Source organism: Schistocerca serialis, chromosome 6, assembly GCF_023864345.2.
Source record: "Schistocerca serialis cubense isolate TAMUIC-IGC-003099 chromosome 6, iqSchSeri2.2, whole genome shotgun sequence".
Lineage (NCBI taxonomy): Eukaryota > Metazoa > Arthropoda > Insecta > Orthoptera > Acrididae > Schistocerca > Schistocerca serialis.
In genome coordinates this window covers 305,103,614-305,220,664 of record NC_064643.1, presented here as the reverse complement: position 1 = coordinate 305,220,664, position 117,051 = coordinate 305,103,614, and the positions used below count along the sequence as shown (strand labels likewise).

At 40.2% G+C, this 117,051-nt stretch overlaps 1 protein-coding gene across 1 annotated transcript; it reads right to left on the bottom strand.

Annotated features, from left to right (window-relative positions):
* Nucleotides 1-17,673: 17,673 nt before the first annotated feature.
* LOC126484436 (39S ribosomal protein L15, mitochondrial) lies at nucleotides 17,674-78,466 on the bottom strand. The gene is made up of 5 exons (XM_050107953.1): nucleotides 78,268-78,466; nucleotides 73,713-73,867; nucleotides 51,434-51,599; nucleotides 31,406-31,565; nucleotides 17,674-18,081 (listed from the first exon to the last, which is right to left on the bottom strand). The coding sequence occupies exons 1-5, from the start codon at nucleotides 78,367-78,369 to the stop codon at nucleotides 17,780-17,782; spliced, it is 885 nt and encodes a 294-aa protein (XP_049963910.1). The 5' UTR covers nucleotides 78,370-78,466; the 3' UTR covers nucleotides 17,674-17,779.
* Nucleotides 78,467-117,051: the final 38,585 nt, after the last annotated feature.

The window sequence follows — 117,051 nt, the reverse complement described above, 5'->3', positions numbered from 1 at the left end:
TCCTTCAGTTTATGAGGGATAGACACATAGTTCTATCTACAGCCTCCAAATTAAAGTTATGTAGCACACTGCTAGAGGAGCCAAAAAAAATTGTGAAGCTCATCGATAAAGTGACATCGTGTGATACTTCATTTTCGCAGCAACAAAAGTGTTGTAACTGTGTCAAGCCAATCCAGGTGACTTTTTTCAGCTATATCCATCTGGATTGTCCTGACAGACTAACACGTTAGCTGCGGCTGACGCTTATAAGCGTTTCCGCAACCAACACGCCAGTGCGGGTGACGCTTTTGTGGCGCGTTTGCTAGCTGAATACTCAGTTTAGTTTGTTCGGCTGTGCACTCGTGTTAGTACAAGCAACCAGTGAAAAATCACGTAACGTTTTCGTGTCTGCAGTTGTGTGTTTTTGTCCTTAGTCGTCTGTGTTGTGCACTGTTTGCAAGGGTGGCGAATCGACCGACACCGGGGCTTTCTAACCCGAAAAAGAGTAGGAAGACTGAACAATATACTGACCATGAGTTATTGAGTGTGTTAGAAGACAGTGATGTTGAGGTAAGAGGGGACGAACCAAAGGAGGGTAGTTGGAATTTGGAGACTGCAGAAACATACCGTCAAATATGTTTCGTGACAGTTCGGAATGTGATTCGGACGACGATAAGGAAATTGCTGACGATAAAGAACCTGCACTCGCAGAAGTAAACAAACCTGGTGCAACTTGGCATGAAGAACCACATGAGCTGCAGTATCATCCACTTACAAAAGCAGAATGTTTGCAGATAAATCATGCTGGCAGTACGCCCTTGGGTGTTTTTAGGCTACTGGTTACAGATGACATACTGCAGCTCGTAGTTGATGAAACGAACGTTAACGCACGCAATATATTTGCGAGTGAAAATACGAAAGAGGGCTCTAGGATTAATAATTGGAAACCTGTAAATATAGGAGAAATACTAATCTTTCTGGGTATTTTATTACATACAGATGTCAAATATGCCCGATTACAAGACTACTGGAAGATAGACCCGCTGTTCAAAAATAGAGAATAGCGATGAATATGGGCAGACACAGATATTTGCTCACTGTATGCTCCCTGCATTTTGTTAAAAAATCCAGTCGGGACCTGAAACCAGATGATCGACTATATAAAATTAAATTATTTCAACAACAGACTGTGTCACGTATTATCCAGGTAAGGATCTATCTATATAGGAATGAACGATTCTTTGAAGGCGACGATTGTCATTTAGACAATATATAAAGAACAAATGGAATAAATGTGGCATCAAATTGTACATGCTAAATAATCCAGACGGTTTCATAAATAAATGCGCTCTAACAAATAGTCTCGAAACCACTGCCAATTATCAAATATAATAGTTGTGTGTCTAGGCCTGATAGACAGGACCTGATGTATTATTTATGTGAACGAAAGACTATCCGCTGGCCAAAGAAACTATTCTTCCATATAGTTGATATGTTAATGTTAAATTCACATTATGTATTTAATAAATACTCAGGGCATAAAGTGACGTATGATAAAATAATAAAGGGAATACTTCCACCAATGGACGTAACAAAAGGTGTGCATAATAAATATCATAAAGACACGTTTTGCAAAGCGGGACGCAACTGAAGGGAAGATGCAAGTTAGGAGGAAGCAATGTACAACGTGTGCATAACTTGTCCAATCAAACTTGGATTATGTTTGAACTGCTGCATGATTACACATCTGTAATGTAATGGGAGGTCGTATCTTTAGAGGACAATCTATTCAAGTTTGTATTTGTTTTATTTGATAGCCAAGTAAAATGTTGTTACATTGATTGCTCAGAACGTGAGGTTTCTGTACAGTATGTAGACTTATTTGTGGTTTGCTATAAAAACATCTCTACACCTTGTAAACTTATGTTACATGGGATTGAGTTTCCATAGCACCACATTGCAGATGAGTCCTGTTTCTTTTTCTCCGTTTGATAAGAATAAAATATTTATTGAAAATACAACAAAGAAGATTGTTTACTGTATAAGCCCCTTGCAAGCAGCATCAAGCAGTCAGCCAATTGAAATGATTTCCGTACAGTGACATAAAATGTCTATCTTGACTATAGTCTGATCTTTGCCTCCCTTCTTCATAACGGGTCCGGCCCTCATAACCTAGGGTTTGAGTGACTTGTTCCCATTTCCAGCTTTCTCCCAACCAACTTGTCTCTAGTAAGTACTTATATTCTGCCTCTTAGTAATTATATCAAATTTTTCAGTAATCTGTACAGAAATTGTCATTCTGTACATTTTTATTCAGTATGTACTGCATGTTTGGATCCCATTATTGCACTGTGTAAATTATTGTAGTAGTCAGTAGTGTGATCACTGGCACACTTATCTAGAGGAATACCTTCATTGTTACGGGAAAAATTCTGGAGTAGACTGTTGAATTCAAGGATGCCTCTGTGCTTCCTCATTCAACATGGAAAAATCTGCTCAGATGTTCAGTGCACGATTGTACATCTTAGCTGTTATTGGCATAATTAAATGACTTGTCACTGTTCACATGATTGTAATGTGAAAAAATATGTTAAAGTGCTGATGTTATTTGTGCAACATATTTTAAAAGTGATTCAAGAATTAAAGCTGGGAAAAATATTTAATATCTATTTTTGATTGGAACTTTCCAGTCATGTGAGAAAGAGGATATTCACAAGCAAGGTATCCCAGTGGTTTAGACACTGGACTTGTATCTTAGAGGATGGCCATTCAAATATACATCTGGTCATACAGATGTTTTCCATTATTTCCCTAAGTCAGCTTAAGTTGTATACTAGGATGGTACTTTTGAAAGGTATGATTTATTTCCTTCACCAATCCAAGTTTGTGCTCCATTTTAATGACCTTCCCACTGATGAGAGGTTAAACTGAAATCATCCTTTACTTTTTCTGAAAATTCTTTGAGAACTGCAATTTTCAACAAATAAGAATTAGTGAAGCCAGAATAGTACTATGAAATTTTCTCTTGCATGCAAATTGCAGATAACTTAATTCGATGGCAGCACTTCTGTTTGCAGCAAAGATGTCTGGAGAAAAGTCCAATGGCGGTAAGGTGTTACACTGAATCACACAGGCTATAGTGTACTTTTCAGCAACAGAATGAACATACTAATTGTGAAAGGATATTTATTTTTATACACTCTGCATAGATATGCAGTGAAAAACACCTGGAGTCATAGTGGCCACAAGAGAAGCAAATGAAATGGGGTAGGAGGTGGATTGCTTTGTGTTGAAAGATAAGTCCTTTCGTTTTCACAACTCTTGTTTCCACATAAAAACATTACCTTACATTGGATTGGAGTGGTCCCTCAGCTAAAGTGGAATTTCTCATAATTGTGAAATACAAGACCAGCATTTTTACATCAAGAATTTAAGAATGAGATTTTATGTATCAAAAACTGGAATATCAAAATTTAAAATACTATACCTGGGTAACACACTGTGATTGAATTAGATAAATTAGAAGACAGCTTCTGCCAAGTATCTATTTTCCACTTAGTAACCCTTTGACTGCCAGCAATGACCTTGTTACACACTGTCTTTAGCACTAGTCAGTCATCTGATTCATTAGCAGCTACCTCCCAAGGAGTGCCTTTCATTCAGTCCTCTACCCAGTGCTAAGTTACTAAGGGGCCTGCCTAACCCTATACAGAATAGTTCTGAAGAGCAGAATAGTACTCTTATCACTATAGTTCCATCATTTCTAGGATTAATGAAATATAGTGACTATAAAGAAACATCAATTTCTGATTTAGAAGCTCCTCTCTGAATTGTTTGCTATAGTTGCAAAACCACTGCTGTCGGAAAATTGATTTTTCATTAATCGGCAGTTTTCTCTATTTTAGTATGTTATGTAAGTGTACTGACTCAAGAAATAAATGTTAATAGTTACACAGAAAGTTTTAAAAAGGGGTACTCTTTCACAGAGTGCAAATTATACTGGTTACTAACTTTAGAGAGTGCATGTGTGTTTTGTGTAAAGTGTCCTGTTAAGTCATGGAGTGGAAGAGAGAGACCACATTGGCATTTCCTAAGGGTTTCTGAAGTTTCAAATGACTTCTTCTGCACTGTAGGCAGATGCCTGTCAGCAATTCAGTTTCCTTGCCAAATGCTGGCTATGGTGTTCTTTTTTAAACTATCTTACGAAATGAACACTCGATAAATTGAAATGACTAATATTGCCAAATCTTCATCCATACACAATTGCCAAATATAAGATAAAAGTGTCAGGGATCAGTTATGGGAAACAGTACATCCTGCTAAAGTCCGAAAGGTGTGTGAATACTTATTTGTACACAAATAATACAACATTGGAAACAGGTAATTACATGTATGAGGGCGGTCAAATGAAAAGATATGGAAAAAAAAGGTAAACACACAAGAATTTCAAAAGTAATCATTATAACTTAATACATTTACCCCACTGTGACAAAGCAGTCAGCAACTTAATGGGAAAAAAGTCAGCACCTTAATGGAAAAAATACTTGTGGTTGCCCACGGAACCATGATTGCACCCAGGCATGCACCTCTTCATCCGAAGCAAATGGACAGCCAGGAACATCTTTCGTCGGTGTTCCAAAAATATGGAAATCCCTTGGGGGAGAGACTGACTGTATGGAGGATGTGTAAGGGCTTCCCGGTGAAACTTCTGCAGTGTACTTGAAACAACTTTGGCAACTGTGGGCAGGCATTTTGTTGGCAGGTTGTTTCAACTACATGGCAGAAGTTTTGTTGGGAAGCTCTTACACAGCCTCCATATACTCTCAACCTCTTCCTGTATGATATCCATATTTTTGGAGCTTTGAAGAAAGATATTTGTGGCTGTTGATTTGCTTTAGATGCATGTTGTTCTGTAGTCAACCCCAGACATTTTTTCTAGGAAGGCACTGACTGTCCTGTCTGACAATGGGATAAATGTACTAAGTTATGGTGATTTATTTTGAAATAGTAAGTTTACTTACTTTTCTTCTATCTGTCTTGTTTTCATTTTGTGTCCCTTATAAATTGTTTAACATAGTTCACCTTATGTTTTCTTGTCTCTTAGGTTTCCCCCCTCATGTGAAACATACTCAGTGTGAGTTCATAAGTTTAGTAATTCAGCTGGATAGAAAGTTCAAAATAAGAAACCCTAAATGTTCAAATACTGTTTACCTGTACGTTTTCTATCCTTCTTCTTCTTCTTCTTCTTCTTCTTCTTACAGGCTGTTTTTAAAGTTTAGCATGCTACTTGTATTTGTCTGTCTGGTAAACTGGGTCTAGGACATTGTCTAGGTTACATGTTTTGCATTCATACCTGGTTTTCTTTTGCGCAAATTGTGCACCAATGAGGTTTTTTTTTTTTCAAATACTACTGATGAATCTCCAGTAAGTCATTAGAGCTTCTTTCTCGCTCAGATTTTTCTCCCTGCTGCTGCGTAAGCTCTTAAAAGTTCTCTTACTAGAAGGGCAGTAGATGAAACCACTACATTTTGCCCTGTTACCACCTAACATATAGTAAAAACTTAAAACATAAAAGTCCAGAATATCGAAATTAACTTATGTGCCATTTCAGTGTCTTACTCTAATGTTAATCAATAGATTTCATTTCTTTTCAATGTGAAGCAGGTTTGTTGCACTGCAGTCAGTCAACATCTACATTTCACGTCAGCTGACAAACTGTATTTCTTTTTGATAGTTTCTGCTGTGCAGTTTTGATATGTTACATCTGATCGCACAAATAATATCTCATATGGTGCTTTTTGTGATTGTGAAGCCAGAGAAATGCATCTAGGTTTGGATACCACTTGTCAGAATAAATTGCGTGAAAGTTAAATAATATCCAACAAAAATATGCTTAGGTGTAAAGCTTATAGCGTGGGTAATGTTCACTGCAGGATGCATTACGAACTTTACTGACAGGTGTCCTAATAGTGAATGAACTCTATCCTTCAGTACAGGTAGAGTTGTAACTGAAGTGAAGCATTCTCAATATAAATACAAAATGCAGTCAGACCATAATGAAATGTTCAAAAGTTTGGATAAAATGACACTGCCCAAGGAGATATATTATGATTATTATTTTACAAGCACGTGCGCGTACACACACACACACACACACACACACTTTTTTCACAACGTTGTGCATTTATCTCTTAGGTCTTACTGCTGTGATAAAGAATTCAGTGGTTCTAACACATTCGTTGTAGTGCACGAGTGAAATTGGTTTTGTTTACTGTAGATATCATCAGGCCTATTATTAAAATCATGAGAAATGGCTGTTACCTACTGTGAACATCATAAAATGCATGTACAAATGAGAAAGAAAATCATTTTAGTTAAATAGAATATCATACAAAAGCATGTTCCTTTCCCCATGAATTTCACATCAGTGATGTGGTACAGGGCAAATAGCGGTTTCAATTGCTGAAGAATGTAGTTCAGGACTTTGCTTAGAGATTCTGTAGAAGAGACATTAAAAAAAAAATTTGATTTCCAAAACTGTCTCCTCACTGCTGATCACAATATGTCTAGAATTTTTGTCTCTGTGATAAGTCATTTTCTTAAAAATAAATAAATCACCCCACCTTTATGGAGAAAAATAACAAAGAAAACAACACCCTTATGCCAATTTTAAAGAACAGCCAAAAACGAAACTCAAATTTTGACAGACACACTGCCTGCCTGCAATATAATGGCATATCATTTGGAATAGCTAGTGCACCGGATATATTCCAAAGATAGCTGGAGAATTTAAGCAGGGGGCACTCCAAGAATGGTAAATTATTAGGATGACATCCTCATTGCAAGTACGGAGCCGCAGATCTAACGAAGGATCTTTAACAATGCAGACAAGTCTGAATTTCGAATATCTGGTTTTCGGTTTTGTTTTGATTTAGGGCGAAAAAACAAGTGGGGCATTACACGCCCAAGTCAAAATTATAGAACACAAAGACAGAGAGGAGTTCAAAAGAGCCTATACATCAGTCCCAATTGGCACAATAGAAGACAGCTAAAAACAGGCAAGTGGAAAGGACTAAAAACGACACCATACAGAAACGGCAGTCCAAAACTAAAAATTAAATGGCCTTTGCCATATTGCTTTGGTAGATAGAAAGTAAAATGTGGTCGACAGCCTGCACATTATTTGCCAAAATGGCTGATAACTCAGATGGCAAACCCAAGCAGGAATGTAAACGGTTAAAAAATGGGCATTCCATCAGGAATTGGTGGAAAGTTAAAACTTGGACGCAACGTGTAAAAAGTGGTGGAGTAGCACCACTTATCAAATGACAATGGCTAAAAAGGCAGTACTCAATACGCAGCCTAGTTAAAATGACCTCCTCCCGATGGGAGGTCAGAGAGTAGATTGTCCAAGCTGCTGGGAGAGGCTTAATAATCCTCAGCTTATTCCCATGAAGGGAGGACCAATGGTGATGCCAAACAGACACTAACTCCTGACAAGGAGAACACAGAGATAACTGGAGGGAATATAGGAACTAGTGGGCTGAGGTACAATGACGACGGCAGCAGCCTCATTTTGTGGTAGACCGACATGACCAGGAATCCACAGAAACACTACACTGGCTCCATTAAGAGTATGCAAGTGACAGTTTTCCTGGACCTGCTGCACTAAGGGATGGGCAGTGTACAGCGCACATGGACTTAGAAGGGCGCTGAGTGAGTCTGAGCAGAGGAAACAATTGAAAAGGCTGTGTCGCCGGATGTACTCCGAGGCCTGATACGGGGAGAAGAGCTTGGCTGTAAATACTGAGCAGTGTGCAGGAAACCGATATCGAAAGACATGGTTGCCAATGACGAAGGCACACCCAACACCATGGGCAGTCCGAGAGCCATAGAGCCATCAGTGTGTACAAAGGTATTACCACAAAGCTCCATACGAAGGTTGTGAAACTGAAGACGATAGACCAAGGTTAACATGGAATGCTTCATGAAGCCAACTTGATGAATGGTTCACACCCACCAGGAAAGTTGCAGGTAGTGTGAATTTAAGCCGCTGTAGCAAGTGCCGAAAGCAGACTCAAGGAGGTGAAAGAGAAGAGGGGCACGCCCCATACTGGCAATCAAAGGAATCATCGAAGAAGAGGCATAGGATGGGTGGCCACGCATGGCAGACAAGTGGCATGCATACCTGCTGAGGAGAAAGTCATGGCAGTCACATTGGTAAGACAGCTGCTTCAGCATACAGATTCTCAACCGGGCTAATGGAAAAGGCACCAGTGGCCAAACGGATGCCACAATGGTGGATAGTGTTGAAACGGCATAAGAGGGATGGACATGCAGATGCATAAACAAAGTACCCATAGTTGTTTCGAACAGACAAGGGAACAGTACAAAAGGAGGAGCATGGTTCGATCGGCAGCCCAGGAGGTACCACTGAGGATACACAGGACACTGAGGAACCGCCTACAGCAGGCTGTCAGGTAAGACACATGGGAGGACAAAGAGAGTTTTCTGTCGAGTATGAGCCCCCAGGAATTTCGTAGTTTCAATGAATGGAGGGACAAGAGGCCCAAGATGTAAAGATGGTGGGAGAAACCAATTGCGTCGCCAGACATTCATTCAGACGGTTTTGTCAGTGAAAAACTAAAAGCCACGGTCGATGATGCGCCAGGAGGAAAGACGATCAAGACATCACTGAAGGTGCCACTCAGTGAGACAGGTCTGTGGAGAACTGCAATAGATGGCAAAATCGTCAACAAAAAGGGAGCCAGAGATGCCGGTTGGCAACAGGCCATTATAGGGTTAATGGCGATAGCAAAGAGGACGACGCTCAGGGCAGAACCCTGAGGTACACCATATTCCTGGGTAAAGGCGTCCAACAAGGCAAAACATACACACACCTTGAAAACTTGGTCTTTTAAAAATGTCTCAAGGAAACGGGGTAGGCAGTCATGGAATACCCACGTGTAAAGAGTATGGAGGACACCAGTGCTCCAACAGGTGTCTTAGTTCTTCTCCAAATTGAAACACATTGCCACAGTCTAGGATTTCCACAGAAAACCATTCATGACATGGGTGGACAAAGTAACGAGATGGTCAACTGCAGAACGCCATGCTCGAAATCTATACTGTGCATTCGTCAGTAAATTGCGAGACTTGAGCCACTGTACAAACCGGGCACGTATCATACATTCCATCACTTTGCAAATGCAGCTGGTGAGAGAGATGGGGTGGTAGCTAGAAGGAAGGTTTTTGTCTTTACCGGGCTTAGGTATGGGTATGACAGTGGTTTTACGCCAGCATCCGGGAAATGTGCCCTCTGCCCAGATGCGGTTGTACGTGTTAAGCAGAAAGTGCTTGCCCACAAGAGAAAGGTACTGCAACATCTGAATGTGGTTGGCGTCTGGCCCTGGGGCGGAGGATTGGGATGAACTAAGAGCATGATCTAGCTCTCTCATATTGAAGGTGGCATTTGTAGCACTCACGATTTGGAGAAGAGAAGGTTATCGCCTGAGCCTCCTCCACCCGTTTGCAATGGCGGAAGGCAGGGTGATGGTGGAAAGAGCTCAAAACTTCCACAAAATGGCGGCCCAAGGGGTTGGAAATGGCAATAGGGTCCACCATGACATCGTCAGCTACTGTCTGGCCAGGAATTGGGGAACGGATCTTGGTCCCAGAGAGCCATTGGAGGTTGGCCCACATGACAGCGGAAGGTGTGGAACTGTTAAAAGAACTAGTGAATGAAATCCAGCTAGATCTTTCGCTATCCCAAATAATGCGACGACACTTTGCACGCATCTGTTTATAATGAATGTAGTTTGCCATCGTTGGATGATGGTAAAAAACACGGATAGCACGTCTCCCCATTTGCGAATTGAGTCATGGCATGCCTCAGTCCACAATGGGACTGGGGCACAACATGGTAAAGAGGAAGTGTGAGGAATGGAACGTTCTACAGCAGTACGGAAAATGTTGTGAGGTATTCCACCTGGTCATCACAACTGGGGAAATCTTTGCCTACGAAGGTTGCCAGGGAGAAGTAAAGTTGCCACTCAGCCATGGTAAGCTGCCATTTGGGCATAGGGTAGGAGTCAGCAAATGGATAGCACACGGGAAATGGTCGCTCGAGTAGGAGTCAGAAAGCCATGTGAGGAATTTGAAAGGAAAGTGGGTGTTCCAGTGTTAAGGCAGAAGCGGTTTAGAGATATGTATGACATCTTTACAATGTTTGGTCCTTGTGCAATAAATAATTGAAAGTGTTCCCGGATTTTATGTATTCCCTGTACAGATGCCAGGCAGGAGAACACAGGGTTTGTGACTAGCCAGTAACTTGCGAGACACTGGGTAAGGCACTTCTTCCTTTATCTGGATGTCTTGGACAGCCCACTCATCAAGATACACAGGACAATCCCGAAAGGCAGTGGCATGGCCACCAAGGCAATTGATACAATGAGAAGAAAGAGGCGCATCCCTACCACCGATTACACATTTGACTGGCTGTCGACAAGACTTTCTAATGTGAGTCGAATGTACGGCCGGACTGTAATAATTTCATACCCTACTTTGATCTTGGACGGATTCATCACTGTCAAACGCGAGAAAAAGAGTGCAGGTAGGCACTAAGGAGGAACCTACCTTTTTCATTACACAATGGATGGCAATGACACCCTGATCCGAGAGAGGTAAGATTGGATTTCAGCTGCGGTTAAACCGTCGATCAGCCTGGTGTAAATTACACTACAGGAAGAATTCAAAGTTCTATCGGCCTCGACACAAACTTGGTAGCCATGGTGAAGCAAAGCAGCAAGTAGTTGTTGCGCCTGAGAATCAGAATTAGTCTCCAAAATCAAAGTGCCATGTTGGAAATGAGAGCAGGATTTCACTGGGCCGGCAACTGCATCAACACGTTTCTGAATAATAAACGGATTTACCTTGGCAAAGGACTGACTGCCTTCAGTAGCTGAGACCACGAGGAACTGTGGTGCAGTGGGAAAGGTCTTTGAATCATTAGCCTCATTATGTTTACATTTCATAGACATTGATTGGGAAGATAATTGACTCGTTGTGAGAAAGTCCTCCACGATTATCAGCATCTCCGAAGGTGTGCTCCTTCCAACTAGGGACCCCCTTCACAAGGGGTTGCACCTGCCTTAGGTGATTGTTCACACCTCAGGTGACAGAGGAACCAGTTGACTATTTGGGAAGGTTGCAGCTCAAGCAATCACCCCTCCCAGGGCCTGACCTGTACGAGGGGGTAAATGCGAACCCTACCTATCGACCTGGGGCTGGGAATTACGCATTACCCAGTCACCTGTTACACATCAGACATGGGGGCTGGCTTCCAGGAGCACACAGGGAGGAAGAAGAAAGAGGAACCTTAAAGGCCGAGGTGGAGGAATAAGAGGCAAAGGGGAAAAGGGAGCAAAAAACAAAGATGAGACTGATATAACTCTTCAGGCTTTACCAGTGATCTAACGATATCTTGGGTTGGCGGGTGTTCTGCCGGGTATCAGCGTTGTTCCTGTATGATATTTTGGTAAAGTAGCTCATAACCTTCATCAGGTGTGACCTAAGACTGCTCCTCGAGTGGACCTGGTCCAGTATTTATGTTTGTAGCCTTCCCACTCCACCAGCGGTTGCAGGCGTTCCCTCTGCAGTCCACGCCCATTCACTGCGTACAGCTGGGGTGCTGGCATTCCGTTTTCCATCCACTGCGGTACTGGATGTTCCCTCTGCTGTCTGCGCCTGTCGACCCACTCTTGGACGTTCCATCTTTGGTCCGGAGAGCCTGGCAATCTGTCTGGGGATCGTTTTCTGTATCCACACCTTCAGTTCTTCTATTCATGGAGTGCTGCAGCTGTCCGTGTTGCTCCCTTACATTGGCCAGATGACAAGAACAGTAGATATCAGATGCAAGGAACATCAAAGGCACACCTGATTAAGACAGGTAACGAAATCAGCCGTTGCTGAACACTGATGGAACCAAGATATTAGCACAGACACACAGATTTTGGGACAGTGTTATAAGGGAATTTACAGAGATAAAAGTAACTGACAATCTCATGAACCATGACATGGGGTACCAGCTAAGCAGAGCCTGGGCTCCTGTTCTGGAATTGTTAAAGGAGCAACAGTGACAGCTGCAACACCCCATGAATAGAACTGAAGGCGTGAATACAGAAAATGATCCCCAGACAGATTGCCAGGCTCTCCGGACCGCAGATGGAACATCCGGCAGCGGGTCCAAAGGGTGCAGACTGCAGAAGGAATGCCCAGAACCACAGTGGACCGAAAACGGAACGGTGACGCTCCAGAAGATTGCAATGAGTGGGAGAGGACCGCAGGGAGAACGCCTGGCAACCCAGACAGAACCCCAAACACACCAGGCCGAATATGGAACACCCAGGAGTGGATCTGATGGGCGTGGACAGTAGAGGGAACGCCCAGTACCGTAGTGGACAGAAAACAGAACGGCAGCGCTCCAGCAGGTCGCAGCGAGCGGATGTGAACCCACAGAGGGAACGCCTGCAACTGCCGGTGGAGGGGGAAGGCCACAGACATAAATATTGAACCAGGTCCACTTGAGGAGCAGTCTCTGGTCGCACCTGATGAAGGTTACAAGCTACGTCACTGAAATACCGTGCAAGAACGGCACCGATATCTGGCAGAACACCCACAATCCAAGATGTCAAAGGTGAGACTGTTCTTATGTCAGTGACAGACAATGCAGAACATTCCTAATAACATCCCAGACATGTTCCCCAAAGGAGAGGAAAGACATGCAACATGGAAGGGAAAAACTGCTGCAAAGCTGGGCCCTGTGGTGGCTAAGCACGAACTCGCCAAAGAGTGGCAAGCCCCCTGGGTGGAAATCAAGTATGTTTGACACATATTTAGTGCCTCAGGAATTTGCCCGACCCCAAAGTATATAGACACCATTTAAAAGTTGCCAGAATCCAGTGATAGGTCACAACTTCAGTCAGTACTGAATCAATTGAACTATTACCGTCAGCTTATCACGAGCGGCAGTGCTCTCTGAACCCTTCCATCACCTGATTCGCAAAAATGTCCCCTGGAAATGGGAATCTGCATGTGGCAAGGCATTTCAGGACTTAAAATGGGCACTGTTACAACCAGTCTGCCTTATGATATATAATCCCAAACACTGCCGCAAGCTGGTGGCTGGCACATCTGACTGGTGTGAGTACAGTTCTCTTCCAGATAATTAATAGGGTTGAATGCCCCATCGCATTTGCATCAAAGGCATTAGATTCGACTAAGCACAACCACAGCCAAATTAAAAAGGAGGCCCTTGCCATCATTTTTGGAATAAAGTTACGTATGGGTGGGAATTCACCCTCATTACAGACATAAACCACTGTTACCCTTACGAAAGACTTCAGCAACCATACTAAACAAAAAGGCAAGGTGCCTACAAAGGAGGGCCATGTTCTTCTCTACCTACACATATGATATCCAGTTCCAATCTACAACGCAGCACGCCAATGCTGATTTGTTATCTCTGTTGCCTGTAAGTCAAGACCCTGAGTTTTATGCTGACCCAGCAGTGTGCTTCCAGACAAATGCAGCTGTGGACAACCTCCCACTGGATGCATCCCACACCATACAACTTTGGACGTGCTAATGTGAGGCCTACATCAAGCACATCAGTGGAGGCTAGCAAGTGAATAAAAAGACCTTACAACAAACAGATATACAAACATTCTGGGTACGCCACCATGAGCTGTCCATGAAACAAGGCCTCATCCTCACCCAGGGTGATAACAGTCAGACCACGGCCCTCATTCCCACTGTGCTTCGGCAGCAATGGGCCCTTAGATCTGCAACACCAAGGACATTGGGGTGTGATGCTCACAAAGTGATTCACAAGACATCACTTCCACTGGTGTTATGGACTGATACCACAGCTAGTTCCCAAACGTACAACTTGTCGAAGTAAGCAAGCTGCCCCACCCCAATGGTATTTCCCTTGGCGAGTGACCTCCACCACATGGTCCCACATCAACTTTGATTTTGTTGGTCCATTCCAAGGGGCTACATGGCTTGTAGTGATAGATGCTGGCACAGGATTTCCATTTGTAACATGAACGACCTGCATGTCATCTGCATATACAATCAAAGCACTGACAGATTTTAGCCCTTGAAGGGCTGCCTGAGTCAGTCATCACAGACAATGGTCCTCAGTTCACTTAAGCCAAATTCCATGCCTTTCCAAATCTAATCTCATTTCTTAGGTCCACACTGCACCGTTCCACCCAGCTTCCAATGGGTTAGTGGAAAGATTTCTCTGTACTTTTAAAACACAACTGGCAAAGCTGTCAGCATCACCCCCTAGAGGAGGCAGTAATCCTGTTCTTAGCCTCATATCTTAGTACATCCCAAGATGAGACCACCTTGTGGAAAAATTCCATGGCCACACTCACACCTCCAAGCTTGCAATCCATCCCTTGTTGTAGGAAATACACCTCAAACCTACCAGGCACGACACTCTCTCAAAGACCCAGTGTGACCTTTAAGTTGGTTGATAGTATCCTACCACAATGATGGTATCACTTCTTGGAAGGAACTCAACATATTTGTCAGCAGCGGCTGTCTTGAATGGCAGCTTGTTTCTACAGAGAGAGCACACAAGTTTGTTTCCCACAATGACAAGTGTCTGAACAATATAGCAGCTATGTAGGAACATACACTGCAGAGCCAAAGAAACTGGTACACCTGCCTGATATTGTGTAGGGCCCCATGAGCGCAGAAGTCCCGCAACAAGATGTGGCATGGCCTCAACTAATGTCTGAAGTAGTGCTGGAGGGAACTGACACCAAGAATGCTGTAGGGATGTCCATTAATCCGTACGAGTATGAGAGGGTGGAGATTTTTTCTTAACAGCACATTGCAAGGCATCCCAGATGCGCTCAATAATGTTCATGTGGCTGGGGAGTTTGGTGGCCAGCAGAAGTGTTTAAACTTAGAGAAGAGTTCCTAGAGCCATTCTGAAGCAATTCTAGATGTGTTGGGTGTCTCATTATCCTATAGGAATTGCCCACATCTGTTAGAATGCACAATTGACATGAATGGATGCAGGTGATCAGACACGATGCGTACGTACATGTCGCCCATCAGAGTCGTATCTAGATGTATCAAGGGTCCCGTATCACTCCAACTGCACATGCCCCACACCATTACAGAGCCTCCACTGGCTTTAGCAGTCCCCTGCTGACATGCAGGGTCCATGGATTTATGAGGCTGTCTCCATTTCCGTACACATCCATCCCTTCAATACAATTTGAAACAAGAATTGTCTGACTAGGCAACATGTTTGCAGTCATGAACAGTCCAATGTCTGTTGATGGCCCACGCATGGTGTAAAGCTTTGTGTCGTGCAGTCATGAAGGGTACACAAGTGGGCCTTTGGATCTGAAAGCCCCTATTGATGATGTTTCGCTGAATGGTTCACACGATGAGACTTGTTGATGGCCCAGCATTGAAATCTGCAGCAAATTTGTGGAAGGGTCACTTGTCATGTTGAATGATTCTCCTCAGTGTCACTGGTCCTGTTGTTGCAGGGCATTTTTTCAGCTGCAGCAATGTCAGAGATTTGATGTTTTACTGGATTCCTGATTTACAAAGTACACTTGTGAAATGGTCATACAGGAATATCCCCAATTCATCGCTACCTTTGAGATGCTGTGTCCCATCGCTCATATGCTTAACACCACATTCAAACTCACTTAAATCTTTATAACCTACAATTGTAGCAGCAGTAACCGATCTAATAACCGCGCAAGACATTTGTTGTCTTACATAGGTGTTGCATACCGCAGTGCCGTATTCTGCCTGTTTACATATCTCTTTATTTGAACATGCCTGCCTGTACCAGTTTCTTTGGCACTTCAGGGTAGCTAAAGAATTTTTATTTTTATGCATTTTTTCCAAAATGGTACTTACTTTCTGGCCATGCCTCATATTTATTGCCCATTGTAAATGTACAGCTACATTTGTATTCAACAAGCCACCTCCAGTACCATCCTTTCCTGTATTGTTCCATTTTCAAATGGTGGACAGGACGAAAAAAGCTTATACACAGGGATGTGGAAAGTCATGGAAAAGCAATATACACATATATAGATGGCAGTAGTACCATTTACACTAGGTATAAAAGGGTAGTTGCGTTGGTGGAGCTGTCATTCGTACTCAGGTGATTCAAATGAAATGGTTTCTGAAGTGATAATGGCTGGAAGACGGGGATTAACATACTCTGGGTGCGTAATGGTGGTTGAAGTTAGAGGTATGGGGCATTCCATTTCAAAAATTGTTACGGAACTCAATATTCTAAGACCCACAGTGTGAAGAATGTGCTAAGAATACCAAAGTTCATGCATTACCTCTCACTATGGACAATGCAGTGGATGACTGACTTCACTTAATGTCCGGGAACAGTGGCATTTGAGAAGACTTGTCAGTGCTAACAGACAAGCAACATTGTGTGAAATAAATGCAGAAATCAATGTGGGATGTGTGAAAAAAATTCCACTGCAACACTAAGGTGAAATGTGACACCAATGGGTTATGGTAGCAGACAATCGATGAGAGTACCTTTGCTAACAGTGTGACATTGCAAGCAGTGCCTTTCTTGGGGTCGTGACCGTATCAGTTCGAGCCTAGATAATTGGTAATCTACAGCCTGGTCAGGTGAGTCCCAATGTTAGCATCTGGTAAGAGCTGATGGTAGGGTACAAGTGTGGTGCAGATGCCATGAAGCCATTGTGCCAAGTTGTCAACAAGGCACTGTGTGAGCCGGTGGTCACTCCATAATGGTGCGAGATGATGTGTTTACATGGAATGCACTGGTTCCTTGGTCTAATTGAACTGATCATTGACTGGAAGTGGTTACGTTCAGCTACTTTGAGACCATTTGCAGCCATTCGCGGACTTCCTGTTACCAAAAATGTCAGCGGGTAACAATTGTTCGCAATTAATCTGAAGAAGATTCTGGACAATTCGAGTGAATGATCTGGCCACCCAGACATGAATCCCATCGAACATTTATGGGATATAATTGATAAGGCAGTTTGTGCACAAAAACCTGCACTGGCAACACTTTTGCAATTATGGCTGGCTAGTCCATGCCACATCAAGTTGCTGCACTATGGCAGGCAAAAGGAGTTCCAACATGATATTAGGAGGTATCCCACGACTTTTGCAACCTCATACCACATGTAAACTCAATTTCTCTGGCTTATTGATGACCATTTTATTGATGACCATGTGTGTCAGGAAGAAATATGTAGAGGTTGCGTAAGCTACTGCATTTGTTTCTCAAATTGGTCACAATGGAGCCTGAATGAAAGGTATGTCATTATTCCCACAAATACATCAAAGGCTGCAGCTATTTCTAGCAGGTGTGCAAATGACCATCCCAGTTTTGCCAAGCTGTTTGGAGCCATCATATATGCACAGTGTGTCCCTGTGTACATAGCCCAGTTAGTATAAAGCAACTGATAAGAGTTTCAGTCAATTTTCCACATTTGTGACAGCACAGCTAACTTTTGTAAATACTAGAGTATCCTGTCGATAGAAAGAATGAGGCAGAAATAGTAATGAGAGTGCAGAGCTACAACGGTAATGTTGGCTCAGAGAAGAATACACTGTGATAAGACAGCATGGGACACATTAGTATGGGAAGTAACAGGTTATATTTTATTACAATAATAGTTTCATCAATTATTTACACAGTGACATCCCACATAACATGAAAGCAACATTTGATGTTTCAAATCATAAACTACGATTTATAGAATTCCTTCAGCTGATCATCTGTTGGTTTCAAAATTACTTTATCTGGAAGGTTCACTACCCATCCTGGCTCTAACCCAAAGAATATCTGCCGAGGATCTTTCCGCATACAGAACATTGAATACAATGGGTCATTTTCAATTTCTGGAAGCTTGTAACCATATTTTTGTGCCAGCACAAATCTTTCCCATGAAACTTTTTCTGGATCTGCCAAGTAACCCCTCTTAGCTGGGTCAGTATAATATTCAATTGCATCAGCAGGTGGCAACATCCTTCGTGGTATAGGTTCACCTGTAAATACAAAAACAAACAATATTGTATAATGTACTTACTATTATAATTGTTTACATATGGAAAATTTATTTGAGGGAACTGCACGCCTGACACCGTGTCCCTGGCCTGATGACAAAACTTCCATCACTAAATCTGTGGCAGCCAGTGTGTTAAATGATGAGAGAAAATGGTAGAAAACAGTAACTTACTTTTAGAACTTTTATGTTCTTCTTCCAGGAAGGAAAAAATGGGAAGTGGGGTGGTCACTTAACCCAATGCTGAGAGGGATGTACCCTGTCTCAGTGACTACCCACTCCTTCCTAATTTCCCCAACCTGAAAAAGAAAGTTCTCAACGCCTAATTTTTCTATCAGTGGTGTTTTTTATATTTACTCTATAAATGAGTTTATTTTAAGACTGTAACAAGAGTTGGCATAAAGTTTATGATGGTTCAGGCTTTTTCTGCTACAAATACTACTCACAAGCTCCCATCAACATTTTAAACATGATGCTATTGCTTACTCCCAGGTAGATTCCTATAAAGTACAGCCTCATATGGCCCTTTCACTCAGTGGAGACTTTACACCTGTTGCACTAGAATCTTACCATGATGAGCTGTTGTGTCCAAATGCTCCACTGCAAATTAATCTAAATATGAGGAGACTGATGGTTTGTAAAATCAATGTTCTAGTCCACACTGAAGTATTTAAGCTTAACTTGTGTTTGTTCTTACATCAAATATACGTCAGTTACAGCAGCACTGCTAGCCAATGGTAAAACCCTCTGAATGTACTATACTGATTAATTACTGCCAATCGTGATTCATAGTCCTATGAATAGCTCTAGCTCTGTGCTCCAATTAAAATTCCATTGTGACTGACATTTTAATGAGGCAAGTGGTGTGGACCGAGCATCTGTTTCTCAGGATCCAGGTCTTGGCTGTGTTGTCTGCTGTGCTGCCACAAGCCTTGTTACGTGATGTGGCCTGCATGTTTCAGGATGGGGCAGGTGAAGCAGGAGGCTAGGGTGGAAGGGTAGAGAAGAGCACCAAATACAGTGATTTTCGCATATTCTATTGTGTCACTATAAAAATATTTTTATGCAAATAAGGCAAAACTATATCTACTCCAAGATGTTAGTACTATGGTAAACGTTTTACTTTCTTCGCAAACATATTGAAAAGAACAATGCTATATTCGCAATTTTTATCAAGCGATCAACAAAACTATTTGGTTAAAAACTCCGATTCTTTTGCATCTTATAGTCGAACACCACAGCCTGGCTTTAGCTGTCACAACTATTATGATGTTTTGAAATTAAGAAAACTACAGCAGTTAATTCCGGGAGCTTGTAGTGAAAAATGTGATCACTTGATTCATTAGATTCACAGGATTTTCAGTCATATTTTACTACATACAAATGGCAGCTATCATACCAAAATTGTTTTTAAGAGAGGAAAGAAAGCTATATCTCCATTACAATGTGGAATAAATATAATGATTCCCAATTCAGAATAAATTGGACATGCTTTCCAGTTTCAACATTTGCCTCACAACCAAGGAAAATCTCAGAAATATGGGACTGGAGCAGTTTTAATACTATGTACGCGGTCACAGCATGTCACTTTGTGCCAAGCTGATGGTGTCCCTATGTGGTATACTGATTTCATTCATTCTATAGTTTATCCTAACAAGATTAAATGAAATTAAACTGTTTGTTTGAAGCATTAGCATAAGACTAAAGCATTGGACTGGTAATGAAAATGTTGCATGTTCTAATACACATTCAAACTTTCTTAAGCTAATTTGATATTTTTGTCTAAGGAATCTATGACCTCATAGTAATGCTATCACACAATTAATGGCTATCATTAGTTAATATTGGTCAAAATTTCTGTAAATGGTTATCCTATGAAACACATTTGCAAATGTGATTGTACAACAGCTACATGATTTACTAATAACATACGAGAATTTGTACCAGATGGTGACTCTGAACCAGATTTCCTGACTGTTGCAAGTGGTCGCCTTGACCACATCGGCTATCACAGCATGCTTCCATATGGAGGCATATGAAGGGCTTGCATTGGTCCCAGAATTGTGCTTTGATAGCCAGTGTGGTTAAGACAACCACTTATTATAAGCAGGGAATCCAATATGTGAATACATTTCATAATTTAATATAGCTGTCAATCTCCAGTATTGTCTGTTTCCTTGGACATGCGGGCATGTCTGAAGGTTTCATCAAACTATACAGACACTGTAAAATACATATACTGCACTACTGTAAATCATCATTCTTTGGTCTTAGTTGTTGTTCAATGTACTTCACTGCAATGGAGATTTGCCTCAGCGCATGTGAATCATTCTGTAGCTGATATCAAAGTAAAATATATTTAATTTTAGAGCAAAATCATCAACTTAGCAGGGTACCCTAGGCACGTAGTCTTTGAGAAGCAGATCAGAATTGTTAATAGGAATTTAATGTGACATTTTTGCTGTTAAAATATATGAGCTGCATAAAATTGTCAAAAAATTCACAACAAATAGGCTGATAGAATAATTCCGAAAAAGGAAGAGAAACAGCATTTTGTTTAAGAGTCAGTTGGATACAGAATATTACGGGCACAGAAATAAGGCAATGGTTATGTGATTTGTTTTAGCAGCAAGATTCTGCTAAGAAGAGATCTTTAAAAAAAACTGTCGCTACAAATCCAGCTTTGCTCTACTTTCAAAACCTATATTGGTTTATAGCAGTTCTACTGTGTAGTGCTGCGAACTAGATTATGGAACTATTTCTTTTTATTCCCAATATTTAAATGTCACAGACAGAAAGGGATAAGTCGTCTGACAATGCATGCTATGTGAGCCATGTATTTACGTGGTCAGGGCACTGCACTGAAGGGGCAGGCTCCGTGAATACTGCAATAATGTTAGGGAATTCTCCAAATAAGAGAAGGATAATAGTGGGACCCTGCTACCTCTCACTAAAGTGACAGACAGAACTGCAGACCCATTAAAAGGCCACAAAATACTGTTGTGAGAATAGCAAGGGAAAAGTATGCAGCAGAAGAAAGTTAAGTAGGATCAAGTCATTTAAGCACTCTAGGAAATACGAGAGAGAATTTGAGAACCGTGTGATGAATTTCAATTATCATCAGGGTGACACAGCCTGACGTCACATTTAAAATTGCTATTGAAGAAAGGAAGGCTGTCTTAGAAGAAATGGAACTTTTCGGAGGCAACAAATTGTTACCAAGTAATGTAATGTATGGCTTAAGTTTCAAATTATAAAAAAAAAAAAAAATTAATGGAAGAAAGGTCATAATGGAGAAAGATGATACTATAGCACAGCAGTGTTGATTTATGAGGAAAATATCGAAAGGAAACTTTGAAGATTTTGTTTGGCTTGACAGAACTTGGGTAAATGCAAACCGTTCAGTGAGTATATGTTGGACACACAATTCAGTAATGGCACCATGCCATAGCCCATCGGTAAAGGTAGAAGACTGATCTTTCACCATGCACATACATCTGGGGTATGTTGTTGTTTAGATTGAAGAACACCTCTCAGTTCCACAAGGAAATGAAGAGACATTTCAGCAGTTGTTTAAAGAGTGCCTTCTGAAAAACTCGAGCAAGCCTTCAGTAATAGTGATGGACAAAGCCTTGTATTACTCAACTATTCTAAATAAGGCATAAACAGTAGCTTCCAGTAAGCATGACTTTATCAAGTGACTACAATCAAAAAACACTGCCATACCAGACAACTAAAGAAATAGAAAATTATTGGATATCATGGCTCAGAACAAACCATGTTTAGATCTATATGTGATGGATGAACTTGAAAAAATTAAGGCCATTTAGTTTTCAGACTGTCAGTGGCAGAACTCCCATTCCATTGAACTCATAAAGGCTCAATTTAAGGTCATGTGACAAGCAACAAAAAACGTTACCCCTAAGTTAGCAGAAGTAGAAAGATTGGCGAAGTACGTTATAAAACAAACTTTGTCATCATATTGGCATAATACTGTACGACACATGGAGGAAGTAAATAATGGAAGCATGGAAGAATGAATGTGTAAGGAAAAAGAACATTGAACAACTTATTTCATTAATTTATGAAAGCAAATTCTAGTGACCACACAGACTATAGTGGACGTAGCTAAAATATACATGGAATTTATCTTTTAGTGATATGTAAAATTGGTAATATACTATAACATCTATAGCAACAACCAGCCTACAAATGTTGAGATGAGACAGTCTACATAGGCCAATGGTACTGCCATGGTCACCCAAGGTATATCATTTGAGGAAATGGAATGGAAACTGATGCAGACTCTCGAATACCGAACTGTCTACAACAGAGTAAATTTCCTCAAACGAAATCCCTGTAACTCAGGGACTTCCTCCCACTTCAGAAACAAATATACAATTGGAAGCAAGATCAAGAGTTGAACCATGATAACTTGTCAAAGTATTTGGTAATCAACTTGAAAGGTCTCTGACATTTTGGAAGCATCGTCACAAACAGTTAATGGAAAAGTATCTGTGAGAAATAATATCATCCAAAGACTCATCAGCACAAAATAGAGAGCTCAACCTAAATGTCTGATAACACAATGCTTCTCTGCAAAAGAGTATGCAACACCTTTCTGGTACAACCCCGCACATCCCAAATTTGTTGACATGGCCAATAATGAGACAGTGTGCATAGTGGGTGGCACCCTAAAAGCAACGCTAGTCCAACAAAGTTGCCCCATTGTCAGCATAGCTCCACTGACAATCAAAAGGCAAGATGCAGCTGAGTCCAAAAGGAGGGGGCAGCCTGATGATCACAGGCACCCAATGTATGGCTACCAAATACAAAATAGCCAACTGAACTCCCAGAAAAGTTTTGTGCAAATGACCAACTGCTTGATGAGCTGCCCAATTTACGGTAAGAAAATTTATTGGTTGGTTGGGTGGAGAAGGGACCAAACTACGCGATCATCAGTTCCTCCAACCTTAGATTAACTAAAACCGATAAAATCACACATTAAAAGAGGGAACTACAATATCCATAAAATGATAAACTATTGACAGGGAAGGAAGGAAAAGGACAGAAGAAGAGGCGAGGAAAAGAAAGTGACTAATGACAGGGGCATGAAGGAAGAAGCACAGGAGACAAGAGAGATGCTCAAGACATAACAGACCCCACAAGGAAAGGAGTGGGAAGGCAGAGGGCCAGGGCAAACCACCAAGCCCAGTTGAAGCCAATTCAGTTGGGGCAAAGGGGGGAGCAAGAGGACTTGCCATCCCCTCAACTCACCGATAAGATAGAAGGTCCCTCCCTTAAATAAAGCGATAAAAACCCAAATCACGGATAATACGTAAAACGAGATCCGCCATTGAGGCATTGTCAGCCAACATCAGAGGTAGCGAGTCTGGAAAGCTAGAAGTCCCGCAGGGTGGCTCAGTTGGGGCATTCCAATAACATATGAGCCACAGTCAACATCGATCCACAACAACAGAGAGGGGGTCCTCACAACAGAGGAGATACCGTGAGTCAACCCAGTATGGCCGATGAAGAGCCGGCACAGGACAACAGAGGCCTTACGAGAGGCCAAGAGGAGGAGGACTGCCACGGAGTTGTAGAAACCTTAATCGCCCTGAGCTTGTTTGGCGAAGAAAGTATGCGCCATTCTGCATACCAAAGGCCAAAAACCTGATGACGTAATGCTGAGTGAATGACTATTTCCGGAATGCCAATAGCAAGAGATGGCCTGGTAGTAGGTAACTTAGCCAGTCGATCGGCAAGTTCATTGCCAAGAATCACAACATGGCCTGAGGTCCAAATGAAAACCATTGAGCATCCACGTTGAGCGAGGAGAGAAAGGGAGTCCTGGACAGCGATGACCAATGGGTGGCGAGGGAAGCACTGACTGATAGTGTGCAAACCGTTCAATGAGTCACTACAGATAGTGAAGGATAGACCTGAGCAGGAGCAGGAGCAAATATGGTCCAGTGCACTCAAGATGGCTACCAATTATGCAGTAAAAACACTACAGCCATCAGGCAAGGAACAAAGTTCTGTGCGTCGCGCAAAGGTGTAAGCAAAAACAGTGCGGCAAGAAACCATGGAGCCATCAGTATTAATCACTTCTGAACCCTGGAATGAACTGAGGAGACAGTAGAACTGAGGAGACAGTAGAAAAAAGGCAGGGTGATATCCGTATCTGGATAAAGGAGACCATAATTAGGGTGCTTTGGGGTGCAGCGAATGCAGAGCACATAAGATATCAGCTGTTGTTGGCGCAAAACTCACAGTGGTGGAATCCCTGCCTCTGCGAGAAGGCTTAGTAAAGGGCTAGTCCAGAAGGCACTGGTCGCAAGTCAGACCCCACAGTGGTGGATGGGGTCTAGGAGAACAGAGTGGTCTGCACCCCAGGCAGTCTGCACCCACAGACACCTAAGAACATTGAGATGGGACCAGCATGTCCTCTTCAGCTGGCGAAGATGAGGGAGCCTTGTCAACCGGGCATCGAAGACCAGACCCAAGAAGTGGTGGGTGTCCACGACTTCGAGGGGCTGGCCATCGAGGAACAGTGCCAGATGGGGATGGACGGTATGGCAACGGCAGAAATGCATGACACATGTCTTGGCCGCCGAAAACTGAAATCCATGGGAGAGAGTCTACGAGTGCCCCAGCAGATTGCATTCTGCAGCACCCCTTACAGAGGAAGCGAGATGGATACAAAAATTGTCGTCATACAAAGAGGGGGCCACTGTCGGCCCAACAGCTGTCACCAGACCATTAATGGCTATGAAAAAGAGGGACACACAGCACGGAACCCCGTGGAACCCCATTTTCTTGCCAGTGGGGAGTGCTATTGGAGCAGCCAACTTGGCCCTGAAAAGAGCAACAAGAAAGGAAGTTATGGATAAAAATGGGTAGAGCGCCATGAAGGCCCCAGTCGTGACGGGTGGTGAGGATGTGGTGGCGCCAGGTGGTGTCATAGGCTTTATGCAGATCAAAGAAGACTGCAAGGAGGCGTTGCTAATGGGCAAAAGCCAACTGGATAGCAGACTCCAGGTGCACCAAGTTATCCACAGTAGAGCGGCTACAGCGAAAATCACTTGGAGTTGATGACAAAAGGTCGCGGGATTCAAGGATCCAAAACAGCCGCTGACACACCAGGCATTCAAGGAGCTTGCAGAGGGTGTTGGTAAGGCTAATTGGACGCTAACTATCCAACTGAAGAGATGGCATCCCTGGCTTGAACACCAGAACAACAATGCTTTCCTGCCACTGGGTAGGAAAGACTCCCTTACTCCACAGACGCTTGAAGAGGGTCAGTATATGATGGTGGCCAACCACCAATAAGTGTTGGAGCATTTGGTTACGTATCCGATCAGGTCCAGGAGCCGCGTCAGGACAAAGGCAGTCGTTCTGAGCGCACTTTCAGGAGAAGGAATGTAGGCGGATACTGAGCCAATGCTGAAGCTTGAGCAAAGTGTTGAGAGAAATTTTCTGGTACAAAATCCGGTTTGATAAGGACAACACCATGCACAGAAATTCCTGCAACCCCGGTGGGAGGACCGTGACCAAAAATTCACCTGAGTTTCGCCCAGACTTGTGAAGAGGGGGTGTGTGGTCCATGGCAGCTACGTATCATTCCCAGCAAATCCATTTCTGAAATTTGATTAGGTAGCAGGCCCGGGCGCAGAGTCATTTAAAGACCAGAAGAAGAGCAGTATAAAGGTGCCACTTGAAGTGTTGAAGAGCATGGAGGCGGTCTTTTATGGCTGCAGCAATTTCCTGAGTCCACCAAGGGACCATCTTATGGCGTGGGGAACCTGAGGAAGAAGGGTTTGCTGAACAGCTGCTGAAAGAATGGCAGCAGTCAAAGACTGAGTCGATTCATCAACACTGTCATGTGGTAATACAGGGGGGAAGGGAGCAGAGGAGAAGTAATCCCAATCAGCCTTAGAGATGGCCCACCAGAGAGGGTGACAGAGTGAGACACACTGAAGGCAGGTCAAAACAATCGGATAATGGTTGCTGTCACGTAAGTCATCATGGAGTCCCCACTGAATGGAGGGAAGATGGATGGGACTACAGATGGAGAGGTCACTGGTAGAGAAAGTGCTGTGTGCCACACTAAAGTGTATGGGAACACCTGTGTTTAGTAAACAGAGGTCAAGTCCTGCCAGAACAGCTTCAACTGTCCTGCCCAGGGCAGTAGTCATATGACTACCCCAAAGTGGGTTGTGAGCATTTAAGTCCCTTAATAACAGGAAGGGAGAAGAGAGTTGTTGAAGAAGGGTGGAAAGGGCGTGGGATATGAGTGGCCTGTCAGGTGGGAGGTAGAGATTACAGATTGTGAGTGGCCAGATGGACCCTGACAGCAATGGCTTCCAGAATGGTATGGAGGGGAACCCATTTACTAACCATGTCCTTGCGGACCAAGGTGCAAACACCACCAGAAGCCCGTAAGGGGCCAATTTGGTTCCGACAAAGCGTGGAACCCACAAAGCGCGGGTGAGTAAGAATTGACAAAATGGGTCTCCCGGAGTGCAATACAAGCGGCAGAGTAGAAGGAAAGAAGGGGCTGCAATTCTGGAAGGTGATGCAAATACCCATTACAGTTCCGCTGGAGGATTCTCAAGTCAGAGTCCAAATGGGAAGCCAACGTACCAGAGTCGGTCACGCCGCCGAGTTGCCATCTGTCACCAATACGTATGTGGTAACATCCATGTAGGTGGGGTTAGACTCTATTGGTTCATTGACTGGAGGAGGGGAAGGCTGCACCTCAGGTGGTACCAGAGGGGCCTTGCTCTTGTTCTTGCGTTTCTGCTTCTTCTCTTGGGAAGAAAGAGAAGGGCAGACTTCAGTGAGGGCGGGCACAGAATTACATCGGACAATCTTGTTGCCCACCGGCCGGGGATCACACTGCCAATGTGGAGTCGTATATCGCCATTCAGGGGGTTGTCAGGAAGAGGAGTCCTGGGAGGGAGCTCCAGTACCGGCAGCTGCTGAAAAAGGGGAGCACTTCTCCGGTGGGGGAGGGGGAGCAGCACCCGAAGGGATGGGTATGGGTACTGATGGGGAGGGGGAGGGGAGTGGGGGGGGGGGGGGGAGGAGGAGGCTGAAGGCATGGGGTGAATGGGGTGGGGCTGGGAAGAGGAAGGGGTAGGAGGGGGAATAGACGTAATGGAATCAAAAGTAGAAGACATAGACATGGTATGGAGCCGGTCATACTTTTGACGAGCCTCAGTGTAGGTGAGCTGACCTAAGATTTTGTACTCTTGAATCCTTCTTTCTTTCACAAACACCGGGCATACAGGGGAGCGTGGAGAATGCTGTCCATGACAATTTACACACACTGGTGGGGGAACACAGTCACCACAGAGGGGGATCAGTGGTGCAGCGGGAAGATGTGTGTCCAAACCGTAAGCATTTTAAGCTTCTCATTGGTGGTGGAATATAAGGTTTTACATCACACTGATACACCATTACCTTGACCTTCTCTGGGAGGACATCCCCCTTGAAGGCCAGGATAAAGGCACCAGTAGCGGTGCGATTGTTTGGAGGGCCTCGGTGCACACGGCGGATAAAATGAACCCCTCGCTTGAGGTTAGCACGGAGCTCCTCTTCAGTTTGGAGAAGAAGATCTCAGTGGAAAATAATGCCCTGTACCCAGTTCAAAGATTGGTGGGGCGTGACAGACTGGGACGTCACCGAGACAGTCAAAAGCACGCAGGTCATCAGATTAGGCAGCAGAAGATGTCTTTATGAGCAAAGCACCGGACCGCATTTTACCCATCGATTGCACTTCGCCACACTTATCTTCAATCATCTCCATGAAAAACAAAGGCTTTGTCATGGCAAAACTTCCGCCATTCGTCCTGGTACAAACCAGGTAACGAGGGAAAGGTTTCAACACAAGCTGGCGAGCTTGACCCTCCTCCCAGGGGGTGGCCAGGGAGGGTAAGGCCAAAGGATCAGAAGAAGGAGTGTCATGTCTTCTATCACTCTTAGAGATGGCCAGTACAGTGAAGCTTTTGGCACTTCATGCACAAGGCATCCACCCTTATACCACCCACTCCGATCAGGGGCTCACACTATGGGCACCACCCAGCCACAGCAAGAGCTGTCTGGCACGGTGGCCACTGTCGGGAGTTTTGGTGCCCCAAAGTTATGAGCATCGAATCCTTGGCATACACAAGGCATTAACAGCTCGGATACTAGCAGTGTGATCCCTGTGGTTTTAGGGGGGGCTCAGCCAAGTGGGTACTTAACAGCCCCAGCACACGGACTGGCTACCATGCTGGCGACTTAGCTGGAGGGGGGCCAGGGTGCAAAGGGAAGTGGAAGGGGGAGGGGGAGGGGAGGGGGGAGAGGAACCTGCACCATGGAAGTTAGGTAGGGAGTTCGTCCCCAAATGGCTCACACTGAACTGAAAATTTTGGGAATGGAGGTCAAACGCCAAGGGGACCAAAAAAAGGAGATGAAAACAGCAAACTAAACAATAGCACAGATGAAAACAAAGGCAAGAGGATAGCCAGGCTGACATAAGTGCACTAAGAGGGAAAAGAGGGGGCAGGGACAAAGGAGTAAGGATAGGGAGGGAGAGGAACGGGGATGGTAATGCAGCCTGGAAAGGAAGGGAGACTGCAACAGCTCGGGGCCCCAAGCACGCCACACACGTACCCACAAAAGGACTATGGGCCCCATGGGGTGAAGAAAATTTATTGCAAAACTGTGTTAATCAGAGGCTAATAAAGCCTAAAGAACAGCTGGCTGTTGGGAATCTTCTACATTTCTGACTTTGGTGGGTTCTTAACCACTTAAGAACTAAGGGCACATGGTGTAATATCAAACAGAGAAAAGGGAGACATAAAGAGAGTGACTCCTGTAAATGTTTGCAACAGAAGATCAACATCGTCTAATGATATCGCCAAAAACAGGTAAAACTAGCACATTCATTATAGCAAATGACAAAGCCATCCATTTGGCCGATTACTGGAAATATGCTCTAGTTGGTGACCAGGACACTGAAAGTAAGTAGATAAGCAAAAAATGCCTGAACCCGAAAACACACTAACCAGCTCCTGGCCTACCACTGAAAACTGCTCACTATAAAAATATCCACTGCCGAGGGCACAGCTCTCCACTCCCACTTGTCTGCATAACCCTATCCCTTCCAGAGCTTGTTGTGCTACAACTGCAAAACTACATATTCATGAGTGTACTTTTATTACTGTGTGTTACCTGATCAGCCAGATATTCAAGGTAAGCATCTCAGCACGCTGATCATTTCAGTGCCTCACAATACATGTCTTTGGGTGAGGAATAAACAGAACGTAAGCAAAAGTTAATCTGAGTGACTTGCAATTTGCTTAATATCTAAATTACACAACTTACCCTTATGTATGAGTAATGTTTACAATGTCATTGAATTGTTACAATTTTTTTAATGTAACAAAGTCATCATTTTTAATTGGCCTCACTCATTAGCACCATAGCCTAAATTAACTATGCAATCACTACTTATGTTAATCACTGATAAATCTAATTACCAGTAACCTCAGTGATATTCTATATTAAGACTACTTACTCTGATGTTTTAGTGCTGCTTTTCTTTGTAATAGAGGAGAGAGAGAGAGAGAGAGAGAGAGAGAGAGAGAGAGAGAGAGAGTGTGTGTGTGTGTGTGTGTGTGTGTGTGTGTGTGTGTGTGTGTGTGCGTGTGCGTGTGCGTGTGTGTGTCCGGCAGGAAAGTCGTATTTCAATATCGAAAGTCATATATTCTAATAGTGCTGAAGTATGCTTACATCTGTGCTGCATACTTTTACATGTATGACATTGTGTCATAAATGCTGTCCAACAACGGTCTGCATTCATGCAAAAATTGGATTAATAAAGACCGATTCATGCATCAATTTTGAACTAATAATGGTGCTGAAACCACAAATATATGTGGTACTTGTGTTGCATACATATTGTGGGTAACATTCTTGGTTATCAGCTGACTTACTGCTGGTGTGCCTGTCATGTTCATTACACAGTATAAATATAAAAAGTTAAAAATAATACAAAATTCAAGTAAATGGCTTGTAGCATGCAGAGTTTGGAATACAGGTGAGATCTTAGTCTTGTTGCACTTGTCACACTGATACAGAGAAACACGATTTGCCTTTTGCAGGTTCATCCTCTACTTACTGTGCTATCCGAGTATGACTTGTATCCTCCCTCATAGTATCTCATCTCTTAATCTCTTACTTTTTGAACTTCACTGAAGTTCTCCGGCATATCTTGTAGGACTAGCACTTCTGGAAGAAAGGATATTGAGAAATGGCTTAGCCACAGCCGTGGTGAGGGGGGGGGGGGGAGCAGGAAGTGGTGGTTTTCAGAAAGAATCTTTCGCTCTGCAGCAGAGCCTGTGTTGTTTTGGAACTTTCTTTCAGAGTAAAACTGAGTACCAGACTAGTATTCTAACAATAACGTTTGGAAAGTAGGTGAGCCTTACTGGTTCAAGTAAAGCTGTAAGGGCTGCTCATGAGTCTTACATGGACAGTGCAGTTAGTAAGTGCATTGCCCAATGATGGCAATGTTCTGGGTTTGAGTTACAAATCCGGTGCACTCTTTGAATCCGATAGGAAGTTTAAAAACAGCACACACATTGCTGCAGACTGAAAGGTACACATTGCTGCAGTGCTGTTGGAGTCTTAGCAGTATCTATATCTGGTACAAATCGGACCTATTGTCATGCTGCCTTTAGTTCTCAAAGTTCTGCCTTTGTATGAAAAATCTGAGTTGCCATCTATGGTGAATACAATACAACTTGCTGCACTATGAAGGCAGAACTTCATTCTATGAAATCAGCTATGTAGGTAATATCAGTGGCAACCTACTCCAACTTGGCAATCACGCCTTTCATTGCTATTTGTTTTGCATGACAGTGTGGGACTAACCTTCAAACCAGAAGTCAGCCTACAAGTTAATTTACAAGAGAAAAACAATGAAACAAAAGCAGGATGTGTAAATGTGTGATTGTGTGAGAGAAAAAGTATCAGAACCCTGCTTTTTTTGTATTCTATTCATTGTTTCAAGGGCATGTATAAAAAGTATCTTGAGTCTGCATTGTAAGTTACTTTGTTTGCTCTCGGCTTCACCCTGTTCACTGACCATTTCCAGTGAGTGAAATACTGCCTTCAAAAGTTCAGTGTTTGAAGTCTTCATTTTTTAACACCGTTACACAATGGGCTGCAACTTAATCAGTACAGACACTGTTAACCCTTGTACACCCCCACTCACTACATCTATCACAACTTTAGAGAGATAGAGTCACAGATACCTTTCATAAAGAATTTTTCTGGGTTTATTGCTGCCCACAAACTGTGTGTATCATAAAATGCTGTTGTGATCACACCTCCATTTCTTTCAATAGCTGCAATCACAGGTTCTGTTGTCCATTGAACTTCTATGTTTACTTTAGCTTTAAATATATCTGCTCCCTGAAAATATACAAATTAAAAACAAATTACTTTTTAAGCACACAAAAAATAGCTTTATTATTAATGTGCTAAATACTAAATCTAAGTTTTACAATTTAAATTTATCATCTGATCACAACTAATCGCACAATGGACCTACTTACAAATTACTCTGAAAATCAAAAACACTAGCACACATACAGATAATGACATAGGAAAAAATCATAGAAAACTTAACTCTGAATGGATGAACAAGGATTTGAATCATCACCCTCCTACATTTGAGTTCTACATTTATAAAAATAATGAGACAATTAACTCCATTTAAATGCTTAAAGCAAGCATTATAAAATCTTGAGCACACAAGAGAATACATTACAGAGTCTCCTTAGTAATTATAGTCATAAGTAATTGATAAGCTAGCTGCTGTAGTGGAGAGAGACCACACACAGTCACAGTGAAAGGAATGGTATGATATGTCACATATTTGGGATGTTGTCAAACCTTTTACTGCCTTTTGGCAAAATAGTCAAGTGCAGATTGTGAAAACCCTTCAAATCAACACATCTAACCATGAGTGCCTGATACACAGGATACTTCAGTTTCAGTTGTACTATCACTGGGATTCTCATATGCTAGCATGTACACTTCAATTTGTGGAAAACATCCACCACCACCACCACCACCACCACCACCACCACCACCAGAGAGCCACATGAATCAACTGCCACGAGCAATAACATGCTGATGATGTAGCCACTGTCAAGGATTATAATAGCAGACAAATGTGCAAGAGAAAACAATAACTCATCAATTTCATATAGGACAACAACTACTTGTGAGTAGCCTCACCACACAGAAACATATTCCCCATACATGAGATACATTTAAGTTCCCTCCTCCTGGCACAGTTCATAATTTCCATGTTGAGGAAAGCTCTCTAAAAAGTTTGCTGGCTGTGTCTCTTATTTTCATAATCCACTACTGCATAACACTATAAGCTAACTCCAAGAAGAGATCTATATGTAGCATATTTAGTTGCCACTGTCACATTTCTTTCACTTTATCACAACAAATTGTACTAAAAACCATGCATATTAGAGTTTGAGGTGTAAGTTAGGAATTGCATGCTTGATGTTATTCATGTTTTCAGTTCTAAAATTGAGAAGTTTTAAGTTTTTCATGTTTGTTCAATCCACAGTGTTTACAAGATCATGATACAGAACAGTAATGTTCCATGACATGACATGTGCTATGCGTTGATTGGCTGCCAGCTAGAAATCAAGCAGCCCCCTGCCAAGTTGATTTAAGTATTTGCAAAGCTAACAAGTTGCATTTGTTGGTTTTCATATTTGTACTTATGTATTATGAAAATATGCAGTTAACGTGATACACTGCATTAAAGATCACTGCAAAATTTGTAATTTTTGGTATTGGATTTTCATTGTTTTTGTTGTTGATGTATAGATCAGGCTGGAGTGCACTATTTCTCCCTAAGGCCATATTCCAAATCTTTTCCCTAATAAACTGCATACTTACTTCATGTTATGCTGTTTTCAGACTCATGGTATGCAACAGTTAGACAAGAAAACAGAACTCTACCACAATACATCAACAAAAATAAACTTGCTATAACACACTTTATCCCGTAAAAGCCTTCTGAAGGCAAGTAAATTTTAGCAACAAAAGGTAACAGGACATATTTTATGTGTGTATTTCTTTTAATCATTTTTGAAACTCTCACTAGGTAGTGCCACTTTTGTTGCCATATTCTAATGCACTCTAGCAACACATTTACAAACTTGCATGCCTTTCTTATGGCAAATGGAACTGCCAATGCCAGAAACAAGAAATTATATTCAACACTATCAAAAAATTAATATTAAATGTTGATTAACAATACATCACAAAATAATAAAGATATAGAGACACAGGGGATTCAATAGCAAAGCTTCAGCTGTTCTGTCGATCCCCTTTCACTGTAAGCTGTGGAACGTGAAAATCAGGTGGAGGTTGGTAGAACACCTCTAGGCTGAATGAACAGGAACCTTCGGGAGTCCCATAGATGCTGTTCTCCATAGAAGGCGTGTCCCAAAACTACTTCTACATGGAGCAAACCAGCATTTCCAGGTACAACCTTAAGACTAACTACTACCTATTCGAAAAAAATCACTCAGTCTCAACAGTTTCAAAACACACTGACTGTCATTATTTAAATCCATGTGGGAAACACTTTAAATGCATATATTTTGGGGTGGCTCCACCTCAGAGCCTGTAACTCAAACCGCACCTGCTTCCTCCATTTATATAAATCTGCTCACCACACATCACAGATATCAGCATGAGTACAGGAATACCAGAAAAAGATTGCCTGCGTTGGTATACGAGGGGCGTTCAGAAAGTAAGCTCCGATCGGTCGCGAAATGGAAACGACTATGAAAATCCGATAAAGCTTTGCACAGATGTGTTGGGTAGTGTCTCTAGTATAACCCCAGTTAGCATCACGTCGCTCTTCTCATTTCTGAGCTCGCAGTGAGTGTGTAAAGATGTCTAGAAAATAGTGTCTGCCACCAAGTACGAGGGCCTGGTGAGAAATTTCGCCTGAAGCTATGCAGCTAACATTACATAACTGTCGTGCTGTTTCTTCTTCAAGACAATTCTCAGCCGCATTCTGCAGGGGCAATGAAGATGCTCCTGCATCGTTTTCAAATGGAAATGTGAGATTACCCACAATACAGTCCGCAATTGTCTCCCCCTGAGTTTCATCTCTGGTCACATGAACCGCTGTCTTTGAAGACAACATTTTGACACAGACAACGAGGTGTAGGCCAGCATGGAGAATTGGCGGAAAGCACTGGCGGCTGCCTTCTATGATGAGGCTACTGAAAAGTTGGTACAATGCTATGACAAAAGTCTAAGTCAGAACGGCGACTACGTAGAGAAGTAGCTGAAAGGTGTAGCTAATTGTTACAAGTAAAACATTTCTGATGTTCACTGTGGTTTCAATTTGGCAATCGATCGGAGCTTACTTTCTGAACAGGCCTCGTATGTTAGTACAGATTGAACACAGGTATAGGTATGTCGAAATCCACACAAGATGTTACATCTTGCTTAGCTACAGAGCCCCATTCTATCCCGAGGGCACCTGACCTGCACATTAGAGATGGCATCAAGTTAAATTTGCAAGTCTTTGGCCAGTTCAGACTGATTTCAGTGGGTTATGACAGCAATTGTGGATGAGGGTGGCTCCCAATACTCATGGTGTTTCCATGGGGTTCTCACCCTGATGACTATGCCCTCATCAGGGCAAAACGGGATGCTACGTACTTCCTGGCAGACGTGTTTAATTCATTGCGCTTAAGAGTAAAATACGGCTGAAAGCAAGGGGAAACTACAGCCGTAATTTTTCCCGAGGACATGCAGCTTTATTAGAAGAAAGAGTAAGAAAAGGCAAACCTATGTTTCTAGCATTTGTAGACTTAGAGAAAGCTTTTGACAACGTTAACTAGAATACTCTCTTTCAAATTCTGAAGGTGGCAGGGGTAAAATACAGGGAGCGAAAGGCTATTTACAATTTGTACAGAAACCAGATGGCAATTATAAGAGTCGAGGGGCATGAAAGGGAAGCAGTGGTTGGGAAAGGAGTGAGACAGGGTTGTAGCCTCTCCCCAATGTTATTCAATCTGTATATTGAGCAAGCAGTAAAGGAAACAAAAGAAAAATTTCGACTAGGTATTAAAATCCGTGGAGAAGAAATAAAAACTTTGAGGTTCGCCGATGACATTGTAATTCTGTCAGAGACAGCAAAGGACTTGGAAGAGCAGTTGAACGGAATGGACAGTGTCTTGAAAGGAGGATATAAGATGAACATCAACAAAAGCAAAACGAAGATAATGGAATGTAGTCAAATTAAATCGGGTGATGCTGAGGGGATTAGATTAGGAAATGAGACACTTAAAGTAGTAAAGGAGTTTTGCTATTTAAGGAGTAAAATAACTGATGATGGTCGAAGTAGAGAGGATATAAAATGTAGACTGGCAATGGCAAGGAAATCGTTTCTGAAGAAGAGAAATTTGTTAACATCGAGTATAGATTTAAGTGTCAGGAATTCGTTTCTGAAAGTATTTGTATGGAGTGTAGCCACGTATGGAAGTGAAACATGGATGATAAATATTTTGGACAAGAAGAGAATAGAATCTTTCGAAATGTGGTGCTACAGAAGAATGCTGAAGATAAGGTGGGTAGATCACGTAACTAATGAGGAGGTATTGAATAGGATTGGGGAGAAGAGAAGTTTGTGGCACAACTTGACTAGAAGAAGGGATCGGTTGGTAGGACATGTTTTGAGGCATCAAGGGATCACAAATTTAGCATTGGAGGGCAGCGTGGAGGGTAAAAATCGTAGAGGGAGACCAAGAGATCAATACACTAAGCAGATTCAGAAGGATGTAGGTTGCAGTAGCTACTGGGAGATGAAGAAGCTTGCACAGGATAGAGTATCATGGAGAGCTGCATCAAACCAGTCTCAGGACTGAAAACCACAACAACAAGAGTATAATTTGGCATGGTCTTCTGCTTCAGCATTGTGCACTAGTTGTACGTTTTTTTTTTTTTTTTTTTTTTTTTCACCAAATAAGGCCATGCTAGTCACAGCAATAGACTCAATAATGAGACGCTACACTCAAATTCCTGTTCTGTAGCAATTTGTCTGTAAAAATGGAGGGGTATTTTGGAGACAACAAATACAGTTGTCCCCAAATACTCTAGTCTGTGCTAAGAGGTTTGAAATTTTGAGAATGCCTCTCATTTAAAAGAGTACGAAAGAGAAAAAGTTCCATAATTCATGTGAAGATAATAGCTTCTTGGATACTGCAAATGGAAATTTCCAGAGAAATGAAGCAAAATAATAGTTTTTAAAAAAGCCTGCTACTAGAGGTTCACATGGCAATTACTCCATCCACATGGATCTGCCCTGTCACATGGATTTAGAAATAAGGCAAACAAAAATGTACTATAAAAAAGTATGGGTGGAACAACTGAAGACTACATTCAGAAATTTTAGCATATGTAACAGTAATAATGGCTGAAACATTTAGAACAAACAAAAATTGAATCTGCAGCTGCAACAGAAATTAATGCACTATGGAGGGTGCAGACAGGAGTGTCTCATTCTGATCCCACATGTGCGAATGTACAGCGATATGCAAATATTCTACGTAACTGCAGTTCCAATATATTATCCTCGTTACTCAGTCTTGAGAGTTATAGATTATTCCACACTTCTTATCACTAAGACTCTTATATTATAATACTTGTAAGCTGCTCTGAACATATTAATGTGGAAATAAATGTCTCGTTCTATCCGATATCCACATACCTGGTGAACCCGACGAGATAGCACTACAACGCAACATGCCGTTTCAGCGTCACATTGTAACACGAATGTCTGTCACTTCTGCACAAGCTGTGCATGTTCTCTCATGAAAATGTACAATTCACTAGTCACCACAGAACCAGCTGCAAGCAGCACAATTAATACAGTTACAATTAAACCATTCTGGCAACACAATGTTGTGTTACGGTTCATGCAACTTGAAGGCCAGTTCGTCCTTGTGCAGATATCAGCAGGCAATATGAAATATAGGTATGTGGTTGCAGCCCTTGTGGAGGACTAGCCACAGAAGTACAGGATATTCTAGTTGCCCTGCCAGACACCGAACTACGAGGTGTGTTTTTTAAGTACCGTTTTGAAATTAAAAAAAGACGTGATAAGATATCTCAATAATTTTATTTTTAGATGAAAGCCTGTACCTTAATCTACTTTTCTACATAATTTCCGTCAGTATTGAGGCACTTGTCATAACATTGTACCAATTTTTGAATACCCTCCTCATAGAAGTCTGCCGCATGACTTGTTAACCATTGCATCACCTCTGTTTTGACTTCGTCATCGTCTTGAAGACACTGACTGCCCAGGTGTTTCTTCTGGTGCAGGAATGGATGGTAGTCACTGGGCGCAAGATCAGGGCTGTACAGAGGATAATCTAGAGTTTCCCATTGAAAAGATGTGATCAACGACCGAAGGACGCCCACTCCATTGTTCATCATGCACATTTGTGTGGCCATCTTTAAATGCTCTCACCCACTTTCTTACCATTCCATCACTCATAATGTTTTCTCCGTAAACTGCACAGATCTCATGATGAATATCGATCACTTTTAGGTCTTTAGCACTAAGAAATCTTATAACAGCTCGTACTTCACAGTCAGCGGGACTCACGATTATCAGAAGTATCTTAAACACTCAGTACACAATGTAAACAAGGAAGAATCAGACTGTAATGGTGTCAGTGCATAGACAACAGATGTAGGTACGCAGTGCGCATGCGCAGAATGCCGACCGCAGCGCTGCGGCCGTGGTGTGGCAAAACGGTACTCACTTAAGAAACAAGTCTCTTACATGAATCAATCAAGAACTCACTGATGACACGTCTGTCACAATCACAGACAAAGTGAATAGAGAAGCTTTTGCGGACTGAGGAGCTGAGCAATCACATCCCGTCACAACTTTTCGCTGTCTGCACACATTGGTAAGCAACACAGTGAGCAATGATGTGCTGTGCAATACTTGGTATTCCGATTACCCTCAGACACTCAAAAAAATTCTGATGGTGTGCGTGGACGATCTAAATGCATTAGCTCAGACAGTGGACAGGATCGTCAACAAATATCGTGCAACAAATGTATCAACACTGACACCATGACAAAAGAATGTGCCTGTAGTGGCATTAGCATTGCTACAGTCACAATTAGTGGAACTTACCATACAAGTAGCCATATTACAAATTATGCACACCCATCAGCAACTGCACCACCAGTTGTCACGAAGTCGCAGCCTCTCACCATCAGCACCAAGTATTTCCCGATATTACACAACGTTCAGCAGCAATGACACATGAATGTACACCACTGTGCACGTGGAAACCATTGCAGTAACAACTACTTCTACCAGCAGTATATGCCGACTTTTTGTCATAGAGCACAACACGAAGTTACAATACCTAGTGGAGATGGGGGCAGAAGCATCAGACTAGGGCAACTTGTCTACCATGCTGGAGCTGCAATGACTTATCTGTTTGCTGCTAATGGCTAAGATTAAAACATTCGGCTGGGTTACATTGTTGCTTAACCTCTGACAACAGTGTACATTTGAGAGGCAGTTCACAGTAGCTGATACATCACACCCTATGATAGGAACCAATTTCTTATCCTTTTATGATTTGATACCTAACCTATTATTCCAGCAGCTGATTGATTCAATTACAAACCTGAATACTCCAGAGAAGGCATGTTGTGTCACCCGGAAGATCGTACATACTGTCGCAGGAAATATGCGGCACACAAGATTACTGAATGGCTTTCTTGGAATCACTCAACAATCATCTACTCTCCACCATTTAAACACACAATGGTGCATCATGTTTTCACCATTCCAGCCCCACCATCTCACACTTGCTCTAAACATTTGATGTCAGAGAAGTTGAAAATTGTGAAGCAGGAATTCTGTAGCATACTGCCACACGTCATTTGCAGCTTTCTGTATAGCAGCTGGGTGGCTACAATCCATGTGATACCTAAGAAGAAGAATGGATGGCATCCATGTGGCGATTACTGTCATCTCAATGCGAGGACCATCCTGGTTTGGTATCCATGTCACACACAGAAGAATTTTCTTCCAGTGTTCATGGTAAGACTATTATCAACCACTGATCTTGTCCAGGTATACTGTTATATCCCTGTTGCTACAGAAAATATTCACAAAACAGCAGCGACAACATAGTTCAGCCTATTTGAGTTCACTAGGATGCAACACAGCACAAACATTCCAATATTTCATGGATGAGATCACTAAGGACTTAGACTTCTGTTGTGTCTACATAGATGACATACTGGAGATGCCTGCATCAGAAGAATAAAATTTTCAGTATCTGGCGCAGGTATTTTATAGCAAATGCACAAAAGGCTTGGTAATGAATCCTTCAAAGTGTACTTTTAAAGTGAGAGAGGTGCAATTTCTTGGTTGCATGGGAGACTAGCATGGTATTCGACTGCCACAGGATAAGGTAGGAGCCATAAGCAAATACCCTCACCTTGTTACAATCAGATGGGTAAGCTGTTTTCTAGTTGTCATAAATTTTTATCAAACATTCATATACAATCATGCATTGATAACTCTCCTCCTGAATGAACTTCTTAGAGGTGCTCCAAAGCCAAATGCAAATGTGTATTGGACAACATAGGTGGATGACACTCTTCAAGCTGTGAAAGCATTAACTGCAGAGGTTGCACATTTGGCACAAGCTCCACTAGCGCTTATGGTTGATGCTTCATCTACCACTGTTGGTGCTGTACTCTAACAGCAGGTTGAGCATTTTCGGCAGCCCACTGTGTTCTTCTGTTGTCACCTTCGCAGCAGTGTTGGAAAACATGTGATTGCGAACTATATGCCACTGTCAAGAAGTTCAGGCATCCATTAGAAGGTTGACTGTTCACTATTTATACAGATCACAAGCTGCTAACTTATGCTTTCACTATAAAACCGGAGAAAGCATTGTCGAGGCAGCAATGCCATCTAGATTACATTAGCCAATTCACTACCTGCATTGTCTATGTACAAGGGCTCTCTTGCATGTAGAAGTTGTATATGCTACAGAACTATTGATCTTGATGCCTTCACACAGGCCAATAACATAACGAGGAGTTATGTGATTTACTGAAACAACCGGGAGGACTGAAGCTGCACTGTGTCGTGATGCCTGAAGTAAATGTAAAATTATATTGTGATCTGTTAGGAGTGAAAGCACATCAATTTGTGACAACAATTTTGAACACAAGCAACTGCATCGGTACACAATCTGGCACATCCAGAAGTATGAGGTAATCTTAGATTGGTCAAGCAAAGCTTTGTCCTGGAATGCAAGCAGATTGCAAAACTTTTGTCAAACAATGCACAGAGTGTCAGAGGAACAAGATAACACAACATGTCAGACCACCGTTACGCGCATTTCTACCACCTTATCAACATTGCAAACGTGTGCACGCTGATACTGTAGGCCCACTCACAGTCTCCAATGGCTACAGTTATTGTCTCATGGTTGTGGATTAATTCACCAAGTGGCCTGAAGCATTCCCCGTCAAAGACATCACAGCTGGAACCATAATACAAACATTATTTCATAGTAGGATTCCCAGATTCAGGGGTGACAACTTTAGGCTTACTTTTCCAAAGCATTCAAAAGCTATCTGAAGTCTATGGCAGCAAAATTAGTATATGGGCAAACATTATATCTGACAAGAGAATTCACGCACAGCACCAGACTTTGCCACCAGATTAACGGAGCACAGAAACCAACTTAGGTCAACGGCACCCAGAAGTTAGTTTGGGGTTCACAGCTCTTGATAACTGCACACCAATTTTCCGATGTAGTGATGCAGTATGCAAGTCATTCAACCATCATCTGATGGACCGTATCTGGAGACAAGCAGAAGCAACAACACATTCCAAATTAGAATCAATGGTCTGCCTACTACCATTGCACTAGACCAACTCAAGCCTGCATTTTTCGATGCACTGCACACTGCAAACATCACAGGATCCACACAAGCAAAAGATGAGAATGCAGTGCCAGAAAATATTCCAGGGCACCAGTCACCATGAGACACAATGGATGCCAGACAACTCGATGAAGAAAATGAGGCCAAAGATTGGTACATTACATCCATTGGAATTGGAATCACTGACTCCACTACCATAACACCAAGTTTCAAGAAAGCAGTGGTGATGCATGTTCAAAGATACACCAAGTTTATACCATTAGCACTGTGGAGGGGATGTCATGTACTGCTCATTCTGCCCGCGCAAGTGTACAGTGATGCATAAACATTCCAAGAAATTGCAGTTCCAATATATTACCCTAGTTATTCTTTGACTTGAGAGTTCTAGATTATTCCATGCTTCTTATCACCCTGACTCTTGTCCTCTCATACTTGTAAGCTGTCTCATACATGTTATATGTGGAAATAAGTTCTTGGTTCTATCTGATAAGCTCATAGCGAACTGTATTACAAGAGCATGCAATGATATGGTTATCACCACCCTTGCAGAATTTGAACTAAATGACCAGTGAGAGGCACATAAAAAGGGGAGATGAAAAAGGGGAGGAGATGACTGTCCTATCATCTCCTCCCCATTACTACCTGGGTTTGTATGATCCATCCTAGGTTTCAGGACAGGGATCATTATTGCTTCCCTCCGATGATCAGGGTATTGTCCCTCAGACCAGATTCCTTTAATAAGCACAGGGAGGTACTACTTCAACTCAATGCAATGTAGCAACAGGTCATAGTGCACTTTGGCTCTGGTATTGTACTGCAAACCATAGGTAGTGCATCACCTAACTCCTCCACACAATAGGGGCAGTTATATTCCTTCAATAACAGCTGGAGCTAAAGTCCAACTACGCCCTCTCAGCTAATTTCAATCTGCTTTGGAAGATTGGATCTTTACTGCTATTGGGTGTAATTTCTTCAAAGATCCTTGTATACATCTTGTATACAATTGAATCTGATCAAAAGTCAGTCACAGATATTGTGTGTAAATAAAACGTAACATTCCATTTCAATGCCAAAATCCTATCATCCCACACTTACTTGATGAGTATTTATCAGCCAGTATAGCGAATCATGGTAAAAATGCATTATAATTTACTGAAAGAGGAAGGTGCTATGGGAACATCGATGCATCCAAAGTTAAAAAAAAGCTTTTAACATTGCAAACAAACAGAAGTTCAGTTAAATCAAAGTGACTATGAAAAAAGTGTGTTTGAAGTTACAGGGACTACCAGGGAGTAATCAGATGTTTTGAGCGTAATGAAATGAAATTGTTTTTGGTTAACCTTAAATAAGTTGAAAGTGTGATCCAGCTGGAAACTGAAATAGAAAGCAGTGTACTTCTGGCTTTCTTCAGCATGTGAATTGACTGACACAGCCAGATTGGAATATGACCTACAGTGTGAAAGCATGACATACTCATGTGAAAGCATGACATACTCAAATACTGGGAGAAGTACAAATATAATATTAGACTCACATGTAATATGTATATTTCATCTTGCCTAAATAATGTGACACTTTCACAAAATTTTTGTGCATGTGACAAATACAAAATGGCTCTGTTGCTTTTGATTCAATGTTAATGTTAGGTCCTCCATAACTATCTGCATCAACTGGTTCACAACTGAGAATGGCAGAACTACTTCAGCTTAATGCCTAGTCGATTCCTGTGATGTTCAAACCATACTTTATGTTGATAACTAAGGATAGTGTTCCTAGGACTTCCGAGAAAAATGCAGGAATTTTTTCATGTGTGGAAAACCCAGATTTTTTTTTTTTTTTTTTTTTTTAATTCTGGAAATTTTTCCTTGTTTTAGTTTTCAGATTAAGTTTTGAAACTTTGAGTGGTAAGAACTGATACTCTAACAAGAAATTCTACGTAAGCCCGCTACAGCAGCAGTAAAACATGAACAAGAGAATAAAACCAAAATAAAGTTTTAGTTCCAAAGAAGATGCAACATTTACAACAAGAGAACACAGTATACACACAAGTGTCTGCCAACAACAAAATTTATCAAAGGTTTTAGGAAGAAGACTATACAATACTTTGTAGCAACAAACTGCTTTCGATGAGCATGATGTTACAACTGTTTACATTTTTAACAGGTCATGGGAAAATATTACGAATGGTGGTTTGAGAAGTATTACCTTTGAAGTAAATTTCCTTTTACGCAAGATGAATCATATTACATATGGTAGTCAGCGATGAATGTCTTAAATCGTGGAATGTTTTACTCTCATTCAAAACTAAACACTTTGAGGGCTAGCCACTTAGAAAAATTTCAGGTCCAAAAGACCAGCAATTTATACCAGTATTTAAAACTTTCTGGCACATTTGTGTGTGATCTTAAAGAATAGCATATGCTAAAAAAGACTGATTAGATTACATTAGATTGACTTTCATTCCAATTGATTCGCAGTGAGGTGGTCCTCCAGGACGTAGAACATGTCAGAAAAACAATACATGACAAATATTTACAACTAAAATAAACTAATGTACAATCCCACAGGTCCCAAGTGGAATGATCGTCATTTTTTAATGAACACTATATTGAAGAGTCATTTTACAAATACTAATGCACAGAACTTAAAATAAAAAAGTTTATTTATTTATTTATGAGGTGATAAACATGTAATACAATTACTATAATACTTATTTACAATGAACACATTACTGCACTGAATTTGTGCAGAAGTTATATTGTACTTTTTACACACACACACACACACACACACACACACACACACACACACACACAAATCAGTTGGTTTTACTGAGAAATTCATCAATGGAGTAGGTTGTTAAGCTTTTTATGGCTGCTGGCAAGTTATTGAAAATGTATGTTCCTGAATAATGCATACCTTTTTGTACAAGACTAAGTGACTTTAAATCCTTGTGAAGATTATTCTTATTTCTAGTATTGATTCCATGAATTGAGCTGTTGGTTTGAAAAAGTGATATTTTTAATGACAAATTTCATCAACGAATAAATATACAGGGTGACTCAAAAAGAATACCACAACTTTAAAAATGTGTATTTAATGAAAGAAACATAATATAACCTTCTGTTATACATCATTACAAAGAGTATTTAAAAAGGTTTTTTTTTCACTCAAAAACAAGTTCAGAGATGTTCAATATGGCCCCCTCCAGACACACGAGCAATATCAACCCGATACTCCAACTCGTTCCACACTCTCTGTAGCATATCAGGCGAAACAGTTTGGATAGCTGCTGTTATTTCTTGTTTCAAATCATCAATGGTGGCTGGGAAAGGTGGCCGAAACACCATATCCTTAACATACCCCCATAAGAAAAAATCGCAGGGGGTAAGATCAGGGCTTCTTGGAGGCCAGTGATGAAGTGCTCTGTCACGGGCTGCCTGGCGGCCGATCCATCGCCTTGGGTAGTTGACGTTCAGGTAGTTACGGACAGATAAGTGCCAATGTGGTGGCGCTCCATCCTGCTGAAATATGAATTGTTGTGCTTCTTGTTCGAGCTGAGGAAACAGCCAATTCTCTAACACCTCCAGATACTGTAGTCCAGTTACAGTAGCACCTTCGAAGAAAAAGGGACCAAAAAATTTATTGGCTGAAATGGCACAGAAAACGTTCACCTTAGGCGAGTCACGTTCATACTGAGTTGTTTCCCGCGGATTCTCAGTGCCCCATATACAGACATCGTGACGGTTGACTTTCCCGTTAGTGTGGAAAGTTGCTTCATCACTAAACACAATCTTTGAAATGAAAGATTCATCTGTTTCCATTTGAGCAAGGATAAAATCACAGAAATCGATTCTTTTAATCTTATCAGCTGCAGACAGTGCTTGAACCAATTTCAGACGATAAGGTTTCATAACTAACCTTTTTCGTAGGACTCTCCATACAATTGATTGTGGAATTTGCAGCTCTCTGCTAGCTCTGCGAGTCGATTTTCCTGGGCTGCGAACTTTTCCCTTTGCACAAACACCCATTCTCTGTAAACTGTTTATAACAACGTTTAATATACCACCTATCAGGAGGTTTAACACCATACTTCGTTCGAAATGCACGCTGAACAAATGTCGTCGATTCACTTCTACTGTACTCAATAACACAAAAAGCTTTCTGTTGAGCGGTCGCCATCTTAGCATCAACTGATGCTGACACCTAGTCAACAGCGCCTCAAGCGAACAAATGTACAACTAAATGAAACTTTATAGCTCCCTTTATTCGCCGACAGATAGTGCTTAGCTCTGCCTTTTGTCATTGCAGAGTTTTAAATTCCTAAAGTTGTGGTATTCTTTTTCAATCACCCTGTATTGGAAAGCAGTAGTTAGTATCCCTAGTTCCCTAAACAGGCTTCTGCAGGATGTTCTTGAGTTCACACCACATATAACTCTTACTGCACGTTTTTGTGCCCAGAAAACTTTAGCTTGGCTTGATGAATTACCCCAAAAAATAATCCCATATGACATTATGGAATAAAAGTAAGCATAGTATGCCAGCTTTTTCATTTTTATATCCCCTTTGTCTGACAATTCGTATTGCAAATAGAGATTTGTTAAGACGCTTCAGCAGTTCTGTGGTGTGCTCCTCCCAGTTGAATTTATTATCAAGCTGTAATCCCAAGAATTTAACACTGTCCACTTCTTCTATCTGCTTGTCATCATATGTTAGGCATATACTCATGGGACACCCCTTACAAGTTCTGAACTGCATGTAGAGTGTTTTTTCATAGTTTAGTGACAAAGAATTGACTACGAACTAGTGATTAATGTCCACAAATATTTTATTAGCTGATCTTTCTAATACTACACTTGATTTGTTATTTATCGTAATGTTTGTGTCATCAGCAAACAAAACGAACTTGGCATCTGGTAATGTTACTGATGAAAGGTCATTGATATGCACAAGAAAAAGTAAGTGCCCCAAAATGGAACCTTGTGGCACCCCACATGTGATTAGTTCCCAGTTGGATGATGCCTGATAGCTTGATACATGCCTCTTTCCTAATCACACCCTTTGTTTCCTGCCAGAGATATAAGATTTGAACCATTTTGCTGCATTTTCTGTTACACTATAATATTCTAATTTATTAGAAGGATATTGTGATTTACACAGTCAAAATGCCTTTGACAGATCACAAAATATACCAATTGCCAGCAATTTTTTGTCTAATGAATTAAGCACATTTTCACTGTAAGTGTAGATAGCCTTCTCAATATCAGAACCCTTTAGAAATCCAAACTGTGACTTTGACAGTATGTTATTTGAGATAAGATGGTTATAAAGCTGATTGTACATTACTTTTTCTAAAATTTTTGAGAATGCTGGCAACAGTGAAATTGGATGGAAATTTGCTGCTATTTCTCTATCTCCCTTCTTAAACAGTGGCTTAACTTCAGCATATTTCAACCATTCAGGATATATTCCACTGATAAACGACTGGTTACACAGATAGCTTAATATGTTACTTAGTTCAGAATCATATTCTTCAATTAACTTTGTTGATATTTCATCATACTCACTAGATGTTTTTGATTTTAAAGATTTTATGATGGACATTATTAGTGCTGGGGTAGTGAGGATCAAATTCGTATTATGGAAGTTACTTGGAATGTCTGGTCTGAGGTATTCCATAGCAGCATTTACTGAACCTGACAACCCCATCTTTTCAGTAGCAGTTATAAAATGTTTGTTAAAAAGTTCTGCAACACTATACACATCTATCACCACAGTATAATTTATTCTTAATGCTATTTGTTCCTCTCCATGTCTGGTTCTACTGGTCTCCTCCTTCACTATATCCCATATTGTCTTTATTTTGTTATCTGATATGACTATCTTTTCCTTGTAATATATTTGCTTTGATGTCCATATTAAGTTCGAATAAGGTAAGCACTTTATTAGCAAAAGTGTTATATTTTTCATTCATGCCATGAGCACTGTAAACATCAGTCCAGTGAATGCCTGAGGAGTGTCCTAAAATAATCAATTTTTGGCTTATTGATTACCCTCTTGGGCTCAGATTTAACAATTTAACAATATTGTATGTGAAAGCTTAGCTTTTCTTTTGTCTATACTGTATTACATTAATTTAAACCATTAACATTTCCTGGTCGTTTGTTGATATTACTTAACAACAATGTTGCTATTGGCTGACTACATTACATGTCGTGTCCTTTTGTGTGTTCATGCTACTTAACAGTGATGTTGCAATGAGCTGACTACATCACATGTTCTATGCTCTGATTATCCACTGTCATTGGCTGGTGAGATCATGTGACATAAGCTATGACAACACAATTTTGCAGTTTTTCAGAATCTACTGTGTTGTATTTGGTGGAATTTGTATTTATACGTCTGTAATACAAAAGTATGCAGTGTGCGTATTGCTGTGCATCAAAGATCTTTCCAAAACATGTTGTTTTTTGCTAGGTTTCACTTCCGAAAATGCCAGGTAGTTCTACACAGGTGTACAAAACCTTTAGCATCAAAGGATTGAAAGTTTTACAGCTCTGAGGGTAAGTATATTGTCACTTAACATGTAAAAAAGGTACTTTCACTCTGGAAAAAAGTGTATTTTTAACTGGGAGATCTGGGAAACATTCAAGAATATTTTTTTCTTGTCCGTGTATACACCCTGTAACTGCTTTCCTGAGTTGACAGCAAAGTAATTGAATGTTACACTGAACTGTCTCACAGATAAGTTATCATTCTTTTACAATTTTATTTGTAGTTGTTATTCTGCTTTTGTCCCATTCTCTGCTTGTTATTAAAGCTATTATGTCAGTGGCTGTGACTACTTTACATGCTTCTCCTCTCATTATTAAAAACTTCAAAGTGAAATTTTCTCAAGCTGATGGTTAAGTACTCTGATTTAGACCAAAAATGCTCTTATTATTATGCATATTTACATTTTATATCAATGCACTTTGTCCAAAATTTGTCTAGTGGCTAGATTCCACCCATGAAGTTTGTTTCTAGGTCTACAATGTACTCATCTAGAGCTGCCAAACTTCCCCAGCCATAAATTTATGTAGAAATAGGAATTTTGGATAACAGAGATGGTCATATCTGTTGTCTAATACAGATGTTTCACCAATTCATACAGCAAATACCTAAGGTTTCCTGTTGTAGAGGCATGTTTATGAGCAGATGTTGTCCTATTTTTTTCCATTTAGAGTCCAGGTTTATTCATTCTTCCACAAAGTTGATTCAGGAGACTTTGGCAGTATTTTTCAGGCATGATTTTAATCTTTACAGGGCAGTCAGTCAGAAGATTACATTTTGTATTTATCTACATGTACATCTACATCCATACTCTGCAAGGCACCATACGGTGCATGGCGGAGGGTACCCTGTACTGTAACTAGTCATTTCCTTTCTTGTTCCACTCACAGATTGAGCAAGGGAAAAACGACTGTTTGTATGCCTACGTATTAGCCCTAATTTCTTTTATCTTTGTGGTCCCTATGCAAAATGTGTGTCAGTTACAGTAGGATTGTTCTGAAGTCAGCTTTATGTGCCGGTTCTATAAACTTTCTCGGTAATGTTCTTCAAAATGAATGTCTTCTTCCCTCCAGGGATTCCTACTTGCGCTCCCAAAGCATATCCGTAATGTTTCCATGCTAATTGTACCTACCAGTAACAAATCTAGCAGCTTGCTCCTGAACTGTGTCAATGTCTTCTTTGAATGCTTTCTGGTGCAGATCCCAGACACCTAAGCAGTACTCAAGAATAGGTTGCACTAGTGTCCTATATGCAGTCTCCTCACCAATGAACAACACTTTACTAAATTCTCACAATAAACCAAAATCGGTCATTCGCCTTCCCTACCACAATATTTGCATGCTCGTTCCATTTCATATTGCCTCACAGCATTAAGCCCAGATATTTAAACGACACGACTGCATCAAGCAGGACACAACTAATGCTGTACCTGAGCATTATGGGTTTGTTTTTTCTACTCATCTGCATTAGCTTAAATGTTTCTACATTAAAAGCCAAGTGCCATTCATCACATTAAGTAGAAATTTTGTCTAGGTCATCTTGTATCAATCTACAGTCACTTATCTTTGACACCTTCCTGTACATCACAGTATCGTCAGCAAAAAACTGTAGAGTGCTGCCCACTCTGTCTGCCATTTCATTTACGTATATAGAAATCAGCAGTAGTCCTATCACACTTCCCTGAAGCATTCCTGATGTTACCCTTGTCGCAATGGGGTACTGTGTTGAATGCTTTTCGGAAATCTGGAAGTCTGCAATCTGCTCTTTGTCTATAGTTCGCAATATATTGAGAGGGAATAGAACAAGCCGGGTTTCACACGAGCAACGCTTTCTAAAGCTGTGCTGATTTGTCCTTTCAGCCTCCAGGAAATTTATTATATTTGAACTCTGAATATGCTCTAGGATTCTGCAACACCGATGTTAAGCATATTGATCTGTAATTTTGCAGATCTGTTCTTTTACCCTTCTGATACACAGGAGTTACAAAATACTGGCCATAACTGTTGAGAAGGAATCAACTTCATCCCCTCTGGTATAGGGCCATTGAGTTTCCTGCAATGTTTTTATTGCTGTTTTGCTTTTGGTGAAGTGGTTAACCCAAATCTGATCCAGAGTTAAAAACCAACTTACAGAATAAATTATAATTTTTTTGTGTGTCTCAAAAAATTGCCAAGAAATTTATTGTCAAATGTCTATGTGGTCAGCATTCAACTGATGGGGTAATCAGCTTGCACAAAGCTTTCTGAAAGTTGATTTGTCATGCAGAGTGACCATCTTCATCCTTCTGATATGCCTTCAGTGTCAGTTTGTACAATCACCTTTACATTCTACCTTGTCTAATATGATACTGGGCACTTTCTCAATGTTTTCATGGATGGTTACAGTTTTGGGACTTCCTTCTATAAATCATTTTTGAGAGAAGTAATACTGCATTTGAAGTGAGCTAACTATGTCATAGTTATTGAAAATGAAGTTATAAACTTCTTATAAAGCTTTGGCATAAGGCTCTGGAATAATTTTTATCAACAGTAAAGTGCAGTATCCCAATGAATCCATTTGAAAGAAACACACACAACTATTCTGAAAATCCATACAAACAAAACTAATCTGCATATCAAGCTAACTCTTTGAATTCATCTTTGCACAACATTTATCAGTGTGAAACAAAGCTTCATTCATGTCAATGCTGCCTGTGTTCCAGGCCAAGAATTTGACTGTTTGCTCTTGCACAGTTAATGGAGAGTTTCCTCGTGGTAAGTGATATCTGCTATCCTGTGCTAGTTAATAATCCCCGTAGGGGAATGGAAGATGATTTGCACCCTAGTGACCATTTTCCCCTGCGGATCCACCAGCCAGGTGAAGCAACACCACCTAACAAGCCATCTAAATGTATGTTAAACAAAGCCAAATTGACACTTTTACAGCACTTGGCTGTATTCAGACTTAAATACTACACAAGCAGGAAATGATAGAACATACAACTACTGTCATCCACAGGGCTGCAGATGTTTCTATCCTGAAGTACTCCATTAAACTTTGCAGATGGCCTATTCCAGGGTCAGTAACAGGGGAGCAGCACTGTGAAAGTTCCAATGTTATCCATCTGATGACAATCTTGCAGCATTTCACATTGCTCTGGCAAAAGCTTAGCTCATTATCAGAGAGACCAAAAATAGTTACAGCAAGAAATTTGACAATCTATGAACTATTTCACATCACCAGCAAAGCTATAGGAGTCTTAGAGACTGATCAATGGAAAGGCATAATGTGTGCAATGCAGTGGTCATGAAGGACAAGAAAGGATTTTGGCATTGAAATGGAATGTTACGTTTTATTTACACACAATATCTGTGACTGACTTTTGATCAGATTCAATTGTATACAAGATGTCAGAATTAATATTCACCTACACATTTAAAATTATATTGCATGAAACTTTATCTCCGTTTCCAGCAGTAAGTAAACTGAAAATGTTCTCCTGTGGTCAGAAAAATCTGTATGCAGTATTCTCAAAATATGTTTTAAAGTGGCACACTATTGAAATAGTTAACACACACATCTGGCTACAGTTTTAATTCTATCTATGATAATATTATGTAGAGTATTTAAGAAATTGGAAATTTAATAAATAATTGGTAAGTATGTTGGAAACTTTTTTTTCAAATGCTCTACACAAACAGTGCTAGCTGAAAGAAAGAATTTTCATACTTAGTTCCTCTCACCTCATCTGTTAACTGAAAGCCGTAGTGATGCTGATCTGGGACAATAGAAAACAGCCCAGTATTGCAAATAGCAGTCAGATCAATTGGTTGAGAGCTATCAAGACGATCAGTGTCTAACAGTTTCTGAAGCTGCAGCAAAGATAATGGTGGATACTGTCTTCTTAAACTGCAACAAGCATCATACACTAAAAATGTGAAATTCTATCTTATGTGTGCAGAATAGAAAAATATACACAGTTTTAAATTAATCAGTGCACAATAACAACTGAGAAAATAAAAATGCAATGCTTGCTCTTGTTATCCCACATATCATGTTTGCCTTACTGACATTTCTGCTTGCTGTACATTGTAAAATTAATGCAAACTATGAAATGGGAATAGTTGCAAAAACCTTCGTCATTTTTATTTATGATGATTGAATATTATTATACAACACATCACTGTATTGTAATTTCTTAACTATGTACTAATTACAATCACACAGATCATAGTGATATGAAAATTCTCTATTACATCCTGTATCTTCGCTGTCTTCTGGTATTGGTAAAATTTTTACCTCGGTGGCTCCAATTAGTTTTTAATACGTGGGGCAAACAAATGAAAATGAGTCAGATGGAAAACATTAAGTAAATAGTTAATTATTTCACAAGTAATCGTCGTAACTGTTAATATATTTATACCACTGTGAACAAGACAGTCAATGTCCTCTTGGCAAAATGTTTGCGCTGTACCCAGGTGTGCACATCTTCATCCAAAGTAAATCAATGGTCACAAATGTCTTTCTTCAAGGCTCTGAAAAAATATGGAAATCACATATGGAGAGATTGGGACTGTGTGGAGGATGTGTAGGGGCTCCCCGGTCAAATGACTGCAGCATACTCTAAACATCCTTGACAACATGTGGGCACACCTGGGTACAATCATGGACTGATGTCGCATTACAAAGCATTAACATACACTGAAAGATTGTCACATACCTAAAGTCATCGTACAAGCTAATAAGAATACATAAAACATTACTTAGTTTTATGCAACATGCCTGTGGTGTTTCAATGCCATTTGTTAACTACCCGTATGGTGCACAAAGACTCCTTAGGGTTCTAAATGGAAAACTGTCAAGTTATATGGTGGAAAGCCTGAGACTTTGGACGTCAAAAGGGGACTTTTATATAATAGAGGGAAACATTCCACGTGGGAAAAATATATCATTTTGACAAATGTCTGCTTGTGTCTGTGTATGTGCGGATGGATATGTGTGTGTGTGTGTGTGTGTGTGTGTGTGTGTGTGTGTGTGTGTGTGTGTGTGTGTGTGTGTGTGTGTGTATATACCCCTTCTTTCCCCCTAAGGTAAGTCTTTCCGCTCCCAGGATTGGAATGACCCCTTACCCTCTTCCTTAAAACCCACATCCTTTCATCTTTCCCTCTTTCCTGATGAGGCAACAGTTTGTTGCGAATGCTTGAATTTCATGTGTGTGTTTGTGTGTCTATCGACCTGCCAGCACTTTCGTTCGGTAAGTCACATCATTTAGATATAAAAGGGGACTTTTAATTACGCATACTGAATTCAGTATCATTATTTACACTTGCCACGTGTGAAATGAAAATTATGATAAAAGAATGAAAGAGGCCCATCTTGCTCAGGTTGAAAGCACCTGTTCATGTTTTTACAGTATTTGCAATTTAAAATTTAGGTCTTTTTAAAGCTTTGCCTTAAGAAAAACACAAATTAGTTCCTGTTATTTACCCAGGCATATTTTGACAACTAAATATCATCTTGTGTGGATCAAATTAATATCTGTAAAATATAATACTAAGTTCATTTACAAAGTATTTCAAAAATACTAAAATTTCTTCATGACTACTTTGCAGATGATACTGGAATGTCTTCTTGGTCTTTATTTCCCTAATGGTGATGTTATGAATAGGCTATTGAAACAGTTCAGTAGCCACAGTCAATCTGTAACTTCTGTATCTTGCTAAGTTTCTTTCTTCTCTTACTTTTTCTCGCTGTCTTCATGCAATACCAGTGATGTAAGGCTCCTGCTGTTCAGTACCCTTGAAACATGACACAGCTTCTCCCCTGTGGACTTCAATTCATTGCATCAAAGATGCTAAAAGAGAATTTTCTTGTTCCAGTGAAATGACACACGCAGACAAGTTGAACTCTTATTATTTCCTATAATGTAGAACTACTTCTCTTAAAGAATCAACTGTCCCATGTGTTACATTCCAGCAAGATGTTGTCATACATCTGTCTCACACAAGACTCAGAACAATAGTACAATAAAATCTGATCATCAATCCTGCAATGATTTCATTGGTATTATGGAGGTCACATGTGCTTCATGCCCTTCCCTTGCCACCCTATGGAGAAAAAAAACTCCACTCAGCAGGTAGAAGCACCATTCCATGGGCTGCATCACCAATAGCACAGGATTGGTACAATTCCAATCTGTATAAACCATCAAAAAAATTCCTGAAAGTAGGGCGCTTCCTACTTACTAACTTCCTTAACCCAAGAACATCTTTCATCGGCCAATGGATATCAAGGACGTGGAAAATCTCACTCTTTGAAAGACATTTTACACCTCAATACGCTCTCAAAAATGAGAAAAAATGCATTTTCGCTAGCAACACACTTTTCAGATGAAGAATCCAAACAAAACACTTGTAGTTATTAGGCCTAAAATTAATAAACATCCCTGAACTCACTATTATACTTTCCTAAATAAATTTGAGCCTCAGAAGATGACACACAGGCATTGAAATGTGTCAGGGTAAATAAAATGAACTATATTGTGTTTTGCATAGGCAGAGTACAAGAAAACCTAAGTTAAAAATTGCAAAAACAACCTTAGCAGGAGCTTCCAATCAATGTAAGCAAGATGATTCTCTCAAAGCCATGCCAAGCATTTCCCTCAAAGTTCTACAATAACTCAAGGATGTAACAGTACAGTTACGCAAAACTCTCCTCTATATCAAGTTTAACTAACTCTGTCTGAGTAATAATAGAATTCCTGGTTTTGTAAAAGTCAATGTAAACAGCAGGTCATCTGCAGCACAAGTAGCCAAAAGAAAAACAAATCATTTGGTTACAAGATGAAATTCCTATATGCCGAAAAAACAGTAGCTCTATGTTCAGTCATATACAAGGTCCGGCAGAAAAACCTCCCCTTTAAGGAAAGCTAATAAAAACAAAACCAAATAAGGTAGAACAATTTTATTTATACTAAATAAAAGTACATATTATGCCATTTTAGAAAATACTCTTATGGTCTTACTTTTTAAATAAAACATCCCTTAAATGGCTTCCTGCACTGTCGACACACTGTTTGAGTCTTTCCCTGAAGTTATTCATTACTCTTTGAGTCATTTCAGGTGGAATAGCTTCAACCTCTTGTGTAATTGCTTCTTTCAGGGCTCGTAAAGATTGTGGACGTTGTTCATAAACTTTTGCTTTTAAATAGCCCCAAAGAAAGAAATCACAGGGCGTTAAGTCCGGCGATCGTGGGGGCCAGCCAATGTCTCCACGCAACGAGATCACATGTCCAGGAAACATTTCCTTCACCAATGCCAGTGACTGCCGTGCTGTGTGGGCTGTAGCACCATCTTGCTGGAACCACACGTTCTCTATTTCACCAAAAAGCTCCCTTAGTTGCGGTTGGAGAAAGTCGCAGAGCATGGCACAATAGCGTTCACTGTTGACGGTTAAATTCCTGTCATTTTCTTCGAAAAAGTAAGGACCGATCACTCCGGAATTGTAAACAGCACACCATACTGTTACTTTAGGGCTATGAAGTGGTCGTTGATGAAGTTCTTGGGGATTGTGTTCACACCAGTACCTGCAATTTTGGCTGTTCACTGTTCCGGCAAGGTGAAAGTGTGCTTCATCAGAAAAAATCACAATATCGTTGGGACGAATGTTCCGAAGAAGGTCTTGGCACAAACTTACACGGACACCACAGTCTCGTTCACTCAGTTCCTGCGTAGTTACAATTTTGTAAGGATGCATTTTAAGATCTCGATGCAAGATTCTTCTCACACTTCGATCAGATATCCGTAATGCTGCCGCATGCTTTTTAGCGGATCGTCGAGGAGATTGTTGAACTGAAGCTCTAACTGCATCAACATTTCCGGGGCCTGTTGCAGTCCGTGGTCGTCCAGGTGGTTTCCTTTTTAATGCGGAACCTGTCTCACGAAAGTTAGCAACCCAAGAATAAATTGTTTTCTTATCGGGAACAGGGTCCCGTCGTCCGAGCGCAAAGCGAACGCGAAAAGCACGTTGAGTATTAATAGGCGATTCGCCATTTTGAATAAAATCTTCCACTACGAAGGCACGATGTTCACCAGACCACGCCATGGCGTACACTGAAAACGGCACGTAGGCAGCTACTTAACGACGCGCCCCCCACCACTCTGCTCCTTCTACTGTCCGCTGCACGTTACTTTGTAATCGGGGAGTTTTTTATGCCGGACCCTGTAGAACACATTTTGAATTAGCTAATCTCATAAAGACATCTGCCCGTTTTAATGACATCGCACAAAAAAGAAATCAAGTGACGCACAGAAACACTAATGAAAAAGAAGGAAGAAACACAAAACAAAAAACTGAATCACATCACGAAATCAAACACAACAATGACTAAAGAAGACAGAATGGTTACCCAACACAAGTACCATGGCAGATATGTAAATTTAACTGACACAGAATTGACAAAGCAAGAAAGACAATTACTCAAAAAGTAGCTCAAATATAACAAACACAAACACATCACACAGGAAATAGAAAACCTGGCCACAGAAACAAAACACAATAAAACAAGAAGAAAAGTTGGAAAAATCAGAATTCAGTGCCAACTTAACAAGGGAGCTGGAGCAGAAGAGATGGGAATAAAACCCACATTAATACAAAAACAAAACAAAACATAACCAGAAAACTAAACAAAAATACTACAAGAACATAAAGCAGTCATCACCAAGGCAGGTAAAGGGAATACACGAGTCCTTGCGAGAGAGAGGCAGAATAAATCAGCAAAACAAAAGAATTCATGGAAGAGAACATCATTAAATTAATCAGTGGTCCACCACAAGGTACCAAAGAAACATACAAAAACTTATAAAAACTCTCAAAGTTTCCATTACAATAGCTCAAGCAAAATGTAAGAAGCAAAAGAATCCTAAATAGTTTGCCAAAAATACATAAACACAACAGTCCAATTACACCACTAATTAACTAAAAAAACTGCACCATCTTACCACTTTGCTAGACACACACACACACACACACACACACACACACACAGACAGACAGACTTACCAAACGGGAAAGTGCTGGTAGATAGGCACAATAAAAAAACACACACACCCACACAAAATTTCAAGCTTTCGCAACCCACGGTTGCTTCATCGGGAAGGAGAGGGAAAGATAAAAGGATGTGGGTTTTAAGGGAGAGGGTAAGGAGTCATTCAAATTCCGGGAGCGGAAAGCCTTACCTTAGGGGGAAAAAAAGGACAGGTACACACTCGCCCGCACACACACATATCCATCCACACATATACAGACACAAGCAGATATGTTTAAAGGCAAAGAGTTTGGGCAGAGATGTGAGTCGAGGCGGAACTGCAGAGGCAAAGATGATGTTGAATGACAGGTGAGGTATGAGTGGCGGCAACTTGAAATTAGCGGAGATTGAGGCCTGGTGGATAACGAGAAGAGAGGATATATTGAAGGGCAAGTTCCCATCTCCGGAGTTCGGATAGGTTGGTGTTAGTGGGAGGTATCCAGATAACCCGGACGGTGTAACACTGTGCCAAGATGTGCTGGCCGTACACCGTGCACTTCTCCCAAAAATTCACAAACCCAATCATCCCGGCTGCCCCATTGTAGCTGGTTACCAAGCCCCCACAGAACGTATCTCTGCCTACATAGATCAACACCTTCAACCGATTACATGCAGTCTCCCATCCTTCATCAAAGACACCAACCACTCCTTCATCAAAGACACCAACCACTTTCTCGAACGCCTGGAATCCTTACCCAATCTGTTACCCCCCCGGAAACCATCCTTGTAACCATTGATGCCACTTCCTTATACACAAATATTTCGCACGTCCAGGGCCTCGCTGCGATGGAGCACTTCCTTTCACGCCGATCACCTGCCACCCTACCTAAAACCTCTTTCCTCATTACCTTAGCCAACTTCATCCTGACCCACAACTTCTTCACTTCTGAAGGCCAGACATACCAACAATTAAAGGGAACAGCCATGGGTACCAGGATGGCCCCCTCGTACGCCAACCTATTCATGGGTCGCTTAGAGGAAGCCTTCTTGGTTACCCAGGCCTGCCAACCCAAAGTTTGGTACAGATTTATTGATGACATCTTCATGATCTGGACTCACAGTGAAGAAGAACTCCAGAATTTCCTCTCCAACCTCAACTCCTTTGGTTCCATCAGATTCACCTGGTCCTACTCCAAATCCCATGCCACTTTCCTTGACGTTGACCTCCATCTGCCCAATGGCCAGCTTCGCACGTCCGTCCACATCAAACCCACCAACAAGCAACAGTACCTCCATTATGACAGCTGCCACCCATTCCACATCAAACGGTCCCTTCCATACAGCCTAGGTCTTTGTGGCAAACGAATCTGCTCCAGTCTGGAATCCCTGAACCATTACACCAACAACCTGAAAACAGCTTTCGCATCCCGCAACTACCCTCCCGACCTGGTACAGAAGCAAATAACCAGAGCCACTTCCTCATCCCCTCAAACCCAGAACCTCCCACCGAAGAACCACAAAAGTGCCCCACTTGTGACAGGATACTTTCCGGGACTGGATCGGACTCTGAATGTGGCTCTTCAGCAGGGATACGACTTCCTCAAATCCTGCCCTGAAATGAGATCCATCCTTCATGAAATCCTCCCCACTCCACCAAGAGTGTCTTTCCGCCGTCCACCTAACCTTCGTAACCTCTTAGTTCATCCCTACGAAATCCCCAAACCACCTTCCCTACCCTCTGGCTCCTACCCTTGTAACCGCCCCCGGTGTAAAACCTGTCCCATGCACCCTCCCACCACCACCTACTCCAGTTCTGTAACCCGGAAGGTGTACACGATCAAAGGCAGAGCCACGTGTGAAAGCACCCACGTGATTCACCAACTGACCTGCCTACACTGTGAAGCTTTCTATGTGGGAATGACCAGCAACAAACTGTCCATTCGCATGAATGGACACAGGCTGACAGTGTTCGTTGGTAATGAAGATCACCCTGTGGCTAAACATGCCTTGGTGCACGGCCAGCACATCTTCGCACAGTGTTACACCATCCGGGTTATCTGGATACTTCCCACTAACATCAACCTGTCAGAACTCCGGAGATGGGAACTTGCCCTTCAGTATATCCTCTCTTCTCATTATCCACCAGGCCTCAACCTCCGTTAATTTCAAGTTGCCGCCGCTCATACCTCACCTGTCTTTCAACAACATCTATGCCTCTGTACTTCCGCCTCGACTCACATCTCTGCCGAAACTCTTCGCCTTTACAAATGTCTGCTTGTGTCTGTGTATGTGCAGTTGGACATGGGTGTGTGTGCGAGTGTATACCTGTCCTTCCCCCCCCCCCCCTAAGGTAAGGCTTTCCACTCCCGGGATTGGAATGACTCCTTACCCTCTCCCTTAAAACTCACATCCTTTCGTCTTTCCCTCTCCTTCCCTCTTTCCTGATGAAGCAACCACTGGTTGTGAAAGCTTGAATTTTGTGTGTATGTTTGTGTGTCTATCGACCTGCCAGCGCTTTTTTGGAATATTCATGAGACCTACAGTGACAAGTACAACCATTCACAATTATTCCTATCATCCTCAAGCACACAAATTTCCAAGTTTCAGGTGTGTGCTACACAGTCTCAACAGAACTCCACTGGACAAACTCAGCTACACACATGACCTACATAATACACCAGACAGAAGGGGCAATGGGTTCAATACACAAATAATAAACAAACTGAACAACAAAATAAAAAAGCAAATTAAAAACGAACAAACTGAACAAATTACCGGCCACAACAAAGAGCAAGGGACACAAATGCTTGACAAACTCAGGTAATCAGGAACACCTTACAAAGAACACAGAATTCCACATACATATAAGCAACAAAAATGCCCACAGAGTGGAGAACATTCTAAAGATACAAAAGACTACAAATATCATTCCACATGAACAACACAGTACAGAAAAATCTAAACATTAAGAACACCTCCACAAACAAACTCTCCAAAACTGGAATATTATCAGTTAAGTTGTAGTTCACGCCAATCTGTCTACATAGGCCACACGTGCAGAAATTTTAAAACTAGATATTCTGAACACATAAGTGCCTTAAAAGGTGACAATACAACTAATTTTACTTATCATTTCATACAAGAAAACAACCACCAAACAATATTGAAAATGGTAAGTTCCTCAGAGAAAGCAACAGTTTCTATAAAAACACACAGTATAAGAGAACTACCACAGACAAAAAAACAATGAAACACAGAAGGAAAGTCTTAAATGTTTACGAAACATCCAAAATTAGTATTAGACTAAAGGTAAACAAAATGATTAACAAGTGAGCACCACAAATAAAATAGCTTCTTTCAATAACTATGGAGAAATAAATATCTGTGCAGGTTACATTTCGTGAAAGATGTGTGTAGAAAAAAGGTGAGACTGAAATTATATGAAAAAATGGCAACAAATCAGTGTACACAATAGCAATACAATTGTCATCAGACACACACAACAGGCCAGAAAATTTAAGTATGCTAACATATAATTGGTTGGTGAACAAGTTTGTAGCAATTTTCCATAAGCTTAACAAACATGACTTTAGTCATCTGTAATATATTCTCCTTCACTATTTACAACAGTGTGCCCAAATGCGGGTAACTTTTTGATTCTGCGACTATAGAAATCGCATGGTTTTCAGGCGAAGAACTCCTCGAGTCATGTTCGGAGCGCATTTTCATCCATAACAGAAGTTTCTCAAAGGCTGTTTGATAGAGAGAGGACAAGGTGAAAATCTGAGGGTACAAAATCAGGTGAAAAATAATTGGGTGCGGAATGACTTCCCACCAAACTCCTGTATAGTGTTTGTCAATCTAGCAAAAACCTGGCGCGCATTATTATGGAGTAGCATCACTTCACACAGTCTTCCTGGTTGTTGTTCTTGGACTGTCTCTGCAAGACATCTCAGTTGACAATAAATGTCAGCAGTGATGGTTACACCTTGGGGAAGCAATTCATAATACACTACACCATCGCTGTTTCATCAGATGCATAACATTATCGTTTGTGGATGCACACAGACCTTTGTACAAGGAGTTGCTGCTATGGTCGGGCTCAAACATTCTTTTCTTTACTTTATGTTGGATAATGACACCATTTCTCATCACCAATAACAATAGAGGACAGAAATGTTTCATGTTGTTCACAAGCCAATTTATGACAAGAAAGCAGGGATTCACATATGGCCACCGCCAATTTTTGTGATTTTGGCTTAGAGCATACGGTACTCATACATCCAATTTTTGAAGCTTTCTCCATTGCATGCAAATGTCACAATTGTGGTATGATCATGGTTTATCACATTTGCCAGTTCTTGAGTACACTGATCACTGTGGATTAATGTGTTTAAACTATCTTCACCAAACCCAGTAGGTCTTCCTGAACATGGAGAGTCATCACTAATATCAAAACTATCGTCTTTGAAATGAGAAAACCGTTTTCTCGCCATACTCTGTCCAATGACATTATCTTCATACATGGTGCAAGTGTTTCTGGCTGCCTCCGCTGCTGGCACGCCTCTACTGGTGTCAAATGGAAAAATGTGTCAGGAATGTTACAATTTCTCCACTTCGCAATCCATTTTCTAGCATCCATAGCTCCACTCACTATCTCCAAATTACAAAATTACAATACGTAAACTCAAATAGGAACAGTGAACTACAAATGAAAAATGACAATTGATAAATAAACCCACATCAACTGCACTACCAACATCTAAAACAAAAATGTTACGAACTTGTGCACCATCTTAATATAAAGCTACCCAGGAAAAGGATTTCAAAAATAAACAAAATTTCCTTGTGACTGCTTTGCAGATGGCATACTATCAAAATGACAAAAAAGACATGAAAAAGCCTTTTCAGTTGAGCAACATAAATAAAATAATCATGTTATAGTTTTTAGGCCTAAAGTTGATAAATAAGCATGAACTTTGCATTATATTTTACAGAAAGAAATTTGACCCAGAACCAATGACATGTAGGTGTCAAAATATGTCTGGGTAGATAAAAAGAACAAAAAATGTTATTTGTGTAATAATACAAAAACCAACTGTACAAAAACGGCATGCACAAACAATTTTGAACAGGAAATTTCTTCAGAAACTAATTTTTTGCAGTTTTGTGTAATACAAGGAACTCTGTGTTCTTATTTATTTGTATTGTGTGGGGCTTAATGGTCGCACCTAAGCAAAATTGTGAACTTTTCTGATACAGCAGAAAATGAATACCATAGTGTGTAACACTACGATCAATATTGTAAATAACTTGTACTGATTAATTCTGCATAATGTCAAGTATATATTCTTTATTATGAAATGTCTTTGGTCTATGAAGTGGAAAGGTAGTGTGACATGTTTACTCTTTGCAAGTAAAGTTCTTTGTATTATTTGGAGAGAAGTGGTATTTCATTATGTATATTTGTGTTGACTTCTTAATATGTTTAAATAATGAGATTTTTTAAAATATGTTTGCTGGCAACTAGGTAATAACTGGTTCATACAAAGGGACTTTGTAATGTATAAAGAGAAACCCAAAGTAGTTCCCCTCTGCAACGGAAGTGAGTTGGCTTGCTAGGAAAAGGTGGATATGGCACTCAGTCTGGGCGGCAAGTGAGAAAGCACAGTAGTCAGTTGGCAACCAGTACCCAATGAGTGAACAGTGCAGGTGCCGAGCAAGACTTACAGTACTGCAACTGAGATGGAAAGGCCTCGGGTTTAATACACGGCTGTAAAATGGTGCTCTCGATTTGGGTAAAGCTCTAAAAATATTAACAATGCCAAGAAGAAGTAAATAGAGCTAATTACTGCCAATGGAAAGACCACCTAGCCGCCACATGCTCGCCACCACACTTGCGCAACCACTTCGTCACACATACGAAAGGTCAGAACTGTATTACTGTATGAACCAGTAATGTTGTGTTTGGTTCTGAGAAAATATAATCCTAATATTCAAAATGCGTTTGAACAATGTGTCCATCTTGTGCACTTATTCAAGTAGGATCCTCTCCTTTAAGTGATGAAATCCGAGAGTGTCCTTTGCATAAAAAGCATTAACAGTTTCACAGTGCATTTTATTGATGTGTGGCAAAGTTATGTCAGTACTCTTAATGTGCACGGTGAAATTTACTTTTTTTTTCAGACATATAAAAGAGATTATTTATGTTTGAGTATTTCGAAAATTAACTAGAAAATGAACTTTACTGAGGAGCAAAAGTAGAAAGTTTGTATACTGTGTCTCCTTATTGCTTTTGTGTAGTAAATGTGTGTATTAATTGTACTCTACTATTATCATGTGCTATCTGGTCCTGTGTGGGTTGTGAAGAGCAAGTTTAGGCTATATTAGTTAAAGGAAAAAGTAATGATTAAAGTAAACAAGAAAAAGGGCTCATTTGCAAATCTTGTTAATGCTTAACTGCTAAAGTGACAACTGGTGCTGACCACTGTGTAATTTGTCCATCTGGGTGTGTTCACTGCAATTCACAGAAAACAATTTAATGACAGTTCGTTTTGAATTAGTAAAATTAGGTTTTTTAGAAGTAATGCTTTTACATTATTATGCCTAATTAGGCTGGTGACCGTATAACTATTTCAGTTAACAGTAATCTGTTACTGCTACTTTTTTCAAAATTATTTTCTTTCTGTTAACTACCTACAGCTATTCTTACGAAATTAAGGTTTGATACCTATTTTCCATTAGGCAAACCCAGTCAATTCTCTAAACTCCTCTCAGAGGGTAACATTTACTGCTGCCTTGTGACAGAAATAAACATTGTTGTCACTAGGTTAAACTGCATGTCGGTATAACAAGTGGAGCAGTAGTGTTATAAGTGGTCTTCAGAACTTGTTCTGAATTTTAGGTGCTTCAATGGGCCGCTTTAAATTAATACATGTAGTAAATTTTCCACTCAGACAACTGGAATAAATATTACACTGGTAACTTGAGAATTATTTAAAAGTCTTAGTAAGGTGATGTTGAAATTTAAGGTAACTGTGATTGCAGAAGGATTTGAATTTGTTGGTGAGCTCAAAAGAACTGAAGAGGCAAGGTGTCTCAAGAGAAAAAAATGCAGTGAAGAGTTAGATTCAAAGCCGTACCTATCCGTCCATTGTATTTATTTATTTAAGCTGATCATATTGGGGCCTTCAGATCCTCTCTTACATCAGACTAGGGCTTTACACAACATAGTATTTTTTTAAATAATAGGAACCTAAGAAGTGTCAACAACTGTAATATGGTAAACAATAAAAAATAGTATTAACAGGATTAAAAATGATTTGATTGTATGTACAGAAAGTGAGAATAAGTAGTACGAAAAAAATACAAGGCCATCTTATATTCACAGATTTAACTACTGCTGCCCAGGTTAATAAATGGCTCTGAGCACTATGCGACTTAACGTCTGAGGTCATCAGTCACCTAGAACTTAGAACTAATTAAACCTAACTAACCTAAGGACATCACACACAGCCATGCCCGAGGCAGGATTCGAACCTGCAACCGTAGCGGTCGCTCGGCTCCAGACCATAGCGCCTAGAACCGCACGGCCACTCCGGCCGGCCCAGGTTAATATTCTTGTGTTGTTTAATGGAGTATATAGGGTTGTCTTCCATTTACAGATGAAACTTTGGCTATGGAGGTCACATACAGATTCAGAAATGCAGGGCTGGCCAAACAATACAGGTTCAAGACTTCCCGACACATCAAAGCGCACGATACAGTACTGACATTGCTTGAACAATTAGGTGACATTTGAGCCACATGAAAAGCTATGAACTAGCCATGTTTTGTTTAAAATTTGACAATTTTGTGAAACAGAGGAGGAAATAGCACTAAATTCTATCATCTTACAAACTCTTGTTGTATTTGAACAGGTTTGCAATAAAAGTGCTTGTACTTATGTGGATACCGTGCACAAATATTAATGTTGCTTGTTAAGTAAAGGTAACATTCAAAAGCCAAAATGTCATCTTTCAAAAAAGATTACTAGATTCTGAACCCAGAACAATATTTTATTTGTGGAAGACTAATGATTTACCAAGTGGGTTGCAAATTAGAAATTCAGACACTGTTAATACATTGGAATACCAGGTACATGCGCTACCAGTGATAGTGTTTGTTACGGTGCTGCGGGCACACTTAGAATTTGTCCCAGTGCACGAACCTTCGGGTAAAAGCTGGCGTCAGCAGGCCAGCGCTGCGGCCATGGCGACATCAAAAGGACTGGAGCAGAAGTGCTGGAACTCTTTGCCTCGCATTGCCTTGACACTTCGAGACATTACAACGCTGCGGAAACATAAAGCCCATCCTGCTGTCACAGTCATTCAGTGTGGATAGTTTCGTTCAGTGCATGCTGCTGAAGTGTTTAGTGTTCTGACTTTAGTGTCTAGTGGACTATTTTATATGACTATATTTTATTCGTTAACTTTAGTCTTTTAGTGTATTGTGAATTAAGTTCATAATTGATAAATTTATTATAAAAAACATGCGCTTGTAAGTTGCTGATACTGCAAGTCAACCTCCAACAATTATTGTGTCATCAATTGCTTCATCTTCATCTTCAGGTGAGAACTGTTCACAGCCAAAACATTGACAATCCAGTAAAGGAAGATCATTTCAGAAGTCTTGGTTGATCAAATATACATGGCTAGAATTGAAGCATCTACCGAAAAAGTATTTTTGCAAAACCTGCAAAGAGACAGATGCTAAAAATCTATTACAATTTTCTTCAAAAAAAAAAAAAAAAAAAAAAAAAAAAAAAAAAAAAAAAAAAAAAAAAAATTGATGATGCATTTACTTCTGTAGGGTTTTCTAACTGGAAAAAGGTTTTGGAAAAATTCCATCTTCATGAAAATACGTTTATGCATGAAGAAGATGTTCTGAAACTAAATTCTATCACTAACCGAAGTTTGGCCTCCCAATTGAATGAACAGTTAGATAGTGATATGAAGAAAGGCAGTTTAGCTCTTGAGGAAATTTTTACTACTGTGCAATTTCTATGCCGACAAGGACTAGCAATTAGAAGGCACTAAGATGTAAACTCAAATTTCTTTCAGTTGTTGGAACTCCGAAAGAATGACATACCTGAGTTTAAAGATCGGTTAGGGCATTCGGAGTATAAGTGGACGTCCCACGATGTTCAAAAGGAGATCATTGATCTACTAGGAGAGTCTGTGTTGAGAAAGTTATTGGCTTCAGTCAAGAAGACCGAACATTTTTCTATTATGGTTGATGAGACAAGTGATTCTTCGATTCACGAACAAGTGACATTTTGTATTTGTACTGTTGATGATTCCTTAAACATCAAAAAAGACTTTATTGGCTTATACGAGACCCCCAACATTGAATCACAAACTCTGTTTAGTATTTTAAGACTTTTTGCTCGTCTTCATTTGTCAATGAATAACTTAAGAGAACATTGCTATGATGGTGCCTCGAATATGAGAGGTAAGTTCAAAGGAGCAAAAAAATGTTAGTTTTGGATATACAACCAAAAGCATGTTATGTGCACAACACTGCTCACAGTTTAGACTTTGCAGTTGTAGACAGTCTCCGCCATCTTACGTCTATGAGGGATATTATGGCTTTAGCCAAGGACTTAATAATCACCGTAAGTGTCTCGAACAAAACGATGGGACTTATCAGAAGGATACGCTTTGAGAGCAGCGACGACCAAGCTAGTCTATGACCCCTTTGCCCGACTCTATGGACTATGCGAGCTTCTAGTATCTTGAGAATAGTGAAGAACTTCTAGCTTTTTTAAAACATTTTCTGCAGAGGATAAAACAGTGGCAGGTAACAAATGTGCAGGCTACCTTGAGTAAATGTTATAATTCAAGACTTATTTCTTTTTACATCTTTATTGCCATGTAATGAACCCAGTAGAGGATGTCAATGAAAAAATTCAATGCCCTCATCTAAGTGTTGCTGATATGGAAAAAATATATGAGGGCTTGATTTGTATATTGAATGGAAGACATGATAGTTCCGAACACTTTTGGGAACTGTGTTTACAAGAAAAACCTTCACAAGTTGATGATCCTTTGCTTCCTTGAAATTGAAGCATACCAAAGAAGTAAGAAAACAACGAAGCCAGCTCACCGTACACTTTCAAAACACCAAAGGAATAGTACAAAGTTATTTACACTGAAGTTTGTGAAACGGTGCAATCTTGCATTAGTGAGCAGTTTGCTTCAACTGGAATCATACAGGTCATTGCAGTAGAACAAGAGTGCTTGTTTTTAGTAAACAGAGGTGAAACAAACTTGGGGGGAAAAAAAAATCAACGGAGTTTTTCAAAAATGACCTAGAGATTGAGAGACTGCACTTACACTTTAATATATTAGCCGATATCGCTAATAAAAAACAACTGGTCTTATAAAACAAGTGTGATGTAAGAAAGTACATTACACAATAGCCTGCAACTGGAGAAATGTTGTGCAGTAAGCTTCTCCAAGTGGTTCCAATAATGACAGCAACAGCTGAATGGTCATTTAGCACCCTTAGATGTCTGAAGTCATATCTCTGATCAACAATGGAACAGAAGCGACTGAACAACTTGGCTGTTCTTCATGCCCACCAAGATGTTTTGGATTAATTGGATATCCGATCAGTCATCAACAACTTCATATTTAGTAATCCAGTCAGACAGTCGACATCTGCACCTTTAAAGACACTCTAGACTTAATAATGGAATTTAGAGAAATATTAAACATCATTATAAACTAGAGAATTAAATACATACATAATGTTAAATTTTCAGTTTCAAAATATTAGTACTAGTCTAGTACTGTATTACTATAGTACTGTTAGTTATTTAAATATTTTTAGGGTGTAAGACCCAATTAAAATCTGCTATTTACATACTTTTTTACTGAAAGTATTAGGCATACTGTATTAACTTTATTAACTGTATTAAAGCATTAACTTTGAGATATTGTTTTTATTTAATGAAACCTGAGTCTTATTCAAAGAAAGCTTAAATTAGCTATTTCACTTATTAATCAAAGTGCTATTACTGTGCGACAGCAATATTTTATGTTTTATTCTTTTAACGATAGTTTAGGATTTATTTAAATATAATTTTAGTCTTTTCAGAGCTTTACATTCACCGCTCTGTAATAGTCTATAAGCATGATTATTACTGTAAATTAAATTAGCTTTTTACAAAAATACCATGTGTGTGTGTTCTGTTTCTTTTCCAAAGCCAAAAAATGTGTCAGGTCTGTCGAGTTTTCCGGAGTGTCGAGTTATCGAGAATCCAGTTTTTGGGTTCTAATGTTGATCGTGTGACTAAAACGCTTAAAAAAAAAAAACTTTAAAACTCACTATTTTTCCATCTAAAATTTAGAAGATTTCTCGAGGCAAGATCCCAGTATGGGTCCTGCCAATATTTTTTATAAGTCGGCGCCCCTGCCATGGCCCGTCACTGAGACTATATACCAACAGACGTGAGTAGATTGCAGGAAGAGCAAAAGTTCGAAAATTGGACTGAATCGTGACTGCATTCTTTTATTTATATATTAGTTGCTGTTGTCAACCATTCCCTTTAATTTATTTTACTTTTCTGTGTATTATTAAAATGTAGATAATCAATAATCTGCTACACACTCTGAGATCCCAAAGATTGGCAGTAGCTGCAAGTGGCTCGGTCTTTCAATGTATACAGAAAAATACCAATAAAAAGTACAGAACAGCTTTTAACAATGGAAGCATGGCGAGCTTGCACAGGCCATTCTATTTGTTTTTTGCTTTGTTTTAGATGTCTGTGTGTGAAGACTGGGAAAAGAAAATTTACTTTCTCTGAAACTCAGAGTAGAGTTGCCTTTCTTGAAACAAAATAAATGTCTACGAATGCAGAATGTACTTCATGTCATTCAGTTTTCTCCAGTGAACAAGGAAAGCATGCTGAAATAACAACACATTAAGAAAAAACAGCACTTGGTGGCAGTTTTCGCGAGAACTTCCAGTAGTATAACTTCCTTTGTAAGTATGAAACAATTACAAACTGAGCAAGATAAATACATAACTGCTGAAGAAGGGCTGACTGTTTCATACTGCAAAGCACAACCACTTATTCCGTTCAATATGCTGCACAGCTCTTATTATCAGAGAAATTCATACATTCCAGGACAAAGTGCAAGTCAATTTTACTGGATGCTTTATCACCATACGCAATGCATGAAGTGCAATCAGAACTTAAAGACACTAAGTACATGTCTGTGATGGCTGATGCGTCAGATCACAAAAGTTTACAATTACTAGCCCCAATTGTAGTCACATATTTCACCCCTACAGAAGATATTCAGCACAAAATAATCTATTTCCAGAACAATGGTGGAGAAACAATAGAATTATTAGCTATTTATGTCCTGAGCTTCTTAAGAAAGGATAATGTAATTGAGAAGATTGTTGCATTTTGTGTAGATAACTGTAACACTAATTTTGGTGGGTACAAGAGGGCTAGGACAAACAGTGTTTATTCCAAAATGAACATTCAAGACATTGGTAGTATAGACCATTTGGTACACAGAGGTATACAAATAACTGCAGACATTATTCCTATCGATATATTAACTGTAATAGATAAAATATTTAATATTCTCATATTTATACTGCGCATATGGAAGAACTGAAATCATTTTGTGATTTGTTTGCTACTAAATACAAGCAGGTTCTGGGAAATAAAAAAAACTAGATGGTTGTCATTTCTGCGAGGAGTTACAACACTTACTGATAGTTATGAACCTCTGAAGTCTTGTTTCATGTCTCAGGACAAGTGTCCTCCATTGCTGACAGTTTTTTTTAGGAACCCCGGTCATTACTTTGGTTTCATTTCATGCAAAGCCAACTTAAAATGTTTTCAAATTCAATCCAAAAGTTGCAAGTAACCTAAATTTCTGTTACTGAATCACCCGAGGAACTAGAATTGCTTAAAGAAAGAAAAAAAAAGAAAAGAAAAAAAAAAACAAGAAATGCGGTAAGTTACAAACGTCAGCTGTTTCTTCAGTGTTGCTTTAGGAAATGGTGGTGGTTTCACTCAATTAACTATTACAAATTTATTTTATGACACTTTTGTTAGCTATTTACGAAAGTGAATTTCTCCACATAAGCCTCCAAAATCATTTCATTGCATAACATTGAAAAATTCTGTATCCTGGAATGGGGTCTTAAAAAGTCTGGAAAATTCTTTAAGACAATATATTCTGGCAAATGAAGATCAATTATTTGATAAATTAAAACTGTTCGAGAAAACCTGAAGAATGGGGGAAAAATAATGTGGATACTGATAAGAGATGACTTCACGTATTCTACGTACTTAAAAATGTAGGCATTTCATATATAAATATAGAGGTGTTTGTGAGTTTTGCTCTTGCAAAACAGGTACAAATGCTGTTACGGAAATAGTCTTTTCAATTGTTAATTCCCTTTGGATTGATGAAAAAATTGTCCTACTACTCAAACTATTGAAGCAACTGCAAGTGTCAAGGATCGTTTTTCGACACATTAGTCTAAGGAATTCTGCAACCGCCTATTAAACACTCCAAAACTCTTCCAAGATACCAGATCTTTTGATAAGGGCAAAGTTAATAGTGATGCTCTGCATTCAGAAGCCCCCAAGTTCATGTTATGATGTCTGTAATACTGTGTGTGTGCGTTTATTTGTAAGTAGTGTCCTGTTTTGTCCCATTTTTCTCATTTCCGTTTATCAGTAATGTCTCCTTTTTTAAATAAAAAATCTGGCCACCCTACAACAGTGAAAGATACAAAACGTATTTCTAGGTGAACAAAAGTGATTTTTTATGGCATAGCAAATTCTTACAGAGGAGAAATTTGGGTTGACTGCACACGCTAATAGTGATGGAAAATGAGAAAGGTCTGATAGGAAAGGCGGATGAAATGGGACAATGTGTGTGTGAAGGGACATTATTGTTGCCTCAGTAGATATTTCATTAAATGCCTTTTGAAGCTGGAGATGTTCAAGAGTGGCATTCCTGCTATCGAAACGGACTTTGACAAAGCAGTTAAGTGATGGTAGTGAAAGAAATGATTTTGCTCTGATGGGAACAAGTGCTTCTGCTATGTTCTTCAGACAAGAGAATTAAGGTCAAGGAGGTGTGTGTGTGTGTGTGTGTGTGTGTGTGTGTGTGTGTGTGTGTGTGTGAGAGAGAGAGAGAGAGAGAGAGAGAGAGAGAGAGAGAGAGTGTACACTAATAAGGCAGTTAAGGAGATAGGGTATGGAAATCTCTGCATTTGTCTGCACATATCCAAGATAGCTGCATGTTAAGCTAGTGAAATACACTCCTGGAAATGGAAAAAAGAACACATTGACACCGGTGTGTCAGACCCACCATACTTGCTCCGGACACTGCGAGAGGGCTGTACAAGCAATGATCACACGCACGGCACAGCGGACACACCAGGAACCGCGGTGTTGGCCGTCGAATGGGGCTAGCTGCGCAGCATTTGTGCACCGCCGCCGTCAGTGTCAGCCAGTTTGCCGTGGCATACGGAGCTCCATCGCAGTCTTTAACACTGGTAGCATGCCGCGACAGCGTGGACGTGAACCGTATGTGCAGTTGACGGACTTTGAGCGAGGGCGTATAGTGGGCATGCGGGAGGCCCGGTGGACGTACCGCCGAATTGCTCAACACGTGGGGCGTGAGGTCTCCACAGTACATCGATGTTGTCGCCAGTGGTCGGCGGAAGGTGCACGTGCCCGTCGACCTGGGACCGGACCGCAGCGACGCACGGATGCACGCCAAGACCGTAGGATCCTACGCAGTGCCGTAGGGGACCGCACCGCCACTTCCCAGCAAATTAGGGACACTGTTGCTCCTGGGGTATCGGCGAGGACCATTCGCAACCGTCTCCATGAAGCTGGGCTACGGTCCCGCACACCGTTAGGCCGTCTTCCGCTCACGCCCCAACATCGTGCAGCCCGCCTCCAGTGGTGTCGCGACAGGCGTGAATGGAGGGACGAATGGAGACGTGTCGTCTTCAGCGATGAGAGTCGCTTCTGCCTTGGTGCCAATGATGGTCGTATGCGTGTTTGGCGCCGTGCAGGTGAGCGCCACAATCAGGACTGCATACGACCGAGGCACACAGGGCCAACACCCGGCATCATGGTGTGGGGAGCGATCTCCTACACTGGCCGTACACCACTGGTGATCGTCGAGGGGACACTGAATAGTGCACGGTACATCCAAACCGTCATCGAACCCATCGTTCTACCATTCCTAGACCGGCAAGGGAACTTGCTGTTCCAACAGGACAATGCACGTCCGCATGTATCCCGTGCCACCCAACGTGCTCTAGAAGGTGTAAGTCAACTACCCTGGCCAGCAAGATCTCCGGATCTGTCCCCCATTGAGCATGTTTGGGACTGGATGAAGCGTCGTCTCACGTGGTCTGCACGTCCAGCACGAACGCTGGTCCAACTGAGGCGCCAGGTGGAAATGGCATGGCAAGCCGTTCCACAGGACTACATCCAGCATCTCTACGATCGTCTCCATGGGAGAATAGCAGCCTGCATTGCTGCGAAAGGTGGATATACACTGTACTAGTGCCGACATTGTGCATGCTCTGTTGCCTGTGTCTATGTGCCTGTGGTTCTGTCAGTGTGATCATGTGATGTATCTGACGCCAGGAATGTGTCAATAAAGTTTCCCCTTCCTGGGACAATGATTTCACGGTGTTCTTATTTCAATTTCCAGGAGTGTATGAGTAAAGAGTCATTACCAGTTCCAGGTGTCGTGAACTTTCCTAGCAAACAACTTTCAGGATAACATCACTGTAGTCAACAATCTTAAGAATCAGTATTTATACAAGCTGCTTTTCCAGGTCAAAAGGGAAGAGATTTTTACATTTTTGTAGGGCATAGAAAGACACTGGTGCCTTCTTGCAAATAATTTGTAATAAAAATGGAAACAAAATTAAGTTAATACATTATTCACAAAATAAATTTAAAAAAATTATATTCCTTGCTCATCTATTTCTTACATGCACAGAAATTTTCAGTGCCATTGGATAACAGGACCTGGAGTAATTATTGATAAAAAATGAACTACAAAAACACACTTGCAAACATGAGAAGTTAACAGAATCTTATAAAATCATGATGGGTTGCAATGACATTTCATCAAATGAAACAAAGGCTCAGATCCAAACAGTTAAAAAAATCAATGTCAATTTCAGGTGACTGCAGGACAGTTGTTTCAATGAGGTCATAGCCTGTCTGTATCCAAATAAGTTTGTTCACTTGCCCTTAGGACTTCTGTGGACAGATGTTCAATATGACTCAAATTTTTATGGATCGATATTCTATAAAACAGTACACTTAGGAGATAGACTTTTGAATATTCTGTCAACAGCTTTGACTAGTGGCGTAATGATGTCACATTTTGGTACAAACGTTCACTGTTTCATTGTTAGCTGGTGAAGGTAATGATCGTGAAAGGAAAAGAACCTAGTTGTGGACAGACTGATCTGTAGATTAGCCCAATATCTTTGTTATAGTGAAAGGTGACAGTTTGGTTGAGTTGGCGATGCCAATGAATGTGAAAGTAAAAAAGCTGGTTGTGATGATGGAGTGACCTGTATCTTAGCCTGTTTGAAAAAATTGCCACTTATGTTATAGCCACCATGTTGTTTACATCGTTTGTCGTCACATTTCCTATGCCACTGGTCAAAGCCAATAACTTATCAAATATTCTTCTTTATCCCCTAACGTTTATGTTTTACGTTATATAAATGATTGCAACAAACCATAAATCAGTCACAAAATGCACACTACAGCATGAGCAAATTAATCAATGTGACACATCAGCTACAAGTGGAATCCAAATTAAAACTAACTGTAACTCTGGTGCACTCAAGACAATTTAAATTGCTCAAAAGTGTGCAGAAAATTATGTGCCATATTACAGTTTTTTTACTTCATCTATACTTACTGATGCCCCTTGTAATAAGGCTCATAGCCAAATCGCAGGTAAAAAGGATTGTTACCAGTTTCATAGCCCAGTCGCATAAAATTCTGTCTCTGACCAGAGCCTTTGTTTCCAGCTCCATGTTTATCTCCTCCATGTTGTGCCCTGCCTCTCTTAGTCTGAAAACGTAAAACACACTAGCAGTGACATTTACCCCTCCAAACAAACCTAATGTTTTATGTTTATGTCTCTGTCAGTAACAGTATTCAAAATAAGTACAGAATAAGTGAAGCTAACGTGTACCATGGTAAGGAGTCTACACAATAAGATGTACCTCTTAGGCTATTATGATTTATTTTTCACCACAGGTCATTATCAAGTAATATACTGTTAACAGAGACGTACAACTCATACAAACTGTATGGTGTGAAAACCAGACATAAAATAACTAGGTAAAGACTACAGTCATCCAGAGTAAATGGAAATAAGGAAGCATCCGATCCCACCCGTCTGCTTTGACCCATGACGTCACAAATATGGCGGGAACAAAAACAAACACATACACTTTCCACAAGAAGCCTAATGACACTAACGGGACAAGCGCGGGAAATGGGGTGTTTTGGGTGAGGGGCAAACTAAATATAAACAAATTTAGACGCCTTGCGTAGCTACAACGTGTAAGTGAAGACAGCCATGCATGAATACCCACCCACCTCCCCAGGGGTCGTAACCCCTGCAACCCATAGAAGATAAAGATGCTTCAGTAGCTGATTAGTGTTTTTTGTCTTTTTAAAAAAAATAAATCTCACGGGATAGAACGAACAGATCAGAAAGATAAATATAATAAACTAAAACAGAAATTGGAGGAAACAGATAATTAAAATAAGTAATAAGTGTTTTTAAATTTTAAAAAAATCTCACGAGATAGAACGAACAGATCAGAAAAGTAAATAAAATAAGATAAAACAGAACTGGAGACAGCCACACTCAAACCAAACTCCGCGCCGTCATGACGCCACACACGACAACATCCTTACGTCACGGGTCAAAGCCGACGCGTGGGATCGGACGCTTCTGTCAACCCGAGTAAATAATAGGTGATGGTGAAATTCTCTGACAAGGTGCCAAAAAGCAAAGACTGTATGAGCAGAACATAATATTTACTTCAGTGTCAATACTATGTAACTGATGTTAAATTAATTAATTCATTGTACAATCACTTGACTGAAATACTTGTGTGTGCACTTTTCAGTCTTATTATAAGAATAAATGACTGTCATACCAGTCTGCATTAAAATAAAGAAAATATGTCTAGTATGACTCAATCTGTAGTGTGATGTGTCTGGCTTGACACTTCCCAGCAGGTTCAAACTCTGTTATGAACTGGGAATCAAACATTATACCTTGCCTTCCAAAGGAAATACTCATACAGACTGATGAATCCAGGTCTGAGTCACAACAACCGTCACAACTTAAATTCTACACTTCTCACTGAACGAGTGGTGCAGTGGTTAGCACTCTGGACTTGCATTCAGGAGGATGATGATTCAAGCCCGTGTCCAGCCATCCTGATTTAGGTTTTCCACTATTTACCTAAATCGCTTCAGGCAAATGCCAGGATAGTTCCTTAGAAAGGAAATCTGATGGAACCGATGACCTTGTTGTTTGGTCTCCCCTGCCAAATCAAGCAACCAACCATTATCTTACTCCTACTTTCCAAACTTCACAGAAGCTCTACTTGCTTACACAGTGAGACTAGCATTCCTAGAAGAAACAATATCACCAAGAAATGTCTCAGTAACAGTGTAAGGGTTCAAGTCATGCTTGAATAGCTCAATCGGTACAGCATTACCCACAAAAGGCTATGTTCCATGTTTGAGTCCCGAATCAGCACACTGTACACATCTGCCAGTCAATTTCAAAGGTAATATGGCAAGTGAAGTAGATTGATAATAAGGTATTTAAAATATCTTGTAAACAGAAAAGAGAAGTGGGGACCTACACACAATTGGCAGAACTAGTCGAGTTCTGATATTATTTGTACATCATACAAAAATGATTGCAACATGTTAAGGGAAGGTAGTAAAACGTCCAGATACCAATACTGCGGGTCGACAGAAGCGTCCGATCCCATGCGTCGGCTTTGACCCGTGACGTAAGGGTGTTGTCGTGTGTGACGTCATGACGGCGCGTGCTGTCTGGTGGTATGTTCAGGGTTTTCGTTTGTGTGGTGTAATGGGCTCAGTTTGCTTTTGCTCATTATCCAGAATTGTTCCGATTGTCGGCTGTATTTGTAGTGGAATTCGTTTCAGTGAGTAAACGATTTTGTGTGAAGGTTAATTTAGTGTTGTTCGCTGTACGTCATGTGGTAATTTTAATAAAATTAATTGGTTCTTGTTTTTGTTCAGGAATGGATATGATGGATAAAATTAAGTGTGCAGGTCAAGGGAAGTGTTCGATCCCAATGTGTGGCTATGTATGTTGCTATTGATATCGGGAGATGTTTTTGAGCTATATAGGCCAAGGGAAGTGTTTGATCCTAATTTATGGGATCGGGTGCTGCTGTTGAGCAATATATGTCAAGGGAAGTGTCCGATTCCAGATGATATTGTGTTTAGTGGTATTTGGGAAGTTTTGTGATGTCGGTTTTTTTTTCGTCGTTTTGTGTGGTTTTGTATGGGAGGTGGGTGTCTAAATTTGTTTATATTTAGTTTTCCCCCACCCAAAAACACCCCATTTCCCGCGCTTGTCCTGTTAGTGTCATTAGGCTTTTTGTGGAAAGTGTGTGTGTTTGTTTTTCGATGTATTTTCGTCCTCATAATGTGTACGTAACGCCTTTATATGCGCCACACTGCAATCGTGGTTTATGGTCATTTCCGCCATATTTGTGACGTCATGGGTCAAAGCAGACGGGCGGGATCGGACGCTTCCGTATTTCCAATACTGAACTATGTACACCATGACAAAATAATGCCAATAACAGACCTAAAAATGTATGGAATTAGGGAAACAGGAGGCCAGGCAGTCAGATAAAATACAAGATCCTAACAAAGTTGAAGAGAATGATTAAACTGTGACTGATTATTCACAAGTACCTACTGAATACATTTAATAAGGCTCAATGGAAGAACCGAGGTGATATATTGTTCTCCAGAAAGATTACTTGATTGATAGGGCCATTTATTACTCATCATATATCACAAGTCTTAAATACAGAAATTTAGCCAGATAGGCCTAGAATGTTCTGTTATCGATACAACGTATCTGACTGCGAAATATCATAATAGTCTCTATGAAAAAAATTAAATTTTACGGAATTTGTATTATAAACAATAGAACTGAATTTCACTAAGATCCATAACCATTTCCAGGAGGGTATACAATTAATTCAGCACTGTATGAAAAGTATGTTAATCATGTGTAAAACATTAACATACATCAGTGAATATGGTACAAAAACGCAAAAATTTTTGGCCGTGCATACCCACGAAAATTGCTTAAACTATGTATCAATCCAGGAAGCATTTCAACGTGATAAAGAATTTGCCATCATAATATGATGAAAATCAATACCTCACAATATACACACGCATAGAATATACAAGTACGTTTCTATGAGGAAGGGCATGTGGTGAACTGTGGTCTTAGTGAATGAACCACTCCAGCATTTGCCTGAAATGGTTTATGAAAACCATGGCAAACCTAAATCAGGATGGTCAAACAGAACTAATCCCATCCTCCCAAATATGTCAGCGTCTTCCTACTGTCACTGCCACATTCGGCTGGTCTCTATTGTACAATGTTCTTTTGATAACACACCGTATGTACCTGATAACTTATACTGTAAAACAAACATAGTAGGCCTAATGCATTTTTCAAATAGTAACTTTTGCTCACTTCTTATTTGACACTTTTGGAAACATGCATCATCTAAACATATAACAAATGTAAGCAGGCTAGATCTGTAAATTGACTTTTACACTATTTTGATACAAATCAAGCATATTATTCGTTCAAGTTGCCAATGCACAATTATGTGATAAGTTTTGCTGTATGGATGTAACTAAGCATGGTGGAAGTTATTCAGTGGATGCTCGTTAAATTTTTCGCAGTTTACGTGCGATGTATGTGCCTAATATGTACAAAAATATTCGTCAGGGATTTGTTTGTTTAATACTGGTTTTCGGAATTTACCTTACAGTTTTATTTTTTAAAAAGAACACGCGTAAAAAATGATTTGCAAACATAGAAATTAGTCTAGGTTACAAAAAGGGGTCACATAAACCTTTATTTTTCATGTACATTCGTCGCCTTCGCCAATTCACAACCAATTTATCACCTTTCAATCTAATCCAGCGATCGGGGAGCGCTACGGGCGACTGTCACCACAGCCAAGAATTATGTCAAGGGGGGAGGGCTAAGGGGGAGTTGGCACTGTCACACTACATTTCTCCTAACAAAACTTATTTCGATTTATCTGTGAACGCTGTAATACTTCCGAAGTTTATAATAGTTCGTGACACTACCATATATAAAATATTGTTGTGCATTATCTGGATATCAATATAAAGTGTTTTACCTTCTTACGCGATCCTGGATTATTGCGAATATTTGCTAGTGTCACCCGCGGGAGAGATCGTAGTAGCTGTGCTGCCTTACTTAGCTTTTCACCGGCTCCCATTTTTCCTGCTTTAATTCTCTATTTACAAAACATCCTGATTTCCAAAGTATTTCTTTCCACACGTGCGGCTGCTTCCAAACAGTGATCTCTGATTTCGAGAAAGAACACCTCCTATACTTGCCAGCGTAAAGGCCCGTCCACACGCAACGATCTTGTCTGCGCAAATGTCTGCGCACATCACATCTGCGCAGACAGATCGTTGCGTGTGGACAGAAGATTTGCACCAATCTGATGTGTGTGCAAACCTCGAAGTTGGAGTTGAAGGTTTGAGCGAAACCTCTCAAATCTGTCGGTTCAAACGACATCTGTGCAGACAAGTTGGAGCGTGTGGACAGGAGATCGCCCCAAATCTGGCGCGAAACAGCTGTTAGCTCAGTCTAGTGTTTGTATTTGTGTGCACGGGGCATTAAAATGGCTGATACTCGTCAGTGTTCTCGAGAGTTTGTAAGTGAATTCTTCGAAATATACAGAAACCACCCATGTTTGTGGAAGATTAAAAGTAAAGAATATAGAGACCGAGACAAAAAGACAGCAGCATACAATGCTCTAATTGAAAAATTGTGGGCAGTTGGCGCCTCGGCAAACAGAGAAACGGTAATAAAAAAATAATTTCGTTGCAAACTGGCGAAATTATTTGCCGATGGATGTCGAAACTTATAATTATCTCTTAAAGCATGTAACCCCTCATATTATGAGAAAAATTCTTGTATGAGAAGGGCAATTTCTCCTCATGAACGCCTGGCAGTAACATTAAGATTCCTAGCAACAGGAAGGAGCTACAATGATTTGGAATTTTCATCTGCAATATCGAAACAAGCATTGAGTGTAATAATACCCAACACATGTGAAGCTATTTACGCTTTCCTGACGGATGAGTTCATGAAGGCAAGTCAAGTAAAGTAGTCTGTCAGCGAACTGTTTACCGAAAAGAGTTATCCAAAGTTCAGAAATCTAGAAGATCTGGTGTAGGACTAGATAAAGTATACCAGCCAACGTTATGGTATTTTGATCTACTTGGCTTTCTTAGTGATCAAGAAACGCCAAGACCAAGCAGGAGTACAATTGAAGATGAAATTGGAGTGCCAATGTGCGAGGAAATGGAACACGAGGTTATGTAAAACAAAACAGGTTCGCTCTGCTACTCTAGCAGTAAATTTACGTGACAAAACTGCTTTCGCTTTAGCAGCCACTGTCTGCACCATTTTGACCGCTTTCTCTGTTTCCTGCAGTTGGTCTGAATGTTTTTTGCAACACAAGTTGCGAACACAGACCACAACAAAACTTCCTCCATTTCTATTTTTCAAAATAACTGAATTAAATTTTGACGTTTTCGGGGAGTGTAGTCACTTGCCACTGATATTTCTTTTCTACACCGACAGATGGCGGGCGAGTAGTAGATTGGGGTTTGTGTCGTGTGACCACACCACATTTGCAGCGATCTTTTGCATGTACAGACATCTGCGCCGATGTCTGCGCAGACAGATCGTTGCGTGTGGACCGGGCTTTTTAATGATGGTGTTCACCACATAAGAAGACCATTAGACAGTAGCGTTACAGGACTTATTGCAACAATAATTCGTTCTCGTTTCAGATATGAAGGTGATTAGTAGTTCTAGATAGTTGATTGCTTCTTCGTTTTATAAATTTTGTAATTTATCAAATTTCGATTTTAAGCCCGGTCCACACGCAACGATCTGTCTGCGTAGATGTCTGTACATGCAAAAAATCGCTGCAAATGTGGTGTGTTCACACGACACAAACCCCAATCTACTACTCGCCCGCCATCTGTCGGTGTAGAAAAGAAATATCAGTGGCAAGCGACTACGCTCCCGGTAAACGTCAAAAATTTAATTCAGTTATTTTGAAGTATAGAAATGGAGGAAGTTCTGTTGTGGTCTGTGTTCGCAATTTGTGTTGCAAGAAACATTCAGACCAACCGCAGGAAACAGAGAAAGCGGTCAAAATGGTGTAGACAGTGGCTGCTAAAGCGAAAGCAGTTTTCTCACGTAAATTTACTGCCAGAGTTGCAGAGCGAACCTAAAACATGGATAAGTATATTCATGTTTCTTTTTATAACAGCAGTTAATTTTCTATTATGTTTGCACACAAATATATTCTTTTGAATAAACTATTGATAAACGTATGTGAAATATATTGTTTTACATTACGTAGAGTTCATTTCCTCGCACATTGACACTCCAATTTCATCTTCAATTGTACTCCTGCTTGGTCTTGGCGTTTCTTGATCACTAAGAAAGCCAAGCAGATCAAAATACCATAACGTTGGCTGGTATACTTGATCTACTCTGAACTTTGGATAACTCTTTTCGGTAAACAGTTCGCAAAGATTTTTTTTTATTACTGTTTCTCTGTTTGCCCAGGCGTCAACTGCCCGCAATTTTGCAATTAGAGCATTGGATGCTGCTGTCTTTTTGTCTCGGTCACTGTATTCTTTACTTTTAATCTTCCACAAACATGGGTGGTATCTATATATTTCAATGACTTCACTTACAAACTCTCGAGAACACTGACGAGTATCAGCCATTTTAATGCCCTGTGCGCACAAATACAAACACTAGACTGAGCAAACAGCTGTTTCGCGCCAGATTTGGGGCGATCTCCTGTCCACACGCTCCAACTTGTCTGCGCAGATGTGGTTTGAGCCCACAGATTTGAGAGGTTTCGCTCAAACCTTCATCTCCGACTTCCAGGTTTGCACATAACTCAGGTTGGTGCAAAACTTCTGTCCACACGCAACGAGCTGTCTGCGCAGATGTGATGTGCGCAGACATTTGCGCAGATAGACCGTTGCGTGTGGACGGGCCTTTAAGGCAGCTTCAGAAATTATCAGTTACAACGAAACAAATGAAAATTAGTTTTCTTACAAGGCGCAGAATATTACTTGTACATGAAAAGCGTTTCATAATTCCTATTAAAGTGTTCTAGGGATGCTACAGGAGAATTAGTAAATACAGATTTAATAAAGGCCGAATCATGCAAACCGTCACATTAACCACAGAGGGAATTCATAGTGGACGCCACGTCACGTCAACTCGAACGGTTTTGGATTACTACCCGTGGTACAAAACATCGGAGTATAGTATCTGATGAAAAATATTATTTAAAGGCAAGAAAACATTTTATTAGCTTTGTAATTACATCCTGGATACGAAAAAAAAACAAAACACATTTACTGTAAGAAAAAAACACACAGAAGTTACACACAAGCCAAGAATAAAGATATTGACAGCAGAGTCGTGGAGCAGCACATAAATATAGATGTCAAGGAATTTTTTCTTTTCTTTTAACACTTCCTCCAAAAGAAAAAAATCATGAAATTATTGCTTTGTCTCTTGCATGCCAATTTCTGAACATAGAAAATTAAATCGAACTCGTTCAAGAGGTTTCGTCAAAATATCTGCCAACTGATTGTGTCCATCAATGTGTTCCAAGAAAATCTCACCGTTCAGATATCTTTCACGAACATAGAAATGTCGGACCTCTATATGTTTAGAACGTCGATGATATTCTGGATTTTTTGCCAACTTCAATGCACTAGCATTGTCAATGTAAAGAACTGGAGGCTGCCCTGACATTTCCACTAATTCTGATAGCAGACGACGTAACCAAACTAACTCTTTTGCTCCTTCACTAGCTGCAATTATTTCCGCCTCGGTTGTGGATGTGGCCACTACTTTCTGCAACTGACTTGTCCATGACACTGCACCACCTGAGTACTTTGCAAGAATTCCAGTTGTTGTTTCGAATTCATGTTGTAAAACATCCATAAAAACAGCAATTTCTTTCTTGTTACTGCCGACAATCAGGCCATCATCAACGTAGATTGCCACATAAAGGCTATTTCCATTTTGTCTACGATAAAATAGGCATGGGTCTGCATCATTGTTTGAAAAACCAGCTTTCTTCATCAACTCAACAAAACGTTTGTTCCAGCAACGTGGCGCTTGCTTCAACCCATAAAGACCTTTTTTTAAGAAACATACTCGGCCTGTACCATCTTCGAAACCTTCTGGTTGTTCCATATATACTTCATCTTCAAGTATTCCATTCAAAAAAGCTGTCTTTACATCTAATTGTTCTAGCAGCATTTTCTTTGAAGCAGCTACAGCCAACAGAGTTCGTATGGTGTCATAACGTGCCACAGGGCTAAAGGCGTCGTCATAATCAATTCCTGCTTTCTGAATACAGCCTTTTGCAACCAATCTGGCTTTAAAGCGAGTACCTCCATTGACTGCGACCTTTCGCCGTAGAACCCAGCGGTTTTGCAATACTTTGGCATTCTTCGGACGGTCAACCAGCACCCAGGTATTGTTTTCCTTAAGTGATTGAAGTTCTTCACTAATAGCTTGCATCCATTCTTCCTTCTCGTTTGACTGCAATATTTCTGAAAAACAGTTTGGATCTTTGTATCCAAGTGCATCAACTTTTGTTGCCATACAAAATTCACCACTTTCCATCCAGGTTGGTTTTCTTCGTTGTCTTTTATTCTTCTGTTTCTCTTCATTAGAAGATTCAGCAGCTTCTGCTTTTAGAAATTCTGTTAATTCTTTATTTTCTTCAGATTCACTCGACTCTTGACTTTCTCTAGAATCGAGAGTGCCAATTTTTTCTTGAGTTTGGCTTCCTCCAGAAGTGTACAGCCTAGGAGATTTACATTGGTCATCTTTAGATTAATTCGGATCATTAAATTCTTCCCGAGGGACTTCAAATTCAACATGATCACTATGTAAATCACAAACAATTTCTGGCTTAAATTTTACATCGTGACTCAACACCACTTTTCTTTTAGATGGAATCCAAACTCTGAACCCATCTTTGTCATTAACATATCCAACAAGTCGTCCAAACACTGCCTTATCATCAAACTTGGAACGGAATTGTTTGTTAATGTGAACATAGCAGCCTGTACCAAAAATTCTGAGATGATCAAGTCGTCCTACTGGTCGATTAAACCATAGTTCATAAGGGGTTTTATTTTCAACTGAAGATTTTCCAGTACGATTTATTAGGTAGACTGCTGTGTTACATGCCTCTGCCCACAACCCTTTAGGTAATTTACTCGGATTTAGCATTGACCGGGCAGCTTCAACAATGGTCCTATTTTCCCGTTCAGCCACACCATTTTATCCAGGGGTGTAAGGAGGAGGAATCAGTAGCTCTATTCCCCTGTCTGCAAGCAGTTCACTGACATTCTTATTGTTAAATTCTTTGCCACAATCACATCTAAATTGTTTGACAACATGTCCATTAGTTCGTGCTTCATTTAAAAACTGCTTAAGCACAGTACACACTTCACTTTTGTGTCTTAAAAAGAAAATTCGACGAAATTTACTAAAATCGTCTTTGAAACATACATAATAATGCTTGCCTCCAAAAGATTTCGTGCTCATTGGTCCATTTACATCCGCGTGGATTAATTCACCAGTACTGGTAGCGCGTATTGTTCGTGTTTTGAATGGCAGCCTATGCATCTTTCCAACCGCACAGCCGTCACAAAATTCACTCTTGGCATCTTCCACATTAATGTTCATTCCTTTTAAAATATTCTTCACATGTTGTTTATTCTGATGACCAAACCTTTCATGGTACACTTGCAATGTTTCGGATGAAGTCATCAAGCTCATACGATTCATTTTTGCATTTCTAACAACACGCATGTTCAACACATAAAGTCCATTTTTCACATAACCTGTCATAACAATATTGCCACTGACTTGTTTTCGAACACAGACATTATTATAACTAAAATTAGTACTGTAGCCTCTGCAGGCAATGGCTCTCACAGAGAACAGATTAGCACTTGCATCAGGGACGTATAAAACATTGTCCATTCTAGCATTGTATCATTTATTGTTTCGTCGGACTTGGATGTAAACTGTTCCTTGACCGTACGCACACATTTTCACATCTTGTTTTCCCAATGAAATTAGTTGAGGAACATCAAATTCACTATACGAAACAAAATACTGTTTGTTGGCGAGTGATATGATTTGTAGCGCCACTGTCGCAATACCATTTATTTGGGTCACTGTGATTACTGGTACACACACCCATAGCGTATGAAGTAAATGCAGCGTGTTCACTGTCTCGCTTCTTCTCTTTTCTTTTATTGCTGTCACGAGTGTTCTGTGGACACTCTGCTGCCCAGTGACCTAATTGTTTGCATTTATTACACGGAAACTTTTGTTTTAATTGTGACTTCGTCATCTTTACTTGCTGATTACTTGTTTGCCGTTTTCTTGTTTTAGAAACGACAAAAGCTGCACTTCCATTAACGTCTTGTTCACGCAGTTCAATAGTACAGAGTTTTTCAATCAATAAATTCAAGCTTTGCTTTTCTGTCGGTATCGTATCCCAGAGATCCTTAAAATTGTCGTAGTCTTTTCCCAGTGTAGACAAAATTCGACCATTTAAGATTCTTTCAGATAGCGTATTTTCTTCATGTTTTGATAATTCATCGTTCAGGTCCACAAATAACTTTTGCAGTTTGGCCACATGTGCACTAATATCTTCCGATTCATCACGTTTAACATGGAAAAATGTTTCAATCAACATATTCAAACGCTGAGTACTGCTACGTTCAAATCGGGCGCGTAATTTGTCCCAGATTTCTTTAGCATTCTTGCACATTAAGACGAGTTCTGCAACAGGTTTACTTAGCGCACTTGCTATAAGACTTGCTGCCTTTGCGTCGTCCTTGAGCCATTCCACATACGCTTCTTTTTGTTCACTTGTCGCATCTTGCGGCAACTCTACACGTTCACGTGTACCGTTAATAATATCTTCTAGTCCATATGCACGTAGCACCATAGAAATATGCCATTTCCATTTAGCCCAGTCGTCAGGTCCTTCAAGCTTATCAATGCTGACCTTATAATCGCTGCTAGCAGTCATGTTTCTTTACAGACATACGCTCATTTCAAATATTGTTTTAATTAAACTGTGTTGTTTGCCTTTACACGTGTACTGGGCCCATAACCTGATGAAAAATATTATTTAAAGGCAAGAAAACATTTTATTAGCTTTGTAATTACACCCTGGATACGAAAAAAAAACACATTTACTGTAAGAAAAAAACACACAGAAGTTACACACAAGCCAAGAATAAAGATATTGACAGCAGAGTCGTGGAGCAGCACATAAATATAGACGTCAAGGAATTTTTTCCTTTCTTTTAACAGTATCGGAACTGAGGAATCAACAATGACGAAGATTTTTAATGGCCAAACGAAATTTCATAATGGATATTCCTGTTCAGTTTTGTATGGTAAATGACAGAGAAGTGCAAGGATGTTTCAGAACATCGACATTTACTTGCCTGCGAAAATACATAGCCTACACACGAACCCATCAGACAATATTTGTAACGGAATACATAGAGCCTTATTACCTGACCGTTACGTTTTTTCCCACGTAACAAATAACATGTTGCAGAACTATATTTTTCTCCTTCGAAGGAGCTGAATTTGTCAGTCAATAAAACGTTTTTTAATGAAAATTGCTTTATCGGTTTATGTTCTTATTTACAGAATGAAGGCATCAGCTATGTACTGTTACTGTAAAACCTAAATCATTTGGACTTTCAGGTACCTAGCCTCGGTTATGAAAGCACACTTAAAGGCAAAAAAATGTCCAAGCCGTCATGGAAAATTTGCAATTTTTCACAAAAACAAATCAAAATGATAGAAATAAAGTTTAAGAAATCTCAAAAGCACAAAATGTACTACCATAACAAGAGTGAAAAATCTCCCATTTTAAAATACGCACTCAGCAGAGACAATGGGCTCTGTCCTGTGTGTATTACAGAAGCCCATGGTATGGACAATTGTTTCGCGTATTCGTCCTTGGCTAATCTTCTAGGTGAAGAAAGACGTGCACTTCAAAGACGAGAGTGAGGTGCATATGTGGAAAAGCACAGTTTACCCCCTTCTTGTGAACGCACTTTTTTTTCACAGACATTGTTGTAGTTGTACGAAAACGGTATGTAATGTCATAATTACACAAGGAAATGACGATGGCACCCTCTTCCCATTTTGTGTGTGTACTGTGAAGCCGGAGATTAGAGAGCATTCCTGTTTTCAAACTTATTTTATATCCAAATTGTACATTTCTGGGCACAAGCTCCTTGTCGACAATTTATCTCCTGTGTCCCTCCGCAACCTCTAGAAGCCCCTAATAAGATTTCTGAACCGCTCTATGTATGTAGCAAGGCATACGGTATTAAGAGGACTTTGATGATCAAGGTGAATAATTTGCTATGAGGATTGTGATAAGTGGCAGATTTTGATTAGCTGGACTTACTTCAGTGATGGCAGTATATCTCAGCAGCGACGCAAAATGAAAATCAAACATCATCATCAATGTTCTGATCTCTGCTGATTGTGTCCATGTATTGCATGCAGTCATTGCCGTTGAGATATGAATAAACAGCGTAGCACTAACTTCTTACACAGTGATCACCACTTTTCATTATTAATAACTTCTTTGTAAGAATATGTAAACACAACAGTATTGTACCCTAGCAAATAGAAGGAACAAGTTTGTGCAGTTACAAATAAACTAGGAAACTTGGCAATGCTTTGCAATTGCTGAATATGTGTGCGAATTGGATACACATTCTAATCTCGTTCTCCCCCTACTCTCTCTCTGTCGATCTCCTCATTCCCACTTTCTTTGATCACCTCCAACTCCTCCTCCTCCTTCTCTCTGCCTAGCAACACCTCCCCATCTCTCTTCCCATCTACTTCCCTCCTCTCTCTCCATCTCCTTCTCCCCCTCTCTCCGTCAATCTCCTCCTTCTCCTCTTTGTGTCCATTTCCTTCTCTCACCCTGTCCATCTGCCCTGACTCACCACCTGTTCTTCAGCTTAGTTTACTGTTATTACAAATTCAAATTCTGTAAGAGTACTCTAATCCCAATACAATCAGTAATAACTATAACTTTCCTGTTTTCTGTAGAGTAGCTGTGAGGAAGACAACAAAACAAGTGTGGGTACAATTTTTTTTAAAAATATATCTAGTGAGGAAGAATATATATGGGAGCAAGAGTTTATCTAATGGCTAAAATGCCATACTCTAATAGCATCTTTCTTGCAGTCAGTTTAATAGAAAAGATATTTCATAATAACGCTTTTCCTATACATATTACATTTATATTTATATATCACATGTGCTAAAAATCTATAAATTGAGTCTTTCTGAATGTTCATTAGAGAATTGTGTCCGATTTTAAGTAAACAGTTCAAGGACTTACCAAGAATTTTCGTAACAAAGTGCCCTCTTTATATATATATATATATATATATATATATATATATATATATATATACTAGGTCTCTATCAATGTTCATTATAGCACCTTGTAAAATTCTGATAACAATATCTCCTCTTCATATATTACATATATATTTATAGCCTATGCCTGTCCAATTATTTACTGGTGTGTCATGTAAAAATGTTAAGTAAATTGATAAGAACTATTCGAGATTTTTGCCAACAACATTTCTCCTTTATAAATGTCTTCTTTTTCTTCACACCATGTAATTGGCAAATTGCCTGTTACAGTACTTCAGTTCTTTCCTTATATCTTCATTTTTTATCATATCTTGTACATCATTCCACTCTTCTCAGAAGTCTGATTTCTTAAGCCTGTATTCTACTTGCTTGGTATCTTTTTGTTATCCATGCTTTAGTTTCACAAGTAAGGAAGTAAATTTAGTTAATCTTTGGTCCATGGCATAGTTATATTCGTAAGCAATGTTGCATCTTAGGTATTTAAAATGTTTTACTTGATCCAATATTTCATTATTCAAGACTATTCGAGATCTTACTGATAGTCTGTTCCGAAATGCCATCACATTAGTTTTATCTGCGACAATGTTATGTTATAATTTGAGGCTACCTGCTGAATCTTATAGAGTCCTATCTCCATTCTCTGTAATCAGAGTTAGGTCGTCTGCATATAAAATTACGTTTAGTCTAGTGACATGATCTAAAATAACTCCAGATTCTTACTAGCATTTATGAGGTGAGATGGATAACCTCCTTCAGCCTTGATATTCCATAGCATTTCTCTATTCACTTTATCGAATGCTTTCTCAAAATCCACGAAAGGAAGGATTCTATAACTTGTTGCAATATAAAAACATTGTAAATAGTTGACCATCGTTTACTAAAACCTGATTATTCTTCAGATATTACCTTTTCCAAGAAATTTTCAGGTCTTGCATTCAGTATTTTGGCATGTAATTTATACACTGAATCCAGGAGGCTACTGTCCCTTTCTGGTACCTTCTTATTTCTCTAACACTGATTAAACGTGTGAAGATGTCTTAGATGTAGGAACAACCCTCCACAGTTCCATATTAATAGCATCTGAAAAGTGGCTTTCCTATTTTTTGTAGCTTTTAGAGCTTCTGTCAGTTCTCACACATCAGTATCGTCAAGGTGTTTTGAATCTTTCACTTCAGTAACATCTGAATCAAAGCATTGTCATACCACAATTTTTATAAAAAGTATACATTCACTTTCTCCAGTATTATCGACACATTTATGATCATTTTATTGCTTGTTGAGTGATTGTATTACTTTACAAGTGATTGTTTATCTGCCATGGAAATAATGCTCTATATTGCTAATAAAGCATGAGAATGATCCTGCATGCACTTTCCGAACTAGATATTTCGTATTATTTCTCTTCCCTTTATATTCATTATACTTCTCAATACTGGGATTAGTTAGGTCCTGAAAGCTTCTTGTTTCTTTTTAATTGCTGTTTCCATCTCTAGCATCCAAATCGTTAGTCCTCTATGTTCCCTGTATTTATTTTTCTTCCCCAGAAATTCGTCAACTGCGTTTGATATGGCTGTTTTTAAGTTTTTCCATTCTTCTCCTAAGTCTTCTAATGTTTCAAAATTTTCTAATGCTTTTGTCATCCACTTTTGATATGATCTCTTATGCTACAATCTTCTAGAAGGTAAACTTTAAGAACTTGTATTTCTCCATTTTGCAGAGATGTCAGCTAATAGCACCAATAAGAAGTGATCTGATCCAATCTCCATTCATTGATAAATCCTGGTATCTCCAACCATTCCTGGAAATCCCTCATTTTTATTACATAATCTGTAATAGATCTATATCCTCTTGTTGACCATGTAAATTTGGGTATTTTTTTTTCTAAAGAATCTTTGAGTAATTTTTAAATGCAGAAAAATCTTTGAGAATTATTCCATTTTCATTTCATACATTTTCTCTGAATGTGCCTATTATTTTTGTATTCTAGCACTGAGATCTCTCATAAGTATAATCTTTATATATATATATATATATATATATATATATATATATATATATATATATAGCTTCAGACCATCCAAATGTTCATTAGAGTATCATGTAAAAGTCTGAAGTAATTTACTGAAGTACTTCATGTGATTTTTACTTACAATGTTGGACAATGAGTTGCCTTTATATAGCAGTATAGATAAATAACAGATTGGCCTTGTATTAAAAAGAGTGTAAGGTCTAGTTCCCATACAGCCAACGTGATTTTTGTTTTCAGTGGTTTCAAGGGTACAATTGGGTGATTCCTGCTGTAAGGGTCAATTCACTGAATGGAATGAAAAATCAAAATTGCCTTTCAAATTACAGCATTCATTCACTGAATGAAATGAAATATCAATATTGCTTCTCAAATGACAGCATTCAAACAGGCCATCAATGGAGCAGGAGATCAATTTCACGTTTATATTCATGGATGGAAGGAATCAGTGTCTGCTAACATCTGAATTTAATCTGTTCTTCATGTGTTCACTCATATTAGAGGAGTGGATTTTATGTCTGGTTAGTCATTATTACGTATTTCGCTTTGTCCTGCTGAAACATTGCAATGGTTCAATGATGTGTTTTTCCTATGAATTTTTTAGAGAGAATAGGCCATATATCTGAAAGCGAAAAATAATTTATGTTGTATAATATCTGGAAAAACGAAAAGCTCACTCTGGGCTCAAATAACAACATAATTTCATGTAACAGTTTTCATTAAATACGTTTTCTGTAACATTAAAAAGACAGTAAAAACTAAGCAATTTTTAGTGTTATTTGATACTTAGAAAGAATTAAAAAACACAATGGATCAGGCAAAAAGTTCCCAAGTATTGCCTATTAGCAATTGTTTGATGTGTTCGTTCCTATGGATTGTCTCTAGCAAATAAATTCGAGTATTTTGAAATATTTGCACAACACTTTTCCTATAATTACATTATCACCCCTCACCATACAAGTTTTGTAAAGAACATCCATTAGTTGCTTTAGGTATTAATATTTTTGTCATCGCTAATTTAGTAATTATGATACTATATTCTGATGTTTTGTATCATGTATACAATCTCTTAACCTCAGTTTAGCCATTCAGTAGTAGGGAAAGTGACATAATGTTCAAATTCTATGTAATGTGAACACACCATCCTTTGATGGTGATGTCGCCTACCATTCCATTTTGTTGATGTCCATTGTCAATCTACATGAAGGATACAGTAGATCTGTCCCAGCGACCTCACTCAGTGATGATTTACTTTTTCTTGTAAGCATAAAAATTGAATAACAGGAGAAGAAGGTTGGTATAGAAAGAGTACGAGTGCAGTCGTTAATTTAAGAGCATTTGGTAAGAGTCACAAGATGATCAGAGTTGCGGATCACAGGATACTTCAATATTGATTCAGTACTGGAATCAGATTTTGTGGTAGTGCACGAAAGCGAAAGGGAAGCATGAGTTAGGGACACTGAGTAGAGTTGGGGAAAATCGACCATCTAAAATCGATACCGTTATTTTAGCTCTGAGTAACAAGCATTTTTCGGCATTTGTTACTCTCAATTGTTACAGGTTTTTCCATTTTTATTGATAACCGAGTAAAAAATGGGTATATTAGTTTGCCATTGCAGCTGTACTGTATCATGCATTGTGCAACAATGAACAAGTATGAAAATAATACACTTAAATGAATCTGCTCAACAGCTAGCAGTGCAGGAATTAAAGGTTTGCCATCAGAAGGACACATCACAGAAGGGACAGCACAATGTATTGGATTTGCATTGGAACATCTGAAAACATAAATTAACTCACTGAGAATTAAGTTAGTTCCTCTAAGAAAAATGAAATCACTCTACTTACTGATTGGTGAGTGTATCAAGCCATGGGTGCTGATGAAATTACCATTTCTCTATAAGCAGATTGACCATGAAACTCTTACTTAAATTTACACCTTTAATAGTGGTAGCAAAACTGAATCGGACTTTGTGTTTAAAGATGCTGGTTCTAATCGGAATACAACGCTCAAACAGCAAGATGCGGTCTGAAATAAGTATGATTCCTTCTGAATAACGTATGTTACCCTTCCTGACACGCCGTCTCTAAAATGGAATATACACAGCATGAATACATATATGAGCGATCTGTAGGTGGCTACATTAACAGTAGATACGTTTGATAAACATGCCAAGTTATTATTTAGAACAACATAAAGTAGACGATTTGCCAGTTATTCATACCGACTTGTGTTTTGTGAAGCCACACAAATGAGAGTGATTAATGGGAAGAACTTCTTCTGTCAGCAAACTTCTACAATTCAACAACTGACAGATAGTTTTTTCGTATCAATGCCTTGCCTGTTTACAATCATTGAATTGTATATTCCCTTTTTAATTTATGCTTGGATGCATATGTATGTTATTATAACAGTATGGATAACTAAAAATGAATGTCACAATATTGTATTTCTTACACTTGATTGTCCCTCTGAATCCTGGAAGTTATGCTTATACATGACCTCATTTCCAGAGTTCAGCCAAGAGCAACTAATTAAATGAGACTTGTACAGTTGAAATGGTATATGTTTACTTCTTGCTGTGCACCTGTTTGATAAACTGACAAGTTATCACTTTGGAGCATATGTTTGTTCGTTTAATTGACACGTCTGGGTAGTATGTAATTTCTTTACATTTATCTACAACTCGATAAAATTTGCTTTTGTTGTGTTGACTCTTTTTGCGCAGTACCAAGGAAAACAGACCACTAAAATGCAGAATGAACGCTCAGACGCCCAGAATTACATTGACTTTTTTTACAAAATGTCTCTGATAACAGACATGTTTACCTACAATAAAATGTTTCCTTCCTTGCTGCTTGAGTATTGAACCTCCTGCTCATTAGATATGCAGTGTCAAAAGTCTTTGATCTTTTTTTCGTTATAACAATAACTACCATTATTTGAATGATCATTGTAAATTTATTTACTTATTTCATGACTAAGGAGTTGGTATCTTCTTGAAATGTCTCTCGTATTATAACGAAATAGTTCAAGTTTAATGGTACATTTAATAACATGGATTAATGAACTTACAATTTTCAGTTCAGGTTTTAGGTCACTATTGTTTTACAAATAGTACTTTATAGTCAGTAGGAAAAAAGTATCATTGAGTGTCAGTGTCATGTGTTGAAGCGTCGTTGTGACGTATTGTCGTTCGTTGACTCGTGATTAATTACGTTCTGGGCTGCTGCAAGAAAGTCACAGTTCAGGTCAGGTGACAGAGTGAACATGAAACATTCATACAACAGTGTCAGTTTTCTACAAAACATAACTCGTTCCACTGTGGAAAGAATGACCATATCACTAATAAATCGCTTTCATAGTTCACAACATTTGAAAATATTTGGCACTAGGTGATTTTATTACATATTTGTTACCAAAAGTAACAGTATTATGCAGCATCTTTATTCATACAAGGTGTCATGTCCGTTGTTAGTTTGTGTCCAAGCTCGTTGAATTCATAAGCACAAGAACTATTTACAGGCGTCCTTGCATGGTAGTTTCTTTTTTAATTGCCTTCGTGTTTACACAATTTCACATTTCGAATGTGACAATTGCTGAACATTGTTAACCCCTTTATTGAGAGTGCACACCATAAGTCTAGTTTCACATAGTTGTCACAATACTTCGTAGGGTTCATTAAAAGTGCACCACTTTTATTCGAAGAGTTCATCTGTTGCAGAATCTGCACTTGAATTAACTTCGTATATCACAGTTCATGATTCACCAAAGGTAAGTGGACATTATACTGATTTGCATTCTTCGCCGTTCTTTGACCTGAAATACAAACTTTGGAATTTTGGAATATTTACTTCGTCTTTTTTTGTGAAGGCAGTGTTTAGTAACTCTGCTTTGGCAGCACTGTCTTCGATAGTATCTCCATTGCTGTCGCGCAGAGAAGTCATTGATTGTGTCTTGCCGTTAGCATGCTTCACATACAACCAGATTCTCTTTGGATTTTCTGCCAGGTTTCGAGACAGAGACTATTACAAGCATCTGACATTGAAGTCCGCGCTAAATTTCGAGCTTCTGTAAAAGATCGCCAATCTTGGTGATTTTGCGTCTGTTTAAATCTGGCATGTTTTTTTCGTTGTTCTGCAACAGTTTTCTGACCCGAATTGTGTACGAAGGAGGATCAGCTCCGTCGTTTGTTAATTTATTTGGTATAAATCTCCCAATTGCTGCCAATGCTATTTCTTTGAATTCAAGCCACATCTAATCTACACTTAAATTGTCAATTTGGAAGGATTGGAGATTGTCACTCAGGAAAGCAATAAGTGAATTTTTATCTGCTTTTTTAAGGGTTATATTTTTCGTTTATTTTTGGAAGATTTGGGTGTTACAATATTCAATCTCGCTATGACAAACCTGTGTTCACTAATCCCTGTATCCGTTTTGATGCTCGTTATTAGCTCAGGATTATTTGTTTGCTAAGAGGTTAAGTACGTTTGCACAACTGTGTGGACTAACTGCTCGAAATAATTTTTTGAGAACGCGTTTGGCACAATTTCAGATGATGTTTTATGTGTACATCCGGAATTAAAAATGTATTTTCGTCATCATATCGAGGGTACATTGAAGTCACCACCAACTATAATCGTGTGAGTTAGGTACATGTTAAATCAAATTCAAGTTTTATTTGAAACTTTCAGGAATTGTATTACGTGAATTGGGAGGTCAGTAAAAGGATCCAATCATAATTTTTTTCAGCAACAAATGCGCTACCGCCAACCATGTATAGCCTATTCTTTTGGAACACTGTTAAGTTCCTTGCAAAATTTCGGATGAGCTTATCTCCGGCTTTAGCCAGCTTTCAGTTCCTTTAAAGATTTGAGCATTAGTGCTTGCTATTAGCGCTTGGAGCTCTGGCACTTTCCCAACACATCTACCATAATTTACAACTGTTATTCCAGTGGTTCCTGAATCTACATTCTTCCTGCATTCAGCCTGCACCCTTTGCGACTGAGCCCTTTTTGTATTTTCCCGAGACCCTATAGCCTAAAAAACCCCCCAATCCACGCCACACAGCCCTTCCTACGCGTGTAGCCGCCACCTGTGTATAGTGGAACCCAAAACCCAACCACGCTATGCCGCAAGTCGAGGAATCTACAGCCTACACGGTCGCGGAACCGTATGAGCCTGTGATTCAGACCCTCGACTCGGCTCTGTGCCACAGGTCCACAGCAGGTCCTGTTGACTATGTTGCAAATGGTCTGAATCAGAGGCACAGACCCTTCACTAGTCTCTGTACCACAGGTCCGCAATCAGTCCTGTCGACTATGCTGCAAATGGTCAGCTTTCATATTGCAAGCAAGACTGGCAGCCTTTACCATTTCTGTTAGCTTCTCGAAACCAGAGAGAATCCCTTCTGATCCAAAGCGACACGCATCATTGGTTCTGACGTGAGCCACCACCTGCAGTTGGCTGCACCGTGCTCTCTTCATGGTATCTGGTAGGACATGTTCCATGTCTGGACTGACTCCACATGGCATGCACAGGGAGTGCACATTGGCTTCCTTCCCCTTCTTGGCAGCTGGGTCTCTAAGGGACCCATAACGCGCCTAACATTGGAGCTCCCAACTATCAATAATCTCACCCTCTCTGATTGCCCAGATATTGCAGGCTGAGAGGTTTCCTCTGAAACAGATGTGATACTCCTGCTGCGGCCACCAGTATTTTATCTTGCTAGAAGCTCGCCTTGTTGCAGCTTGCTACACGTGAAGTAGTGTATGGTACAAAAGTAGTGTGAGGTACAAGTAGAAGATGGTACAGTATGTACTGTTCCCGTGGGAGAGTCCACCACTTGCACAGAACTATAACAGTACAGAACTCTAATAGTATATTTCCTCCTGCCACTGAACTTCACTAATTGCCACTATATCTAACTTTAAGGTATCCATTTCCGTTTTTAAATTTTCTAACCTACCTGCCCGATTAAGGGATCTGACATTCCACGCTCCAATATGTAAAACGCCAGTTTTCTTTCTCCTGATAACGACGTCCTCCTGAGTAGTCCCCGCCTGGAGATCCGAATGGGGGACTATTTTACCTCCGGAATATTTTAGCCAAGAGGACGCCATCATCATTTAATCATACAGTAAAGCTGCATGCCCTCGCGAAAAATTACGGCTGTAGTTTCCCCTTGCTTTCAGCCATATCAATAGTATATTAACGGTGTTCACTAATCCATGTATGCGTTTTGATGCTCGTTATTAGCTCAGGATTATTTGTTTGCTAAGAGGTTATGTACTTTTCCACAACTGTGTGGACTAACTGCTCGAAATAATTTTTTGAGAACGCGTTTGGCACAATTTCAGATGATGTTTTATGTGTACATCCGGCTGGAGATCCGAATGGGCGACTATTTTACCTCCGGAATATTTTAGCCAAGAGGACGCCAACATCATTCAATCATACAGTAAAGCTGCATGCTCTCGGCAAAAATTACGGCTGTAGTTTCCCCTTGCTTTCAGCCGTATCAATAGTATATTAACAGTGAAAAAGATAAAAAGCGACACTGTGTGAACTGTTGAATAATATCCTGTTTGAACTTTAGTAAGTTTCTTTGAACTTTAGGCAACAAAATCGATAAATGCCGCTAATTAATCAGCGTCGCATAGTTGAAAGTGAAAACGCGAAAACGCAAATCGAACTGTAAAGTTATAAGTGTGTGCGCAGTCCAAATGAATTATATTTTATTTCATCGCTATGAGAAACATCAATTCAGGGAGCAGTTAGCAGAGCGGCGTACAGCAGGCGAGGGGAATGACTTGGAAGCAACATCTATCGCCTCCACCCGTTGCAGTCCAGCGTCAGAGAGCGGCAAACGACAGGGATGGGCATTTGTGGTCGACTACGGCTGCTGAAGACTCCCAGCGTGACAAAGACAATGCAGCAAGCAGCAGCATAGAGCTGGAGAAGAAGGTATCTTGTACGCTAATCACTTTACAGCTAGAGAGGGGACGCTAGTATCAACAACCATAGGGATTTTTACGAATATTGTTAAATTGTTTCGTAATAATTTCATTAACAACATAATTGTGGGGGAGAGTCAAATGCAGTACAGTCTTAGAAATAGGCAGTGCAGTCTCAGAGTAATGAAAATCAAGAGGCAAGCCAATTACAGAGTATGCCAAATGAAATTAGTAATAAAAGTAAAGAAGAAAGTGTACAAAATCAAATGGATGATAGTTATTTACCAGAATCATCTGATAACTAAAATTTTCCAAGAAAACACAATTTCAGATAGTAGCAATGTTGAAATTAGAGAGTTGGATTCTGATGTAGATGACTTGTGTGTTAACAGTAAGTTAAATAAGATGAATGGTGATGTCAGAGGTGATGACTCTGACACCATCATTGCTAATGAATCAACAAGCAGAACACGTAGACCAAGCCACGGAACAGAATCAGCTGATACATTGCGTACATAAGATAAAAATAAAACTGTGGTTGAAATGTTGATGGAGTTATTATCTGGACAAAAAGAAATAATAAAGGATTCAAATAATTAAAGAAAGGACAAAAATTACTTGCTGATAAAATAGAAGTAACAAATGAGGAGATAGCAAAAATTAATCGTAAGTTTAAACATATAGAGACCTGGGTTGATTCTCATGAAACTAGAATAGTGGCTTGTGAAAAAAATTTGACCTTAAGAGTAAAGAATGGGGTCAAAAATTAGATAACTGTAAGCAAGAGGATAATCATAAGATTGATGACTAAGTAGCGAAAATAAATGACCTCATGCTTTTGTATTGTCAGTTATGGATGAAGTCATTAAATTCAGTAATTATCAATGTAAAATAAACAAAACTTGCAAAGATACCCATGAAAGGCAAAACAAACAGGTCGTAGACTTAATGGACGAAAATGCAGTCCTTAGCCATAAAGTATCACAAATAGAATCTGTTTGTATTGGTAACACAAATACTATTTGGGCTCGTTAGAAAGAAATAGAAAAGAAGGTAGAACACATACCTCAACGAAATGATATGAGTAAAAACATAGGTAATGTGGAAGTTGTGTTAAAAGAGAAACTCGAAATGTGGACTTAATGAAAAAAACGTAAGGATGTCGTTCGTATTAATGAAGTAGTCAGTAATGCCAATGCTTACAAATTTCATAACTTTTCTAGCAAAGGTAGAATATATCCTGATGCTTTCATTCGTCAGTTTGAGGGCATCGTACCTGTAGAAAAATCTAATTTGTAGCCAGTCGTTTAGCAGGGGACGCAATATCACGGGGAACAGGAGCCAGTAACACATATAAAATATACCAAGAATTTATTAGAGCATTCTTAAACCAATACTGGTCCACAAGTACACAAAACAGTATAAAACAGTAATGTTTGAATATAGGAGCTTCGAAAACCGTGGATGCAGTTGTTATAAGCAGTACTTTCAGTACTACTGGGGAAAGAATTAGTATTTAAGTGATCCTTTACGTGAATCTGACTTAGTAGAAATGATAGTTCGTAGGTTTCCAATGTCTGCGTAGGAGAAACTAATTCAACTCAACAAGAGTCAAGTTAAAAAAATCCTCTATATGTTATAACAGCTGGACTCGATTTCAAGCAACAGACAAGTTGGAAGGCTGGCGTAAAAACAGGCGGTGCGCAGTGCGCCGCATCTTCCATGACTCATACAGGAACCTCAGGCGGCAATAGCACCATTTGCATTGCTCAAAATGTTGTTCAAATGATTGTGTGTTCTTAAGGGACCAAACTGCTGAGGTCATCGGTTCCTAGTATTACACACTGCTTAAACTAACTTAAACTACCCTATGCTAAGAACAACACTTCCACTCATGCCCGAGGGAGAACTCAAACCTCCAGCGAGATGGGCTGCGCAGTCAGTGACATGGTTTGCATTTCTAGGTAGCTGACGACTACCAGGTATTCGAGTTAACTAACAGTTTACTTCCTTTCTTTTCACGCTGTTAGTTCTTCCCTCTTCATCACTCTGAACTACAATCTGTCATCTAGCCTTCTTCTCTATTCAAGATAAAAAAAGAGAAAATAGGGACGATTGAAACAAAAGACATACTAATTGAACAGTTAAGCAATCGATCATAGACTATACTTGTGTATCCCAAAAGATAAAATGCAGCTTTAAGTTTGCAAAACAAGTACAGAGCCTAGGCTATAAGACCTAAAATCATCATCCATACAGGCAGCAAAACACCCTATAAACTACATACAAAAACTATTCATAAATGTTATGAAACACAAAGAAATTGCATACACATATATACAGAGAAAACAATCTTCTGTATTTCTTTATTTAGCTAGCTTGCAGCTGATGCAGAGGAAGAGGACGGTGCCAAACCAAGTAAGTGGACACGATTAGAACAAACAGCACGCAGTGGTCCTGAGACGATTAGATTTAACTTTATTTGCAATATTTGGTAGATGGTCTGCAAGTGATTACTAGCAGTGATAAGGTTTCCACTGCAGTATGTATATATTTAGGCTAGGATGAGTCGAGACAGTTAAAATGATGATGAATCAGTTTTGGATCGACCAGAGTAGTCGATCACTCGTATATGGTGATGGGAATAGGCAAAGTGAGAGTTGGCCACACATTTATTGATTAGTAGAAGAGGTATTTCCGCCAAAGCATTATTATTAATTGTATCACAACACAGAAATATTACCCACACAGCTAATGAACACGAAACATGAATCTCACATAGGACACAGGCAATAATAAATACTGAGATACAAATCCATAATGCACATGACAAATGTTTGTTATATTCATAGTGTTTACATGTTTGAGCAATAAAGTCCATAATAAGCTACAAGCGAATTAAAGCAAGAGGATTTGTTTCACTATTTTTCTCTGTTATCACGATCTAGGGTATCTTCAGTTCTCTCAAAAGACTTGTGAATCTTGTTTGAAGGCCTAGTTAAGTTATCTAACGAAATGAAAATAAAACCTGAAATATAAAATGAGAGCTATTTTCATATCATTTCCATTTTCAACACATAGACGAAAGATACATAGAAGTGCATCGAGCGCATTATTAACTTGAATGAAGGAAAGCGCTGACTGGGATGAGTCACGCCTGATACATAACGCCAAAACATTTAAAGGTAGTGCAAGTGTGCATTGCCTGATGAGTCAATGTTAGTAACACTAACCACGGAGGAGACAATTCATATGAAAGCCTTGTGGTCACCATAACAATAACAAAGACTTAGTAAATAATATTGTATTATGTTCAATGCAACTTTGTTTATATTATAAAACTATGTAACATCTATGTATGAATTTTATGTAAGGACACTTATATGCTGATGGAATTTAGAGTATTTATGAATTATGTGATAGTAAACAATATATATGGATGGCCTAGTGCTGCCATAAAAAAATGTGTGTTATTAGGTAAAACTGCCAACAGCCTTGCCGCAGTGGTAACACCGGTTCCCAGCAGATCACCAAAGTTAAGAGCGGACGGGATGGGCTAGCTCTTGGATGGATGACCATCCAGTCTGCCGAGTGCTGTTGGTGAGCACTCAGCCCTTGTGAGACAAACTGAGGAACTACTTGATTCAGAAGTAGCGGCTCCAGTCTCGGAAACAGACATATGGCCGGGAGAGCAGTGTGCTGACCACATCTTCCTCCATATCTGCATCCAATAACGCCTATGGGCTGAGGATGATACGGCGGCCGGTCAGTACTGTTGGGCCTTCAAGACCTGTTCGGGAGGAGTTTTTTTAGTTTATTAGGTAAAAGTGGATGGCACTGTGCTGATATTAGACGAAAAACTTGTGTTGTGTAAAGATGGATGGCACTGCACTGACAACATTTATTGTTTAGTTCCTATTCACTGATAAACATCAGTAAGTGTAGTGATTGTTTATGAGGAGATTTAATGGCCCAGGTACCGCTGTTTACTGTTGAATAACAAGACTACAGAAAATTAAAAAGATAGCTATGTGCTGAAAATCATAAATAATATTTTGTAGTAAGAAGAAGTTCATGATGTAATGTGTGTTCAGTTAGGGTTTTTGATAGCATTAAGACGAGAAAGTATATGTATAGCATTAGTAAGTCAATGGTTCTGGTCAGTTGGGATGATATTTTAGGAACAACCATTTCCTTGGTTTTTTTAAAAGAATTTCCATGAATGAAAGAATAAGGGAGCTACTGAGAGATTGGAAACTTTAATTCTTTCCAAACTTGTTAGTTGTCTTCAAGAACAGGCCAGTTTTTGAAATCAAGGAAGGAAGGAGATATGTAATATTCCTGGCTGTGGCCCTCAGTATTTTATCTTGCTAGAAGCTCGCCTTGATACCTCTTGACACATGAAGAAGCATGTGATACAAAAGTAGTATGAGGTGCAAGCAGAAGATGGTACAGTATGTACCATTCCCATGGAAGAGTCTGCCACTTGTACTGAACTTGCTTCTGATTGGTCGGCAGATTCAGGTATTAGGTACCAAAACGCCTAACCTCTCTAATTAATTATTTATATATTTTTCATTGTATTAAACCCAGTTATCAGTATGACAACCTCTCATAGTTACCCTAGAAGTCTAGCGTTTTTGTTTATTAAATATCACTAGTTTTGTGAAACATAAGAGTAATAATATTACAGTTGAAGTGCTTCGGGTATCTTCGTGCTGCTTTGGCATGCCTGGGAGACGAAGTACTTCAGCTGCACTAGTCACTCTGTTTCGAGTGTTCTCCAGAGCCAGACGTATATTTCTGTTTCGGATGGACATGTCCTACTCTATATCGGTAGTTGTCAGAAAAGTTACCATACTATTAAGAAAGCTATGTCGAGTGTTGTCGAAGACAGTGTAAAAAGTGATGTTTTAAAATATAAACAAATACGATACAGTAATGAGAGGTGTCGCCTACCACGATTGTCTGTACTACAGACCTTGCCCTCTGTAGATACAGAGACTAACCTGGGTAAGTGGTATCCCACAAAAAAGAAAGCACAAACACAGGTTCAAGTTCGAGATGACAGCATAGCACCCTCCACCGACCGACGATCTGTCTTCTGCTCTGGGGGCACAACTTTAGAAGACGTTGGTGGAAAGAACGGTTAGGAACTCTTATTCAATCTCTACAGATCTCTCCAGCTTCTAGATCTGACTTCCAACACAACAATGTATAATTTATACAGGACAGGTGATGACATCTGGCTCTATTACTACACTGGTCATGCTGCCAGAGAGCTGTAAAATTTTCCGTGTTGGCACCCTTAGGTGTTGTAAGGCTAGATTCCTTACCTGGTTTATGGAGCCTGCTTGGGTCTGTAGGCCGTCTTGTGCTGACATCATCTTGACACATGATGCTTGTTTCACGAGCGCCCTGCTGTTGCCTAATGGATGAACTGCTGCTTCTGCAGTCTGTGTGTTCAGTTGGCCTGCCCTGACAAGCGTCATCGCACTGGCGGCACGATATTACTGGCCAGCACTTGGAGTTCGCCATTGTTGTTACATTGTGTAAAGTTGCTCCACAGCATGGTGACTGCTGTTTAAGTGTTTTCTTCACTGGTTAGTGTGAGCCTAAATCATTCCAGTGTTCGTGTACTTTTTGCCTTTTGGCTTGGATCCCTTTTTGTGCTGTGCCCTTTTTGTATCAAGTTTTCCCTAATCAAACAGACCATTTGCTGGTCCTTGTATTTGCTTAAATTTGTTTGCTCTCTTACAGAAACGTGTTAAATATTGGTCTGTAACTTGATACCATCCTGTTAATTCAGGACAGTTAAATTTGTTTAAAACTTTTTATTAAGTTTGTGCTAGTCGTGGTTATGTTTGGCTTTAAGAAATCTTGCTTTACATTTATCAGCTCTTAAAGGACCAGGCTAAATTTTGGTCTGTAATTTAAAATCATTCTGTTAGCTTGGACATTTAAATTTGTTTAAACATTTTACTTGTTGCTAAATTTGTGCTAGTCATTGTTACATTTAACCTTCAAAATTTTGTTCTGTAATTTAAAACCATTCAGCTAGCCTGCGACATTTAAATTTGTTTAAACAATTTATCTGTTACTTAATCTGTTGCATTTGCCTTCAAAAATTTTCTTTTAAACTTGTCAGGTCTCTTAAATATCGTGTTTAAAATTGGGTCCGTAATTTACAACCATTTTGTTAGCCTGGGGCCTTTAAGGTATCATATTTCTACATCTACATCTACATCTACATTTATACTCCGCAAGCCACCCAACGGTGTGTGGCGGAGGGCACTTTACGTGCCACTGTCATTATCTGCCCGCATCTCGTGGTCGTGCGGTAGCGTTCTCGCTTCCCACGCCCGGGTTCCCGGGTTCGATTCCCGGCGGGGTCAGGGATTTTCTCTGCCTCGTGATGGCTGGGTGTTGTGTGCTGTCCTTAGGTTAGTTAGGTTTAATTAGTTCTAAGTTCTAGGCGACTGATGACCTCAGCAGTTGAGTCGCATAGTGCTCAGAGCCATTTGCACCATTTGTCATTACCTCCCTTTCCTGTTCCAGTCGCGTATGGTTCGCGGGAAGAACGACTGTCTGAAAGCCTCCGTGCGCGCTCTAATCTCTCTAATTTTACATTCGTGATCTCCTCGGGAGGTATAAGTAGGGGGAAGCAGTATATTCGATACCTCATCCAGAAACGCACCCTCTCGAAACCTGGCGAGCAAGCTACACCGCGATGCAGAGCGCCTCTCTTGCAGAGTCTGCCACTTGAGTTTGTTAAACATCTCCGTAACGCTATCACGGTTACCAAATAACCCTGTGACGAAACGCTCCGCTCTTCTTTGGATCTTCTCTATCTCCTCTGTCAACCCGATCTGGTATGGATCCCACACTGATGAGCAATACTCAAGTATAGGTCGAACGAGTGTTTTGTAAGCCACCTCCTTTGTCGATGGACTACATTTTCTAAGGACTCTCCCAATGAATCTCAACCTGGTACCCGCCTTACCAACAATTAATTTTATGTGATCATTCCACGTCAAATCGTTCCGCATGCATACTCCCAGATATTTTACAGAAGTAACTGCTACCAGTGTTTGTTCCGCTATCATATAATCATACAATAAAGGATCCTTCTTTCTATGTATTCGGAATACATTACATTTGTCTATGTTAAGGGTCAGTTGCCACTCCCTGCACCAAGTGCCTATCCCCTGCAGATCTTCCTGCATTTCGCTGCAATTTTCTAATGCTTCAACTTCTCTGTATACTACAGCATCATCCGCGAAAAGCCGCATGGGACTTCCGACACTATCTACTAGGTCATTTATATATATTGTGAAAAGCAATGGTCCCATAACACTCCCCTGTGGCACGCCAGAGGTTACTTTAACGTCTGTAGACGTCTCTCCATTGATAACAACATGCTGTGTTCTGTTTGCTAAAAACTCTTCAATTCAGCCACACAGCTGGTCTGATATTCCATAGGCTCTTACGTTGTTTATCAGGCGACAGTGCGGAACTGTATTGAACGCCTTCCAGAAGTCAAGAAAAATAGCATCTACCTGGGAGCCTGTATCTAATATTTTCTGGGTCTCATGAACAAATAAAGCGAGTTGGGTCTCACACGATCGCTGTTTCCGGAATCCATGTTGATTCCTACATAGTAGATTCTGGGTTTCCAAAAACGACATGATACTCGAGCAAAAAACATGTTCTAAAATTCTACAACAGATCGATGTCAGTGATATAGGTCTATAGTTTTGCGCATCTGCTCGACGACCCTTCTTGAAGACTGGGACTATCTGTGCTCTTTTCCAATCATTTGGAACCTTCCGTTCCTCTAGAGACTTGCGGTACACGGCTGTTAGAAGGGGGGCAAGTTCTTTCGCATGCTCTGTGTAGAATCGAATTGGTAGCCCGTCAGGTCCAGTGGACTTTCCTCTGTTGAGTGATTCCAGTTGCTTTTCTATTCCTTGGACACTTCTTTCGATGTCAGCCATTTTTTCGTTTGTGCGAGGATTTAGAGAAGGAACTGCAGTGCGGTCTTCCTCTGTGAAACAGCTTTGGAAAAAGGTGTTTAGTATTTCAGCTTTACGCGTGTCATCCTCTGTTTCAATGCCATCATCATCCCGGAGTGTCTGGATATGCTGTTTCGAGCCACTTACTGATTTAACGTAAGACCAGAACTTCCTAGGATTTTCTGTCAAGTCGGTACATAGAATTTTACTTTCGAATTCACTGAACGCTTCACGCATAGCCCTCCTTACGCTAACTTTGACATCGTTTAGCTTCTGTTTGTCTGAGAGGTTTTGGCTGCGTTTAAACTTAGAGTGAAGCTCTCTTTGCTTTCGCAGTAGTTTCCTAACTTTGCTGTTGTACCACGGTGGGTTTTTCCCGTCCCTCACAGTTTTACTCGGCACGTACCTGTCTAAAACGCATTTTACGATTGCCTTGAACTTTTTCCATAAACACTCAACATTGTCAGTGTCGGAACAGAAATTTTCGTTTTGATCTGTTAGGTAGTCTGAAATCTGCCTTCTATTACTCTTGCTAAACAGATAAACCTTCCTCCCTTTTTTTATATTCCTACTAACTTCCATATTCAGGGATGCTGCAACGGCCTTATGATAACTGATTCCCTGTTCTGTACATACAGAGTCGAAAAGTTCGGGTCTGTTTGTTATCAGTAGGTCCAAGATGTTATCTCCATGCTTTGTTTCTCTGTTTAATTGCTCGAGGTAATTTTCGAATAGTGCACTCAGTATAATGTCACTCGATGCTCTGTCCCTACCACCCATCCTAAACATCTGAGTGTCCCAGTCTATATCTGGTAAATTGAAATCTTTACCTAAGACTATAACATGCTGAGAAAATTTATGTGAAATGTATTCCAAATTTTCTCTCAGTTGTTCTGCCACTAATGCTGCTGAGTCGGGAGGTCGGTAAAGGGAGCCAATTATTAACCTAGCTCGGTTGTTGAGTGTAACCTCCACCCATAATAATTCACAGGAACTATCCACTTCTATTTCACTACAGGATAAACTACTACCAACAGCGACGAACACTCCACCACTGGTTGCATGCAATCTATCCTTTCTAAACACCATCTGTACCTTTGTAAAAATTTCAGCAGAATTTATCTCTGGCTTCAACCAGCTTTCTGTACCTATAACAATTTCGGCTTCGGTGCTTTCTATCAGCGCTTGAAGTTCCGGTACTTTACCAATGCAGCTTCGACAGTTTACAATCACAATACCGATTGCTGCTAGGTCCCCGCATGTCCTGACTTCGCCCTGCACCCGTTGAGGCTGTTGCCCTTTCTGTACTTGCCCAAGGCCATCTAACCTAAAAAACCGCCCAGCCCACGCCACACAACCCCTGCTACCCGTGTAGCCACTTGTTGCGTGTAGTGGACTCCTGACCTATCCAGCGGAACCCGAAACCCCACCACCCTATGGCGCAAGTCGAGGAATCTGCAGCCCACACGGTCGCAGAACCGTCTCAGCCTCTGATTCAGGCCCTCCACTCGGCTCTGTACGCTATTCAGGTACTAAAACGCGATGCTACAACTCTCAAATACTATAATACGCCAGAAATTTATGAATTAGACAATACAAGTACCAAAACCACGCAAAGAAATTAAGAATTAAACTGTGTAACAAATGAGTGAGCTAGGAGTATACGACTTGCTGCTGCAGCTGCTTATCCAACGACGGCAGGGAGCACACTGACTGTGACCAACCGACACTGGCCGTTCAAAACAAAAACAGAAGACAAACGACTACGCGAATTTACACTATTCAGGTACTAAAACGCGATGCTACAACTCTCAAATGCTATAATACACCAGAAATTTATGAATTAGACAATGCAAGTACTAAAAACACGCAAAGAAATTAAGAATTAAACTATGTAACAAATGAGTGAGCTAGGAGTATACGACTTGCTGCTGCAGCTCCTTATCCAACGACGACAGGGAGCTCACAATTGTTATACAATTTGCCATCGTTTGTTAAATTAGTCAAGACATTGTGCTCTGTTGAATTTAAAGCATTCCACTCATTGTTTTAAGAGCTCCTGATTTCTAAGATATTATTTAATTGTTGTTTTACTATTGCTGCTTTTTTTAAAGAAGTTTAATAAATATGAATCACTCAGCAAATAACGAATGATGTCGTAATGTTGGACCTAGACCTTTCAGGAATCGACCTGACTTGCTGGAGCTCAGCCCTAAATCGACTGAACCTCACAACACATTATCTTCATACTTACACATTTAGTAATCAAACAATTGCTAACTTCTACTACCTATGGCTTCCCATGTTGCCAGAGGTTGTCATTTGAAATGGCTACAGGCCTGTACCTCAAAGCAATAAGTATAGCCGTCCCAAATAATATGTATTTCAGAAAAAAAATTTTTGTTGTTTTCCCATTTTCAGAAAACATTTTTTGGCGTTTTCTTCAGTAGTTTCATCAATGCTTGTTTTTCGTCAGTGTCTATTATCTAGTATATTTTATTATTAATCATATCATTAATATTTTTGTTTCACCCAATAAAGTTACACTTTTTCCCCAAATCTTAAAGTCACTATTCTGGTTTATCATGCCACAAGCAGTATTATCTTTCTCACAATTCTATTTACTTGTGGACACCTCGTCCATGACCCCTACCTTTGTCATTGTTCTCTCAGTACAACAATTAACTTCGTTTTCCATAAATTCGACATTAATATTACTCTGTTTGCTTTTTTCCAACTCATTTTTGCACGTATTTCATCTGTCTTTCTCCTTTAAACAACTCAGTTCTCATATTTTCTTTTACGATATTTACGTCTAACTTTACTCCATAATTCTGAGATTTACTCCTTCCCATACGTTAGTTTATCACCAATAACCTATCCCAACATTTCATGTGGAGTATTGATTCGTAATATGAATTATCTATGTTCCTAGAAATCAACAAATTTTTCCATTCTGTCAATTCAGAGATCATTTGAGTCATTTCAGTTTTAATTTCCTTCCATGTGCCTCTAAAGTAACTGATTTACTGACCAAGCTGCTCATTGGTTTATCAGTCTTATTGCTAGTTAGCTCATTGTTCAGTTTCATCATTTTTATTTCGATTGTTCTTCTTACGAAAATTCTCACTGTGTCGTTGATTTTCTTTTGACATCTGTCTTGTTTGAAGTAATAAGCCTCGAAGACTAATAGTTGCTGGGGTTACAATACTAATCTCACTACTTAAAATTCTGCTGATTCAATGTGACTTATAAAGTCATTAACATCCCATTCCCTATTTACTTCAACAAAGTCGTCATATGCTACATTATCAACATGATTCATTAAAAACTTGCTCCACATTTACCTCAACAGTGATGTCATATACCACATTATGAGATTCATTCAATCTTAACATTGTCCTCATAATTAGCAGCAACTACTTGAATGATGATCTCCTCACCCATATTACCATTAACAGACCTGATATTACCTTACCTGCTATGGCAATAACTCACAAAAGACAAAATTATAGCCCTAAAATTGCAAGATGACTTCCCTTAGAACTATGATGAAAGTTCTTTTATGAAGTAAGTTCACCTACTGCAAATGTGCATTGACGCCTTCTGGTGTGACACAAGACAATTTATGGCGAACCAGGACTCAAACACGGAATTTCTGCTTGTCACAAGCACTTTGGCTATCCATGCAGGTCTCCAGCACTGATCCAGAATTCCATAAGTCAAGTACAGGGTTATTACAAATGATTGAAGCGATTTCACAGCTCTACAATAACTTTATTATTTGAGATATTTTCACAATGCTTTGCACATTAATACAAAAACTCAATAAGTTTTTTTAGGCATTCACAAATGTTCGATATGTGCCCCTTTAGTGGTTCGGCAGACATCAAGCCGATAATCAAGTTCCTCCCACACTCGGCACAGCATGTCCCCATCAATGAGTTCGAAAGCATCGTTGATGCGAGCTCGCAGTTCTGGCACGTTTCTTGGTAGAGGAGGTTTAAACACTGAATTTTTCACATAACCCCACAGAAAGAAATCGCATGGGGTTAAGTCGGGAGAGCGTGGAGGCCATGACATGAATTGCTGATCATGATCTCCACCATGACCGATCCATCGGTTTTCCAATCTCCTGTTTAAGAAATGCCAAACATCATGATGGAAGTGCAGTGGAGCACCATCCTGTTGAAAGATGAAGTCGGCGCTGTCGGTCTCCAGTTGTGGCATGAGCCAATTTTCCAGCATGTCCAGATACACGTGTCCTGTAACGTTTTTTTCGCAGAAGAAAAAGGGGCCATAAACTTTAAACGGTGAGATTGCACAAAACACGTTAACTTTTGGTGAATTGCGAATTTGCTGCACAAATGCGTGAGGATTCTCTACCGCCCATATTCGCACATTGTGTCTGTTCACTTCACCATTAAGAAAAAATGTTGCTTCATCACTGAAAACAAGTTTCGCACTGAACGCATCCTCTTCCATGAGCTGTTGCAACCGCACCGAAAATTCAAAGCGTTTGACTTTGTCATCGGGTGTCAGGGCTTGTAGAAATTGTAAACGGTAAGGCTTCTGCTTTAGCCTTTTCCGTAAGATTTTCCAAACCGTCGGCTGTGGTACGTTTAGCTCCCTGCTTGCTTTATTCGTCGACTTCCGCGGGCTACGCGTGAAACTTGCCCGCAGGCGTTCAACCGTTTCTTCGCTCACTGCAGGCCGACCCGTTGATTTCCCCTTACAGAGGCATCCAGAAGCTTTAAACTGCGCATACCATCGCCGAATGGAGTTAGCAGTTAGTGGATCTTTGTTGAACTTCGTCCTGAAGTGTCGTTGCACTGTTATGACTGACTGATGTGAGTGCATTTCAAGCACGACATACGCTTTCTCGGCTCCTGTCGCCATTTTGTCTCACTGCGCTCTCGAGCGCTCTGGCGGCAGAAACCTGAAGTGCGGCTTCAGCCGAACAAAACTTTATGAGTTTTTCTACGTATCTGTAGTGTGTCGTGACCATATGTCAATGAATGGAGCTACAGTGAATTTATGAAATCGCTTCAATCATTTGTAATAGCCCTGTAGTGACAACCCTTATCCTCGCACAGTTCGTGATTCCTCAAGAGGTAGACGAATATGATATCACATTTTAGCCCATCAAGACAGGGATGCATCACTAGTGTTCACAATGTATGTGTTTATACTGTGACCACATCTTCACAGTACAATATCCTTCAGGCCTGAATGGATAACTGAAGGAACAAACACTGCCATTGACATGTACAACTGTGGTAAACATTATGAAATAAGTTCACAGACTTTGAGGTGACAAAATTGATGGGATAGCTATATGCATATATACAGGTGGCTGTGGGACAGCATACTGAACGTATAAAAGGGCAGTGCATTGACAGAGCAGTCATTTGTAATCAGGCGATTCATGTGAAGTGAAGTGATCTTGGGCGCACGACGGGAATTAACAGACTTCGAATGTGGAGTGGTATTTGGAGCTAGATGCATGGGACAATCTTTTTCGTAAATCATTAGACTGTTCAGTATTCTGCGATCCACATGTCAAGAGTGTGCCAAAAATACCACTTCAGGCATAACCTCTCAGCACAGACATAGCAATGACTGATGGCCTTCACGTAACGACCGAGAACAGCGAAGTTTGCATAGAGTTGCCAGTGCTGACAGACAAGTAACACTGTGTAAAATAAATGTTGGATGTAAGATGAATATATCTATTAGGACAGTGCGCCGAAATTTTGCGTCAATGGGCTATGGAGGCAGACGACCGACGGGAGTGCCTTTGCTAAGAACTCATCGCCTGCAGCGCTTCTCCTGGGTTCATAACAATATTGATTAGTTCCTAGACGACTGGGTAACCAGGGCCTGGTGAAATAAGTCCCGATTTCGTTTGGTAAGAGATGATGGTTGGGGTCGAGTGTGGCGCAGATCCCATTAAGCCATGGACCCAAGTCGTCAATAAGGCACTGTGTAAGCTGGTGATGGCTCTATAATGGTGTGAGCTGTTTTACGTGGAATTGACTGGATCCTCTGGTCCAACTAAACCGATCATTGACTAGAAATGGTTATGTTTGCCTACTTGGAGACCATTTGCAGCCATTCATGGATGTCATGTTCCCAAACACCTATGGATGAGTCGCTGGACCACAATAGTTTGCAGTCGGTTTGAAGAACATTCTAGACAGTTTGAGCGAATGATATGGCCACTCAGATCGTCCGACATGAATTCCATCAAACATTTATGTGACATAATCGTGAGGTCGGATCGCGCACGAAATCCTGCACAGGCAACACTTTAGCAATATGAAAAGCTATAGTGGCAGCATGACTCAGTAGTTCTGTAGAAGACTTCCAACGGTGTGTTGTGTCCATGCTACTCCGGGTTGCTGCACTAGGCTGAGGAAAAGAACGTCCAACGCGGTATTATGAGATATTCCATGACTTTTGTAACCTCAGTATATTGCATATATGCAGTGACCTCACCTGTTTGTAACACATGAAAATTTGTGTCAGACTGGGACTCGAACCCAGATTTCCCACTTGTTGTGAACGGCCACCTTAATAACTTCGACTGTCTGAGCACGCCTCTGGGACTGATCCAGTCTTCCATGTGTCACTTAGTCAGAACCCCTATGCCTGCACAATTCGCGACTCTCGCACAGGGAGACAAATATTATATCGGCAGTTTATATTGTCAAGGGAAGGATACAACATTGTTGTTTACAATGTCTGTCTTTATACAGTGTCTGCAACTTGACAGTCATATCCTTCACACAACATCCTTAACCCTGATAGTTCCTTTCTTTAACCAATATGTAGAAGAACTTACATTAACCTCTGGAAACTCTGGCGTCGTTCCTGTGCTCTCGAGGTGTTGAAGCTACATGCTTCAAATCAACTAATCACTATCTAGTAACTGTCTTTCAAAGCTCAGCCTTAATTTTTACTGCACAACATTCATCGTCTCAGAATATTTTCTGACATGTCGATTACATGCTGTTTACTGACTCTTTCCCCATTTATTGATGCCAAGTGTAATGTTTACGTGATTGCTCAAATAAAAGCTTCCTTCCTCTTCAATTAATCAGTGTTCAATAATTGTCTTTTAAAGTTCACCTGCAGTCTCCACTACACAATATTCATTCTTCGACAACATTTCCTGTCACACAGACTAGAAACAATTTACGGGCCATTTCCCCATATAGGCATGCCAAGTGTAATACATCCTCTTAAAATTAGCCGCTGCTTTTTCCCCATTCAAGGCTTGTCGAGTGTAATATTTATGAGTGTATGCAAAGTGTAATATGATACGGCCAAAAGATGTAAGTTGTAATCCTCATACAGTGCATGGTGGGTTCCTGAATGTAACAGTTTCCACCAAAATACACGCCAAGTGCAACATACCTGGCGGATTTCTGAATGTAATGCCTGCGCCCACTTCTACTAGCACAAGAGGAACGAAGTGGCAAATGGGAAAATCTCATACCAACTAAAAATGAGAATTGCGAAATAATCGGATGTCACTCGATTTTCTTTTATTGACAGAATCACAAAATCACTAAAAACGACTTCGAGAGCCACTCTCCCAATTAATGTTCATAGATAAGTTTCTGCATACTAATCACTAATTCTCGAACGACGTAAGCAGTCGTAAGTAATATTTCACACGATCTTAAGATCAAAACGAGATCACACTTGTACGTTTTCTGAGGCAACAAATTGTTCCATCCTTAAGCGAATTCGCAGTTCACACACCAAATCATATGTTGCCTGTTTAGAAACTGATAGTAGAGTCTTCACGTGATCATATGATTAACGTGAGATTGCACATGTACGTCATCTGAGGCAGTTCCCAACTAAATGTTCCCTCTGACGCGAGATGTGTTGTCTCTTTGGGAACTGATGGTAAACTCCTCCTGAGATAGCGTAATGGTTTGACGCCACCTGCCCAGGGCACGCTTGTGATTGGTTTATTATCAATAGTAACTGAAATCTGCAGTCAGTTTCTGAACATGAATTGAGAGTTGTTCAGAATATTGTTAACAAGTTATCAGCACAGGTAACTTAGCAGCATGGTCGGAGATGTATATTAACATTCAAACAGTAAATCTAAATAGTGAAAGATATGCTTCTTTGCACCAAGCCTTGTAGTTGAATTCCTGCTGTCTCTGTAGATTCCAACACAATATGGCTTCAACTCACTCCACCATTCTCACACTCAGGTCATAGAGCAAGCTGTGAGTTGCACATTTGATCTTATTGTGCAAAAATGACTCTACAAATTATTCTCTGTAATTTATTAATCGTGTTCCATTGGTTACAACACGTAAATGTTTTGTGAAGTACATACGTTTAAATTTTTCTCCATAAAGAACTAATCACACTCTTTTCAAGAAGATGAAAGTACAGTTTTTATTGAACAGTGTTGATACTGGGATCTGACAAGACCAAGAAGGACTCAAGAATCTATGGAGAATGGCCAAGGGCGTGAAACAGGAAGCTTCTACTAAGTTCACAAGTGAACAACAAAGAGAGGAGACGAAAATAAATATGGCGGGCCAGTTCTCAGGCAGTGTGTGTGTCACTGATGGCGTCATCGATGACGTCTTCAATGAGTTATGGATTTTCCCCACCCCATCTGACAAAGGCAAGTTTTGCCATTTTATACATATGACAGGAATTCAAATTTTGGAGGAAGTTCAAAATTTTTGTGGAAATTTCAAAAAATAGTGCAGTTGCGCTTGTGATTCCTATGAAAGTTGGGCTGTTATGCTAAGCATAAATTGGTGGGAAATTCAAAATGGTGCAGTCATGCTCGTTGACTTGGAACTCTGGGATAGGGAATATGGAACTTGGAATACTGGACAGGCTGTGTGATGTCAGAATACAAGATAGTGATGCATAATAGCAGACTCAGGCAAAATACTGCCGACACAAGATGGCCAGCCTGGAACCTGGTGCAGTCTTCACAATGCAAGACTTTGAGTACTGGTGTGGTCTTGCTATAACATCTGAATATGATGCAAGATGACCAATATGGAATACTGGGGGAGGAAAATCAAGACTCAGAATGCTGGGATACGCTTTACGATGTCAGAGTTTTGTGTGCCGTCCAAGCCTGTCTGCTGACATGTTTTTCCTCAAATTTTCTCTCAGAGGTGCATACTTTATCTGCACTTTGACACCACATTGGGATGGTGGGAAGACGAGTCCACCCTATTCCTCCCCCATGCCCCTCTCCACAACTTCCTGCTCTGAAACACACTGCAACTCCATAAGCTCTTCAGTAGTCAGCTCCTGGCTGCGATCTTCCACAAACTTGTCGATATCATTGTTACACACTTCTAGTCCTACACTCTTGGCCTAAGGCACAATCTCGTTGACTACAGGCTTCACAGGTAATGGCTCGAATGCCTCAGAGTCACATTTGACAATGCTTCATTTGACAAAGCTTCTTCCAAGCAGAAGTGAGAATTCTCCTGGTAACCCCTTCCCGCGCCTCTCCGATCATCTTCACACAGGCAACGGTGTCGCAGTGATATTTCCAAAACTCTCTGAGAGTGAGACTGATAGCTTCAGTCAACTCAATGCAATGCTTGAAAAGTGCTTTAGTGTAGAGCTTGCTAAAGTTAAAATAATCTGACGGTCCATAGGCTGGTGTACTGGAGTGGTATTGGGAGGCAGAAACTGGATTCCAATGAATTGAAATTCTTCAAGAAGGTGGTCTTGTAGTCCTGGAGAATGGGCAGGAGCGTTGTCCCTAACAAGCTAGACTTGGTGTGGCAGATTCATCTCAAGCAGATATTTCTTTTCTCTGACGGACTGAACAGTTCATTGATCCAATCACAAAAAAGATCATGTGTCACCCAAGCCTTGTTGTACGAGCTGCACATCACATTTAACCTGCTCTTCTGGACTTTCCACTTCTTGAAAGATCGTGTAGTTTCTCAATGGTAAACAACCAGCAGTTTAATTTTCAAATCGCCGCTTGCACTGGTATAGAGATGGCGTGAGACCGTCTTTCATTGTCTTGTGACCGGGCAATGCATTTTCCTCTACTGTTAGGTACGCTTTGGTACCTTTTTCCAGAACAAACCCGTCTCGTTACAATAAAAATACCTGTTGCGGCAGATAATCCTCAGAATCTATGATCATCTTGAAGTTGCTGATGAAGTTCTCTCTGCTGCCTTTGTGTCAGAGCTGGCTGCTGCGCTGTGCCTCCCAATAGTGTGGATGCCGGTTCTTCTCTTAAACTTCTCGAACCACCCATGGCTTCCCTTAAACACTTCTTCGGCCACTGATGATCTTTGCGTCTTCTCAACGAGATCGGCGAAAATCATTCTCGCATTCTCACAAAGAATGTTCTCGTTAATAGTGTCGCCTTGCAATTGCTTTTCATTTATCTGTATAAGGAGAAAACTTTCGATATCGTCCAGAATACGAAACCGTTGTTTAGATACTCTTGTCACTCCCTTTGAAGCACCTGTCTCCTTGCTCTCGTCCTTGTTCTGGAGGATAGTACAAATAGTTGATGTAGACCGATTGTATGTGCATGCTAAATCAGCGATGCACACTATACGTTCGCGTTTTTTCAATGATTTTACGTTTCATTTCCAAGGTCATTTTCTTTCTCTTATGGTCGCCTTCTTCCGGCTCTATCTTCTGGGATATTTCTACGAAGGTTATTGAAATCTGCACACAAATAAACACTGTGTGAACACGATTTTAGATAAATGAGTGATTACTAGCTACACTAAAATGGTAGCAGAAAGAGCGCTAAACCGAGGCTGCAGTACATAGTAACGACAATGAAAGGTGTACAAATACAGGGTGTTTCAAAATGAATTTACGGGTTTTAAGGCTTTATAGGCTTTATAGCACATATCACATTCGCCTTACAATTATAAATAATACATCAATTGAAAGAGAATCATAAACAGCTCTTTTTTACAATTATTCAGTGTGAACACCAATCACACATCGAGTCGACAGACGAGTTGTTCCCAAACCTTGATAAAAGTGTCAGAAGTAACAGTTGTAATAACACTGTCTCTAAAGTCGGATAGGTCAGGGTATCGGAGGCACATGCACATGATTTCGTCAGATTGTGTGTGAACGTGGAGGTCATGCATAAAATGCTGTGTCAACCGACCCCTTGCACCCAATCCACCGGTCGGATACAACATCGTTTAACACTGAGTTGTGCCAGTGAGGTGTGCACCATCTTGCTCCCTAATAAAGATGTGTTGATCAGCTTCTTCCCATTGAAGTACGGGTCATAGCTGTAGCACATCAAGGTAAGAAACATCAGTTATAGTTGATACACCTAAAAAGAAAGGCCCATAAACTTTCTGTGAGGATATTTCTTGGGGCTAAGCCTGAAAGACTCGCACTCGTTCAACACGTTTATCACTCTTGGTCATTCCACACTATTCCCAGTGCGCACAGGTATACAAACAAAATTGTTTGAGTTGATCTTTCATTTGGAGTATTATTTACAATTGTAAGTTGAACGTAATAAATGCTACAGCACCTTAAAACCGGTATGTTCATTTTGATACACCCTGTAGTTGAATGTTTCCCCCGCCGCGCGTGAACGGCTGGTGACGTACATTTAATCTCGTCACTCATATGTAACATCGCTCGTTAAGCGAGTCAATTTTTTTTACAATTTGTTTTACTTGTTACGCGAATTGCACGTTTTGGGTGGTGCTCGTTATGTGAGGTTCCAGTGTATAGTGAACTAAACAGAGATCCACGTCCCCGACAGTACAAGGTCGATGAAACAACTGATACGAGTTTTTACAAACATGAGAAAATTAATCTTCTTCATCTTTCCTCCCTAGCACCACAGGCTTGTTTTCTGTGGGCATACCGCGATATAAAACTGCTTAGGCGAATGAATGGATAAAAATATACATAAAAAATAAAATGTACATCGATGTAAGTGAACTAGCATAAATCCCAATAAGTACCCCCCCCCTTACCATATTCTGGCGTGGTCCACGATTACTGGACTACAGTATACAGTAACGGTGCCCTATTCGATATGCGAGTACAATCGTAACCTATTAAAATTTATTTTAATGGCCAATCTCAGTTAAACGTGTACTCTAGATAGGCCAGCTCTCTCTTATTTTAAAGTATTATTTACATATTCTGAAAGTTTAATATTCCAAGTCCATCCCGCGACAAAGGATATGTTCAAAGTTAGAGTCCGTGGCTCCACGATTGCAGAGTAACCACTACACGGCTCTTGCACGGCTATGCTCACACGCGCTCAGCAATATTTGATGAGTGTGCACCTCGCAAGTCCATTGGTGCAACATGGATATGCGGTGCAGTTTGTTGA

Coding starts and splice junctions, on each gene's coding strand:
- LOC126484436 (XM_050107953.1), bottom strand. CDS start 78,369: ATGGGAGCCGGTGAAAAGCTAAGTAAGGCAGCACAGCTACTACGATCT. Junction 31,566..51,433: donor GCTTTCAGTTAACAGATGAG/GTGAGAGGAACT, acceptor GTATATTTTCAG/GGAGCAGATATATTTAAAGC. Junction 18,082..31,405: donor AGAAAAATTCTTTATGAAAG/GTATCTGTGACT, acceptor TTGTATTTACAG/GTGAACCTATACCACGAAGG.